Source organism: Anomaloglossus baeobatrachus, chromosome 9 (assembly GCF_048569485.1).
Source record: "Anomaloglossus baeobatrachus isolate aAnoBae1 chromosome 9, aAnoBae1.hap1, whole genome shotgun sequence".
NCBI lineage: Eukaryota > Metazoa > Chordata > Amphibia > Anura > Aromobatidae > Anomaloglossus > Anomaloglossus baeobatrachus.
The window spans coordinates 93,679,356-93,823,534 of record NC_134361.1 but is presented as its reverse complement, the minus strand read 5'-3'; the positions used below and the strand labels follow the sequence as shown (position 1 = coordinate 93,823,534).

Sequence of the window (144,179 nt, the reverse complement as noted above, 5' to 3'; positions counted from 1 at the left end):
CAACATCATACCTGCAGCAGCAACCAGGGCCGGATTATAGGCAGGGCAGGCGGGGCTCCAGCCCCGGGGACCCCACCACAAGAGCTTCTGAGGGGGCCCCACCACCATCTGTGCGGGAGCCATTTTATTAATGCCGCAGAGGTTCAGGACCACACTGTACCTTTAAAATATTTCAATCCTGGCCGTCACTGTGCTGCAGACACGCCCACTGCACGCTGTGTGGGCTGCGTCTGCAAGGATGACGTCACCGTGCGCCTGATGCTGCTTCTTCCTGCCGAAGAGGAGCTTGTCACGGTGAGTATAACGTCATCCATCATGGTGCCGGGCAGGAGGCTGCAGTGAGGAGGGAGCGAGCGGGATTCCATAGTGTCAGCGGCAGCTCTGCCGGGATCAGTGTGCGTTATTGCAGGACTGTGAAATGGTGCAGATCAGGTCGGGCTGTCAGTGCCGGGTAATTGGCTCCAGCCTCAAACCCTCCGCTGCAATAACACACTGAGCTCCAGCAGAGAGCACAGACAGCCGCGGAACTTACATGGCACATACAGCGTCTGTGCTGTATGCTGGAGGAGAGGCTGTCAGAGCTCAGCGGGGGATCCACTGACTTCCAGGTGGGCACAGAGCAGTCAAATCGCTTTCTTTAATAGCAGCAATCGCCCAGCAGATACACAAAGCCGGGGGCGGGTGATCACTGTGCTGCTATAAATGCTCTCCCCGCCCATAATCCCGCCCACCTCTCAGCAGCGGCTTCACTGGAAAGAGGTGGGCGGGATTATGGGCGGAGAGAGAAGTGCATATGCATTTTTTAAGTAGCCAGGACATGTGTTACCCCAGAGCCGCTGCAGTGACTATGTTCCACCGTAGTTTGCAGAACAGGGTCCAGATTGGGCTCAGTTCTGCAATACATGTCATCTGGATGTGGTTCACATCAAGCTGAACCAAGTGCTTAGGTCCAGAACGGGCCCTTTAAAGCCCCGGCCCGGTCGCAGTGGCGACCCCTGCGACTGCGATCGTTACGTCCCTGAATGTGGGCAGGTGTCTAGTCAATACTGTCCTACCCTTTGTGAATGGTAAAGTGAAAAGCTCCTAGTAACTGAGTAAAGGCCCCATCACACGCAGCGATATAGCTAGCAAGCATACCCGCCCCCGTCGTTTGTGAGTCACAGGCAAATCGCTGCTGTGGCGCACAATATCGTTAGGAGCCGTTACACGAACTTACAGTACCTGCCTAGCGACGTCGCTGTGGCCGGCGAACCGCCTCCTTTCTAAGGGTGGGCGGTTCGTGTGGCATCACAGCAGTGTCACTAAGCGGCCGCCCAATAGAAGCGGAGGGGCGGAGATGAGCGGACGTAACATCCCGCCAACCTCCTTCCTTCCTCATTGCCGGCGGTCACAGGTAAGCTGTAGTTCGTCGTTCCCGCGGTGTCACATGTAGCTATGTGTGCTGCCACGGGAACGAAGAACAACCTGCGTCCTCAATAATCAACGATTTTTTGAAAATGAACGACGTGTCAACGATGGACGATTTGGTGAGTATTTTCCATTGTAAACAGTCGCTCGTTAGTATCACACACAACGGTGTCGCTAACGATGCCGGATGTGCGTCACGGAATCTGTGACCCCGGCGATATATCGTTAGATACGTTGTTGCGTGTAACAGGGCCTTAACATAATTAATCCAGTCATTGTGCCTTTGCATGAAAAACACAGGCCTAATTTCATCTTCATGGATGACAATGCTCCAACTCATCGAGGCCGCATCATTAGCGAACGGCTGCTGGAGACTGGGGCACCTCAGATGGAGTGGCTGATACTTTCTCCAGACCTAAATCCCACAGAAAACCTTATGGGATCAGCTGAGTCACTGTGTAGAGGCCGTAACTCTGTACCCCAGAACCTCAATAACCTGAGGGCCCCCCTTCAAGAAGAGTGGGACATCATGCCTCAGCAGACAATAACTCTACTTGTAATTAACAGGATAAGTCATTGTCAGGCTGGAACTGATGCTCAAGGCCACATGACAAGTTATTGAGACATTGACATTTTTGGGGGGTATACCAACCAATGTTGACTTTTGTTGCATTAAATTGTTTGAGATGAGGATATTACCATTGCACACTTCTACTTAAATGCCTATCTTTCATGCTATAATATCACTATAACGTCAACATTTTACGTTTTCCATATATTTCACCCAAAAGCCAAATATCCTTAACTTTTTGTGAGTAGTGGATTTTTTCCTGTACGAAAAAAACTGATAACTCTCGGAACACACTTTGATGAAAGTCTGTTCCCCAAAAAATCGGTTCATTTTTCCTCAGACGTGAGAAAAACAGTCATCTGAACGAGTCTTCAGTAATATATAAACAGTATACGATCTGCCTTTGATAAAATGCTTAATTACAAGCACAGACAAAGTCTAGTGTTCCCATTTGCTAGGCGATAATCAGCGTCCCTCTACCTTACTATGTTTGTGCCGTGTCTCTCCGGAATCTGTTGCATGGCAACCACCCTGCCGCACGGAGCAGATACCTTACACCCACCCACTGAATCAACTGGTCTATTAAATTTAAGCTGTGTCTTCCCGTAACTCTGATCACCCCCTCCTTGCGTTTCACTCGAAACCCTGGAATTTACTAATTATTCCGTACACACATTTCACTAAATGAAGGTTACGTGTACTTTTTATACTACAGATTAATCAATTCGCCTCAGTTAGGTTGCTCAGAGGTGAGACGCGTGGTAAAAAAGATGTCACGGCTTATTAGTTGCGTTTCTCCTAACAGGACTCATTAATTATATGCAGAAAATCATTTATTATTCGGAAACGTGAACATGGTGGAAGTCATATATTAAAGCAGGTGCATTATCTGCGGTGTTGCCCATGGCAACTAATCAGAGGATTTCACTTTCCCTAATTGGCTTAAAGGGCCATACCAGTATATTTGCATTTTATTGTTCTACCCCAAAATAGTGAAGGTGTGGAGGCCATATCTATATTCACATTGTTCTTTATGCTTCATAACTATATACTGGCCTCATCTCAGTTCTGAGTGGTCGTGGCAGCATAATACAGTCGCAAAGAATCCTGTGGGATTTTCCGTACCTCTCTTTCATTACATACATTTAAGGGGACTTTACACGGTAGCGATATCGCTAGCAATTTCTAGCGATAGCGACCGTGTAAGTACCCGCCCCCGTCGCGCATGCGATTGTTTGTGATCGCTGCCGTAGCGAACATTATCGCTACGCAGCGTCACACATACTTACCTGGTCGGCGGCGTCGCTGTGACTGCCGAACAATCCCTCCTTCAAGGGGGAGGGACGTTCGGCATCACAGCGACGTCACCGCAACGTCACTAAGCGGCCGGCCAATCAAAGCAGAGGGGCGGAGATGAGCAGGACGTAACATCCCGCCCACCTCCTTCCTTCCTCATTGGGGCCGACGGCAGGTAAGGAGACATTCCTCGCTCATGCGGTGTCACACATAGCGATGTGTGCTGCCGCATGAGCGATGAACCACAACGCTAAACAACCCTTACCGATTTTTTACTTTGGGACGACCTCTCCATGGTGAACGATTTTCACCATTTTTGAGGTCGCCTAAGGTCGCTGGTAAGTATTACACGCTGCGATATCGTTAATGACGCCGGATGTGCGTCACTAACAACTTGACCCCGGCGACCAAACATTAACGATATCGTAGCGTGTAAAGCCCCCTTTAGTGTTAGGCAACAATATTTTTTACATGCCATCGAATTAAAAAAAGAAAAATGGTGTCATGCTCCATCAAATGCAAGGTCTCTGTTGAGGATTACCAGCCTCCATCACAATCATTCAGCACTCAGACACTGTAAGAGAATGAAATGTTCTACTTGGGACATACACCAACCATTATCTGCATCATCACAACATTGAGGATACAAGAAAAGGGCAAGTCAAAACTAACTAGAGCGGTCATACAATTTAGTCTAAAGCACAGCCCATCTGATGTCTGTTAATGATCCCTCCACTGCATAAGCCTGGAGTTGTATCCTCAAAAAAGGTTCCCCTTATGGGCTAAAAGATTGCATCTGATTTGAGAGTAAAACCCTCTGCATGGTTATTGTATAAGCAGCATTTTCCTCCCCTAAATTATTTGCTTTTCGATTGACAATCATCTGGTAGCACTCTGATGCCATAAGTTACCAGTGCACTACACCATATGGTACTGGTGCACAATACCATATGGTACTGGTGCACAATACCATATGGTACCAGAGCATTATACCATATGGTACTGGTGCACTATAGTAATGAAAGTAAAGGCCGCTTTACACGCTACGATTTATCTGCCGATATGTCGTCGGGGTCACGGTTTTCGTGACACACTTCCATCATCGTTAGCTACGTCATTGCGTGTGACACCTACGTGCAACTCCGAACGATCGCAAATAGGGTGAAAATCGTTGATCGTTGACACGTAGTTCAGTTTCAAAATATTGTTCGTAGTTTGGAACGCAGCAGACATATTGCTATGTTTGACACCCTGCCAACGGCAAACAACATAAACACGACCGCCTTGGTCAAACAATATATCGCTGAACGATGTAGCGTCGTTCGTGAGATGTGTACGTGTGACCGCTACAAAACGACCTATGAGTGTTCTCGGCAAATCGTAACAACGATCTGGGTGTGTCACATCGCTAATGAGATCGCTAGCGATATCGTTGTGTGTAAAGCAGCCTTTGGTCCAGCTCACCCCGGAGACCACTCCAATTGTCAGCAGTAGGAAGCGCGGGATCCCGCTTCTGCTCAGCGTTGGGCACAGATGAAGGAAATAAGTGATCCAACTTCCAGGTAGCTTTGAATAAAACTTCAGTTTTTAATCAAAATTATTTTTTAAAAACAAGATCCAAGCTACAAAATAGAATGTGATACAGCAGGTCCAATGACTTGTGTGACCACCACCAGACACATTCCGAGCGAGACCCTCTTAAGGCCCCGTCACACACAACGAGATCACTAACGAGATCGTTGTGGAGTCACAGTTTCTGTGAGGTAGCAATGATCTCGCCAGCGATCTCGTTGTGTGTGACACCTACCAGCGATCAGACCCCTGCTGTGAGATCGCTAGTCGTTGCCGAATGGTCAGGAGCATTTTCTTCAAAGGCGATGTCCTGCTGGGCAGGACACATCGCTGTGTTTGGCGCCCACCAACAACCTCCTAACAGGGTCATTATACATATATAATGATCCGCCGAGATCGTTATACAGGTCGCTCATCGTTACTGCGTCGTTGGTAAGGTCTGACTGTGTTACATCTCACCAGCGACCTCCCAGCGACTTACTAGCGATCCTTATCAGGTCGTATCGTTGTCGTGATCACTGGTAAGTCGTTGTGTGTGACTGGGCTTTTAGACTTGGTGAGTATGAATGGTCACAAAGTCTGTGGTGCTCATATAGCAAACTCATTACTGCAGGAGGTAGGACATCTGATGCACCAAGTGAGTTGCAGCTCCGCTCCATTCATGTAAGGGTTAAAACCAATTAGTAAGAAAGAAGAAACAATAAGTAAAAAGATGCACTTAACACTGGTGCACTATACCATATAGTACCGGTGCACTATACCACCATATAGTACCATTGCTAAACACCATATTGAAGCATATGGTTAAACATGAGGTAAAGTACAGAACTTTACTCGTGCAGTTTGTGTACCCAAAGATTGCTTGCAATAACACCATATTTCACAAGGGCCATTATACTTGAGTCCCCAAGCAAACTAATGGCTGAAAATGCGACCTTTATCATAACCTATGGATTTTAGGCTGCTTTGAATTCTGACTTACATCATGTTCTTATAGCTTTTAGAATATAAAGACATTTTCAATCAGAAATCCTTTCTTTTAGGCAGGGGTCACACTGCCGTATAGCATCCGATGATTCTCCTACACGACAGCATTGGACATGCTAATGACACTCCGCTCAAACTCTGCTGTGAGCGAGAGTCATTATACTGTGATCAGATCCTCTCTCATGCGAGAGTCAGAGTACAGGTGTGGAGAAGAAGAAATGAATCTCTCCATCTTCTCCTCTGCCTATCTCTGCGTATATTAGACTGCACACGGATAACATCCAATTACAGTCCGATGATTTCCACGCACCCATAGACCTGTATGGGTGTGTGTGAGCCGAGATATTCTGCCAATCGCAGCATGCTGCTTTTTGTTACTCGCTCTGATTACAGCTGAAGAAAAACTGGTAGATCTGAGCTGTATCATTAACTGACATTGGTTAGAGTGGAAGGCGAAATTTTCTCGCGCTCCTATCGACCGATTCATATGTTCAGAGGACAATCACCTAGAGCACACGCTCTCATGTTGAGTATATAATGAGGTTTTTACCTCAGTATTTGTAGCCAAAACCAGGAGTGGGACAGTCAGAGGAAAGTATAATAGAAACACGAGCACCACTTCTGTATTTCACCCACTCCTGATTTTGGCCACAAATACTGAGGTCAAAACTCACCTGGTACATAAAATGTGCTCATTGCCTTAACTGTATGTGCTTACATTGTCTTTTTCAGACAGATTCTGCTCTGAAAACCACCTGACAAAGTGCTAACTAAACACTTAAAAGAATGAACATACACAATATGATGCAAAGACGACTTGTTGTTCACATGTTCAGTCTTTTGAGCATCTTTTAACTGCTTCAGGTTTCCAAAAACAACAAATGGTTAAAAGAAGTGATCTGACCATTCTCCAGGTGTTTCTGTGACGCTTCTGGACTAGTCAGGGCGTCACAGGGTCCTGACTTTCTGCCTTTTGGTGCAGGGCTCATCCCCTCTTGGTTCTGGGTTCCCAACCTATGGTAATGGCTCCAAATCCCAACCACACCACACACCATACCCTGTCATCCCCCAGCGATGCAGTCCCCGCGGCACTGACGTCCTCAGCCATGGCCCTGCTCGGCTCCACCCACCGCACTCCGCCCCCCGCTCCCGCCCCCCGCACACATTGTCGGTGACCGAACGATCAGCTGATCACCCGGCGGCCGGCTACTGTGAGTGATCAGCTGATCTCCCGGCGGTCGGCTACTGTGACTGATCGGCTGATCACCCGGCGACCGGCTACTGTGAGTGATCGGCTGATCACCCGGCGGCCGGCTACTGTGAGTGATCGGCTGATCACCCGGCGGCCGGCTACTGTGACTGATCGGCTGATCACCCAGCGGCCGGCTACTGTGAGTGATCGGCTGATCACCCGGTGGCCGGCTACTGTTAGTGAGCGGCTGATCACCCGGCGGCGGACTACTGTTAGCGATCAGCTGATCGTTCACAATAGTCTGCCGACGGTAAAACTGTAAAAAAAAAAAAAAAAAAACCCAAAACGAATTGCGTTGTTTTGCAGCATCCATTGCATCCGTTGTGCCACTATATGCAACACATCCGTTGCATCCGTCACACAACGCAATGCAACGGATGCCGTTCAATGCAAGTGTGAAACTAGCCTTACCTCAGGCTGGCCTGGACCTACCAGCGGATCCGTGCACTCTGAAGATCTGAGCAGTCTGGCTAGCAGGTGAGCTCAAATTTTTTCTTTTTCATTCACGCTCAATGGCAGGGATGTATGCAATTAGTAAATGAATGATTAGCCACAGGCAGTAGTGATAAACAGGCAAACTGGATACTTGCTTACAGAAAAGAGTACACTCAACAGTAACGTAGTAGTATGAGCAGCACAAGTATTAACAAAGAAGAGTTTATTATGCTTACAGCAGTCGAATGATTAAGTGTGGATCTGATCCAGGAGATGTTACGCACCTGTGTTGTGGTCACAGTTAAGCCCCACTTATTTTCTCTATGGCTGCCGCTCTTTGTTGTGATCCAATTCAGGTATTACAAATGACATTATTTTCCAACGCATTTTAATGAGTAGTTAACTGGAAGACAAGAAAGAAGAGCAAAATAAGGTCTTATTTGAGGGTTGTCAGATAGGATGAGTATTGGAAAAACCCACCTTGTCAGATTGTGCGAGTCACAACCAACTAAAATGGCCACAATACATGTCTGTAGTAGCCCAACGTGTAGACAGGATAGTCCGAGAATGAAAGACTGGACATTAAGGCTGCGCTGCTGTGATGAAAGAAACATCCAAAGGCGAATCTATAGTGATTTATTTCTCTATGTGTTTCGGAGAGATCCGTCTCCTTCTTCAGGATATATCACATATATTGACATGACACATTGTATTTCTGACCCTAGTCTTAATTTGTCCTGGTTGTGAATTAGATACAACAATTTGTGATGTTTGAATACAAGAGTGGAAGCAGTTTCATTCTTTCTGGTAGAGGGCTCTCTTATCTAGACGTTCTGAACACTGTTTTGAGTTCTTTCCTGTGCTCGCTTATTCATGACTGAAGTGTTTGCCATTCTCATTGATTGTATAATTAATTCTCCTTAGTACATTATCTTAGAAAGTGAGTCCTCCTACTGCAACTGTTATCTTTAAGCATACTTTTTTCTGATAAGTGGTTTTATATATTTTTGAAATATTATTAATACTGATGTATTGTAAGTTCAAACTACCTATGGCAGCCTAGTTAGGGTTCACATTTATACAGTGCATTCCAGTGAACATACGGTATATACAGTTAGGTCCAGAAATATTTGGACAGTGACACAAGTTTTGTTATTTTAGCTGTTTACAAAAACATGTTCAGAAATACAATTATATATATAATATGGGCTGAAAGTGCACACTCCCAGCTGCAATATGAGAGTTTTCACATCCAAATCGGAGAAAGGGTTTAGGAATCATAGCTCTGTAATGCATAGCCTCCTCTTTTTAAAGGGACCAAAAGTAATTGGACAAGGGACTCTAAGGGCTGCAATTAACTCTGAAGGCGTCTCCCTCGTTAACCTGTAATCAATGAAGTAGTTAAAAGGTCTGGGGTTGATTACAGGTGTGTGGTTTTGCATTTGGAAGCTGTTGCTGTGACCAGACAACATGCGGTCTAAGGAACTCTCAATTGAGGTGAAACAGAACATCCTGAGGCTGAAAAAAAAGAAAAAATCCATCAGAGAGATAGCATACATGCTTGGAGTAGCAAAATCAACAGTCGGGTACATTCTGAGAAAAAAGGAATTGACTGGTGAGCTTGCGAACTCAAAAAGGCCTGGGCGTCCACGGATGACAACAGTGGTGGATGATCGCCGCATACTTTCTTTGGTGAAGAAGAACCCGTTCACAACATCAACTGAAGTTCAGAACACTCTCAGTGAAGTAGGTGTATCTGTCTCTAAGTCATCAGTAAAGAGAAGACTCCATGAAAGTAAATACAAAGGGTTCACATCTAGATGCAAACCATTCATCAATTCCAAAAATAGACAGGCCAGAGTTAAATTTGCTGAAAAACACCTCATGAAGCCAGCTCAGTTCTGGAAAAGTATTCTATGGACAGATGAGACCAAGATCAACCTGTACCAGAATGATGGGAAGAAAAAAGTTTGGAGAAGAAAGGGAACGGCACATGATCCAAGGCACACCACATCCTCTGTAAAACATGGTGGAGGCAACGTGATGGCATGGGCATGCATGGCTTTCAATGGCACTGGGTCACTTGTGTTTATTGATGACATAACAGCAGACAAGAGTAGCCGGATGAATTCTGAAGTGTACCGGGATATACTTTCAGCCCAGATTCAGCCAAATGCCGCAAAGTTGATCGGACGGCGCTTCATAGTACAGATGGACAATGACCCCAAGCATACAGCCAAAGCTACCCAGGAGTTCATGAGTGCAAAAAAGTGGAACATTCTGCAATGGCCAAGTCAATCACCAGATCTTAACCCAATTGAGCATGCATTTCACTTGCTCAAATCCAGACTTAAGACGGAAAGACCCACAAACAAGCAAGACCTGAAGGCTGCGGCTGTAAAGGCCTGGCAAAGCATTAAGAAGGAGGAAACCCAGCGTTTGGTGATGTCCATGGGTTCCAGACTTAAGGCAGTGATTGCCTCCAAAGGATTCGCAACAAAATATTGAAAATAAAAATATTTTGTTTGTGTTTGGTTTATTTGTCCAATTACTTTTGACCTCCTAAAATGTGGAGTGTTTGTAAAGAAATGTGTACAATTCCTACAATTTCTATCAGATATTTTTGTTCAAACCTTCAAATTAAACGTTACAATCTGCACTTGAATTCTGTTGTAGAGGTTTCATTTCAAATCCAATGTGGTGGCATGCAGAGCGCAACTCGCGAAAATTGTGTCACTGTCCAAATATTTCTGGACCTAACTGTATGTCTGAATTGCCAAACACTGTATATGGCAGCACACTGGGTCTTTTTAATGATATTTTGGAGCCAAAAACTGCATAGAAACTACATGTTTTTGAGGAGTTTTTAATTTTTCCAGGAGGATTTGAAAGGTTTGTGCTCCAAAAACTTGCACTTTTTGTACATGTAAAACATGTAGTCTGATCTTGCAGTCATGTGGCATTTATTAAAAGTCACAGGTGTCGCATAGGTGACAGACAGTCATGTGGTTTCTGAAAATAGAAGGTCACAGCGTTTGGCTGCGCAAAATGCTCCCTGACTTTCTATTGTTCCTGCTGTTAGAATTCATTGTAATAGGTAGCTTTCCTGATGTTTTTCCATTTCTTCCCCTTTTGGTGCTTAAATACTCCCTTCTTCCTTGGACTGGTGCTTGTGATATTTTTCAGTTCATTCTAGCTCTGGTTGCAAGCAGATGGCTTGCTCTCATCTGTAGTATCGTTACTGAAGCTTTGCTGAACTCCTGCCTGTGTCATCCGTGGATAAGGAGTTCATGCACTTTCCCCTGTGTGTCCCCTTTGTGTCTTCCTTTAGCGTTTAGTGGGGTTGATGAAGAGCTCATCCCACCCGTTCCCTATTTAGGGTTGAGCACTAGGATGAGGTATTCGGCTAGGCGCAGAGGTGTGAAACCTATCTAGGGTGGTGAGGGACCCCAGGGACCAACAGTAGGTTTGGTCAGGGGTCACCATCTCCCCCTTCTCTAGACACAAGGGTCCCCTTGCCTTACCTTTCTCCGCTCGCTTCGTATCTCCCCGTACCTATCATTACATTAAGCTGATTTTCTCAGATAGTATGTGATATAGCCTTAAAGAGTTGTCTGGGTTGAAATTCCTTAAGTAGGCAAATAGGGCTAGAGAATTGTAAGCTTGGAAGAATAGATAAAATAGTGCTCAGGGAATGCTCAGTAAGTGCACAGCTTGCAGCTTCCCATATAAGCCCAAAAAAACAAATAATAAAGAAATCAATTAAGGTCCTGTGCGCACTAGAAAATGGAATTTTCTTAAGAAAATTCCGGACCCTCTGAAAGATTACCGCACCTGTGGTAAAAAAACGCAGCAAACTGCACCCGAAATCCACATGCAGTTTTACCGCAGATTTGCTGTGGTTTTGCTGCGGTATGTCCCTACGTTATTTTGATAGCACAGGTAGATACACACATATCCCCGCTCCTGCTGTCCGTGGTGCTGAAGTTTCCCGCAATGCTGTGTCCCGTGCGGCTGTCTCCAGCGCTCTGCTACTTACGGGTCGGCTGTGCAGTGCATATTTACATATGCATGAGCCGGCCTGTCAGCAGGACACCAGCGTCCGGAGGCAGCCTCGCTGGAGAAGGAGTATAAGATCAGCGGTGACTTCAGTCAGCTGATGTGCAGTGACAGCTGGAGTCCTCCACCTGTCACCGCAAAGCACATGAGTGAAGTCACCGCTGATCTTGCACCGCTCACTTCACTTGCGGCCTGACCCTCACAATGAGCAGTCATGGTCTATGGCGCTCGCTGTGATTGTCAGGTGTAGCAGAGCTGGAAGCGTCGTGGGACATCGTGTGGATAACGTCAGACCTGGAGGGCTGTTATTGGTGGGGTTAATAAAGTGGTGAAATAGGGGGCTTTTTTGTCTTTTATTTCAAACTAGCTGTACTACCCGGCTTCGCCCGGGTTAATAACTGTTGTTAACAAAATAGAATGTATTAACAAAAATTTATTCTGCACACAATATCCGCTGCCCGGGATAGTAACTGTCTCTCTGTTTCTCTCCCATTCTCTGTCTGTCTATCTCTCTGTCTCTCTCTCTCTCTTTGTCTGTGTGTCTCTTTCCCTGTCTGTCTCTGATTGTCTCTGTCTCTTTCTCCGTCTGTCTCAATCTCTTTCCCTGTCTGTCTATCTATGTCTTTACCTGTCTGTCTATCTATCTCTGTCACTTTCGCTGTCTGTTTCTTTCCCTGTCTGTCTCTGTCCCTCTCTTTCCCTGTCTGTATCTTTCCCTCTCTTTCCCTGTCTGTCTCTTTCCCTCTTTCTCTTTCCCTGTGTCTGTCTCTTTGTCTGTCTCTTTGCCTGTCTTTGTCTGTATCTTACCCTGTCTGTCTCTTTCCCTCTCTTTCCCTGTCTTTCTGTTTCCCTGTGTGTCTCTGTCTCTTTGTCTGTGTCTGTCTCTTTATCTGTCTGTCTCTTTCCCTGTCTGTCTCTTTCCCTCTCTTTCCCTGTCTGTCTCTTTCCCTGTCAGTCTGTCTCTTCGTCTGTGTCTGTCTCTTTGAGTCTGTCTCTTACCCTGTCTATGTCTGCCTCTTTCCCTGTCTGTGTCTGTCTCTTTCCCTGGCTGGGCTGCATTGTGACATGCCAACATTCTATATAAAGGCGTGGCTGCGCATTCTTCTGAAGTTCTGGCTGCACTGTGGCTCCCAGCTCCATTCGCTTTGATGGAGGCAGGTTTTTTGGCGAATAACTGTAAAGCGCGGGGTTAAAATTTCCCCTCAAAAGATAGCCTATGACCCTCTCGGGGTCCAGACGTGTGAGTGTGCAAAATTTTGTGGTTGTAGCTGCGACGGTGCAGATGCCAATCCCGGACACACACACACACACACACACATATTCAGCTTTATATATTAGATATAGGATTTTTGGGGTGTTTGTGTTCATTTACTTTCACTTATAGTTTAGTGATGAGGGGTGTCTCATAGACGCCTGACATCCCTAAACTAGGCTTTAGTGGCAGCTATGGGCTGCTGCCATTAACTCCTTATTACCCCGATTGCCACCGCAACAGGGCAACGTGAAGAGCAGGGAAAAGTCCCGGGACTGTCGCATCTAATGGATGCGGCAATTCCGGGTGGCTGCTGGCTGATATTTCTAGGCTGGAGGGCTCCCCAGCCTGAGAATACCAGCCCCCAGCTGTGAGGCTTTACCCTGGCTGGTTATCAAAATTGGGGGGACCGCACACCAGTTTTTTTTTTAATTATCTATATATTTTACTGTACGCTATAGACCTGCCCACCGGCATCTGTGATTGGTTGCAGTGAGACAGCTGTCACTCAGCGTGGGGGCGGGTCTGACTGCAACCAATCACAGCCACCGGTGAGCAGGGAAAGTGTGAATATGTTATGAGACTAATGAGCGTCCGGCTCGGGAAGATAAAAGAGCTGCCGCGGGAGTAGTGTGACAGCCGACTGGTGATCGGTGAGTATGAAGCGCTTGCTCCTACCCCTTTGCGCCCGATTCTGGTCCCCATAGACTTTCTATGGGGAGCAGCATGTGGCCAGATACCGGGGATCAATCCTCTGCCAACCCAGAGTCAGCGGGTGATTGATCTGCCAGCCCTCCAAACCTTAGGTACTTGCGAAAATTAAGTGACATGCACATTAATTCCGCAGCGGAAATTCTGCAGCAAAATCCGCGGGGACAAAAAAACGCAGTGTGCGCACAGCATTTTTTAATCCCCATAGATTTTGCTGGAGAAGGACGGCAGAAATGTTATAAACATTTTCTGCAGCATTCCTTCAGCGAATTCCGCGACAATTCCGCGGGTAAATCTGCAGCGTGCGCACAGGGCCCAAGAAATATTTTCATTTACATAGATACCGTTACTGGCTCACCTGGAGAGTTGAATTCTCTAAGCAGTAAATGAGAGTGAGCAACACGGTCTGAAGGCGATGGCACATTGAGCAGGGCTTATTAAACGGCATGTAGCTCAGTGATTACCTGGACAGTAGGGTAGACAGGATAGTAGACAGACAAGCGAAGCTGGAAACATCAGAATACACAGAGCCATTAGAGTTGATATACACAGGAACTGTAGGTTGATAGTCAGCCCAGGAGTTTTGGCAATCAAATGGTCAGTGGTGTAAAGGCTGCTTTACACTCAGCAACATCGCTAGCGATCGCACCCGCCCCCATTGTTTGTGCGTCATAGGCAAATCGCTGCCCGTGGCGAACAATATCGCCGGTACGCGTCACACCAACTTACCTTCCTAACGACGTCGCTGTGGCCGGCGAACAACGTCTTTTTTAAGGGGGCGGTTCGTGCGTCGTCACAGCGACGTCACACAGCAGGCCACCAATAGAAGCGGAGGGGCGGAGAGCAGCTGCATGAACGGCACTCCCACCTCGTTGCCGGAGGACACAAGAACGCTGTTGTTCGTCGTTACCGGGGTGTCACACGTAGCGATGTGTGTTGCCTCAGGAACGACAAATAACCTGCGTCCAGAACAAGCAACGACATTTTGAAAATGAACGACGTGTCAACAATCAACGATTTGGTGAGTATTTGGGATTGTTAGCGGTCGCTCGTGTCACACGCAATGACGTCACTAACGAGGCCGGATGTGCGTCACGAATTCCGTGGCCCCAGCGACATCTCGTTAGCGATGTCGTTGCTTGTAACGGGGCCTTAAGAGTCTTTTTTGCTATCAGTAGACTGATGGTCAATGGCAGGGATGTATGCAATTAGCAAATGAATGATTAGCCACAGGCAGTAGTGATGAACAGGCAGACTCGATACTGGCTTGTAGAAAAGGGTGCATTCAACAGCAACGTAATAGTATGAGCAGCACCAGTATTAACAAAGAAGAGTTTATTATGCTTACAGCAGCCGAACGATTAACGGTGGATCTGATCCAGGAGATGTTACGCACCTGTGTTGTGGTCACAGTTAAGCCCCACTTATTTTCTCTATGGCTGCCGCTCTTTGTTGTGATCCAATTCAGGTATTACAAATGACATTATTTTCCAACGCATTTTAATGTGTAGTTAACTGGAAGACAAGAAAGAAGCGCAAAATAGGGTCTTATCCGAGGGTTGTCAGATAGGATGAGTATTGGAAAAACCCACCTTGTCAGGTTGTGCGAGTCACAACCAACTAAAATGGCCACAATACATGGCTAGAGCAGCCCAACGTGTAGACAGGATAGTCCGAGAATGAAAGACTGGACATTAAGGCTGCGCTGCCATGATGAAGGAAACGTCCAAAGGCGAATCTATAGTGATTTATTTCTCTACGTGTTTCGGAGAGATCCGAGTCCTTCTTCAGGATGTATCACATATATTGATATGTCACAGAGATGAAATCAGCGAAGATTACTGCTCTGATTGTATTTCTGACCCTAGTGTTAATTTGTCCTGGTTGTGAATCAGATACAACGATTTGTGATGTTTGAAGACAAGAGTAGAAGCGATTTCTTTTCTTTCTGGTAGAGGGCGCTCTTATCTAGATGTTCTGAACACTGTTTTGAGTTCTTTCCTGTGCTCGCTGATTCATTACTGAAGTGTTTCCCATTCTCATTGATTGTATAATTAATTCTTCTTAGTACATTATCTTAGATAGTGAGTCCTCCTACTTCAACTGTTATTTTTAGACATACATTCTTCTGATAAGTGTTTTTAAATATTTTTTAAATATTATTATTATTACTAATGTATTGTAAGTTCACACTAAGGCTACTTTCACACATCCGGTTTGAGCCCTGCGGCTCAATCCGGCTGTGAAAACTATGCAACGGATGCGGTGAAAACACCGCATCCTTTGCATAAGTTTTTACATGCGGCCGGTCCGTTTTTTTCCGGTTGCGGCATGCTACTGAGCATGCGCAGTGGAAAATACCGCATGCGGCGACCGGATGCGGTTTTTTCCGCATCGCGCCGCATCTGGCCTCCATAGGGATGCATTGTAAAATGCGCCGCAGCGGCCGGATGCGGTGCGATGCGGTGTTTTTTGCCGGAGCAAAAAACGTTGCAGGGTACGTTCGATCCGGCCGCCGCATCGGCTAAATCTGCCGCATGCGGCAAAAACCGGACCGAACGCAAGCCCCTACGGCACAATGCGGCACTAATGTAAGTCAATGCAAAAAAAACCGCAATCGGCGTTACAAAAGCCGGTTGCGGTTTTTCTGCAGAACGCCGTATTGTGCCGCAGAGCAAAAATCCGGATGTGTGAAAGTACCCTTAGTTTGGCAACCTCGTTAGGGTTCACATTTATTCAGTGCATTCCAGTAAACATATATATGTCTGATTTGCAATACACTGTATATGGCAGTGTTCCTTTATGCGAAAATGGACAAGCAGGGATAAAAAAAATATTATTTTGACTGCACTTTGTCTGATTTAGGTCATGGTTGGGGGTGGCTAGATGTACAAGAAACATAGTTGACCACATTTTTTAGTTACCCCCCCCCCACAAATGTATTTAATACCCCAAGTATTTCCTGTCCTGACCAGTAAGGGCTAATTGAGAAAGAATAAAAAAAACCCATGCAGATATAGATGAAGAAAATACATTACATACATTTATCTTATATAAATCGAATCTCAATACGTTGTTCAACGTAGTATATATAGTGAACGCTTGCCTACGTTTCAATATATACATTCAAAACATACAGTATATCACAAAGTGAGTACACCCCTCACATTACTGTAAATATTTTATTATCTTTTCATGGGACAACACTGAAGATATGACACATTGATACAATGTAAAGTAGTCAGTGTACAGCTTGTATAAGGCTATGTTCTCACACGACATCTTTTACTGTGTTTTTGGTGCATTTTTGAGGTCACAAACATGACCTAAATGCCTGCATTTCCTTCCCCAGCAAAGTCTATGAGATTTCTATTTTGCTGTCCACACTGTGCATCTTTTTTTGGCTGCATCTTGGCTGCGTTTTTGAAGATGCAGGATGTCAATTCTTTTTGCGTTTTTGAGCCCTTCCAGTCAATAGATTTGACTTAAAAAACGCATTAGGCAAAATGCGGTAAAAACACGTAAAAAACGCATGCGTTTTATATGCTTTTTTTGCCGCGGATGTGTTTTTGGGGCCAAAAACGCTGCATCTTTGTGGTTAAGAAAAGATGCAGTGTGAACATTGCCTAAAAGTGTAAATTTGGTGACCTCTAAATAACTCACACAGCCATTAATGTCTAAACCGCTGACAAAAGGGACTATACCCCTAAGTGAAAAGGGCTAAATTGTGCCCAATTAGCCATTTTCCCTCCCCGCTGTCATGTGGCTTTTTAGTGTTACAAATTTTTAGGTATGAATGGGGAGCAGGTTTGTTATATTTGGTGTTATCGCTCACACACTCTCTCATACTGGTCACTGGAAGTTCAACATTTGCTCCTCATGGCAAACAATTCTCTGAGGATCTGAAAAAAAGAATTGTCGTTCTATATAAAGATGGCCCAGGCTATACGAAGATTGCCAACATCCTGAAACTGAGCTGTAACACAGTGGCCAAGACCATACAGCAGTTTAACAAGACAGGTTCCACTCAGAACAGACCTACAACCAACCACTAACCTCAGTGATTAGTACGGTAGTGTTGAAGCACTGGGCTCCTGGGTTCAAATCCCATCAAGGACAACATCTGTATGGAGTTTGTATGTTCTTCTTCATTTTTGCATGGGTTTCCTCTAGGTTCTCTGGTTAACTCCCACACTCCAAAGACATACGGATAGGGAAAGTAGATTGTCAGCCCCAATGGGGACAGTGATCATCACTGTCCCCATTGGGGCTGACAATCTACTTTCCCTATCCGTATGTCTTTTTTTTCTCTTACTGATATAATGCTATTAGGCACTTTACACATGTGTAAAGCACTGTGGAGCTAATAGCATTATATCAGTAAGATAAAAAAAAATTACCCATAGCAGCACTGTTTTGGCGGTCAAATTTCAATAGATGTACCATATTTTTCGGATTATAAGATGCACTTTTCTTTCCAAAAATTTGGGAGGAAAATGAGGGGTGCATCTTAAAATCCAAATGTAGCTTACTGAGGGAGGTGGTGGACAGGGGTCAGGGTCTCTGTGCCGGGGCTGTGGGCGTTACTCTGTGCAGCAGGAGATGCTGATCTGTATGCTAGCGGTGCTGCTCTGTGCGGTGGGCTGCGCGCCTCTATGTGGCAGGCGGCGCTGCTTTAAGTGGCGGGTTGCACTGCTCTGTGCTGGAGCTGCGGGCGGTGAGGCACAGGCCATTGTGAAGATGTCAGCATTGAGGGCTTCAGATAATGGCACCCAAAGTTGGCGCGTGCACACATGGAGCTCTTGGCTCAAGCTCTCATCTTCGCACGCATCGCCTCTGGCCCATTGATGTCCTAGTAGCGAACTTAAGGAAAATGGCGCCCATAGGTGGTGCATGCGCAGATGAGATCTCGGCCTATCATTGAGCCATTAACTTAATCTGTGCACGCGCCGAGTCCTGGCACTATTTCATTTAAAGATTGCATAACGACATCCTGAGAATGGCCCATACCTCACCGCCCGCAGCGAGCGCCAGCACAGAGCAGTGCCCACAGCTCCAGGACAGAGCAGCGGCCCCTGCGCAGTGCCCAAGCTCTAAGACAGAGCAGCACCCGCAGCCCCAGCACAGTGGCACCACCCGCAGTGCGCCTCTTGGCCCACCTACACCGCCCGCAGCATCGTTGTACTCCAGCACTGCCCCTGCCTCCTGTGACCACTGCTTCACGACCGCTGCCGCCCCCACTCCCCGGTAAGACAGCACCGGATTATAAAACGGACCCCATATTTTTTTTTTACCTTTTTTTTCTCTAAATTTGGGGTGCGTCTTATAATCTGGTGCATCGTATAAAACAAAAAATACGGTACATTTACACATAAAACAATTTATCTTCTATCACGATGTAAGAGGTGATGTCTTTAAAGCTTCTAACAAACTTTAAATCATCACTCCAGTGTTTTTTTTTTTTCTTATTTTACTGTTGGAATTGTGCTTTAAACCTAAGGGGTACTTTGCACACTACGACATCGCAGCTACGATGTCGGTGGGGTCAAATTGAAAGTGATGCACTTCCGGCGTCGCTGTCGATATCGTAGTGTGTAAATCCTTTTTGATACGATTAACGAGCGCAAAAGCGTCGTAATCGTATCATCGGTGTAGGCTCCGACATTTTCATAATTCCGCTGCTGCGACGGTACGATGTTGTTCCTCGTTCCTGCGGCAGCACACATCGCTGTGTGAGAAGCCGCAGGAGCGAGGAACATCTCCTACCTGCGTCACCGCTGCTCACGCCGGCTATGTGGAAGGACGGAGGTGGGCGAGATGTTTACGTCCCGTTCATCTCCGCCCCTCCGCTTCTATTGGCCGCCTGTCGTGTGACGCCGCATGACCCGCCCCCTTAGGAAGGAGGCGGTTTGCCGGCCAGAGCGACGTCGCAGGGCAGGTAAGTGCATGTGAAGCTGCCGTAGCGATAATGTTCGCTGCGGCAGCAATCACAAGATATCGCTGCTGCGACGTGGGCGGGGACTATCGCGCACGGCATCGCAGCATCGGCTTGCGATGTCATAGTGTGCAAAGTACCCCTAAGTCCCTGCCTCCTGTATTATACTCCCCTTCCGTCACGTCTCATGTGTTTCATGGATTTCGCAGGAGGTCACAACTTATGACATATCTCTGGCTTTGTGCGCAGTAGAAAGGGACTATTTCTTAAGTAAAAAAACGGACCCTCTTAAAAACTCCCACACCCACGGTAAAAAAGATGCAACAAAATCCGCATGCGGTTTTACCTGGGTTTGCCGCGGATTTCCTGCAAGTTGGTTCCCGCGGATTTTTACCATTATCTATGGCAAAAACCGCAGGTACCTGCGGAACAGAAGTGACATGCACATTAATTCCGCAGCGGAGACTTGCAAGCGTATGTGTTGTTAGCTATTACAGGGCAAAATGTCTTACTGAACGCTTCTGTCTGTGCTTGTCATTTTCATCAATATTTCTTCATCAACAAGAAATATTTAGTTTTAGGCTACATTTCCACAATGAGTATTTGGTGAGTTTTTTACCTCAGTATTTGTAGCCAAAACCAGGAGTGGGTGAATAATCCAGAAGTGGTGCCCGTGTTTCCATTATACTTTTCCTCTGTTTGTTCCACTTCTGGTTTTGGCTACAAATACTGAGGTAAAAAATTCACCAAATACTCAACGTGTGTACATGGTTACTTGAGATCTTTTGCATGCGTTTTTGACGCTGCATTTTTTTGTCTCTTGTTACTATGTCATGTTTTAACCCCTTAGTGACGGAGCCAATCTTGACTCTAAAGGGAATCTGTCAGCAGGTTTTTGCTATGTAGGTTGAAGGCAGCATGCTGCAAGGGTTAACACAGAAAATGCAGGGATGCTTGTCTTGTCACAGTGCGATTTGTTGTTTATTTGCTATGTTAGTTTAAGCAGCAGGACTACAAAGTCACAAGCACGGTAGTCCGCCACACCCCCTCATCTGATTGACACCACACTGTCAATGTACAATCTCTACAGAGAGCCTGGTGTGGGCGGGGAAGCTCACTCAACTCTGCCTAGATGACAAAAGCTAAAAATTCTGTTTGTGTCAGAACGGCTGGACCCAGTAATCTAAGTGATACATTGTTGGATGCAGAGTCTCTTTGTCTACATCATTCTGCTCTTAAATGAGGTAGCGAAAACTTGCTGACAAATTCCTTTTAATAACCAGGCAGCCAATTTTTTTTAAAATCTAATAAGTGTTACTTTATGTGGTAATAACTCTAAAATGCTTTAACAAATCCTAGTGATTTTGAGACTGTTTTTTGTGACACATTGTGTTTTATGTTAGTGGTAAATTTAGGTTGAGATTTTTTGCGTTTATTTGTGAAAATATTGGAATTTTGGCCAAAATTTAGAAAAATTAGCAATTTTCAAACTTAAAATTTAGAAATAAACCACTTTAAACCAGTCATTTGTAGAAAATAAAATAATTAATAAATAACATTTCTCACATGTCTACTTTACATCTGCTTTATTTTTCAAATATTTTATCTTGTTAGGATGTTAGAAGGGATAAAAGTTTAGCAACAATTTTTACTTTTCACGAAATTTAGTTTCTTTAGAGACCAATCCATAATTATGTAAATATGTAAAGGGCCTATATATTGGAAACTCCTCAAAAGTGATACCATTTTAAAAACTGGACCTCTCAAATACTTCAAAACTGCTCTCAAGAAAATTTTTACCCCTTCAGGTTCAGAGAAAATAACTCCCCCTGACGAAGGCATTTCCCGCCGAAACGGCCGTCGGGTGAACGCCGGTCCAGGCCTCCCGGTTTCTTAATACAGGTATATTTATTTCTTGGGACATTGCTCCCTGTGAGTTCTCTTTATGGCCAACATGGTCCTCATATTCAATATACAATAGAGTCCACGGGGTGACTTTTGTTACACATGTTGTACCATGTGCTCTTGTATATATTTATATGCCTGTGTTTTCCGGCAACTTTGCCCATTTTTTACCATGTATATAACTACTTCAATCTACTATGTATACAATGAATGGATATATGGTTCCTAAGTGATTGACTTTTTATCCACCGGGAGTTCTGTAATCGGTGTCTCTTGGATTGTGCCGCTCACCATTTACCTTAATAAAGCTTCTTTTTCACTTTGCAATTGGGCTTTGGTCGTTCCTTCCTCTTTTTTTGGTTCTCACTTACCACGACTTGCCCTAGTCCTTTCCAAACCTATACCTATTGATTCTCCTTGTTACAGTATGTACTTAATATCGCTAACATGGATTGGTTGAGAGTTGTTCTTAATATCAGAGAAAATAATGCAAGGTGGAATGAAAAAAATTGAAATTCTTCCTCTACACTGTGTGCAGAGTTATTAGGCAAATGAGTATTTTGATCACATGATACTTTTTATACATGTTGTCCTACTCCAAGCTGTATAGGCTGAGAGCCAACTACCAATTAAGTAAATCAGGTGATGTGCTTCTCTGTAATGAGGAGGGGTGTGGTGTAATGACATCAACACCCTATATAAGGTGTGCTTAATTATTAGGCAACATCCTTTCCTTTGGCAAAATTGGTCAGAAGAGAGATTTGACGGGCTCTGAAAAGTCCAAAATTGTGAGATGTCTTGCAGAGGGATGCAGCAGTCTTGAAATTGCCAAACTTTTGAAGCATGATCACCGAACAATCAAGCGTTTCATGGCAAATAGGCAACAGGGTCGCAAGAAGCATGTTGGGCAAAAAAGGCGCAAAATAACTGCCCATGAATTGAGGAAAATCAAGCGTGAAGCTGCCAAGTTGCCATTTGCCACCAGTTTGACCATATTTCAGAGCTACAACGTTACTGGAGTATCAAAAAGCAAAAGGTGTGCCATACTCAGGAACATGGCCAAGGTAAGGAAGGCTGAAAAATGACCACCTTTGAACAAGAAACATAATATAAAACGGCAAGACTGGGCCAAGAAATATCTTAAGACTGATTTTTCAAAGGTTTTATGGACTGATGAAATGAGAGTGACTCTTGATGGGCCAGATGGATGGGCCAGAGGCTGGATCAGTAAAGGGCAGAAAGCTCCACTCCGACTCAGACGCCAGCAAGGTGGAGGTGGGTACTGGTATGGTCTGGTATCATCAAAGATGAACTTGTGAGACCATTCCAGGTTGAGGATGGAGTGAAGCTCAACTCCCAGACCTACTGCCAGTTTCTGGAAGACAACGTCTTCAAGCAGTAGTACAGGAAGAAGTCGGTATCGTTCAAGAAAAACATGATTTTCATGCAGGACAATGCTCCATCACATGCATCCAACTACTCCACAGCGTGGCTGGCCAGTAAAGGTCTAAAAGATGAAAAAATAAAGACATGGCTCTCTTGTTCACCTGATCTGAACCCCATAGAGAACCTGTGGTCCTTCATAAAATGTAAGATCTACAGGGAGGGAAAACAGTACACCTCTCGGAACAGTGTCTGGGAGGCTGTGGTGGCTGCTGCACGCAATGTTGATCATAAACAGATCAAGCAACTGACAGAATCTATGGATGGTAGGTTGCTGAGTGTCATCATAAAGAAAGGTGGCTATATTGGTCACTAATTTTTTGGGGTTTTGTTTTTGCATGTCAGAAATGTTTATTTCTAAAATGTGTGCAGTTGTATTGGTTTACCTGGTGAAAATAAACAAGTGAGATGGGAATATATTTGGTTTTTATTAAGTTGCCTAATAATTCTGCACGGTAATAGTTACTTGCACAAACAAATATCTTCCTAAGATAGCCAAATCTAAAAAAAACCCACTCCAACTTCCAAAAATATTAAGCTTTGATATTTATGAGTCTTTTGGGTTGATTGAGAACATAGTTGTTGATCAATAATAAAAAAATCCTCTAAAATACAACTTGCCTAATAATTCTGCACAAAGTGTACAATGTTGCTTTATTCCATATTTTTTTACTTTTACAAGATATAGCATGAAACAGTGGACACCACAATTTGTTACCCAGTTTCTTCTGAACGCACTAATAGCCCACATGTGGTCAAAAACGTCTGTTTGGGCACACGACACGGCATGGAAGGTAAGGAGCAATATTTCAATTTTGGAACACAAATTTGGTTGAAATAAATTGTGGGCACCATGTCACATTCGCAGGGTCCCTAAGTGGCCTAAACAACAGAAACCTCCTACAAGTAACCCCAGTTTGGAAATAAAACCCATCAAGGATTTTATTCAGGGGTATAGTGAGCATTTTGAACCCACAAGTACTTCATAGAATTTGATAACATAAGGTCATCATTTAGAAAATGTTCCTTTTTTTCACAAAAATGTTGTTTTAGCCCCAATTTTTTCACTTTTGCAATACAATAAGTAGCATGAAAGAATTGACCCCAAATTTTGTTACTCACTTTCTTCTGAGTGCAGTGATACTACACATGTAGTAAAAAAATTGTGTTTTGACAAACAGCATGGCTCGGAAGGGAAGAAGCAACTGTAATGCTCGCAGCCGGTGTAGGGGCAGCGAGCAGGATTAGTGGACCCACTGGATCACAGGGGGGACCTGAGCTTACTCCTTAGTGGGAGGGGCCTAACTAAGCGCCCACCGTGAGATGGATGCCAGGTGCCACTCCCAGGGTAGGGACCGGGACTGTGGCAGCTAACCCCCAGGACAGGTGACAGACTCAGGTACATACACAGATGCAGGCAAGTACAGGTGAGAAGACTGGGCAGACTGGCAGACAGGTACGGACTGGTATAGTGGGCACGGCAGAGACAGACAGGTATGGGAAGGCAGGTACAGGGTGCCAGACACAGGAATAACGAGACCTGACAACTAGCTAGACAGACAGGACACTAACATAAGGTGTGTTGCACAGGCCCCTCCCCTAATGGGAGGGTGCTTTAAATTCACAGTGCCTTTCAGCCATAAACGCACCAGTCCTTTAAGAGGTGGGCCATTGTGCACGAGCGTCTTTACATCACTACCGGCAACCCTGTGTGGCATGTACAGGGCCCAGGAGAGCACGTGGAAGGTTGCACGGCCACAGGGGAGAGCGGCACCCAGCTAGGGCTGTGAATAAGTCTGCGCTCCTGCAGGGATGCCGGCATTACTGTGACATTTGGTATTTGGAATATAAATGTAGCTGGAATAGACTGCAGACACCATGCCTCATTTGTAGAGCCCCTAGAGTGCCTTAACAGTACAAACCCCTACAAGTAACTCCATTTTGGAAACTAAAGCATCAAGGAATTCATCTAGGGGTGTATTAAACATTGTTATCCCATAGGTGCTTCACAGAACTTTTTAAAATGTGAAAATGAACATTTTGTTGTTTCCTCTAAAATTTAGTTTCAGCCCCAAATTTATCATTTTCACATGGATAACAGGAGAAAATAAACCCCATAATATGTTACGCAATTAGTTTTGAATGTGCTGATAGCCCAAGGCGTCTAAGGTAACATTAGTTATGCATTTATACTCACGAGTTACAGTAATTTTGACCAGGGGTGCCCAAACTTTTACATGCCACTGATAAATATTTCTTCTGTTACTTGATTGTTCCATGCATTGCAGGTGTACTAGTTATCATATCTCTTATCTTCTTTGAATTTTTCATGATGTTTTCATCTTTTTCTCAGCTAATTGTTTTTATCATGTTGTCTTTTTAATCAATAAAGCTCTTTACAAACTAATAAAAGTCATTTTTTATAGGTTTTGTTTTCATGTGCTGTTTTGCTGACAGTATTTCTTTCTCTATTTATGCTGTTTATACTGGTTCCATGCTTAGCTGCCAGTTTTAGTAGGTTTTCACTAAATTTATAATTTCCACAAAGGGTAAGAGGAGAAAATGGACCCCATACATTTGTTATGGAGTTTCTATCAATCACAGTGGTAACCTATATTTGGTCAAAACCGAATGTTCGGCCACATAGCAGAACGCGGAAAGCAAAGAGTTTAACCCCTTAACAATCATGAATATGTTTCAAAATCGCGGCCGTTAAAGAAACTTATTTCTTACTGTCGTTTTAAAAAAGTGTTAAGGAACAAGTGAATAGCGCCGCCTCGCAGTTGTACATGACAATTTTTGAATCGATTGGGGTGAATTAACAGCTTAAATACGGCTGTCAATCGTGACAGCAGAATCTAAGGGGGTTAAAAGACCCCCTTTGGCATGATCGGTAAGGTTGGCAGGATGGTAATCACAGGTGCTGTTCGCTACCATCGTACCCTGAGGTCTCTGATGACAACAGGGTACGGTGGCATATAGGATCCTGCTATAAACAGGGTCTTACACATCAGTGAATCAGTCAGGTCTCATGTTCTGCTATACACGAGTACAGCAGTGCATGAGACCCGTGATCAAACTAAAAAATATTCATATTCAATATGTTATACAGTGGGACTCAAAAGTAGGGTTAAAAGTGAAAAATGTGTAAAAAGTAAAAGAAAAACCCACAAAAAAGCGCACAAAAATCTCTTTTGCCATTAAAAGTACAGTGTTTTCGTTAAAACAAAAATAGAAAAAAAGTACACATAATTAGTAGCAGTGAACTATAAAACAGTCTTGTTATTTATTCCATACGGTGAACACCGAAAAAAAAAATAATAAAAAAGACACCAAAAAAGTTGTTACACAAAAAAATGAATAAGAAGTAAACAAAAACTCATATGTAAAAAAAAATGTTGTGATTGAAAACACCAAACCATCACGCAAAAAACAAGCCCTAACATGGCTCAATAGGAAAAAAAAGTAAAAAGTTACAGCTCTCAGAATATGGCGATGCAAAAACAAATTAATGTTAGTAAAATATTGTTGTTAGTGTATAAAAGTAGCAAAGCATAAAAAAAGCAATATAAATCTGGTATCGCTGAAATCATACAGATTAGTGATGGGCAGACTTTCAGATAACCGGGACCAGCGGGTCTAACCGGGTTAAAAAAAAACCCAATTCCGGCCTGGGATTAGTCCCGGTTATCTGGCCGGACGCCGTTCCCCATATAAGTCTATGGGGACCAGAATCCAGTGATTAATAATGGTGATAGAAGGAATAGGGGGATAGGAGCAAGCGGGCTATACTTACCTAGTCTCTCTGCATCTCTGCAGAGACACTGACTTAGTCACCACCCCAGCCAGATTACATCCTCCCTCGCACTCCCCAGGCCATCCACGTGTGTTGCTGCCTCCTTCCCCTCCTAGGCCCTGTACATGCCGCACAGAGTTCCCAGGAGGGCACCTAAAACACACTCGCGTACACAAGCAATCCTCTTAAATGGCCAGCGTACCATTTCCAGGAAATGCCTCTCAGCCTGTGGCTGAGAAGCACTGTGTATTTAAGGCAGCCTTCCATTAGGGGAGATGCCTGTGCAATGCTTCTAGTTATAGTTAGTCAGTCAGTCTCCAGTCTGCCACCTATCTAGTTGTCAGGTCCTGAGCTCTTGTTCTGTCATCCCTTTTGTCCGTCTCCAGTACCTGCCTTCTCATACATGCCTATCACTGCCGTGCCCACCACTCTTGTCCGTACCCGCCTGTCCAGCCTGCCTCAGTCACCCCACCTGTACCCAGCCATTCCTTAGTTCGTCACTTGCCTTAGGATCAGCTGCCACAGTTCCGGTCACTTCCCTGGGAGTGGTACCTGGCGTCCGCCTTGCAATCTATATGAAGTGAAAGCTGCACACAATTCAGAGAAATATGACAAGCATAACTGCTTTATAATACATAAGGAATGAAAAATACAATTAGCCATATGAAAAATTGAAAAAATTGAAATGTGACATTGCATAACTGCTTAGGATTATTTGAAAAAAGAGATATTTAGCTAATGTATTGATCAATTCATTACTGCCCCATTACCAACTTCACGGTAATCTCTTATTTACAGTTAGGTCCAGAAATATTTGGACAGTGACACTAGTTTTGTTATTTTAGCTGTTTACAAAAACATGTTCAGAAATACAATTATATATATAATATGGGCTGAAAGTGCACACTCCCAGCTGCAATATGAGAGTTTTCACATCCAAATCGGAGAAAGGGTTTAGGAATCATAGCTTTGTAATGCATAGCCACTTCTTTTTCAAGGGACCAAAAGTAATTGGACAAGGGACTCTAAGGGCTGCAATTAACTCTGAAGGCGTCTCCCTCGTTAAGCTGTAATCAATGAAGTAGTTAAAAGGTCTGGGGTTGATTACAGGTGTGTGGTTTTGCATTTGGAAGTTGTTGCTGTGACCAGACAACATGCGGTCTAAGGAACTCTCAATTGAGGTGAAGCAGAACATCCTGAGGCTGAAAAAAAAGAAAAAATCCATCAGAGAGATAGCAGACATGCTTGGAGTAGCAAAATCAACAGTCGGGTACATTCTGAGAAAAAAGGAATTGACTGGTGAGCTTGGGAACTCAACAAGGCCTGGGCGTCCACGGATGACAACAGTGGTGGATGATCGCCGCATACTTTCTTTGGTGAAGAAGAACCCGTTCACAACATCAACTGGAGTCCAGAACACTCTCAGTGAAGTAGGTGTATCTGTCTCTAAGTCAACAGTAAAGAGAAGACTCCATGAAAGTAAATACAAAGGGTTCACATCTAGATGCAAACCATTCATCAATTCCAAAAATAGACAGGCCAGAGTTAAATTTGCTGAAAAACACCTCATGAAGCCAGCTCAGTTCTGGAAAAGTATTCTATGGACAGATGAGACAAAGATCAACCTGTACCAGAATGATGGGAAGAAAAAAGTTTGGAGAAGAAAGGGAATGGCACATGATCCAAGGCACACCACATCCTCTGTAAAACATGGTGGAGGCAACGTGATGGCATGGGCATGCATGGCTTTCAATGGCACTGGGTCACTTGTGTTTATTGATGACATAACAGCAGACAAGAGTAGCCGGATGAATTCTGAAATGTACCGGGATATACTTTCAGCCCAGATTCAGCCAAATGCCGCAAAGTTGATCGGACGGCGCTTCATAGTACAGATGGACAATGACCCCAAGCATACAGCCAAAGCTACCCAGGAGTTCATGAGTGCAAAAAAGTGGAACATTCTGCAATGGCCAAGTCAATCACCAGATCTTAACCCAATTGAGCATGCATTTCACTTGCTCAAATCCAGACTTAAGACGGAAAGACCCACAAACAAGCAAGACCTGAAGGCTGCGGCTGTAAAGGCCTGGCAAAGCATTAAGAAGGAGGAAACCCAGCGTTTGGTGATGTCCATGGGTTCCAGACTTAAGGCAGTGATTGCCTCCAAAGGATTCGCAACAAAATATTGAAAATAAAAATATTTTGTTTGGGTTTGGTTTATTTGTCCAATTAATTTTGACCTCCTAAAATGTGGAGTGTTTGTAAAGAAATGTGTACAATTCCTACAATTTCTATCAGATATTTTTGTTCAAACCTTCAAATTAAACGTTACAATCTGCACTTGAATTCTGTTGTAGAGGTTTCATTTCAAATCCAATGTGGTGGCATGCAGAGCCCAACTCGCGAAAATTGTGTCACTGTCCAAATATTTCTGGACCTAACTGTATGTGGTCCCTGTAAGTGAAAGTAAATAAACACACAAAAAATCCTTTATTTGAAATAAAAGACAGAAAAAGCATCCTCTTTCTCCACTTCATTAACCCCAAAAATACCCAGGTCTGCCGTAATCCACACGAGGTTCCACGATGATCCCGCCTTTACTACATTACTGAAGGCACAGCGCACAAGTCGATTATGCTAATGATACTCCTATGAAACTCTGATCCGAGTTTGATCGGTGTCAACTTAATGTGATCCTATTAGCTCGGATGAGAGAATCAGAGCACACTGTGTGTTAAAGATGGACATCAAATTTTTTCCATCTTCTCCATTCTGTGAGTCCACGGAAATCGGACTGCACTAGGACGTCATCTGAGTTCCATCCAACGATTTCCATGCACCCCATGAATGGGTGAGTGACATTTGATTCCAGAGTGAAATTGCAGCTATCTGTGATTTTTTTTCACTGACAGATTCTGCCAGAGAGTAAAATCGGACATCAGCACTACACCATTAAATAACATTGGTCCGAGTGCTATCTGATAAAAAAATTGGATAGCACTGTTCCGATTTAAGCACTGTGAGCGTGCCTTTTGGGAATGTTTTCCCTGTTGTCGTTTTTAGCTTTAGACTATCTTTTTTTCCCTCTCTGTTGAAATCAATTTGTTTTATTATTTGGAAATGTTTTCATTCCCTCCTAAATTGGGAGGAGTTTGTAATCGTGGCCTGGGAATTTTTTCTCGTTGTCTTTGCCAAGAACATTTCCATTTCTGATTAAGAAGCTTTCCTTGCTAGGAAACACTTCAAATTTCTGATTTACAGATATTTTCTTAATTATTTTTTTTTTGGTGTAATCTGTTCATATTTTTGTTAAAAAATATGGAAAGGAAAATGAGTCCACATTACCAAATGTGAAACATGAAAAGAAAAATGTCTTGTATTGTGTTACAATTAATTATGATGCTTTCAGTCTGTGAATTGTTCTCATGCTGTACACCTGCAAGAACTGTAATTTGACTAAGTAAAGTGGCAGCTCTTTCACATTGGAGTGATTTCCTGTGCTTGCCATTGTTTTTCTAATTGAAAGGGAAGCTGAGGATGACTATGAAATGCTTCCCACTGTGTACCATGGACTCCCATTGGTCTACTATTCACATACTTTTGTACAACAGAGAAAAATCACTGGAAGAAGCTGTTCTACACAAATCATCAGAGCAGGGTGGTCCAAGTTCAGTTTTCAAAGGCAACAAGGAAACCAGGTCACCTAAACGGTACAGGCAATCCCCGGTTACAAACTAGTTCTGTAAGTTTGCTTCTAACCTAAGGCTAGAATACGTGTGCGTATTGCATGCAGTTACGCTGCGTTCTGCACCGCAGCGTAACTGCATGCATCCTGCGTCCCCTGCACAATCTATGAAGATTATGCAGGGGCCGTGCGCACGTGGCGTTTTAGAGCGCAGCGATTCGGCTGCTGCCCGAAGCGTGCGTTCTAAGAAGTGACATGTCACTTCTTTCGTGCGTTCTGCATGCTGTCTATAGGGAGAGGCAGCATGCAGAGCGCACAAATTCTGCAGGCACCAGGCGCTTCAGAACGGAGCTTTTCAGCTGCGCTCTGAAGCGGACCTTTTGTGTGCGGTGCAGAGCGCACACGTGCGCACATAGCCTAAATTTGTATGTAAGTTCGAAAAGAAAAAAACAACTAATGCCTTATTGCTGAGCCTTCTAGCTGCTCCACTTCTTATCGACTGGTCCTGTTCTCTAAAGGGGTTGTTCACTACTCATTCCCATTTGTTTACAGCAGTCACCTGCTCCTTTGTATTGTCATCTACCAGGTGGATTTTTGTCCTCATTTCCTCATGTCCCTTCAATGTGCAGTTTGCATCTTGTAGTACATACAAAGCAGTGGTGATCACTCTGGGCATGTTTTCTTGTTTGCCTTTTATCACAGTCAGACGTGGTCCTAGAGTGACTTTGTATCTCCTTTAGCACATATCTTGCAAAGGTATACCTCTGTTCTCCTGCTTCATCATACCGCATCAGGTTACTTATCCCAGGATACTCATAGAGACACTTTGTATTGTCAGTAACGTAATATTCTGGATGTTTCTTCTGGTTTTGTAATTCACAAGGTGTTTCACCTATTCTTGTGATCCTAGGATATAGCGCTTTCGCTTTTCAACGAGTCATTTACGTGTTCAATTGTTTTTTCTTTACATTTCACTTGTCTTTACAGACAGTCTCTTGAAAAAGACAGATTCTGTCGAAACGTTGATACTGTCTATTAATACCATTATCACTGATGGACATAATTTTTTGAGCAATAATCAAAATAAGAATAAATATTAATACTGAGCAAAAAGCATCTGGATTCTACTTTCTCTTGTCCCGTTTTGAGTTCTGAGTTGATGGCAGTGCTGGACATTGTCCAATTTCAAAGGAAAGCATGATGTGTCTTTCATCTATTGTACTGCATTATCGATAGTACTGAATTTTGGTGCTTCTTCAAAAGATCTTGAATAGCATATCTTGAAACCCCAGTCTGCTTTGAAATCTTTGCCTGGGAGAGACCTTGCTGATGTGTTTGATTGCTCTGTACAATCTTGACCTGTTACATGAAACTAGCCTTCCACACCCCCATCTTTCGTAACAGAGTTTTGGCTGTTCCTCTACTAGTTGTAAAGTTCAAATTGTTTCTTCAGGGAGGAAGGAGATGAACTCTAGTGCCACCTATTGGAAGTAGCAATCCTAATGCCGGCGTCACACGAGACGATCTATCGTGCGATCGCATGATCGATCGCACCCGCCCCCGTCGTTTGTGCGTCATGAGCAATTAGTTGCCCATGGCGCACAAAGTCGTTAAACCCCTGTCACACGTACTTACCTCCCGGACGACGTCGCTGTGGGTGGTGAACATCCTCTTCCTGAAGGGGGAGGGACGTTCGGCGTCACAGCGACGTCACACAGCCGCCGGCCAATAGAAGCGGAGGGGCGGAGATGAGCAGGACATAACATCCCGCCCACCTTCTTCCTTCCGCATTGCCGGCAAGACGCAGGTAAGCTGTGTTCGTCATTCCCGGGTGTCACAAGGAGCGATGTGTGCTGCCTCGGGAACGATGAACAATCGGAGCACAGAAGGAGGACCGACATTTTGAAAATGAACGACAAGACAACGAGCAACGATAAGGTGAGTATTTTTGCTCGTTAACAGTCGTTCGGAGGTGTCACACATTACGACATCTCTAACGATGCCGGATGTGCATCACGACTTCTGTGACCCCGCCGACATATCGCACGATATATCGTACCGTGTGACGCTGGTAAAAAAGTAAAAAATGGCCCTTTAACGAGCCTTTTCATATAACCTAGAATTTTTGCCAGATCAGAACCTCAATTTGCAGACATGGTGTTTCGGGATGATTGTCCTTCGTCAGTGCAAAGTATGAGATCTGATCTGGCTATATGAGAAGCTATAGTGGGCTCTAAGGGGAAAACTTTTCTCCTTACGGAGACTGACAAACTAATCTGGCTGTTAGTGGGGAGGAGTCTTATACCTGCAATACTTCTCTGGGAAATATTCAAATTGTCTCTTCAGAGAGGAAGGAGACAAACTCTAGTGCCACCAATTGGAAGTAGCAATCCTAAAAGTCAAAAGTGGCCCTTTAATGAGCCTTTTCATATGACCTAGAATTTATGCCCGATCCGAACCTCTATTTGCAGACATGGTGTTTCGAGATGATTGTTCCTCGTCAATGCAAAGTATGAGATCTGATCTGGTTATATGAGAAGCTAAATTTTCACCATTGAGTTGTGAGCTCCAGCACGCTTCATGAAACATAGGAACTGCCGACAACTCACAAAGAGGAGAAGACCGACTGTAGTAGCAGTAATATGATGAAGCAACCAGAGGGTGAGTATAAGACAGGGGGCAGGGAACATAGATTTATAGCATCACTTTAATGTGTGAAAAAAACAACAACTCTGTAGTGGTGCTTCAACGAAAATAGAAACAGCTGTATATGAGGCTTAAAGGGAAATGGTCGCAAGGGTTTTTTCCATATAAAGTTCAGCCATCATCTGCATGCCCTTATATACAGCATTCTAGAATGCTTTATATTAGTCCACAAGTCGATCTGGATAATGTAAAAATAGCTTTTATAATACTCACCTATTGGATGGTCCAGTCAGATGGTCGTTGGTGGTCTTGATCCAACGCCTGCTTTTTTCTTGCTCCGTTTGGATGACATGTGCTGCATGATCCACACACTGTCCTCCATCGTGCTCCTGTCTGCCATCATGCTCCAAGTCCTGCCAGAGGCAGAACAAAATAGTGTAGTGCATGTGCACGAGGAAAGGCCAAATAGCACCCGCACATGCACAGTACAATACTTTGCTCTGCCCTTGACAGGACAGAAAGAAGTGATAGAAGATAGGAGTGTGATGGAAGAAACTGTGTGGATGACTGTAATATAGTTACCAGCGTTCTCGCACTCTCCTGCTCCTCTCCCCAAGCAAGGATGTCGGTTTACTTACCTGTTTAGGCGTCCTATGGTGGTGGTCCCACCCCCATCCCATGCTGCTGCACCCTGGAGCGTCTGTACACCTGGCAAGCCTCTGCCTGTAGCATGCGCCCGCGGCCTTGCCACCTTTCTTAAAGGGACATCATTCTCCTAACCCGGAGGTACCTAACAGGTCAGCTGGGAGGCCGCAGGTATTTAAGGCACCTTTGCCCTATCAGTGGTACCTGGGCAACACGTCTATTATGTTGCTAGTCCTCAGGTCCCCTAGCTCTGTGCTGCCGCCGCTAATACACTGTGCTACTTCTGTTGCTTATACTTGTTTGCATTACATACCACTGCTGCCGTATCCATACCTGCTGCTGCTGTGAGCCGCTACCCTGGCAGCCTACCATTATAACAGCTGCTACGATGTATCGTTTCCTGCTGCCGCAAGTATCCACGCAGGATACTGCTGCTGTATCATCCATCCGTCCATCCATCCCGGATGGAGTCTCTACACCTGCTGCTGCCGCAACCTATTGCCAGAGACTGTCTCTGCCATACCCCTGGGGCCAGCTGATGCAGCACCAGTCTTCCCGAGTGGCACCCGGACTCACACCTGCAGCGTAACACTCTCGCCATTAGGGGCTCTGGATAAGACCAGGCTCAAGTCCTGTAATGCTGTGTTCCTGCACTCCTTGCTTTCCAGCAGTTACACGCGCAGATTCACCGCCACGGCCTGGTCCCTGCACCCTGTCCAGTGTCTCTGCCTCTGCTCCACGTGAGTTCTTCTCCCCTGCCTTCCAGAGACTGTGTGCGCATCACAGCATCTCCGGGAGTGCTCCTAAGGTGTGCGCATTGCTGCCTCTCTCTTAAAGGGCTAGCATGCCACTCCCAAGAAGTGCCTCCAAGCCTATTGCTGAGAGGTATTGGGTATTTAGGGCACGCTCCCACTAGGGGAGTTGCCTGATTAATGCCCTAGTTTAGCTAGTCAGTGTCCAGTACTCCAGCTATCTAGTCAGGTCCCTGTGTCTGTCCCGTCCTGTTGGCTCCCATCCTGTTGGTGCCAGTGTATGTGCCCATCCTTCCTGGCTGTGCCTCAGCCATCCTGGTGGCTCACGCCACACTACAGACTGTGCCTGTCCGCCCCGTTTATGCCTCTAGCCTCACCTATCCCTGTGGCCCTTGCCAAACTAGAGACTGTGCCTGTCCTCCTTGGTCGTGCCTCTAACCTCAGCTATCCCTGTAGCACTCGTTGCACTAGAGACCGCCTGTCCATCCCGGCCATCGTCATCCACACAAAGCAAGGAGATGGGAGGTGCCGGATCAAGACCAGTGAAGATCATCGAACCGGACCGCCCCATAGATAAGTATAATAAATGCATAAAGTCAATAATCTCAATGTATCTCTATGAGAGCCTTGTTCTGGCTCTCATATAGATAGATTGGGAGCTTATGACAGGGCAGAGGTCAGAAGTTATGGGCATAAGATAGTGCAGTAGGATCGGTGAAGCCGCCGGAAGGTAAGTTTATGACGGGGGCAGGAGCTTACATTTAAAGCACCAGTCCAGGGCTGAAAAAAATGTTGGGGTGGTGCTTGAATGGTTGTATTTCAACTTACATATGAAAATGATGATCATTGCCACCTGTGTGATATAATTGGTTACTCGTTCAATTGACTATAATCCTATAAAATCCCTAATTTTGTGCAAGTGTACCTAGAAGAACTGATGCCTTATTCTCTGTACTACACATCTATAATAAGGTGGTGCCATACCATATCACATCTCCATACAACACATCTATAATAAAGCGGTGCTGTATCACATAGAGCTGTCAATTTGAAATTTTATTTTTTGTGGACAGCCTAAGAAAATACAATATATTTTATGGACACATTGGAAAACCTAAATAATCTTTAGGATTATAAATGATACTTGTCTACAGCCCTGAGTTCTGATGTGACGACATCGGCTGCACTCAGTGTAACCTGTAAAATGATAATAGTTTGCAGTCAAAATAATCTGTGTAAGTTTCTTCGGCTGAAAAAAAAACCCCATTGACGCATCAAATTTTTTCTAGGCAAAAATATGCCCCATTTTTCTGGACTTTCCCTATAGTGGAGTTACTATACATGAGGCCCTATAGTACACAGCTATGATACACGAGGCCCTATAATGCACAGTTATGATACACAAAGCCCTATAGTACACAGTTATGATACACGAGGCCCTATAGTGCACAGTTATGATACACAAAGCTCTATAGTGTACAGTTATGATGCATGAGGCCCTATAGTGCGCAGTTATGATACATGAGGCTCCATAGTGCACAGTTATGATACAAGAGGCTGTATACTGCAGATATGATACACAAGGCCTAAAGTCTTATAGTGCACCATTATGATACATGAGGCTCTATAGTGCGCAGTTATGGTAAACGAGGCCATAGTGCAGTTATGATACATGAGGCTGTATAGTGTAGATAAGATACACATGGCCCATGGTCCTAAAGTGCACCGTTATGATACACGAGGCCCTATAGTGCAGTTATGTTACATGAGGCACTAAAGTGACTGTTATAACACGTGAGGCCCTAAAGTGAACCATTATGATACGCAAAGCACTAAAGTGCACCGTTATGATATGTGGGGCCCTATAGTGCACAGTTATGATACATTGGGCCCTATAGTGCACTGTTATGATACATGGGGCCCTAGAGTTCACCATTCTGATATGCGAGGCCCTATAGTGCACCATTATGATACACAAGGTCCTATAGTTAACCATTATGATACGAGAGGTCCTATAGTGCAAGGCTATATGTGAGGCCCTGTAGTACACACTTATGATACACGAGGCCCTATTGTGCACCATTATGATACGTGAGGTCCTATTGTGCACCATTATGATACGCAAGGTCCTATAGTTAACCATTATGATACGAGAGGTCCTATAGTGCAAGGGTATATGTGAGGCCCTGTAGTGCACACTTATGATACACGAGGCCCTATTGTGCACCATTATGATACGTGAGGTCCTATTGTGCACCATTATGATACGCAAGGTCCTATAGTTAACCATTATGATACGAGAGGTCCTATAGTGCAAGGGTATATGTGAGGCCCTGTAGTGCACACTTATGATACACGAGGCCCTATTGTGCACCATTATGATACGTGAGGTCCTATTGTGCAACATTGTGATACGCGAGACCCTATAGTGCAGTTCTGATACGCAAGGCCCTATAGTGCATAGTTATGATACATGGGGCCCTATAGTGCACACTTATGATATGCAAGGGCCTATAGTGCGCGGTTGATATGTGAAGCTCTGGACCCCAGGGGTCACAGGTAATAACACCAACCACATACACACACACCCCACCCCCCTGTGAGGTCACACACGTCACCCGAGAGGGAGACCTGATGCCTCCCTCAGGGCCAGTAGGGCACACCAGGTGGGCGGAGTCAGGCGGAAAGGCACGCCCACCGAGGAGACTACTGGCCTGAGGCAGGAAGTACAAACGGTCTAGAGTCTAGTTGTAGAGAGTGAGAGTCAGGGACCTGGGTTGGAGCCTGGGCCCCTTGGAAAACGTCAGGCAGGCAGACGGTGGTGGCCACCTGCAGGAGTACCGGTACAGCAACCGGCGGAACCGTACGGACCGGGCCTGGGTTGGAGCCCGCCGGTCCTGAACCGGGGAGTCAACCGTGTACCGGAGCACCAGAAACCGGGTACTCAGACCCCGTCCTAGCTTAGAAGCCACTGAGTATAGGCAAATTTACTGATTGCTGGCTGGACCTCATGGGTTCATCCACACCCAAAGTCCCGAAAGAAGCCAAAAGCCCACAGAGACCGGGTGAGTGCCACCGCCAAGGGCCAAACACCCGACGGGCCAACGCCTGCGTGCAACCGAGGGCTCCTCCTGCAGCTCAACGCCGGGGAGCGGGCTACCACTGCTCAGGCAGGGGAGCCGAAACACAACAACCAGAGGTGCACGGGAAAGGGGCCACCATCAACCCCACAGGGGACATCAGCAGCTGGCCGCGGGGACCGACCATATCCGAACTTTGGTTTACCAGTGACTCTGAGTGTGAATTAATCGTGAGTACACCAGTGCCATCCGGGCACGACACTACACCGCGGCATGGCACCCTGACAACATCAGCGCTTACAGATCCCCGAACCGGGCCCCGGGACGCACCACCCCTACCAACGGATGGGCTAACATCTCGGCTGCGGCCGCAACACCGATCCCGGACGAGCCCGCCATCACTTTAGCCGCAGCGGTGGTACAACCCGTCAGCACGACCCGTGAGACGACAGCGTGGCCCTCCCCGGCTGCGCGCCTCGTCCCGTCACCACCACCCCCACTGCCTCTCCCTTTAACAGAGCAACGTAGCCCCCGATCCGGAGGCGCTTGCGCCACCGACAACCCGAGCCCGGACCTTGAGTGGCTCGGCCCGAGCAAGCGGCCGGGCCCCTCTCAAGGCGGTACAGATACGTGAAGCTCTAAAGGGCATCATTTTAATACGCCAGGCACTTAAGTATACCGTCACAATATGCTGGCCCTATAGTGCACATTTTGTGCCATTTTACAGTGTAGGACTCTGACTCCCCTCTGTATTACAAGACTCTGGCCTTCACAAATGATTGAGTGCTATCAATAAGACCCCTAAACCGCACTAATAGCCAGAGCCCATCCATTTCTTCCCTCACACTAATAAGCCCTTGATGAATGGAGAGCGCAGTGAGGCATGGCCACATTACACTGTCCCAGCAGCATTGCCTCACACTCTCATTAGGAAGACTAATATCTGATGCTCCGCCGCCTCCCTCTGCTGTCAGCCCCTTCACATCATTAGCTCCAGCAAATTGATGAACACTGGGATGTTCTGCACAGCACTGGGAGGCAGCAGGAAGTGAAGGGAGAGGAGGCGCGCGGGGTCTTCTGGGAGCTGTAGTCCTAGCTTCCTGGATGGGCTGGAGGGACACCTTGGGACGGACTGTATTTCCCGGCAGCACCAGGGAGCGTCACTTTGCTGGATCGCAGGCTGTGCTTACATTTGTGCCCATTGTATTGTTGTGCTGGATTTGTCTGTACATTTCAGTGGTCAGCTGCGCTGTGGAGCGGGGAGTATGGGCGACGAGCAGGAGATCATGTGTAAGCTGGAGAGCATCAAGGAGATCAGGTAAGACAGTGCATTGTTCTCCCTGCAGCTGCTGTGTGCACGTACTGCCGAGCACTGCGCTCCACGATCAGCCTGCAATACCTTCTGCTGCTAGTAGCCCACTTTTGTAGCCAAGGCTCATTTTTATTTTATTTATTTTTGCAAATATCAAAGTAATTTTCGGATTACAGAATTGTTGATAAATTTTTGGAAAAAAAATGATGAGTTCTGCGGTGAATCCCATGATTTCTCCAGGTTTATGTACAAAGAAAAAATAAAAAGCAGCACAAAGGTCCCATATATATCACAAAGGTCCCATAAATATCACAAAGGTCCCATAAATATCACAAAGGTCCCATAAATATCACAAAGGTCCCATAAATATCACAAAGGTCCCATAAATATCACAAAGGTCCCATAAATATCACAAAGGTCCCATAAATATCACAAAGGTCCCATAAATATCACAAAGGTCCCATAAATATCACAAAGGTCCCATAAATATCACAAAGGTCCCATATATATCTCAAAGGTCCATATATCTCAAAGGTCCCATATATATATATATATATATATATATATATATATATATCTCAAAGGTCCCATATATATATCTCAAAGGTCCCATGTATATATCTCAAAGGTCCCATGTATATATCTCAAAGGTCCCATATATATATATCTCAAAGGTCCCATATATATATCTCAAAGGTCCCATATATATATCACAAAGGTCCCATATATATATCACAAAGGTCCCATGTATATATCTCAAAGGTCCCATGTATATATCTCAAAGGTCCCATGTATATATCTCAAAGGTCCCATGTATATATCTCAAAGGTCCCATGTATATATCTCAAAGGTCCCATGTATATATCTCAAAGGTCCCATGTATATATCTCAAAGGTCCCATGTATATATCTCAAAGGTCCCATATATATATCTCAAAGGTCCCATATATATATCTCAAAGGTCCCATATATATATCACAAAGGTCCCATATATATATCACAAAGGTCCCATATATATATCTCAAAGGTCCCATGTATATATCTCAAAGGTCCCATGTATATATCTCAAAGGTCCCATGTATATATCTCAAAGGTCCCATGTATATATCTCAAAGGTCCCATGTATATATCTCAAAGGTCCCATGTATATATCTCAAAGGTCCCATGTATATATCTCAAAGGTCCCATGTATATATCTCAAAGGTCCCATGTATATATCTCAAAGGTCCCATATATATATATCTCAAAGGTCCCATATATATATCTCAAAGGTCCCATATATATATCACAAAGGTCCCATATATATATCACAAAGGTCCCATATATATATCACAAAGGTCCCATATATATATCACAAAGGTCCCATATATATCACAAAGGTCCCATATATATATCACAAAGGTCCCATATATATATCACAAAGGTCCCATATATATATCACAAAGGTCCCATATATATATCACAAAGGTCCCATATATATATCACAAAGGTCCCATATATATATCACAAAGGTCCCATATATATCACAAAGGTCCCATATATATATCACAAAGGTCCCATATATATATCACAAAGGTCCCATATATATATCACAAAGGTCCCATATATATATCACAAAGGTCCCATATATATATCACAAAGGTCCCATATATATATCACAAAGGTCCCATATATATATCACAAAGGTCCCATATATATATCACAAAGGTCCCATATATATATCACAAAGGTCCCATATATATATCACAAAGGTCCCATATATATATCACAAAGGTCCCATATATATATCACAAAGGTCCCATATATATATCACAAAGGTCCCATATATATATCACAAAGGTCCCATATATATATCACAAAGGTCCCATATATATATCACAAAGGTCCCATATATATATCACAAAGGTCCCATATATATATCACAAAGGTCCCATATATATATCACAAAGGTCCCATATATATATCACAAAGGTCCCATATATATATCACAAAGGTCCCATAAATATCACAAAGGTCCCATAAATATCACAAAGGTCCCATAAATATCACAAAGGTCCCATAAATATCACAAAGGTCCCATAAATATCACAAAGGTCCCATAAATATCACAAAGGTCCCATAAATATCACAAAGGTCCCATAAATATCACAAAGGTCCCATAAATATCACAAAGGTCCCATAAATATCACAAAGGTCCCATAAATATCACAAAGGTCCCATAAATATCACAAAGGTCCCATAAATATCACAAAGGTCCCATAAATATCACAAAGGTCCCATAAATATCACAAAGGTCCCATAAATATCACAAAGGTCCCATAAATATCACAAAGGTCCCATAAATATCACAAAGGTCCCATAAATATCACAAAGGTCCCATAAATATCACAAAGGTCCCATAAATATCACAAAGGTCCCATATATATCTCAAAGGTCCCATATATATATATATATATATATATATATATATATCTCAAAGGTCCCATGTATATATCTCAAAGGTCCCATGTATATATCTCAAAGGTCCCATGTATATATCTCAAAGGTCCCATATATATATCTCAAAGGTCCCATATATATATCTCAAAGGTCCCATATATATATCACAAAGGTCCCATGTATATATCACAAAGGTCCCATGTATATATCTCAAAGGTCCCATGTATATATCTCAAAGGTCCCATGTATATATCTCAAAGGTCCCATGTATATATCTCAAAGGTCCCATGTATATATCTCAAAGGTCCCATGTATATATCTCAAAGGTCCCATGTATATATCTCAAAGGTCCCATGTATATATCTCAAAGGTCCCATATATATATCTCAAAGGTCCCATATATATATCTCAAAGGTCCCATATATATATCACAAAGGTCCCATATATATATCACAAAGGTCCCATATATATATCTCAAAGGTCCCATGTATATATCTCAAAGGTCCCATGTATATATCTCAAAGGTCCCATGTATATATCTCAAAGGTCCCATGTATATATCTCAAAGGTCCCATGTATATATCTCAAAGGTCCCATGTATATATCTCAAAGGTCCCATGTATATATCTCAAAGGTCCCATGTATATATCTCAAAGGTCCCATGTATATATCTCAAAGGTCCCATATATATATCTCAAAGGTCCCATATATATGAAACGGCAGCGATAACCGGAGTCAGAAGTGATTCATTGTCGAATGTTTGATTAATCTGAATAATAATTCTTTATCCATTCATGATCTCATCTATAAATGATCATTGGATCTAATTTGTCAATCAATCAATTATATACTATGGAAAAATTGAGAAACTTTAATGAAACTAGTAATATAATATAGGCTATGGGTCGGAATCAATTTTGCACTGGCGCTTATTTTTTTGTCTTTTATTTTCCCCTGTTTTGAGACTTTTTTTTTTTTTTATTTTGCTGTGCTCCAAATTATTTTTATGTTGCTCCTTTTTTGATGTCTATTTTCTACCTGGTTGCCCATATTATTATTATTATTATTATTATTACTATTATTATTTTTTAATTTTATTTATATTTTCTATCTGCTTATTACATTCATTATTTGCAACTTTTTAAAAACATTTTGACCAATTGGACTTCAGTTCTCCCCTCTTCCACACCTAGTCTTTAGTTTTTGTGCAAATGTTATCGTTGCTTATGACATTTTAATGCATCATCTAACTTTTTTCTCTAAAAAGGTCATGGACAAATATATTTTATTTATTTTTTTTAATATTTTTTATTGCACCAAATTCATGAACCCACACGTGCTGTGTTGATGACTTTGATGCTAAAAACGCAGTGAACGTAACAAGTTAAAGAAGATGGACTTAAAAAAAATGTAAATGATATATTAGGCCTTATGTTACCTGATTATATTCATTATTATAGCGCCATTTATTCCATGGCGGTTTACAAGTGAAAAGGGTATACATAGAATAAAGTACAATAATCATAAACAATACAAGGCACAGACAGGTACAGGAGGAGAGAGGTCCCTGCCCGCGAGGGCTCACAGTCTACAAGGGATGGGTGAGGATACAGTAGGTGAGGGTGGAGGTGGTCATGCAGCTATGTAGTAGACTGAGGGTTATTGTAGGTTGTAGCCTTGTTGGAAGAGATGGGTCTTCAGGTTCCTTTTGAAGCTTTCCACGGTAGGAGAGAGTCTGATTTGCTGGGGTAGAGTGTTCCAGAGTATGGGGGAGGCACGGGAGAAATCTTGTGTGGATTATGGGAAGAGAGAAGGAGATCTTGTTCGGATCTGAGGTTGTGTGTAGGTAAGTATCGGGAGACTAGGTCACAGATGTGGGGAGGAGACAGGTTGTGCATGGCTTTATATGTCATGGTTAGTGTTTTGAACTGGAGTCTTTGGGCAATGGGAAGCCAGTGAAGGGATTGGCAGAGAGGAGAGGTGGAGGAATAGCGAAGGGACAGGTGGGTTAATCGGGCCGCAGAGTTTAGGTTAGATTGGAAGTGTGCATGAGTGTTGGAAGGGAGGCCGCAGCACAGGAGGTTGCATTAGTCGAGCGGGAGATGATGAGGGCATGCATTAACGCTTGACAAGCAGCTTGATATGTTCCAAAATAGCCAACTAGTTGAGTGGTATCAGTAGGGAAATTGAATATTTAGGTCTTATTATAGTTAAGTGACTATTATGCAATATACAGTCATAGCCGAAAGTGTTGGCACCTTGAAATGATTGCAGAAAATGAAGTATTTTTTTCAAAGAAAATTATTGCAATTACACATGTTTTGTTATGCAGGTTTATTTCCTTTGTGTATACTGTAAAGGGTGCTTTAGGCTGTGTTCACACACTGCGTTTTTTACCTGCGTTTTTGGTGCGTTTTTGCTGCAGAAATTTCTTGAGAAATTCTTGTAACCTTTCTGCAGACATTCCCCAGCCAAACCTATGGCAAAAAAAAATTAGCTGTGCGCACACTGCGTTTTTTTCTTAAGAAAATTCTTTCTGTAGATTTTCTTAAGAAAAAGAATGAGCATGTCACTTCTTTTCTGCAGCTAACTGCGTTAGTTACCATAGATAACGGCACAATAACGCAGGGAGCAACCAGCGGTGAAAACGTACCAAACACACACCAAATCGTGGTAAAAACGCAGGTGCGTTTTTGGTGCGTTTTTTTTAACGCAGGTGCGCTAATCCTTCACTCTCAAGACATTTTCTTAAGAAATTTCTTAAGAAAAATCCTTTTTCTAGTGTGCACATAGCCTTACACGCTGCAACATCGCTAGCGATAGCACCCGCCCACGTCGCTGTTTCATCATGGGGGTGATCGCTGCCGTAGCGAACAATATCGCTATGGCAGCGTCACACGCACATACCTGATTAGCGATGTCGCTGGAGACACCGAAAATCTCTCCTTTTAAGGGGGCGGTTCGTGCGGCATTACTAAGCGGCCGACCAATAGCAGAGGAGGGGCGGAGATGAGCGGCTGGAACATGCCGCCCACCTTCTTCCTTCTTCATTGCTGGTGGACGCAGGTAAGGAGATGCTCGTCGTTCCTGCGGTGTCACACATAGTGATGTGTGATGCCGCAGGAACGACGAAAAACCAGCGGCATGCACCACCAACGATATTATGAAAAGGTGTGATATGTCAAGGATTTTTGATGTTTTTGCGATCGTTGATCGTCGCTCCTTTTAGTCACACAACGATATTGCTAACGGCGCCGGATGTGCGTCACAAACACCGTGACCCCGACGATATATCGTTAGCGACATCGTTGTATGTAAAGTACCCTTAACAGCACAAAAAAAGCAAAAAAAAAAAACGGAAAAAAATTCAAATTGAACATCATTTCACACAAAACTCCCAACATGGACCTGAGAAAGTTGTTGGCACCTTTCCAAAATTTAAAGGAAACAACTTTGTTTCAAGCATGTGATGCTTGTTCAAACTCACTATTGACAAGTAATAGGTGTGGGCAATATGAAAATCACACCTCAAACCAGAGAAAGAGGTTGGATCAATCTTTTCATTGTGTATGTTTGTGCCACACTAAGCATGGAGAATAGAATGAGTAGAGAACTGTCTGAGGACTTGAGAACCAAAATTCTTCAAAAATATCAACAATCTCTTGGTTACAAGTCCATCTCCAGAAATCTTGATGTTCCTTTGTCCATGGTGCACAACATAATCAAGAAGTTTAATACCCAGTATAGCTAATCTGACTGGATGTGGACGGCAGAGAAAAATTGATGAAAGGTTGCAAGGTGGAATAGTCCGGATGGTGGATGAGAAGCCCCAATCAAGTTCCAAAGAGATTTAAGCTGTCCTGCAGGTTCAGGGTACCTCAGTGTCAGCATGAATTATCCGTCAATATTTGAATGGAATGAAACGCTATGGCAGGAGACCCAGAAGGACCCCGCTGCTGACACAGAGGCATAATTCTAAAGAGGAAAAAACTGGAAAACAAAAGGCGCAATAGGGTCTTATCCTTCAACAAAACCAGAGTAGAAATAAGCTAAGCACGCTCACCTGTTAAAGTTGTGAGAGAGTCACCACATCCAAAGCAAACTCAATGAAACAGGCTGCAGCAGTCCTCTGAGATATCAAATGTAGACTGGAGGAGCAGAAGGAAGTATTACTGCGCTGCCCGTGACAGGAAATATACAAAAACATTTTTTTGTATAATAAAAGGAGTGATTTTTGTTTGATGTGCATCAGAGTGATTCCTTTCCTGAAGAAGGGGGCTTAGACTCCTGAAACGCGTAGAAATAAAATCACACCTTTTATTATACAAAACAGCTGTTTTTTTTGTTTTTTATTTTTCCTGTCACAGGCAGCGCAGTAATACCTCTAAAATTCTTCTTGGAAAGCGTTTCGTGAACAGATGAGTCCAAGATATAGGTTTTTGGTAAAGCAGATCATTCTACTGTTTACTGAAAATGTACAAAGAAAAATAACACAGTACCTACAGTCAAATATGGTGGAGGTTCAAAGATGTTTTTCCAGCACCCATGACAGCACCACGAGAGAGGGGATCCGCCCTCTCTCGTGGTGCTGTCATGGGTTCAGAAAAAACACATTACCGGTAAGTAATTACGTATTTTGGGCTTGTTTTGCTGCCTCTTGCACTGGGTGCCTTGACTGAGTGAAAAGGATCGTGAAATTTGAAGATTTCCAAAAGATTTTGGATCACAATGTAGTGCCCAGTGCCAGAAAGCTGGCCTTGCTTCCGAGGTCATAGGTCTTCCGACAGCACAATGACCTTAAACATACTTCAAGAAGCACTCAGAAATGGATGGAAACAAAGTACTGAAAAGTTCTGAAGTAGCAGAATTGAGTCCGCATCTAAATCCCTTTGACACCTGTAGAGAAATCATACAATTGCTGTTGGGCGAAGGCGCCTTCAAATATGAGAGACCTGGAGCAGTTTGCAAAAGAAAAGTCCAAAATTCCAATTGAGAGGTGTAAGACGCTTGTAGATGGTTATAGCAAGCGATTGATTGCAGTTATTTATTCCAAGGGGTGTGCAAGCAAATATTAAGTTGAAGGTGCCAACAATTTTGTCCAGCCCATTTGTGGGCTATGTGTAAAATTATATTTGCCTTTTTTTTTTTTAAATAAAATTTCCAGTACACACAAGGGAAATAAACGCGTATAACAAAACATAGTTGGAATAATTTATTGGGAGAAAGACTTCATTTTCTGGAACAATTTCAAGGGTGCCAATACTTTCGGCCATGACTGTATAGAAAAAAAAACTTCATTGTTTTGTATAAAACTCCATGCAGTCACTTATAGTAAAGGGGTTAATCCTTGTTTAGAGCAGTGGGGGAGTATATTCACCGATGTCACAATGCAGCCAGTTAGGGGACTCTCACCCCTCTCCTTGGTATTTAATTGTCCGTTGTACACACACAATAGCCAGAAGCCTTTTCTAATGAGAGTCAAGAGTCAGTGAATCTCTGGACAATGGGAGAAGACACTAAAGGCATCTGCTTTCACTGATTAGTATTCACTTACCACTTACCATGGCCTTACTAAAGCCACCCGGCGAGGTTTTTCTTTGATTACTTATTTTAGTCTTTCCTTATCGTTATTTATTTTAATTAAAAAAAAAATGTAAAAAAATAAAATAAAAAAATATATACAGTACAGACCAAAAGTTTGGACACACCTTCTCATCTCTAGAACAACTGTTAAAAGGAGACTTTGTGCAGCAGGCCTTTATGGTAAAATAGCTGCTAGGAAACCACTGCTAAGGACAGGCAACAAGCAGAAGAGACTTGTTTGGGCTAAAGAAGACAAGGAATGGACATTAGCCCAGTGGAAATCTGTGCTTTGGTCTGATGAGTTCAAATTTGAGATCTTTGGATCCAACCACCGTGTCTTTGTAGAAAAGGTGAACGGATGGACTCTACATGCCTGGTTCCCACCGTGAAGCATGGAGGAGGAGGTGTGATGGTGTGGGGGTGCTTTGCTGGTGACACTGTTGGGGATTTATTCAAAATTGAAGGCATACAGAACCAGCATGGCTACCACAGCATCTTGCAGCGGTGTGCTATTCCATCCGCTTTGCGTTTAGTTGGACCATCATTTATTTTTCAACAGGACATTGACCCCAAACACACCTCCAGGCTGTGTAAGGGCTATTTGACTAAGAAGGAGAGTGATGGAGTGCTACGCCAGATGACCTGGTCTCCACAGTCACCAGACCTGAACCCAATCGAGATGTTTTGGGGTGAGCTGGACCGCAGAGTGAAGGCAAAAGGGCCAACAAGTGCTAAGCATCTCTGGGAACTCCTTCAAGACTGTTAGAAGAAACATTTCTGGTGACTACCTCCTTGAAGCTCATCAAGAGAATGCCAAGAGTGTGCAAAGCAGTAATGAAAGCAAAAAGTGGCTACTTTGAAGAACCTAGAATATAAGACATATTTTCAGTTGTCTCACACTTTTTTTTTTTTAAGTATTTCATTTCACATGTTTTAATTCATAGTTTTGATGCCTTCAATGTGAATCTACAATTTTCAGAGTCCTGAAAGTAAAGAAAACTCTTTAAATGAGGTGTGTCCAAACTTTTGGTCTGTACTGTATATATGTATATCTGTGTATATGTGTGTGTGTGTGTGTATGTATGTATGTATGTATATATATATATGTATGTATGTATATATATCTATATATATATATATATATATATATATATATATATACATACACACACAGTTAGGTCCAGAAATATTTGGACAGTGACACAAGTTTTGTTATTTTAGCTGTTTACAAAAACATGTTCAGAAATACAATTAATACAATTATATATATATATATATATATATATATATATATATATATATATATATATATATATATATATAATATGGGCTGAAAGTGCACACTCCCAGCTGCAATATGAGAGTTTTCACATCCAAATCGGAGAAAGGGTTTAGGAATCATAGCTCTGTAATGCATAGCCTCCTCTTTTTCAAGGGACCAAAAGTAATTGGACAAGGGACTCTAAGGGCTGCAATTAACTCTGAAGGCGTCTCCCTCGTTAACCTGTAATCAATGAAGTAGTTAAAAGGTCTGGGGTTGATTACAGGTGTGTGGTTTTGCATTTGGAAGCTGTTGCTGTGACCAGACAACATGCGGTCTAAGGAACTCTCAATTGAGGTGAAGCAGAACATCCTGGGGCTGAAAAAAAAGAAAAAATCCATCAGAGAGATAGCAGACATGCTTGGAGTAGCAAAATCAACAGTCGGGTACATTCTGAGAAAAAAGGAATTGACTGGTGAGCTTGGGAACTCAAAAAGGCCTGGGCGTCCACGGATGACAACAGTGGTGGATGATCGCCGCATACTTTCTTTGGTGAAGAAGAACCCGTTCACAACATCAACTGAAGTCCAGAACACTCTCAGTGAAGTAGGTGTATCTGTCTCTAAGTCAACAGTAAAGAGAAGACTCCATGAAAGTAAATACAAAGGGTTCATATCTAGATGCAAACCATTCATCAATTCCAAAAATAGACAGGCCAGAGTTAAATTTGCTGAAAAACACCTCATGAAGCCAGCTCAGTTCTGGAAAAGTATTCTATGGACAGATGAGACAAAGATCAACCTGTACCAGAATGATGGGAAGAAAAAAGTTTGGAGAAGAAAGGGAACGGCACATGATCCAAGGCACACCACATCCTCTGTAAAACATGGTGGAGGCAACGTGATGGCATGGGCATGCATGGCTTTCAATGGCACTGGGTCACTTGTGTTTATTGATGACATAACAGCAGACAAGAGTAGCCGGATGAATTCTGAAGTGTACCGGGATATACTTTCAGCCCAGATTCAGCCAAATGCCGCAAAGTTGATCGGACGGCGCTTCATAGTACAGATGGACAATGACTCCAAGCATACAGCCAAAGCTACCCAGGAGTTCATGAGTGCAAAAAAGTGGAACATTCTGCAATGGCCAAGTCAATCACCAGATCTTAACCCAATTGAGCATGCATTTCACTTGCTCAAATCCAGACTTAAAACGGAAAGACCCACAAAAAAGCAAGACCTGAAGGCTGCGGCTGTAAAGGCCTGGCAAAGCATTAAGAAGAAGGAAACCCAGCGTTTGGTGATGTCCATGGGTTCCAGACTTAAGGCAGTGATTGCCTCCAAAGGATTCGCAACAAAATATTGAAAATAAAAAATTTTTTTTTTGGGTTTGGTTTATTTGTCCAATTACTTTTGACCTCCTAAAATGTGGAGTGTTTGTAAAGAAATGTGTACAATTCCTACAATTTCTATCAGATATTTTTGTTCAAACCTTCAAATTAAACGTTACAATCTGCACTTGAATTCTGTTGTAGAGGTTTCATTTCAAATCCAATGTGGTGGCATGCAGAGCCCAACTCGCCAAAATTGTGTCACTGTCCAAATATTTCTGGACCTAACTGTATATATGTCTTTTCTATATACTATTACAGTACGTTATGTCCAACTATTTGCAATATGTGGCTAAACTGCTTCCCTGGAAAACAATTTTGCATGGCAATCCCTATATAACATGATTTTTCCAGCCAGATTATGCTAATGGTGGAAAATCTTAACATGTAATTGCTGCAGTTCTTCGTCGGGTAGCAGGACGCCCCTACCAGAATCGCGTCCTGTGATGCTGCAAAATCAAAGTCTCCACTAAGAATCTGGTCACAGAATATAAGCCACTGCTTGTGGCAGTCTGTATTCTGCATATGAAACTACCTGTATATGACACTAGTAAGTCCAGAATGAATGTGTCTGTCTGTATTTTGGACTTTTTTTTTGGTTTAGGATTGGTTATAAAATGGCACACACTATTGGTGAGCTACCTTTTTGATAAATGTGTTTCCCACCTTTCTGAAGAACAGGGCCCCATTTTGCTAATGGAGAAGTGGTAGCGCTCGCATGATTATCTTCTTTCATTTCTTTTTATGAAAACTGTTGAGCAAGTGCCCTCTGCCTTTTATTCAGAATTACCATACAAGTGAATGGAGAGACCTGCACCCTGTCATTTAAGCTGGGTTCACACTAAGCGACAGCGACAACGACGTCGCTGTTACGTCACCATTTTCGGTGACGTAACAGCGACCTTGTAAGTCGCTGTTATGATCGCTGCTTAGCTGTCAAACACAGCGACGCAGCAGCGATCATAACGTCGCTGTGCTACATGTTCAGAGAGCAGGGAACCGCGCTTAGCGCTGGCTCCTTGCTCTCCTAGGTACAGTACACATCGGGTTAATTAACCCGATGTGTGCTGCAGCTACATGTCACAGTGCAGAGAGCAGGGAGCCGCGCGCACTGCTTAGCGCTGGCTCCTTGCTCTCCTTGCTACAGTATACATCGGGTTAATTAACCCGATGTGTGCTGCAGCTACATGTGCACAGAGCAGGAGCCGGCGTCTGGCAGCAAGAGCGGAGGCTGGTAACGAAGGTAAATATCGGGTAACCAGGGAAAGGCCTTCCCTTGGTTACCCGATGTTTACCCTGGTTACAGCTTACTGCAGCTGCCAGACGCCGGCTCCCTGCTCGCTTCATTTCGTCGCTCTCTCGCTGTCACACACAGTGATGTGTGTGTCACAGCGGGAGAGTGACGACCAAAAAATGAAGCTGGACATTCAGCAATGACCGGCGACCTCACAGCAGGGGCCAGGTCGTTGCTGGATGTCACACACAGCGACAGCGACGGGACGTCGCTGCAACGTCACAGAAAATGGTGATGTAGCAGCGACGTCGTTGTCGTTGTCGCTGTGTGTGACACCAGCTTTACAATGGCACAAGCCGGATTCTTTAATTAGGTGGGAATTGCATCTATCAGAAAAGACATCCCATGGAAATACCAGAAATGGCCATGATTAGAATTCCTTTTAAAGGGTTTTTCCAGGTATTTAAGACCTGTTAGTCTGCAAATGTCTGCCACACAGGGCCACGCATTTTACCTTTTACTGTTTTTATATCAGGTCACTACCAGAGTTGAAAATGGCTAATCGGTGGAGATCTCAGGTGTGAGACATTTTTGACCTAAAGGAGACCGGTGTCAAAAAATTGAGTTAAATGCCTTGTATAAATCCCTGATTTTTCCATTTTTGCACTCTGTCACTCTATTGTAGAGATATTAACATCTGTTACTTTGGGATTTGCAATATGTGAAATCTCAGCTTTGCAGTCCAATCAGTTTTTCCAAGTCTTCTCTGGGGGCGTAAGCTTTCACCCCTCCGTCCCAGATGTTACCAATCCCATCACTGGCACATGATGTGTGGCTCTCAGCTGTGTGCCACCATGGTGCATTAGCACCAGGTCTAGAAATCAGTTATGTAGAGTTACTCTCCAGATGGTGACTCTTGAGTAGCCCCATACAGAAATCCAGATCTGGATGCACATACAGTGGCCATGGGGATTTAGAGATAGGACGGTAGCACCAATTAGAGCAATTCTGGAAGCTGGATACCACAGTGTAGTGGGCGTGCTTGATGAAAGAATACTGAATGGGAGTAAGGGTATGTGCCCACAATCCGGACATGCTGCGTCCTAGATGCAGCATGTCCTCTCCTGCAGGGCTGAGAGACCACAGCTGCCTGTGCCCACGATCCGGACATGCTACCTCCTGGATGCAGCATGTCCTCTCCTACGGGCCGCGAGTGCTGTCTGCAGGAGACCACAGCTGCCCATGCTCACGATGAGGGTTTGGGCCGCTGCAGATTTTTGCTGTGTTCTCCCTGCCGAGAACGATTGCAGCTCCACAACAATAAATTGACGTGCTGGGGCTTGAGACACCGCACCACAAATCAGTTTACACTGCGTGAAAAACCAGCACAGTGGGCACGGGATTTCTAGAAATCCCATCCACTGTGCTTGTATTGTACAACACAGTAAAAACACGCGTTCAAAACACCGAACCCCGATCGTGGGCACGCTGGCTAAGGTGGGAACATCTGGAGTATACTGTCTATAAGGCCACTTTCACATTGCGCGTTTTTACCTATGTTCACTGGTCACGTTGGGCCATCCGTCCAAAGTCTCCTCCCCCCCTTCCGCAAAACGAATTTCGGATGTATACGCCGATGGGGCCATTGACTATAATAGATCAGATGGAAGCTACGTTCGGATGTCCGCCTGCAGAAAACGTATATGCCCGAAAATGGTGCAAGACAAAGCACGCGCTGACTCAGTCTGCTTCATTATAGTCAATAACTTGTCGGCGTATGCATCCGAAATGGGTTTTGCGCGAGGAGGAGGGGTGGTTCGGACGGATGGCCCGACGGGACCAGTGAACGTAGGTCTGCTCCATTATAGTCAATGGCTCCGTTGGGGTATGCGTCCGAAACCCATTTTGTGGGAGGGTAGGGAGCAGTGAACGTAGGTAAAAACGCAATGTGAAAGTGGCCTAAAGCAAGGTGGCACAAGGTCTCAAGTGATTTCTGGGAGGAAGGATTGTCTATTCTTATCCTGATAATCAGTGTCTCTGGGTACAACCTCTCGGTGAGAGTGGGGGAACTTTGTCACTACCCGGAGGCCTCTGTATGTTGCTCATAACCACATTTCTGAGCTGAATAATGCTTTTAGGCTTCGGTCACATGACTGATCATTGTCTCTTCCCAGAGAATTGGATTACCGGTAATTATGGTAATAACACTCGCTCTGACCAGAGTATGAGCCGAGGGTCAATTTACTGTGCTCCGATTCTCTTGCATGGAGAACTTAATTTTTCCATCTTCTCAATTGTCTGTGTCCACGTAAATTGGATGTTATCCTAGTCCGATGTTTCACACATGCACCCACAGACTTGACTGGGTAAGCATTATTGAATTTGCGGAGACACTTGCAGCAAGCTGCAATTTTTTTTTTGTCGAACCCGCATGAGAGAGAAATGCAGATCTGCACTGCCCTGTTGTATCACATTGGGCTGAGTGCTATTCGATAAAACATCGGATAACACTCATCTCAGTTATACATTTGCATGAGTGAGACCTTAGGGTAAGAAAGGTTGAGGACAACTGCTATAGTCTAGCACTCAGATGACGTTGAGATCTGATTGGCAGCGTCTGCTGCAAAAGGGGTGAAAACCACACTCCCAGAGAAGACTGATGAAGTGCCCAGTTGGACTGCAAACAGAGATTTCACATAGTGCACTCCATGAGCAACAGATGTAAATATTTTACCCAAAAGTAAACGTGGCTGACAAATTCCTTATAATTTAAGCCAAAAAGTTCTGTAAAGTAAGTCAGAAATGTAGTCCAGTCTACAACATGTCTTGCAATGGCGCACGGCAGCTGATAGATGCACTAAATTTATTAAATGGTTTGTTCCATAAACAATGTACATTTTAATTAATACGTCTTGGAATAATAAGTTCCACAATTGGATGCGTTAAAAATCTTCCTATGCCGAGATGGTTTTATAAATAGTCCCCTAGCTATGTACTGTGTAATGGCCGTGCCTGACCATGCAGGGCTGCGCCAGTTCACGGTCAGCACATACAACAGATCTTTGCCAGAGGGGAAACATAAGTGACTTATCATAAGTGACTATACAGACAAAACAGCAGTGCCATGGAGCTCCTTCTTTCTGAAGTAATACATTTCCCTGCCTGTTTTATCACAGGAGCAAGTGTTTCTGCCACGTCACTAATCCTGTGAGGGCATCATAAATCAAGCTCAGCAGCCACAGGAGCTCCTACGTCACTTACTTGATTTATGTTATGCTCAGAAGGCTGGAGACGCAGTAGAAACACTCACTCCTGTTATAAAACAAACAGGGAAATGTGTTCTCAGAAAGTAGCAGTTGTGAGCCACCCCTGTGCCATCTGTATACTCACTTATCATAAGTGACTGATTGTTACTACCATGGCCAGGAACTGTGCTATGTGCCGACTGTGAACTGGAGCAGCTCTGCATAGTCGCACACACAAAATCATTTACCAGGGGTGAATTTACAAGATTATCTCAGCATAGAAACATTTTTTAACACATCCAAATATGGATCTTATTATTATTGCAAGATCTATTGATCAAAATGTACTTTATTTGTGGGACAAACACAATAAGAAGGGTGTGCACACTGATTTTGACACATCTTACTCTAGCGAACCCTTCATTGAGACTGGCAAATGAAACACCAGTCTGGAAGAATTGGGGCTAAAGAGTTTCTAATCAAAAACTCTTGCGTTTCTTTGAACATTCACAACAGAGTAAAATAATAATGGATTGTACAATTTCCAGATATTTTGAAGGGATGTAAAATAGGTCATTGAGTCTATTGGTTCCTTGTAGCTGTCGAAAGATCTTAAAATAACATACAGGGCTGCAGGCAACTTCAAACACGGCTTCTCTTCTAGTACGTCAGCGCTCTACAGGCGGCGGTCTACATCGGTCCACCGTCTGTGAATCCGATCCAAGCTATAGACTGTTTAAAGCAGCCTACATCTGGTGACATATCTGCATGGGACTAGAACAAGACTTGTGGTGACTGAGCTTTAGTAATGGTTTCCCCTAAATTCTCCTGAAATTATAAGTCAATTACAGAATTCCTTGGCCAACACATTTTCTTGTTGTCTTAAGCTGCCAATTTTCTGCACCAATGAGCTAATTTAGCCTATTTGTGTTTTTTTTTTTGTTTTTTTTTTTATTAATTTTCTGTATGTTTCTGCTGGTGTTGTTTCCAAAATACACCACTACAATTTTCTCTGACTTTACACTCTTCTTCTTTTTTTTTTTTCCTTCTTTTTTTCCTTCTTTTTCGCCTTTCTTTCTGACTTTTTCTTCTTTCTTTCTCTTTCTTTCTTTTTCTTCTTTCTTTCTTTTTCTCCTTTCTTTCTTTCTTTTACGCCTTTCTTTCTTTTTCTTCTTTCTTTCTTTTTCTTCTTTCTTTCTCTTTCTTTCTTTTTCTTCTTTCTTTCTTTTTCTCCTTTCTTTCTTTACGCCTTTCTTTCTTTCTTTTTCTTCTTTCTTTCTTTTTCATCTTTCTTTTTCATCTTTCTTTTTCTTTCTTTCTTGTTCTCCTTTCTTTCTTTTTCTTCTTTCTTTCTTTTTCTTCTATACAAAGCTTTGATTCACCACTTAAGTACGCAATTGCGTTCCTTTTACATGCGTTTTTTCTGGCTTTCCATAAAAGCCTATAGAGTATCCAAAGACAGCACAATTCAACGACTTTAGATGCACAGTGGACAGGAGTTTTCATGTAATCGCATCACCTTGACTAGACATGTAAATGCAGCAGATTTTGCTGCCCAAAACGCAGCAAAAATAAGGCAACATTTACGTTTATGAGGGAATATGGCCTTTTTGATATTTCATATTTTAACCCTTTCACGACCAACTGATTTTGCGCTTTGACTTTTTTTTGCAATTCTTCTTCCGAGAGACGTAACTTTTTTTTTTAATTTTTATTTTTCAGCCAATTTGGTCAGGTGAGGGCTCGTTTTTTTTGCGGGACGAGTTGTACTTTTCAATGAAACCATGAGTTTTACCATATAGTGTACTGGAAAACGGCAAAAAAATTTCAAATGAGGAAAAATTGCAAAAAAAGTGTGATTGCACTATTGTTTTTGAGATTTTATTCACATTGTTCACTATATGGTAAAACTGATGTGTCTCTGCAATGCCTCGGGTCAGTGCAAGTTCATAGACACCAAACATGAATAGGTTTACTTTTATCAAAGGGGTTAAAACAAAATCCAGAAGTTTCTCCGTAAAAAGTAGTGTACTTTTTCGCCATTTTCCACGACTCGTAGCGTTATCATTTTTCGGGATCTATGGCTCAGTGACGGCTTATTTTTTGCATATCGACCTGATGTTTTTAACTGTACTGTTTTTGCGCAGATGATGCGTTTTGATCGCCTCATTTCTTTTTGCGCAAACTTTGTGGCGATTAAAAAACATAATTTTGGTGTTTGGAATTTTTTTTGCTGCTATGCCTATTACTGATCAGATTAATTGATTTAATATTTTGATCGGGCATTTCTGAACGCGTTGATACCAAATGTGTATATTTTTTATTTTTTTAACCCTTTCATTTTCAATGGGGGGATGATCTGAATTTTTTTTTCAAAACTTTTTTTAAACTTTTTTTTTTTTTTTTTTTTTTCCCTTTTTTTTAAATTTTACTAGTACCCCTAGGGGACTATAATGATCATCAGTCTAATCGCTCACTCATTTCTACAGATCAGAGCAGCATCGCTCAGACCGAGAGAAATGATCATCTGTTGTAACAGCCAGTACTCGGCTGTTTACAGGACCTTAGTCATGTCAGCACAGGAGTCATCACATCACCCTGTGCTTCCATGACAGCCACCGGATCCACGTAATCACGTCACGTGACTTCCGGTGGAGGCCTTGTAAGTAAAGTTACAGCGCGATCACTATTATAATGGCGCTGTCATATATTAACAGTGCCATTTAAGAGGTTAAAAGGCACAGGCAGATAGCGATTCCGCTCGTGCCTAGCGGGCACACGTCAGCTGTAGAAATTAGCTGAGATGTGCGCCGATCTTCCCTGGCTGCCGGCAGCACTCGGGGAAGATTATCACAATGACTGCTAGGACGTAAGATTACTGCCCGCAGTCGTTAAGGGGTTAAGCAAAACTGGAAATGTCCTGTTTGTGGATACACCTAGCATTATTAGTGTTATTTAAAAAGATTAGTGATGGGCAGACTCGCAGATTACTGGGATCAGCGGACCTAACTGGATTTAAAAAACAAAAAAAACAAAAGAAAAAACAAACAAAAACCGTTTCTGCTTGAATATCAGGCCGGACGCCTCTCCCCATTTAAGTCTATGGGGACCAGAATCTGGTGACTAAAAATGATGGTAGAAGGGATGGGGGATAGGAGCTATATTTACCGAGTAAGTATGAAGTGCCGCTTGCTTTATTTTTGTTTTCTTTTATTTTTCTTTTATTTTTTTTGTATTACCAGAGTGTTGGACCCAGATCTTTAGCCGGAATTCCCTGAGAATTCCAGGCATGGGTCCGGCATCCGGATACTTTTGAAACTGCGCAGATCCGGATACGCCTATCATTAATAAAGATACATGTGGATTACAAGGTTTTTAATTGTCACCACTGCGGAAATGCGCTAAAAACACATGTAGGTTTTTTAGCTGCAGATTTTCCACTTCTCATTCAACTTGATCGGGAAAGCCCGCAAGTAAAAAAAATTGCAACATGCACTAATCTCGTCCATATCCAAGATGAGAGGTGCCCATTAAAGTCTATGGGGGGAAAATAAATTCAAATACCAGATCTATCAACCATATGCCATCCAATTTTCATGGACACATTGCAATTCTTAATATATGAAACTGGTTTTAGTCTTGTATATTTTATTCACTACGCCTACAGATGACCACATAGAAGGAAAAAATGGCCATTTTTTTCTAGCTCAAAATGAAGCAATTTTTTTAAGGTCTTGTGAGCTTAGCCTTATGCCGGCGTCACATAGTACTATATATCGTCCGATATGTCGGCGGGGTCACGGAATTCGTGACGCACATTCGGCATCGTTAGAGATGTTGTACCGTGTGACACCTCCGAATGACTGTTAACGAGCAAAAATACTCACCTTATCGTTGCTCGTTGACACGTCTGTCATTTTCAAAATGTCGGTCCTCCTTCTCTGCGCCGGTTGTTCATCGTTCCCGTGGCAGCACACATCGCTACATGTAACACCCCGGGAACGACGAACAGAGCTTACCTGCGTCCCGCCGGCAATGCGGAAAGAAGGAGGTGGGCAGGATGTTACGTCCCGCTCATCTCCGCCCCTCCGGTTCTATTGGCCGGCGGCTGTGTGACGTTGCTGTGACGCCGAATGTCCCTCCCCCGTCAGGAAGAGGATGTTTGCCGCCCACAGAGAGGTCGTGCGGGAGGTAAGTACGTGTGACAGGGGGTTAATGACTTTATGCGCCACGGGCAACTACTTGCCTGTGACGCACAAACGACGGGGGCAAGTGCGATCAATCGTGCGATCGCACAATATATCGTCCCGTGTGATGCCGGCCTTACACAGAGTACATTCTTCTATGGCCTCATATTTCATGAATGTGCTAAAGAACCCAGGATGACGGTAAAATAAAGGAAAAATGAAAAATAACACATACCTACCAGTTGGTGGCTGCTCCTCTGTATTCATTACCGTGTCTGTATTAAGTTACCTGTATTCCTGATTAACTGCAGCAATCATGATGTGTCTGAGCAAACACTCCCTTGATGCTCTCTCCGCTCTGCCTCACCTCCACACCTTTCATGCCAGAGAAGGAGCCGCGACACTATCTGGGGACACGTACAGAATACTGAGGGGTGCAGCAAAGATGTTAGGCGAGTGTATGGTATGGACAACTCTTTTTAAAATAAAAAAAATAAAAAAAGCCAAAACGTACAAACAGGAATTTTAATGCCAGCATGTCCTATATATTGCAATTTAGTTGTGGCTTGGACCAATTGACAGTATCTCAGGAATTAGTGATCTTGTAGATCTATTTCTGAAAGTGCCCATTAAACAGGACCCGTCAATTGCTGGAAAAGATTGATTTTTCTCCATTGCATAGATATTTATATTTGTTTATTTTGGAGCACAATATGTGAAATGTCTGATTGCAGTCCAACCTTGCGTTTCTTCATTCTTCTCTGCTGTTACATTGGCTACTGAGTTGTGAATGGCAGTTCACCAGGAGGAGTGACGTCACACACCTGCAGAGAAGTCTCTGAAGAAACACCCAGTTGGACACCAAGCAGAGATTTCACATTGTGTGCTCCAAAAGCCGCAAATGTCAACATCTCCGCAATGGAGCGATGCAGTGCATAATAGAAAAAATGTGGCAGAATCCGTAGAGCTCAGGGATTATTACTAGACATTCAATTTTTGTGTGCGTGACAGGTCCTTAATTAAAGGGATTTTGTCAGCAGATTTCTGCAATGTAATCGGAAGACAGCATGCTGCAAGTGCTAACAAATGCAGGGCTGAAGTCTCTGTTTTCAGTCGTCTTTTTTTTTTTTTTTGTTAGCTTAAGCCTTTTATGTTTATCATTAGTGGGTCTCAGTGGCGCGTGAATCGTAGTCGAACTCCACCCCCCTTCTGTGATTAGCAGCTTCTGTCTATGGAAATGTACACTGGTAGCCTAGTGTGGGCAGGGGCAGCTCTCCCAGCACTGCTACATACAAAATGTAAAATCTTTCATTGTGTCAGAACGGCTGCAGCCACAAATCTAAGTGATACATCATTGAACTCAGGGCCTCTTTGCCTACATCATGCTGCTCTAAGATGAGGAACCAAAACCCTTCTGACAGATTCTCTTTAAGCCGTGTTTACAGTAACAGATTATTTAATGGGTATTAAGGGATGATCAGAAATAATGGTATATCCCACAAGATAAGAAACACATTATAGTTATCTAATAAGTCCATTACATGCAATTGTCATATGCTTTCTACCGCTGCACACAATCGTTGACCTCAGTGTTGAAGCAGGTATGTATTGCACCAGTCATTTGGCTACATGGCGTAAGGAGAAAAATATACAGGAGTGGTGGAATGGCCAAGTTCAGAGATGGCTCCGATCCTGCTAAATGCCGCAATGTGCTAGCAGTATGCTGACATCTGCTGGTGGTGGCGCAAACTGCGCTTAGTCTACACTATCCCTTATGTGTAAATGGCAGATGAACAAGTGCAAAATAGTTGAAATTCACATCACAGTGGTAAAATCCATTACATATTGATTCCACTGCTATGTTTCACCATCATTTACTGCTTTAATTAGTGTAGTAGGAATGTGCATATGTAAAATTGCAATATAAATGAGACTAAAAAGACATTATATCAAAATTATTATTTATTATTGTCACAAACCACCGGGGGGGTCACTCAGAAATCCCCCGCGCTGGCTACCAGTACGTCACAATCGGGGGGTAACAAGTGGGGGTCACCCCTCCTTTATACCTCCCGACCGACAGACAGAGCACGTGACGCGCTCTCTAGCGCCCCTCTTATAGTCAGGCCAATTATGGAATTGCCCGACAATAAGCAAGGAGGCCGCTATACTACTTATGCCGATTATTGAAGGGTCCCCGGTGAGAGTAAGGTATATATTCCCCCGACCTCCGCGGGCGGAATATATAAAATCTCCCCGAATCTCACTGGCCTCCCCACAATAATCCTTGGCACAATTCGCTGCCACCAACCGATTTACGGTAACTATTAGCCGAACACACAGACGTGGGATTCAAGATCGAGATAACAGAACAGCCCAAGATTAATTATATAATTTAATCAGCCTAAAGCACACTAGAAACTACAATATATACAATAGGGAATCTACAGAATATACATATGTCAGAGTACAGTTACAATCAAAGCATGGGTTACAAACAGGCATACACAGTTCCAGCAGTTACCTTGTTGCGTCTGGCCACAGGGGGGCGCTGTAGACCAGGTTTCCAGGAACTCCCTCACAGGTCTTTCCCAACCAGGCCCCCGAGCAGAAGAACACTGGAAAATGGCCGAAGTAGGGTTATCAACCTGGCCAAATCCAGGTCCCCTCCTACCTTCGTGACCTCACAGGGAGCACTGCTCCACCCCTGGCTTGAGTTATGGACAATATCCCAACATGGAATATGGGCCATAACTTTGCCTGGGAGCGTCGTAGGCGGACGCCAATGCTCTCATTGTGACAGTTATGAATTTAGCTACAGAACGAGGGGACTCATGACCTGTCTGCCAGTTCCCCATTGGCTGATATCATGCCTGGGGCATTTCCCAATGTCCTGCTCCCATAAAAAGGGTGTGCCGGCATCGTCCGCATGCAGAGACACCATTTTTATGGTTGCCATATTTATCGGAAATATGGCTTGCGAGATATGAACCATTTTTTACTGGAGTCGTTCTGTCTGGCTATTTCCATAGCCTTGCTAACTAGCTAGCAGCTCCTACTACAGGGTGACGGCAGGGAGTCATCCTGTGTCCATTGTCCTAAAGCCACCTAATTTCCATATCACAGGACATGGCCATGGAATTCGTTGCTAAACCAGTTGTGTGAAGGAAAGGGGGGGTGACACCAGGAGAGGGCTTCCTGACATACTTGAATATCATGAGTTATCGTCATATCTCCGGATTTACCTCACACCTCCCCCCTTTTGAGGGCGCTAGGGGGCAGCACACTCCGGTGTTCCCCCGTGCGCCCGTCCGCGACCTCTCCTTGTCGGGACAGCCCGTCTGCGTTACCGTGGTCACGGCCCCTTTTGTGGCGAATGGTGAAGTTGTATTGCTGGAGCGCAAGGCTCCATCGCAACAATCGCCCATTCGTCCCAGAGACGGTGTGCAACCAGCTGAGGGGATTGTGGTCCGTCTCCACGATGAAGTGGCGCCCGTATAGATAGGGTTGCAGACGCCCACACTATGGCCAGGCACTCCTTCTCCATCGTGGAATAGGCAACTTCCCTTGGTAACAGCTTCCTGCTCAGGTACAAGACTGGGTGCTCTTGGCTCGCAGAGTCCACCTGGCTGAGCACCGCACCGAGGCCGAAGTCACTGGCGTCGGTCTGTACTACAAACGGCCGCGTGAAGTCGGCTGCCTGTAGCACGGGCGGGCTGGACAGGGCGTCCTTTAGGGCCCGGAAGGCTGTCTCGCAGTCCATTGTCCAATCGACTGCAGAGGGCAGCTTCTTCTTGGTGAGGTCCGTCAAGGGCTTTGCCAGGCTACTATAGCATGGAACAAACCTCCTATAGTACCCAGCGGTCCCCAAGAAGGACATCACCTGCTTCTTGGTCCTGGGGGTGGGCCAGGATGCGATGGCCTCCACTTTCTCAGGCTCGGGCTTCAGTGTTCTCCCGCCTACCCGGTGACCGAGGTACTGGACCTCGCTCATGGCCAGCTGACACTTTCCCGGCTTGATGGTCAAACCTGCCCGGTGGATCCGCCTGAGCACCTGTGCTAGATGCTCTAGGTGGTCCTCCCAGGTGGGACTGAAGACGGCAATGTCATCTAGGTACGCGGCCGCGTACCCTTCAAGTCCCTTGAGCAGGGTGTTGACCATCCGCTGGAAAGTGGCAGGGGCATTCCTCATCCCGAATGGCATCACCGTGGACTCGTACAGTCCAAATGGGGTAATAAAGGCAGAGTGTTCCCTGGCCTTGCGAGTCAGGGGGATCTGCCAATATCCCCGGCTCAGATCCATGATGGTCAGGTACTGAGCCCCGGCCAACTGATCGAGCAGGTCATCGATGCGTGGCATTGGGTACGCATCGGCGACCGTGACCGCATTGAGCCCCCTGTAGTCCACGCAGAACCGAGTGGTTCGGTCCTTCTTAGGGACGAGGACTACAGGCGAGGCCCAAGCGCTGTTGGATGCCTGGATCACCCCCAGCTTCAGCATCTCGTCAATCTCCTGGCGCATGTGTTGCTGCACCTCCAGGGAGACCCGATATGCTGAACGCCGGATCGGGGGATGATCCCCAGTGTCCACGTGATGGACAGCCAAGTCAGTCCTTCCGGGCTGGTTGGTAAACAACCCCCGGAAGGGGTGTAGGGTGGCCCACAGCTGGGACCGTTGGTCCTCCAAGAGCTGGTGGCCAACCTCCACATCCTCAATGGATCCGCCTGCCCTAACCTGGGCTAGCATATCCAAGAGGGTTTCCGCTTCTCCCTCCTCGGGCAGGTTGCACACGGGGAGCGGACATGCCTCCCGCTCATGATGTGCCTTCATCATGTTCACATGGAAGGGCTTCCGCCTTCCACGGGCAGGGTCCAGGGTGACCAGGTACGTCACAGGGTTGAGCTGCTGGTACACGAGGTATGGGCCTTCCCAGGCTGCCTGAAGCTTGTCCTGTGGTACGGGGACCAGTACCCACACCTTTTGACCCACTTGGTAGGTCCTCTCACAAGCGTTCTGGTCGTACCAACGCTTCTGATCGGCCTGGGCTTGAGCCATATTGTCGTGTACCAGTTGCGTCAAGGCCTGCATTTTGTCCCGGAAGCGCATGACATACTCGATAACCGACACTCCAGGGGTGGCCAAATCCCCTTCCCAAGCCTCTTTCACCAGAGCCAGGGGGCCCCGCACACGTCGCCCGTACAGGAGCTCAAACGGTGAGAATCCTGTTGAGGCCTGTGGAACCTCCCGGTAAGCAAATAACAGGTGTGGGAGATACCGCTCCCAGTCACGCCCATGGGAGTCGACCAACATCTTAAGCATCTGCTTTAAGGTGCCATTGAACCGCTCGCACAGGCCATTAGTCTGTGGATGGTACGGGCTGGCCACCAGATGTCGCACCTGGACTTGCTTACAGAGGGCCTCCATCAGCTGGGACATGAATTGGGTCCCCCGGTCAGTGAGCATTTCCTGGGGAAAACCCACTCGGGAGAAAATCTCCAGCAATGCGGTGGCCACCTTGTCAGCCCGAATGGACGACAAGGCCACTGCTTCTGGGTACCGGGTGGCATAGTCCCCTACCGTCAGTAGGAAGCGTTTCCCGGAGCTGCTGGGGATGGCCAGCGGGCCGACCAGATCCACAGCCACCCTCCTGAAAGGCTCATCGATGATTGGCAGAGATACTAGTGGGGCTTTGGGGCGTGGCCCCGCCTTCCCCACTCTCTGACAGGTTTCACACGAACGGCAGTAGGCAGCCACATCGGCCCCCATTTTTGGCCAGTAGAAATGCTGGTTTAACCTGGCCTTGGTCTTAGCGATCCCTAGGTGTCCGGCCATCGGAATCTCATGTGCGATCCGCAACAACTCCGTCCGGAACGGATAGGGTACCACCAACTGTCGGTCCCTGGGCCACGCCTCCGGTGAACCCTGCTGGACCGTGGCCCGGTACAGCCGTCCTTGGTCCCAGACCACTCGCTCCGGGTCCGAGTCCGAGGGAGGCTGTGCCGCCTGCTCCTTAAGAGCTTTCAGGCTGTCGTCAGCTTCTAACGCTGCCTGAAACCCCTGACTAGATGTGGCCAGAATCGACGAGACTGTCACATCTTCAGTCAGTACCCCGGGACCTGTGTCCTGGCCTCCACCTGACTCGGCTGCCACTTGGTCAGAAGGGGAAGAGCTATCGGACCTCCGGGAGGCCCCTTGGCTTCCAGCACTCCCACTGCGGGTGACAGCGGCCACAGCCGCTGCGACCGTGGGTCGTGCCTGCTCCTCCTCCGTTCCTGACCAAGTCGCCGGTTCAGGCAGACCTACCTGGCTTCCTGACACCCCGGTTGTGGGGGAACCATGCACCGAGATCTTACCTGGGAGCACTTCCGCTCCTGGACCGGCCCCAATCTCACCTGCCTGTTCCCCTCCTGCAGCAACAGAACCCCGCTGTGAAATCTCTGGGGACCCCACATTTGCTGTGGTAGCCCCCACCCCACACACTGGTCCTCCCCCTGCAGCACCCTGCTCTCTGCTTATCCCTTCAGAGGGCAACAGATCCCAGCTCACAGGCTGATTACTTGTAGAGGCATTGTCACACCTTTCTCTGACCCCCTCCCCTGTCACAGCTGCAGCTGAGTGTGTGTCTATGGTGTCTATGCAAGCAGAAATATCAGAGTTCACTCCCTCCTCCCTTACATCATTCATAGATAACACATTAACATTGTCCGGAGGCATGTCAGTACTGGCTGAAGGTTCAGCCCTTGGTTGGGGCCCAAACTGGGAGGTTATCTGCCCCAAATCTGTCCCAAGTAGCACGTTTGCGGGGATCCGATCAGTTACCCCCACCTCCCTCACCCCTCGCCCTGCGCCCCAGTCCACATAAATGCCAGCAACAGGCAGCGCCGGGTCAATGCCTCCAATCCCAGAGACAGCGAGGGTTTTTCCAGGGATCAAGTCTTGGGGGGACACCATCTCAGGCCGCACCAGAGTCACCTCCGAGGCGCTGTCTCGCAGTCCTATGGTCACAGACCGGCCGACGGTGACAGGTTGGAAGCTGTCCAGGGACCTACCACCACCCCCACCCACACAATACACCTTGGGCGGCCCTTGGGACGGGGACGGAGCCGGGGCCTTGGGACGCTGAGGGCACATGGCCTTGAAGTGTCCAGGTAGGTTGCACTGGTGGCATCGTCTTGGTTCCGCCACGGGCCTGGAGAGGGGAGTTGAGGGGGACACCCCCTGCAGTCTAGGGGCAGGTGGGGCAGTCGCAGAATTCATCTTACCCCCTCTCCAGGTGCTGCTGGTGGCCGCTCTCCTGGCCTCAGGGGCCCGGTTGTTGGTGTAGTCATCGGCAAGGGCAGCTGTAGCCGTGGACCCCTTTGGCTTCTGGTCTCGGATGAACTGGCGGAGATCCTCAGGGCAGTTCCACAAGAGTTGCTCCGTGATGAACAAGTCCAGGATCTCCGGTCCGGTGGAAAGCTGCAGGCCTTGGGTCCAGTGGTCGGCAGCTCGGGCAAGTGCCCGCCGGTGGTCAGCCCAGGAGTCCTTTGGTCCCTTTTGCAGGGTCCGGAACTTCTTGCGGTAGGACTCCGGAGTGAGGTTGTACTGTTGGATCAGGGCCCGCTTGATGGTGTCGTAGCCCTGATCTGCCTCAGCAGGCCAGTCCCCAAGGATATCCAGGGCCTTACCCCTTAGACGGGGGGTCAGGTATTTGGCCCACTGGTCCTTGTTCAGATGGTGCTGCAAGCAAGTCCGTTCAAAAGCAGTCAAGAAAGAGTCCAAGTCTCCATCCTTCTCCAGCACTGGGAAGTCCTCAACACGGACCTTTGGAAGTTTGGTGTCTTGAAGGTCACGTGTGGCTGATGAGGGCCGGAGCTGAGCTAGCTGCAGCTGGTAGTCACGCTCTGCCTGGCGCTCTTCACGCGCTGCCTGCCGCTCCGCAGCCTCATCCTCACGCGCTGCTTGCCGCTCTGCCCTGCGCTCTGCCAGGAGTCCCTTGTAGCCCTCCTGGTCTCCAGCCTGGAGAAGGGCCATAGCCATTTGAAGAAGGCTATCCGAGCCTCCCAGGCTCGGTGGAATGGCACGTGGTGATCTGCGGCCCGCTGCGGAGCCTGGTGATTCACTGTCCATTGCAGAGCGGAGGGCTGGCATCTGGCTCGTTGAGGACCCTTGGGTGAGCTGCTCCTCATCTTGTCCATAATTGCCAGCTTGTGCGCTGTCCTCTGCAGAACGGTTTTCTGGCGTCGAGCTCCTGGAGGACTCGTGGGCAACCTCCTCATTACTGCCCACAGCACCGTCCTCCCTCTCTTCGGCTCCTGCTTTAGCATTGGCCAGTTGCCTAGCTCTGCTCCTGGTGCCATCAGCCATTCTTGCAGACTTTTGGTCACTGACACAGAACTGACACCTGATGCCTCCACACACCTTACAGTATCTGCACTCTGACACTCTAGTGTTGAGCTAGTCTGAAGACCCCAGCAGCCACAGCTGCTGCAGGCAGTCTTTAGTGTCTGGGAGTATGGGTCTCACACTCACACACACTATTATCTCGATCCCACCGCTATGCCACCAATATGTCACAAACCACCGGGGGGGTCACTCAGAAATCCCCCGCGCTGGCTACCAGTACGTCACAATCGGGGGGTAACAAGTGGGGGTCACCCCTCCTTTATACCTCCCGACCGACAGACAGAGCACGTGACGCGCTCTCTAGCGCCCCTCTTATAGTCAGGCCAATTATGGAATTGCCCGACAATAAGCAAGGAGGCCGCTATACTACTTATGCCGATTATTGAAGGGTCCCCGGTGAGAGTAAGGTATATATTCCCCCGACCTCCGCGGGCGGAATATATAAAATCTCCCCGAATCTCACTGGCCTCCCCACAATAATCCTTGGCACAATTCGCTGCCACCAACCGATTTACGGTAACTATTAGCCGAACACACAGACGTGGGATTCAAGATCGAGATAACAGAACAGCCCAAGATTAATTATATAATTTAATCAGCCTAAAGCACACTAGAAACTACAATATATACAATAGGGAATCTACAGAATATACATATGTCAGAGTACAGTTACAATCAAAGCATGGGTTACAAACAGGCATACACAGTTCCAGCAGTTACCTTGTTGCGTCTGGCCACAGGGGGGCGCTGTAGACCAGGTTTCCAGGAACTCCCTCACAGGTCTTTCCCAACCAGGCCCCCGAGCAGAAGAACACTGGAAAATGGCCGAAGTAGGGTTATCAACCTGGCCAAATCCAGGTCCCCTCCTACCTTCGTGACCTCACAGGGAGCACTGCTCCACCCCTGGCTTGAGTTATGGACAATATCCCAACATGGAATATGGGCCATAACTTTGCCTGGGAGCGTCGTAGGCGGACGCCAATGCTCTCATTGTGACAGTTATGAATTTAGCTACAGAACGAGGGGACTCATGACCTGTCTGCCAGTTCCCCATTGGCTGATATCATGCCTGGGGCATTTCCCAATGTCCTGCTCCCATAAAAAGGGTGTGCCGGCATCGTCCGCATGCAGAGACACCATTTTTATGGTTGCCATATTTATTGGAAATATGGCTTGCGAGATATGAACCATTTTTTACTGGAGTCGTTCTGTCTGGCTATTTCCATAGCCTTGCTAACTAGCTAGCAGCTCCTACTACAGGGTGACGGCAGGGAGTCATCCTGTGTCCATTGTCCTAAAGCCACCTAATTTCCATATCACAGGACATGGCCATGGAATTTGTTGCTAAACCAGTTGTGTGAAGGAAAGGGGGGGTGACACCAGGAGAGGGCTTCCTGACATACTTGAATATCATGAGTTATCGTCATATCTCCGGATTTACCTCACAATTATTATTATAGCGCCATTAATTCCAGGGCCCTTTACATGTGAAAGGGGTGCACATAATAGGGACAAGTACAATATTCATGAACAATGCAAGGCACAGACTGGTACAGGAGGAGAGAGGTCCCTGCCCATGAGGGCTCAGTCTACAAGGGATAGGTGAGGATACGGTAGGTGAGGGTAGAGCTGATTGTGCGGCGCTATATCAGACTGAGGGTTACAGCAGGTTGTAGGCTTGTCGGAAGAGGTGGGTCTTCAGGTTCCTTTTGAAGCTTGTTAATGGTCTCATCAGACAGACTAGTTCTTCTTTTTTCACTCCCCATGTAATATGAACCTTCTGTATTGTCTCAAGTACAGACAAATGTGACTTTTTAGAAGATTAAAAGGGAATCTGTCACCAGGTTTTTGGTACCCCATCTGAGATCAGCATAATGTAGACATGTACATGACAACTTATGAGAAGTCACTTGCAAGAGCAGTCACACTTTATAGTTTGTCAGCACAGAATTAATGTACAAAGCAAGTAAAGGTGCTTGTGCATCATGGCGGGGCTAATCATTTCATTGCACCTTTGCACCTACTTGTTTTCCATTTATCACTGCCCTTCTCTGGCTCAATAAAGTCAGCACTGTCAATCAAAGAGGGGAGGGTAAAGAGAGGGGAAAATGAGTGTGAGGGTGCAGTTAGGCCTGTTTCACACGTCAGTGATTCTGGTACGCATGTGCTAGTTTTTATTTGTACCAGAATCACGGACATACGCAGACCCATTATAATCAATTAGTCTGCTCACAAATCAGTGATTTTTCACTGATCGTGTCTCGGTGCGGCGTACACACATGTTCAGGATTGCTGCACGAAGACATGTCCGTTTTTTTCTGGCATCACTGATATCCCACGTACCACACTATGGTGTGATCAGTGAAACACGTACCATATAAACACGGACATTGAAAATAAAAAGCATTTTAACTCTCCTTCTCCAGCGCTGCTTGTCTCCGGCCTCAGCTGACTCCTTCCAGCCCGGCTGCTTATTCTCATGCATATTCATGTATGCAGCCACAGCCGACCCGGAAGTAGCTGCAGCGCGGGCAGAAACACAGCAGAGCTGAAGAGTTCAGCACCACAGACAGCAGGAGCGGGGACAGGCGAGTATATGTCCATGTGAAGTCACGAAAATGTATCACGGATTGCACATGGACAGCCCACTTGTGCCATGAATTACGGCACACGGAGGGACATAGGCATTTTTAACACATCAGTGAAAAACGTCTGTTTTTCACTGACGTGTGAAATAGGCCTTAAAGGGAATTTGTCAGCAGGTTTTTGCTATGTAATCTGAGGACACCATGATGTAAGGGTAAGGCCCCTTTCACACATCAGTTTTTTGCAATCAGTCACAATCCGTTTTTGCGACTGATCCGTCACAGATTGTGGCTAAACTGATGCGGCAGATCAGTTTTTTGACGGATCCGACTAGCTGGGGGCTAAACAATAAATTGGAGCATGCTCAGTTAAAAAAATGGAATCTTTCGACGGATTCCGTCATTTGACAGATCCTGCGCCCATAGGCTTCCATTCTACCTAACGACGGATGGCAACGGATCTGTTGCTGTCCGTTTTTTCGACGTACACAAAAATCATTACTGTGGTCATCGTCTCCGTCCGATGGACCAACATTTTTTGATGGATCCATGGAACGACTGATGAAACGTGAGGCCATCCGTAGCAATCCGTCGCTAATACAAGTTGATGAGAAAAAAACGGATCCATAAGCATCAGTCGCCGGATTAGTTTTTTTCAAAATTCGACAGATTGTGACTGATGGCAAAAAACTGATGAGTGAAAAGGGCCTTAAAACACTCAATTCAGTGATGTCTCTTGTTAGGTTGTGTTCTTTTTCCATACAGTAAAGGTTTTATCACTATGAGATTACCACTGCCAGGGCAACAGTATACACGAGCCCTTGTCCGACCATGCCCCTAGCACTCATTTAGCAGCTTACTGTCAATATACAATGTACATAGAAGGTGGTGATGTGGGCGGGGTTAACTTTCTGAGCTCTGCTACATCTAAGAACTCTGTGTCACAACCGCCGCACCCAGTAAACTAAGTGATAAGTCATTGGAATTGGGGTCTCTTTTCCTGCATTATGCTGCTCAGATGAAGTCGCAAAAACCTGCTGACAGATTCCTAGGCTTATCCAGTAATCATCTTTTGGAATCTTTATCTTTCTATCCCTTTGTTGAAAGATTTTAAAGCAACTGTTTGATTCTCTGATTAGACTTTAATTTTGCCCCCCTCACCCACCAATTACAAAGGTTAAATATTAGGTTAAAAAAAGACAAATCCCCAAATAAATGATTTCCTAGCACATATTCTGCTGTTTCGAGTAGACGCTAGAGGGGGCTTCATGGATTGTGCATGTCCACACTGTGAAGCAGTCTAATTACCGGTGTCCGCACAGTATAGAGGTTCATCCAAGGCTACAGCTCCCTCTGTGTTACCACTGATCCTTATTATCCTTAATTTAAGATTTGATGTTTCTTAGGATATTTGCTATGTTAATTTCTCTAGGAACAAGACTCTTCAGATGGAGAAGATAAAGGCTCGCCTTAAAGCAGAATTTGAGTCTTTGGAGTCTGAGGAGAGACACCTGAAAGAGTATAAGCAAGAAATGGACCTTCTACTGCAGGAGAAGATGGCCCATGTAGAAGAGTTGAGGCTGATACACGCGGATATTAATGTGGTATGTACAGTACATTAATTTTAGCTGCATACATACAGGTGTTAATATTGGGAAATATTTGCATTCTAGCACTGAATAATGTAAAGCTTGTTGGCACAGTTGGGTTCATTGCCAAAACCAGAGTATTTTCTAGGCTAAATTCTGTTCTAATGAGTCTGTCTGGAACTGAGACATTGATGATCACCTATGCACGTCAGTTATAGCATAGCTGTAATATTAGAAAACGGCCACTACGCTGTGTATAGAGCTGCGGTGTCTGGGCTTCATACACTGTGTAAGGCCTTGGCACCCGGTACTAGCTGATCGGTGGACATGCTAGTTGTTGGACCCACAATGATTATGGAGTGTATCTGATGGCCTATACAACATGGCACAAGTGCATCAACATTGTCAATCTTTATGCCTTGTGAAAATCAACATGTGGAAAAGGAAATGACTACATAGTGTAAGTATCATTTAGGATCTAGATGATGTGTTCCTATGTAGTTATTTCCAGGGTGTCAAACTCAAGGCCTGCTGGCTAAATCTGACCCACCACATCATTTTATGAGTTCCTCAAGGTCAAGACACAGATTAAAATTTCACTTTGATGCCGTCCTAGCTGCTGGCAATCTTTATGCACTTTGAGTGGACTTCAGGAAAATGGAGCGGGTGGTACTGCACGTGTGCAGCAGCTAAAGACTGCCAAGAGATTAATATGCTCGAACAAATAGCTAGGACGGTGCCATCACAAATTTTAAAGTGAACCTGTCAAGTGCAATATGCACCCCGAACCACGAGCAGTTCTGCGTGCATATTGCTAATCCCTACCTAACCGTCCCTGTATCTAGTAGCATAGATAAAGAGATCTTTAGAAAAAGTATTTCTAAAGATCTTTTATCTTGTGCTAATGAGGCCAGGGACTAGTCGCAAGGACGTTACTTCCCTTGGCTAGTCAGCCCTCTTAGCAGCATGTAAGCGCGGGCGTGCTAATGAATGTGCAGCGTCTGACGCATGGTCAATCTCACCGCTCTCTGCTGCCACTGCGCCTGACGTTGGATTTCGGCTTAGCACTCATGATCAGAAGTCCTGGACTTCCAGGCATGCGTACTATGAAGCCGGGTGTACGTGTCCCGGCTTCAAACTGGTGTAGTGCGCATGATCGGAAGTTCGAGGACGATCTGATGGTGCGCACTGAGCTGAAAACCAGAGATGGCAGTAGAGGCGAGAGCAACCATGTTCTAATGGTGCGCATTCATTAGCATGTTAGCACGCACTCAGGGTTGTGCTTACATGCTAAGGGTCCGACTAGCCAAGGGAACTAACGCCCTTGCGACTAGTCGCTGGTCTCATTTGCATATTATAAAGATTCTTTAGAAATACTTTTTCTAAAGATATCTTTATCTATGCTGCTAGATGCAGGGACAGTTAGGCAGGGATTAGCAATATGCACCCAGAACTGCTCGTGGTTCTGGGTGTATATTGCACCTGACAGGTTAACTTTACAGAAGGATGACGAAAGAACACAAAGAAGTGGCAGAGGAGCCAGAATAGAGCTGAAGACCCTTCTACCAGTCGTGCCTTAAGTCATGAAAATATGATAGAAGCAATCTTCAAACACCGATTAAGGAAAATATATAAAATGCATTTATTCAACTCCGGTATCATTTTAATCAGTATGACAGCGCGAGTATGGCCCTATCTGTACTTTACGTAGTAAAATGCTGCTGACAGGTTCTATTTAAAGAGCAGTGTTGAGGTGTGCCCCGAAACTTAAAATCCAATATGGCATCCGTCCCCTGTGCTGGCGCCACCCTCTCTTCTAGCTGCATTTTATGTTGACACAGCTAGTGCCTAATAGCTTGTCAGAGGCAGCAAAAGGGAGCTGGTGCCATCTTGGAATCTTGAGTGGACGCAACTAGTGCTTAGTAGAGTGGGTGGCACCAACATAATTGAAGCTGATACCTAGCCCGCGCCCTTAGCCCCACTGCCCGGGGACGGCGCCCCTATAGCCCCACTGCCCGGGGACGGCGCCCCTATAGCCCCGCTGCCCGGGGACGGCGCCCCTATAGCCCCGCTGCCCGGGGACGGCGCCCCTATAGCCCCACTGCCCGGGGACGGCGCCCCTATAGCCCCACTGCCCGGGGACGGCGCCCCTATAGCCCCACTGCCCGGGGACGGCGCCCCTATAGCCCCACTGCCCGGGGACGGCGCCCCTATAGCCCCACTGCCCGGGGACGGCGCCCCTATAGCCCCACTGCCCGGGGACGGCGCCCCTATAGCCCCACTGCCCGGGGACGGCGCCCCTATAGCCCCACTGCCCGGGGACGGCGCCCCTATAGCCCCACTGCCCGGGGACGGCGCCCCTATAGCCCCACTGCCCGGGGACGGCGCCCCTATAGCCCCACTGCCCGGGGACGGCGCCCCTATAGCCCCACTGCCCGGGGACGGCGCCCCTATAGCCCCACTGCCCGGGGACGGCGCCCCTATAGCCCCACTGCCCGGGGACGGCGCCCCTATAGCCCCACTGCCCGGGGACGGCGCCCCTATAGCCCCACTGCCCGGGGACGGCGCCCCTATAGCCCCACTGCCCGGGGACGGCGCCCCTATAGCCCCACTGCCCGGGGACGGCGCCCCTATAGCCCCACTGCCCGGGGACGGCGCCCCTATAGCCCCACTGCCCGGGGACGGCGCCCCTATAGCCCCACTGCCCGGGGACGGCGCCCCTATAGCCCCACTGCCCGGGGACGTTCCTTCTTATAGCCCCACGAACCGGGGACGGCTCTCTTATAGCCCCACGAACCGGGGACGGCTCTCTTATAGCCCCACGAACCGGGGACGTCCCTTCTTATAGCCCCACGAACCGGGGACGTCCCTTCTTATAGCCCCACTACCCGGGGACGGCTCTCTTATAGCCCCACTACCCGGGGACGGCTCTTATAGCCCCACTACCCGGGGACGGCTCTCTTATAGCCCCACTACCCGGGGACGGCTCTCTTATAGCCCCACTACCCGGGGACGGCTCTCTTATAGCCCCTGGCCAGTTTGTGCATTGCAGTCCATGCTCGTACCATGTTGCATGGTGATCTCCATGAGTCCTTACAATTACAAGTGGCCCTTTTGAAGGCAGCCATAATGCTGTTGTAGCATCGGTAAAAATGATTTTGACACCCCTGATTTAGCCCGGGGACGGCTTTCTTATATAGCCCACGAACCGGGGACGTTCCTTCTTATAGCCCACGAACCGGGGACGTTCCTTCTTATAGCCCCACTACCCGGGGACGGCTCTCTTATAGCCCCACTACCCGGGGACGGCTCTCTTATAGCCCCACGAACCGGGGACGTCCCTTCTTATAGCCCCACTACCCGGGGACGGGTCTCTTATAGCCCCACTACCCGGGGACGGCTCTCTTATAGCCCCACTACCCGGGGACGGCTCTCTTATAGCCCCACTACCCGGGGACGGCTCTCTTATAGCCCTACTACCCGGGGACGGCTCTCTTATAGCCCCACTACCCGGGGACGGCTCTCTTATAGCCCCACTACCCGGGGACGGCTCTCTTATAGCCCCACTACCCGGGGACGGCTCTCTTATAGCCCCACTACCCGGGGACGGCTCTCTTATAGCCCCACTACCCGGGGATGGCTCTCTTATAACCCCTGGCCAGTTTGTGCATTGCAGTCCATGCTCGTACCATGTTGCATGGAGATCTCCGTGAGTCCTTACAATTACAAGTGGCCCTTTTGAAGGCAGCCATAATGCTGTTGTAGCATCGGTAAAAATGATTTTGACACCCCTGATTTAGATGCTGTGTAAAGTTGTGCTGAAAAGTCTACAAATGTACTGTGTGACCATGTTAACCTTAACATATAACCAGTAAATCACACACTGTTTTCTTTGTGGTAAAGATTAATAGCGAGGGAATGGCAAGAAGAGATAATTATTTTAACACAGTGGAAAGGCCAAGAGACTGGATTTATTTGGTTAATACTGGGAGCGCTCCCTGAATCAATAGTCACTGAGTTATATAGTGTGTTTACACAATCCTGTTCTTTACAAGACTTTTTTTTTTTTTTTTTTTTTTAGATTAATTGGTAAGAATAATACTTTTGACAGGAGGTAGGAAATTAATTTTCCAAGGGGCCGCATGAGAGACTGTGACTGTTGTGTGGGACTAAACCAACATGCTGAACCTAATTCTGCTCACTATTATTATTAACTTTTTATTATTATTATTAATAATAATAATAATAATAATATTATTATTATTATTATTATTATTATTATTATTATTATTATTATTATTAGTTTTCTTTTAGACTAATATTAATTTTGTTGCTTATAATCAGCAGAATTAAAGGGAACCTGTTACCGGATGTTCATAATACTTACCTAACGGTCAGTGCGGAGCAGACGGGTCGGATGGACGTCTCTGTTCTCCGGGTCCCGTGCCTCCTCTTTCGGCCATCTTTGTCCTCCTTCTGAAGCTAGTGTGGATGATGCATTCTACGTCATCTACTCTAGCTGGCATTGTGGAGAGTAAGCTTAGCATTTTTCAGTTGATGGGGATAATGTGTGGAGGCCATGATGCTCAGGGCAGATCAAAATATTGTAGTGCGCCTGCAATACTTTGATCTTCCCTGAGCAGATCAAAGTGCGACTGCCATATAATATATTATTTATGCCTTTTATTCAGGCCCTTTATCATGATTAACAGTCCACCCCCCCGTACCCGCCAAAGCGGTATGATGGTCCCATGACCTCCTACACGATGCCCTCCATGTACAATAGGATGCCTACCAGGTCCACGCCTCCACAGAGTATCATGGCCCCACACATTATCCCCATCAACTGAAAAATGCTAAAATTAAACTCCTCAGTGTTTCTCGGAACGATGCTCCTGTCTCTATGCATGGGCAGTCTGAGGCTTTGCACAGCAGGCGCAATTTGGTGATAACATTTCGCCTTTTTTTGCTGCAACTCGCATAGATTGAATGGTGGAAGATTGAGCTGATGGCTTCCTCCTCCACCTTTTGTATTCACAGCTATCTGATTATGCAGATACCAGTGAAATTGAGATGCTGAGTTGGGGAGGGTGTCCGAGTGGTGTGGCCTAGGAGTCACTGTTACCAGTCCTTTTGCTGTTCCATACCTGGACCAGACATAAACAGCCAAAGATGCAGTTCAAGCTTTGCGCAAGTCTGTTTATAACTAAAGATGAATGATTGTGAGTTTCGGTGTTTGGTGTTCGTACTATACAAAAACTTTACAAAAAAAAACAAAACAAAAAACAGGGTTAGGTGCTTTAGGTATAAACTCCACTCATGTGAGCATTGTTGTGCTTGGGTACGCTCAGGGCTAAGCCCAGTGTGAACCACCTGCAGTGTTTGAACGCCGCAGACTGGGGGTAAAAATAGCGTGGTCGGATGTAGTGTGCACCCCCCCCAAAAAATTGGAAAAACCCGCACCGGAAGTGTTCTGTTTATGGCTCTCTGTATGTGTGCAGAGACCCGAACTGCCTAATTAGTGACTTTCATTGGGATTCAGGTCAAGACTGGGTCTCAAACCGAACCTCCACGGATCCACTCATCTTTGACTATATTATTTTTGTAGTTGAATGAAAAAAGGTTTGCATTGCACACTAAGGCTATGTGCCCACGGGGACAGTGTCCTGCGGCTATATCCGCAGGACATTCCGCAGAAGCTCCCAGAAATCCGCAGCACAACTTTCTGTTTCCATGCTGCGGTTTTATTGCGGAATGTCCTGCGGATATGCTGCGGTCATTCTGCATTGAGGATACAGTACCATGGCTTCGGCACTGCATCCTCAATGCAGAACAAGTGCTGTAGTGATCAGGCGTTCATACTTGCCTCCATCACGCAGCACCTCACCTTCCGGCGGCCGTGTCACTCTGTCATCGTCTGCTGCACTGTGCAGGAGAAGGTGGGCAGGCCTGAACTAGCTCCGGCTGTCACATGACTGGAGCTTGTGCAGGCCCCGCCCACCTCTTCCTTCCCGTACCTGGATCCACCGCGCTCCTGTACACCGGACAGAGAAAGTGACTCCGGTGTCTTCTATCAAGGCCGGTAAGTATGGGACCCTGCGGAGAAATCCGCAGGAATAATTCACATGCTAATTTTTCCGCAGGGAAATACTGCATTATTTCCGCTGCGGAACAAACCGCAGCATGGGCACAGCATTCCCCAAATGCCATAGAAATGGCTGGGGACTCGCTGTACTGCAGATTGTTTAAAAATCTGTGGAATTTCCGCGAAAAAAATCGCGGCAAATTCCGCGCATTTTCCGCAGCGTGGGCACATAGCCTAAATGTTCAAACTGATCAGTAGAAACTGTTGAAATCAAAATGATTTCACCCACTCTGTAAATTAGGATAATTAACAAAATTTGCAAACTTTCTGCAGTTTGCAATAAACCATTGAAACAAGGATTTAAGTAGCTGAACACCACTAATATAACAAATAACTTCTCTAAATTTAATACAAAATGTCTCTTAACACCTACATTCTCCGAATTATGCAACTACTTCATGAAAGGCATTTAATATGTAATACAGCACCTTTCGCTGTTGTGACCTGCTACAAACGAGAAGTAGTCACCAGATTCTGGCAGTGTTCCTGGGTAGAGATGAGCGAACGCGAGGTTCCGTTTTTGAACTGAACACCATCTAAAAACACAGGGCTCGGGTTCGGAGTTCAAATGCGTTACGTGCAAACTTAACTTACGCAAGCAAGGCTGTGCTCAGGTATGGTTGGTGCTCAGCCCTGTGTGAGCCACTTGCCTTGTTTGAATGGCTCGCACTGGGGGTAACAACAGCGTGATCCCATGTAGTGTGCATACCAAAAAATATTTTAAATGCCTGCCCACCATCCACTGGAAGTGATCTGCTTATTGCTGTCTATATGTGGGCGAAGACTCAAACGGCCAATCAGTGATTCCGAACCTCCTTGTGCAAGGTTCGGTCACGTAGAGATTCGGTTTGTTTGCTGCCAGCGAATCGAACCTCCACATGTTTACTCCTCTTTATTCATGGGGAATCTTAGCCGAATCCTCATGGACAATGACCTTCAGCTCACTAATATTCTTGGATTTGTGTGCTGCAAAGAATTTCTATGTTGTTCAAGTGAAGTGACTGTGATGGTAACTCCAGAATCTTACACAATGTCTTCTGAAATCAAACCTTAGTGGACTAAAGGGTGCTTTACACGCTGCGACATCTCTAGCGATTGCTAGCTATGTTGCGAGCAATAGCACCCGCCCTCGTCGTTCGTGCGACATGTGGTGATCGCTGCCGTAGCGAACAATATCGCTACGGCAGCATCATACGCACATACCTGTTCAGCGACGTCGCTGTGGCCGCCGAACAATCCCTCCTTCAAGGGGGAGGTGCGTTCGGCGTCACAGCGACGTCACTAAACAGCCGCCCAATAGAAGAGGAGGGGAGGAGATGAGCGGCCGGAACATGCCGCCCACTTCCTTCCTTCCTCCTTTCCGGTGAACGCAGGTAGGATGTTGTTTGTCATTCCTGCGGTGTCATACACAGTGATGTGTTTTGCCGCAGGAATGACGAACAACCTGCTGAATGAAACACCAATGACATTATGATTAGGAGCGACGTGTCATCGATCAACTATTTTTGCTGTTTTTGCGGTCGTCGATCGTCGCTCCTAGCTGTCACGCGCTGCGATGTTGCTAACAACGCCGGATGTGGGTCACAAACACCGTGACCCCAATGATATATCGTTAGTGATGTCGCAGCGTGTAAAGCACCCTTTTAGAGTACCTCAAATCATTGTCGTGTTGGAAGGTCTAATGATACCCAACCTTCATTTTCCTCACAAAAGGCATGACGTTTTCACCTAGGAATTCCTTATATTTTTTAGATCCTCGTTACCCTTCAGATGTTACAGGTTTTACTGTAGGCACAGTGTTCTTTTCAGTGTATGCTGCTTTCTTCATTCTTTCTAGGCCCTGAAAACTTCCCATTTTCTTTAATTGCTCCACAGAATAATGTTTCAAACCTTCTATGACATATTTATATGGTTTTGAGCATATTGGAACCTACATTTCTTGTGCTTCTGTGATAGTAAAAGTGTACGTTTTTGAGTTTGGTCAATTAATTGATTAGTATGCAATTACTGTGCAAACTGAAACCTTAGTGCCTGCAGCCACCAAATCTTGTTGCAGATCTCTTGCAGTCGCTCAACGACTTCTGACCACCTGTTGCATCTGCAATGTTTTAGTAACCTCAGATAGCGTCCTATTTCTGCCACGTCCAGGTAGTGTAGCCAGCGTTCCTTTTAACTTTGGTCTTGTGAACTCTGCTTCCAACTGTATCACTAGGAACACTTGATGCCTTTGCAAATTTTTTGTATCCTTTTCCATGTTTGTACAAGGTAGTGATCTCTTGTCTTAACTTTCTGGACATTCTCTTATGGAGGCAACCAGGTGAGGTGTACAAAGACAAGTGTGTCTTGCCTACAGTCAAGCATGGTGGTTGGAGTACATGAGTGCTTCCGGCTGTGGGAACTACAGTTCATTGTGGGAACCATGAATGCCAACCTATAGTGAAGCAGAGTATGATCCCCTTCTTCATTGAATTGGTCGGTGGCTGACCCCCACCTTGCTATGCACCCCAATTTGGGATGTATTCCATCTGTCTAGATTTTGGCGATTGGTGACTGTTCACATGCAGTCATCAGGCCCTATCCACAGGCTTTTTACTTCATGCAGCATTTGCTTGGACCTGTCCCGCCCACAGCCATGATTCAGTCATGGGTACGGGACTGAAATAGACCAGGTGAGTGCTGCTAAGAGCAGTTCTACTATTTCATATGTGAGGCCGTTTGGCACATTTTTATAAAAATATTTTAGTGTTAGGACTGCCCCAAGTGAGATTTGCCGTGGAGTGGCGGGGTGGCTCAAGAAATTGCAATTTTTTGCCAAAAATCTCAAATTTATAATAAGTACAGTTGGAATTTTTAGTGCTGTAGTGCACATTTAGTGCTGGCTTTTTGTTTTTTCTTCATATGATCCCCTTCCTTAGGACAGTGGGCCACAGGGCAGTATTCCAACATAACCCCAAACACACCTCCAAGTTGGCCACTGCCTTGCTAAAGAAACTGCGGGTAAAGGGACATGTGTCACAAAGGGACTGTAGGAAAGCAAGGGACTGGGGGCTCCACTGCTGTCTTTCTTGCTTGGGGTACCTAGGCTATCTCTGTCAGGGTTATCTGGAATAGTGGAGGTGCCTGAGTCACATACCTGGCTATGCATGTGTGACGGTAACACAGATTAAGCCAGACCGTGGAAAACCAAAACTCTGACACACTGCAACCTCACAGGAACAAACAATGAGAGACTCAGTAGAAAAGCAACAGCAGGAAAGGAGCAACAAAAAGACAACAAGGCTTAACTCCTCAACCGCACCACAACAACAGGTACTACAACCTTGAGTTAGTCTGGATCACAACACCTCTCCTGTCCAACTTGGATAAACTATAGCTGGCATAGAAGGAAGGATCTATATAGGAGGGGGGGCAGAGTTGATTTGGCTCTCCCACAACATGTGATCAAAGCAAGCAGACTAGCAGAGATTAAGGGGTAGTTCTCACATAGTGAGATCGCTAGCGACATCGCTGCTGAGTCACAGGTTTTGTGACATACCAGTGAGTGACCTTATCAGCGATCTCGCTTTGTGTGACACTAAGCAGCGACCTGGCCCCTGCTGTGAAATCGCTGATCGTTACACACTGTTCTTGTTCATTTTTTGCTCGTTGGTCTCCTGCTGTGCAGCACGCTTCGGCGTGTTTGACTGCGGGAGACCAACGAGCACCGACTATGTGTAAGCAGCGTACGCTGGAAACCAGGGTAAATATTGGGTAACTAACGCTTTGCTTGGTTACCCGATATTTACCCTGGTTACCAGCGTACGCTGCTTACAGGTTGCCAGCGCTGGGTCCCTGCACACGTAGCCAGGGTAAATATCAGGTAACTAAGCAAAGCGCGAGCAGCCTGTAAGCAGTGTACGCTGGTAACAAGGGTAAATATCGGAAATGAAATAATGCATTCATACAGTAACTTAAGTACTGGCCACAATAATCCAGGAAACAGCCAAAAAGACAGAAGGTAAATCTCCTATTTGGATTGTATACAAATCATCACAAACCTACAGGATCGATCAAAAATTACAGTATACAAATATACTTAATTTTCGAAATACGGTGGCTATATAAATTCTAAAATACCATTTTTGTGTAAAGTTAAAAAAATTGTACCAAGAAGAACAATTTCAGACCTTTTTCTACTTTTAATGTCCTCTATAACCTGTATAATTCAATTGAAAAATAAACTGAAATCTTTTTGGATGGAAACAGGAAAAATAAAGAAATAAAATAATGTGATTGCATAAATATCCACAACCTTAAACTCCTAATTTGTTGAATTTGGGGAGACATCAAAGAGTTCTGACATTTATTCTTCTTTTGTATGATTTTTTTTTTATTTTTTACATGAGAAAAACCTGCCATGCTAACAAGGGTGTTTGGACTTTGTATATTCACTGTAGAAAAACGTGCAAAACGTGTGAAAAAATATTACCACTAGTAGGTAGGGCATAAACTAAATTACAAGAATATAGTGTAATTTGTCTAATCTAAGCAGAGAATAGAGTGAACCTGTAGACATGACCCCCCCCCCCACAGCATGGATCAAATGGAGCCACCATTATAGTGCTAAGCTTTGCCATCCAGAATGAAGGGCCTGGGATTTATTCCTCCCTCTCTTCTTGCATACCACTTGGACCAATTATTCTGCCTTTTGTTTTCTAACAATACAGTAGTTGTGGAAAAGGGAGTCCTACAAAGAGTCTCTCAACCTAATGGCACAGTGCATTGTGCCCTTTTCTCTCCGCGGGCCACTTACGTAGCAGCCTTCTCTATGATACTTAAGGCCCCATTACACACTGAGACTTTCTAGCGATCCCACCAGCGATCCCGACCTGGCTGGGATCACTGGAAAGTCTCTGGTGAGCTGTCAAACAGGCAAACCTGGCCAACGACGCAGCAGCGATACGGACCTGCAGAACGACCTAGCTAGTCGTTAGGGACTTGTCAAAGCAGCTATTTGAAAGGGAAGTCGCTAACGATGTCATTGTAGGTGTCAAACACAACGATGCTTGCTGCGCAGCGGGAAACAAAGGACCAAAAAATGTTCCTGAGAGATGTGTTGCGATCAGCGACCTCACAGTGGGGGCCAGGTTGCTATTACGTCACAAAACCGGTGACGTTACAGCGATATCGCTAGCGATGCTGCAATGTATAAAGGGGCCTTTACTCTTCACCATCGAGCTTTGACAGTTGTGACTTGTGTAGTAATGCTGTGAATAAATGTACAAGCTACGAGAATAGAAAGAGATCGGTTCTCCATATTTCTTGTTGCGCCGACTCGCTATCCACTCATCCATACCAAAATTTAAATTGCCGGTTAAATGTCAGAATAGCATAATGGCCTGTGACATTATCCCCACGGTGAGGATTTGTTGTAATTTGTACAAAAATAAGCTTTGCTTCGTTTCCCTTCATAATCCAACAACATTTATTCTAAAGGGAGAAAGTCGCATTAATGAATGTAATAATTAGAAGAATGATGGCGAGTGCCATCTTGGTAGTTACAGCTTCCAGGGGATTTGGGTATTTTCGCAGCAGGGATTACTACTGTCGTAATTGATTGTGAAAGTTAAGTTAAATGCCTCATTTATTTTCTTTCATTGTCATTGAAATGTAAATTTGTAAAATGATTGTGGGTATTGCTGTACCCCTCAATTGTTGGGGTTGGCCACGATAGCTTAATTTTAACAGATGTGTTAGGGACATGATTACTAATATATAAACACGGGAGATTCTCCTCCTTTAGGCACCATTCACACGCCAGTGATTCCGGTACGTATGACGCAGTTTTCATATGTACCGGAAACCCGGACATGCGTAGACTCATTGAAATCAATGGATCTGCACACACATCAGTGTTTTCACAAAGACTGTATGCCCGTATCCTTGTGTTCCACACAGAGACAAATCCGTTTTTCTCTTGCAGTACTGATGTCACACAGACCACACAGTGGTGTGATCCGTGTGACCTGTACCGGGGAAAACACATCTTTGAAATAAATTGATTTCTACTCGGCTGTCTCCAGCGCTGCTGTCTTCGGTACTGTTGTCACTTGCTTCCAGGCCCGCTCATTATGCTCATGAATATTTACTGCACTGCGGACCCAGAAGCAGCAGCGCTGGAGACATCAGCACCTTGGACAGGTGAGTAAAAACTTCCTAATCTCCATGTGCTATCACGGATAGCACACGAATAACACATGTGCCAAAATCACGGCACACAAGGGCCATGTAGGGACCTTCAACACATCCGTGAAAAACGTGTGTTTTCCATGGACGTGTAAAAGAGGCCTTACAGGCTAACTCTCCTATCCACAAATGATGGAGGCGCTTGTGTTAGACCTATCCATCAGCCTCCTCCAGTTACAAAACCCTGCACAAGGTAAAGCCAATTTCCAGTTGGAGGAGGCTGATAGTCAGATCTGATCAGTCTCCTATCAGCTGCCATTTTTACAACAAACTTTTCCACAATTTCATGTACCCAACTCATATGTTAGGCTTCATTCAGACGTCTGTTTATTTTTTACATACGAGAAAAAACTGACCAATTTTTATTCTTATTTTTTCTTTTGTCAGAGTTTCATAATTTTGTTCTATGTGAAAAAAAATAAAAAAAAAAATTCTCTGTTCTTCTGCAATCTAGTAGTCGGTGAAAATCAGGACACTCAGATGACATCCTCGTGCTGTCCGATTTTTTTTAATTTATTTATTTCACTGACACATGGACTTGTATTGCCAACTTTGATCCAACACTAGGATCAAAATTGAACGTCTTCTTGACTTTGCATGGACCACTCCATTTGCGGAAAAACACGAACACCTAATTGAATACATTTATTATTATTGGTACAAGTGATATCTATGGAAAAGCACAGATAGGACTTGCACGCAAAAAACAGATGTCTGAATGAAGCCTTTAATATACAAAAAGTGGTGAATTAAAGGACTTGTCCAGTCTAAAATGACAATTTTGAGTCTTGTCATCACACACTGGGAGGATTCTCCGGTGTCCGAGTCGGGAATGACGGTCACATGACCACGAGTATGCGATATGCAGACTCCCAGCTAGAACCCGACTAATTGGGTGTTTCCTCAATACATTTGCATTGAGAGAGGCCGCTGCCCTTCTAGTCTTATTCTGGCTAAGAGTCTGCATATCATGTAGTCGCCGACTTGTGGCCGCCATTCCTGGCTCTGATACCGGAGAATCCTCCCAGTGCAAAGGGTGCGCGAAGTGAGGATATACAAGTCTGCAGTCACATAGTGACTGCAGCCTCGTCAGTTTTAGCCAGGACAACTCCTTTTAAATATTTCTCTGCTATATCCTGCTAATTATGCCTACTGGATCCTCAGTTTACATTAGAAGCATTTTTAAGCAATCTTGCACTTGAAAAATTTCACTTTTAGTGTCTGGAGATCCAACGACTTTGACTTTTTAATTAGTGTACCCCAAAATAAACTTCCCTAAGAGAACCCCTGCAATCAGCACCTTAGACCATAGTAGTCTTTCACTGGGGATCTACCCTACTCCTGCCTAAAATACTGCGCCGTATGTATATAATGCGGCAGAGGAGATATGCGGCAAGGTATTTGTGGGTGTCGAGCATTTCCATGGGAGAGTAGAAAAATGAAACATGTGCAGCTAAGAGAGGATGGAAAATGAGGCCAAATTTATCTAATATTGAAGGGCCCATATACTGTTCTTGCACAGTGCCCTCTTCCTTCTGTGTGCACCTGAGACAAATACATTACGTATCCATAGGTTAGGTGATAAATGAATGATCACAAGGGGCCCCCTACGACCATCACCAGTCACAAGTAAAGGGGTCCCTTGTTTGATTGGAGCAGCAGTTGGACATGTGCCCATACACGAGATTTGTTAACAGATCTGTACCATTTAGATGGTTCCTATTGTCATGGGTACGGAGGTAGTCAGACTGTCCCCAACATTGGGGGACATTTTTTTTTTTTAAAACTCACTTTCCTGTTTGGCTAAAAGGTTTATGGGTATGTGCGCACTAGGCGTTTTTTTCACGCTGCGTTTTTATGTGCGTTTTTGTCTAAAAAACGCACCCGCGGCTAAAAAAACGCGGCAAAAACGCATGCGTTTTTGCCGCGATTTGGTGCGTTTTTTGCTGCGTTTTTGCTCACTGCGTTTTTAATCAGTGCACAATGCCATTAAAGATTGTTGATGAAAAAAAAAAAAAAAAAAAGGTCTGATGTCATTTCCTTCTTCAAAATGTTCATTGTATGCAGGAGAGCAGACAGCTGCAGAACTAGTGTATGCAGGAGAGCAGACAGCAGCTGCAGAACTACAAGTCTCAGCATCCTCCATTCACTAGTGTATGCAGGAGAGCAGACAGCAGCTGCAGAACTACAAGTCTCAGCATCCTCCATCCAGGACTGTATGCAGTTTTTTGCCCAAAAAGAAAAAAAAAATGACGTGGGCTTCGCCATATTTTTGTATGCTAGCCGGGTACAGCAGGCAGGTACGGGCTGCCCCCAACCCCCAGCTGCCTATTTGTACCCGGCTGGGAACCAAAAATATAGAGAAGCCCTTTTTTTTTAATTATTTCATGAAATAATTAAAAAAAAAAATGACGTGGGCTTCGCCTAATTTTTGAGTCCAGCCGGGTACAACTAGGCAGCTGGGGATTGGAATCCACAGTGCAGGGTGCCCATGCTTTCTGGGCACCCCCACTGCGAATTGCAGTCCGCAGCCACCCCAGAAGATGGCGCTTTCATAGAAGCGCCATCTTCTGGCGCTGTATCCAACTCTTCCAGCTGCCCTGAAGCCGGGTGGCTAGCTAGGTAATAATGGAGTTAGGGCTAGCTGTATATTATCAGCTAGCCCTAAGCCCGAAATTCATGGTGTCACGCCAATATTAGACATGGCCACCATGAATTTCTAGTAATGATAAAAAAAAAAACACAACACAGAGAAAAATATTTTTATTAGAAATAAAACACAACACAATTAGTGACTCCATCTTTATTGAAATAAACCCCCCTCCGCAGTAATCCTGGGTCAGGGTCCCGCGCCGTCCAATCCGGATCCAATATCATCTGATCGGTTTGCTGGAAGGCAAAGCGATCAGATGATGTGTCAGGATCAAGTGCCTGAATCACATCACACATCAGCTGATTGTATAAAAGCCGGTTATACAATCAGCTGATGCATCGTTGCCAAAAAAAAAAAAAAAAAGAGAATTTTGTTTACTTACCGTAAATTCTTTTTCTTATAGTTCCGACATGGGAGACCCAGACCATGGGTGTATAGCTAGCGACCTCCGGAGGACACACAAAGCACTACACTCAAACGTGTAGCTCCTCCCTCCGGGCTATATACACCCCCTGGATGACAATCTACCCAGTTCAGTGCAAAAGCTGAAGGAGGACATCCACCCATAAGTAGAGATAGAGTAAAACTCGGCAAAACCAGCACTCTGTCTACTAACAACAGCCGTGAAGCACACGGAACAAAAAAACTGCCAACAGGCAACAGGGAGGGAGCTGGGTCTCCCATGTCGGAACTATAAGAAAAAGAATTTACGGTAAGTAAACAAAATTCTCTTTTTCTTCATCGTTCCTTATGGGAGACCCAGACCATGGGACGTTCCAAAGCAGTCCATGGGTGGGAAATAAACGAAACGGAGAAGTAGGCAAAACCTAACTTCACAAATGGGCGACAGCCGCCTGAAGGATGCGTCTGCCCAAGCTCGCATCTGCCGAAGCATGAGCATGCACTTGGTAGTGCTTAGAAAAAGTGTGCAGACTGGACCAAGTGGCAGCCTGACACACTTGCTGAGCCGTAGCCTGGTGCCTGAAAGCCCAGGAGGCACCGACAGCTCTGGTCGAGTGCGCCTTAATCCCCGACGGGGGAGGCACCTGAGAAGATTGGTAGGCATCGGCGATAGCCGACCTAACCCAACGAGCCAAGGTCGGTTTAGACGCCGAAAGGCCCTTGCGCTGACCCGTGGTTAGCACAAAAAGTGAGGTGCACCGCCGAAAAACGGCGGTGCGAGACACATAGATTCGGAGCGCCCGCACCAAATCTAAGGTGTGCAACGCCTTCTCAAAGCGATGCACAGGGGCCGGACAAAAAGAGGGCAATGAAATGTCCTGGTTAAGGTGGAAGGAAGACACCACCTTAGGGAGAAAGTCCGGAGTCGGACGAAGAACCACCTTGTCTTGGTGAAACACCAAAAAGGGGGATTCCGAAGAGAGCGCAGCCAAATCAGAAACTCTCCTGAGAGAAGTTATGGCTACTAGAAAGACAACTTTCTGTGAAAGTCTAGACAAAGGAACCTCCCTGAGAGGCTCAAAAGGGGGTTTCTGTAAGGCCGTGAGGACCAAATTAAGGTCCCAGGGATCCAAGGGTCGTCGGTAAGGAGGAATGATGTGAGATGCGCCCTGCATGAAGGTGCGCACCTGAGCCAGTCGGGCGATACGCCGCTGGAACAATACCGACAAAGCCGACACCTGTCCCTTAAGTGAATTGAGGGACAGACCCAACTGTAGACCCGACTGTAGAAAAGACAGGATGGTCGGCAAGGCGAACGGCCAAGGAGCATGGCCGGAAGAGCGACACCAGGACAGGAAAATTTTCCAAGTCCTGTGATAAATCTTAGCCGAGGAAGACTTCCGAGCCTGAGTCATGGTGGAGATGACCTCAGAGGGAATGCCTGAAGCCGTCAGGATCCAGGACTCAAGAGCCACGCCGTCAATCTGAGAGCCGCAGAATTCTGGCGGAAGAACGGACCTTGAGAGAGAAGGTCTGGGCGGTCCGGAAGATGCCACGGCACCCCTACGGACAGGCGGAGCAGGTCTGGGTACCAGGCTCGCCTGGGCCAGTCCGGAGCAATGAGTATTACTCGACGGCCCTCCATTCGGATCTTGCGCAGAACCCTGGGCAATAGCGCCAGAGGGGGAAACACATAGGCCAGACTGAACTGAGACCAATCCTGAACCAGTGCGTCTGCTGCGAAGGCTTGAGGATCGTGGGAGCGAGCCACGTAAACCGGAACCTTCTTGTTGTGCCGGGAAGCCATTAGATCTACTTCCGGAGTGCCCCACTTGCGGCAAATTGACCTGAACACTGACGGATGCAGTGCCCACTCGCCGCCGTCCACGGTTTGACGGCTGAGATAATCGGCCTCCCAGTTTTCCACGCCTGGGATGTGAACTGCGGATATGGTGGACTTTGAGTCCTCCGTCCACTGGAGGATTCGTTGAACCTCCAACATCGCCAGACGGCTGTGAGTCCCGCCCTGGTGATTGATGTAGGCAACCGCTGTCGCGTTGTCCGACTGAACCCGAATGTGCTTGCCCGCCAATAGGTGGTGAAAGTCTAGGAGAGCTAGAAACACGGCTCTGATCTCCAGCACATTGATCGGGAGGGCCGATTCGGACGGAGTCCAAGTGCCCTGTGCTCGGTGATGGAGAAACACCGCTCCCCAGCCGGAGAGACTGGCATCCGTGGTGAGGATCACCCAGGACGGAGTCAGGAAGGACCGTCCCTGTGAAAGGGAGAGGGGCTGAAGCCACCACTGAAGGGAGTTCCTGGCCTGTGATGACAGAGCCACCAGCCTGTCCAAAGAAGAGATCCGCTTGTCCCAACAGCGGAGAATGTCCAGCTGCAAGGGACGCAGATGGAACTGGGCAAAGGGAACCGCTTCCATGGAGGCCACCATCTGACCCAGCACCTGCATGAGGTGTCTGATGGAATGACGGCGGTGCCTCAGCAGAGAGCGCACTGCCAGACGAAGGGACTGCTGTTTGACTAAGGGCAACTTGACAAGTGCCGGCAGCGTCTCGAATTGCATCCCTAGGTACAAAAGTACCTGGGTCGGGGTCAGAGTCGACTTGGGGAGGTTGACAAGCCACCCGAATTGGACTAGAGTGGCGAGAGTGAGCGAGACACTCCGCTGACAGTCTACACTGGATGAGGCCTTGACTAGAAGGTCGTCCAGGTAAGGAATCACTGCCAACCCCTGGAGGTGCAGGACCGCAACCACTGCTGCCATGACCTTGGTGAACACTCGGGGGGCCGTGGCTAAGCCAAAGGGAAGAGCCACGAACTGGAAATGGTCCTCTCCGATCGCAAAGCGTAGCCAGCGCTGGTGTGAAACCGCAATAGGCACATGCAGATAGGCATCTCTGATGTCGATGGATGCCAGAAAATCTCCCTGGGTCATTGAGGCAATGACCGATCTTAGAGATTCCATGCGAAAATGCCGCACCTGAACATGCTTGTTGAGAAGCTTGAGATCCAGGATGGGCCGGGAGGAACCGTCCTTTTTGGGAACTAGAAAGAGGTTTGAGTAGAAACCTCTGAACCGTTCCCGGGCGGGGACCGGAACAATTACACCGTTGGTCTGCAGGGATGCCACGGCCTGAGAGAAGGCGGCGGCTTTGGAGCAGGGGGGGGTGGACAGAAAAAATCTGTTTGGCGGGCTGGAGGAAAAAGGTATCCTGTAGCCGTGGGTGATGATATCCCGCACCCACTGATCGGCGACGTGTTGCAACCACATGTCGCCAAAGTGGGAGAGCCTGCCCCCGACCAAGGACGTTGCTGGCGCGGCCAGATAGTCACGAGGAGGCTGCCTTGGTGGCAGCGGCTCCTCCGGTCTTTTGAGGACGCGGCTTTGCGCGCCAGTTGGATTTGCGATCCTTGGCGGTAGTGGACGAGACTGTGGGCTTAGAGGATGACCAGTTAGAGGAACGAAAGGAACGAAACCTCGATTGGTTCCTGCCCTGGGTAGGTTTCTTGGCTTTAGCTTGTGGCAAGGAAGTACTCTTCCCGCCAGTAGCTTCCTTAATTATGTCATCCAGCTGTTCCCCAAACAGCCGTGACCCAGTAAAGGGGAGACTCGCAAGGTACTTCTTAGAGGAAGCGTCCGCTTTCCACTCTCGAAGCCACAAGATCCTGCGGATCGCGAGGGAGTTAGCGGAAGCCACTGCCGTGCGGTGAGAAGCCTCCAGGATGGCAGACATGGCGTAGGATGCAAAAGCCGAAGCTCGGGAAGTTAAGGCATCCATTTCAGGAATAGAGTCCCTGGAAAGGGAATGAATCTCCGCCAGAGAGGCAGAGATAGCCTTAAGAGCCCACACCGCCGCAAAAGACGGAGAGAAGGAGGCTCCTGCCGCCTCAAATACAGACTTGGCCAGAAGGTCAACCTGGCGGTCAGTGGGATCCTTAAGAGAAGTGCCGTCGGCCACCGCAACTACTGTGCGGGCTGAGATTCTGGACACTGGAGGGTCCACCTTTGGGGACTGGGCCCAGTCCTTAACCACCTCCGGTGGAAACGGGAAACGGTCATCTGAACTACGTTTCGGAAAACGTTTGTCAGGACAGGCCCTAGGCTTGTTAACAGTGGTCTGAAAGCTGGAGTGGTTAAAAAACATACTCCTAGGTTTCTTAGGAGAGGTAAACTGGTGTACCTCTACCAGAGAGGGTTGATCCTCTGACTCCTGTGGGTTGAGGTTCAGTACGGAGTTAATGGACGCAATCAAGTCACTAACGTCCGCATCACCCTCAGACATATCAATGGGGTACATAGAGGCAGCGTCTGAGCCCACAGTAAAGGAATCCTCCTCGCCCTGCACCTCGGCTTGTGAATCAGAGCCGTGGGACGAGGAAGGAGAAGGGTCCGTGCGTCTCCGTTTAGGGGGACGGGGTCCTAGGACTTGCTCTGAGGGCTCTGCAGAGCTCGGAGCCGCAGAGACACCCTGAGAGGGAGGCTGATGCATAGACAGCAGCGTCTGGGACAGCTGCCCCATGGAATCGGCAAACGACTTGGAAAGAGCCTGTGAAAAGGATGCTACCCAAGCCGGAGGTTCAGCCACCGGGACCGAAGCAGCCTGAGGGACCCCTGAGGAGGCTCCAGGCTGAGACACAACCATATTAGCACAGTTATCACAATGTGGGTACGTGCTAGGCTCTGGCAGAATTAGCTTGCAAGCAGTGCATATAGCATACATGTTTGCAGCTTTGCTCCTAGTGACAGACATGCTGCTGTGGAGGAAGCTCTGCAGCCAAAACACACTCCTGTAGAAAGCCTGAGTGTATAAAAATCCACAACCATAGGTTGTGGCTTACCAGCCCTGCTCTCTGTGTCCTCCGGATTTCACCGCTCCCCTGTAAAGTGACAGCTTTCCAAAAAGTATGCAGCTGCAACATCCAGCGCTTCTCAGTGATAAAAACGCTGATAAAATGGCGCTGGGAGAAGGAGGGGGGGCGTGTATAAGCCCCGGAGCGGGAAAACAGAAGCACAGAGATACAGGGGGGTAGACAGGGGAGGGGACATCTCCTTAGAGAGAAGTGCCCTCCCCTCTGCTGGCCGGGCGGTGGGCGGCGCTGTATGCAAAACATACAGCAGAAGCCAAAAACGAAACTAGGCCCAAACTGAAGCCGGGGCCTAGATTTCAAAGTGCGGCCGACGAGCAGGCACCGTCGGCGCGGTTCTCATGGGAAATTCCCAGAACCGGCCGAAATTAACAGTAACGCTAAAGCACATACTGCCCCCATAATAAAAGCACCCGGGACCCCTGAAAAAACGTCTCAATACTTAGCTTTGAGACGCAGGGCCATGTCCCTGAGTGGGGTTAACGCTCCTTCCAGCAGGGACCAGACAGGGCTGTGGATGGAGCCGGCCTCCTGCAAGCAGAGAGGACCGTGGAGGCTCCCACTTCAAACAGAGCCTCGACAGAGGATGCGAAGGAGCTCGGCATGTGAAGGCTCCAGCCTTATGAAGATCAACCTTAACAGCACCCCGCAGAGTGGAGCGTGAAGGGACATGCCGGGAGTCCAGATTGGACCCGCTTTTCTTCCAAAACTTTAAAAAATTAAAATAAAATTGAAAAAAATATGAGGAAATAAAAGTGTGTGTATCCTCCTGAAACACAAAGCGTTGAACTGGGTAGATTGTCATCCAGGGGGTGTATATAGCCCGGAGGGAGGAGCTACACGTTTGAGTGTAGTGCTTTGTGTGTCCTCCGGAGGTCGCTAGCTATACACCCATGGTCTGGGTCTCCCATAAGGAACGATGAAGAAAAAAATAATCACTTATGTGCTGAATACCGGCAGCTCCTGGAGCGATCGATTGGACAGGAGTCTGATCCTATACTATCGCTGCCGGTAATCAGCTGATGAAGTCCCCTGACGGCAGGATCAGCTGATAGCCGGCCGGGCGCGAAAAAGCCGGCGACACCGCGATCAGCTGATGCGTCAGGTGACTGCATCAGGTGATCAGCGCCAGGTCCTGCAAGCAAGGTCCTGCCGGCCGGGGAGACTGCACACAGCCAGAGCGGCGGGACCGGGAGGAGCTGGGAGCGGGCATGGCATCGGGACCCTGCAGACAGGTGAGTATATGACATTTTTTTTTTTCTACTGTTCTCTTTGTTTTTCAGCTAAAAAAAAACGCTGTGTGAGGACAGCACTTCTGAAAACCCATTGACATTGCTGGGGAAGCAATGTCACTGCGTTTTCAGCACAAAAACGCGGTAAAAAACGCCGCTAAAAACGCGGCAAAAACGCCTAGTGCGCACAAGGCCTATGGCTGCATCCTTTGTTGCTGCTTAAAGTGTTTGTCTCAACATCAATAATGGATACAATTGCCAAGAACTTGTGGAAACAAGCAATTTTGCCAATTTAATTTTATTAAAAATTGCTCTTTTCACAAGGTCAGTGAGGTTTTTCTTTTATTGCTTAATTCTTGTCTAGGTTACCGGCCACCGCCGCCAGTTTTCAGCGTGGCTGAGCATGTGCAGCACTTACAAGCTCTATTCAATAGAGCATTGACCTAAATCTGACTGGATCACTGGAGCAAACGATCAATGATCCGACCCAGCTTTGGTATCCTCCAGCAGTGCAGCCATGCTGATGGTCCGAGCTGTCAATATTCAAGAGTACAAACAGGAAGTTGGGAGGTTGGGGAGCGGTGCGCTCCGGAAGATGAGACAATCCTTTAACCTCTCTCTCTGTATTCTAGTAGATGCTAGACATGCATAACTTTAGAAACTATTCATGATAGTTTGTTTGTCTGATGTAATTTTGGTTACCAAAAAAGGCAGAATATTGGTATTCTTATTTTGTTTGACAGATGGAAAACACTATCAAGCAGTCTGAGAATGACTTGAACAAATTACTAGAGTCCACACGCCGCTTGCATGAAGAATACAAACCTCTGAAGGAGCACGTGGATGCCCTGAGAATGACGCTGGGTCTACAGAGACTGCCGGACCTGTGCGAGGAGGAGGAGAAGCTGTCTCTGGAGTAAGTTGTGTAGCGCTGCCTGCGTATCTGTTATGTTTGTATCTACATCCATCCAGGCTGTGCTAATTCTAAGCCTGAGGTCACAGTACAGGCCGTATCCTTTTTGCATGTAGTCAAAATCAGCTAAAAGTCTTGCAACATTTTACAAAATCCCAATACAAAATCATACAAAATCCCAGTTATTAAAGGGTTATTCCCATCTCAAAGATCCCATTCCAATATATATGATGTATTAATATTAGCAAATACCTCCAATTAGAAATGTAGTATAGTTCTCTTGATATAGCAATGTCTCTTACTTCATGTGCAGGGCATTGCAGCAGGTATCCATGGTTATGTGCACTCATATAGTGACGGTTACCATGGATACTTAAGCTGCAATGCCCTGCATATGAGGTAAGAGACATGGCTATATCAGGAGAACTATACTACATAATTGAAGAACAGACGAGGTGGAGGAAAGCTTGACACGCCCAATGGAATAGGTCACCACACATCCATGGAGTACAACGATATGAAGTCCGCCAGGTGGACTATAACTTGAAAAGAAGGAAAAGATATCGGCACATCCAACGTAAAATAATTTCTTTCTTTGTCACATAGTATTAAAAAAAGTCCATCCATATTTAGAAGACCCTGATGCGTTTCCGACGCAAAAGAGCGTCCTTAATCATAGGCTAACATTTTTTGCAAGCTCTAGACATTTTTAGAATTTGTAGTGTTATTATTACACCTACTACATATTGGGATAGGATCTTGGAGATGGGATAACCCTTTTTAAAGGGATTTGTAACAGATTAGGGAATTCCTCTATATATTCCTGAGGGCTTCTTTCCCACCTGAGACAACTAATATTTATACTCTGTACGGGCACCTAGATGTTATTGAGCCAGTGAATTGCAGTTATACTGTTCTTTTGGAGATCGTGGCATGTATGGCTCATTCATTCTTAGGCTAAGTTCACACTTCTGTTGTTTTGCATCAGTCACATGCGTTGCTTGACGCATGTGACTGATGCGTTGTACAACGGATGACAAACGGTGACAAAGAAAAGAATTTCTTTGTCGGACTCCGTTGTGTGCGGGGGGCGGAGTTCGGGGGGCGGAGCTGAGGACATCAGTGCCGCGGTCTGCATGGCTGGGGACAGGTGTGTGTGTGTCTACATGCGGAGTGCGAGAGGGGGCGGAGCCAAGCGGGGCCGTGGAGCTGAGGACGTCAGTGCTGTGGGGACTGCAGGGCTGGGGACAAGTGAGTGTGAGTGTGTACACATGCGGTGTGCGGGAGGGGGCGGAGCCGAGTGGTGAAGTGTCGGCCTCTTTGTACACTGTATCCAGGGTAAATATCGGGTAACTAAAAGCAAAGCACTTTTTGCTTGGTTACCCGATATTTATCTTGATTACCAGCATACACCGCTTAGCGCGGGCTCCCTGCACCCATAACCAGTGTAAATATCGGGTAACTAACCAAAGTGCATTGCTTGGTTACCCGATGTTTATCCTGGTTACGGGGGGGGGGGAGCCAGAGAGCACATGCGCAGCGAAATCCTACAGATCGCGATGCTCCAAAAACGTTACAGGCTGTGTTGCTCCCGCCCGGCGGTCAGTTAAAAAACGACTGACCGCGACGCAGCGGATGCAACGCAGCATCATCAGTCACAATCCGTTACTAATAGAAGCCTATGGGGAAAAACAGGATTCCTGCAAAATATTTTGCAGGATACCGTAATTCCTCAAGGCTACGGATTGTGACTGATGCAAAACAACGGAAGTGTGAACTTAGCCTAAGGCGGGCTTTGCACACTACGACATCGCAGGCCGATGCTGCGATGCCGAGTGCGATAGTGCCCGCCCCCGTCGCAGCAGCGATATGTGGTGATAGCTGGCGTAGCGAAAGTTATCGCTACGCCAGCTTCACACACACACTCACCTGCCGTGCGACGTCCCTGTGGCCGGCGACCCGCCTCCTTGTTAAGGGGGCGGGTCGTGCGGCGTCACTGCGACGTCACACGGCAGGCGGCCAATCAGAGCGGAGGGGCGGAGATGAGCAGGATGTAAACATCCTGCCCACCTCCTTCCTTCCGCATATCCTACGGAAGCCGCAGTGAGGCCGGTAGGAGACGTTCCTCGCTCCTGCGACTTCACACACAGCGATGTGTGCTGCCGCAGGAGCGAGGAACAACATCGGACCATTGCGTCAGCGTAATTATGAATTACGCCGACGCTATACCGATGATACGATTACGACGCTTTTGCGCTCGTTAATCGTATCATCCAGCCTTTACACACTGCGATGTCGCATGCGATGCCGGAAGTGCGTCATTTTCAATTTGACCCCACCGACATCGCACCTGCGATGTCGCAGTGTGCAAAGTGCCCCTAAGGCTCTGGCTTTCGCCAGCAGGCCGCTGTATGACACGACTATTTGGAATTAACGTTAGTTTGGAATAACGATTGTATCGTATATTTATGTTGCAGCTACTTTGAAAAGCAGAAAGCGGAGTGGCAGACAGAGCCCCAGGAGCCACCGATACCAGAATCCCTGGCAGCAGCGGCTGCAGCCGCCCAACAGCTCCAAGTAGCCAGAAAGCAGGACACCAGACAGACTGCCACATTCCGCCAGCAGCCGCCTCCCATGAAGGTAACTGTGCCATCTTGTTTTGCTATCCGCTAACTGAAAGCCATATAGCCCTGTACTTGGCTTTCTTGGTCAGGTCCCGTAGAGTTTGAGTGCATCCATGACCCCCGCTCTATTCATAAATGGACACAGGACTCCCATTCTCCTGACTCGTGAGGATCCTAGTGATGGGAGCCTTGGCGATCAGATACTAATCAACTATCCTGTGGAAAGGGGGTGAATTGTAATTGTGGAACAACCTTATTAAAGTTGGAGAATAAGTCTTGGTCAGTAGCACTGTTCACGACTGCAGACAATCACCAGGGACATGGTAAACAGCAAGACCACTTAGCCCCGTATTGGTGCAACGATGATTTGATGTCAACGCTGTGGCCTGTAAATATTCACAAGAGTAGTTGCATAGATGCAGTGCTGGTTCGGGGGAGGGTGAGTAACAACAGATTAAATCTTGTTTTAAAATGGGCATGCCAATGGAGTTAATTTTGTTAAAACCCTTTAACCTCTTCACGACACATGGCGTACTGGGTCATGGATCGTGTTAGGTAAATCCCCGCCGACTGCCACGGGCAGTCAGCAGCGATCCCTGCACATATCAGCTGATTTGAACAGCTGACATATGCGTCTATCAGGCACGCGTGAGTCCGGGACCCACTCGCGCCTGTTAACCCCTTGCATCTCGCTGTCAAAATGTGACTGTGAGATGAAACAACGCGCCACGGTAAGCATTCACTTTCCTGGCGCCATTAGAAGCCATGTGATGTGATCACAAGGATCCGATGGTTGTCATGGTAGCACAAGGTCACGTGATGACTCCTGTAGCTATCATCAGTCACTTCCTCTTACACCTGACAGAGCGCCATGTGTGAGAGTAAAGCAGCTTTTCTGCAGATCACAGCTGTGTAGCTGTTATCAACAGAAAGGAACAAGCGATAAGACTGCTGATACTTATAGTCTCCTAAGGGGACTAGTAAAATAAAGAAGAAAGTAAAAAAAAAATAATTAAAGAAATAAAAAAAAAATTACCGTATTTTTCGCTTTATAAGACGCACTTTTCCTCCCCAAAATTTGGGAGGAAAATGGGGGGTGCGTCTTATAAACCTGTGCTTGCGTGCGGTGGCAGCCGGGTACCCGTGGCTGTGTGCGGGCGGCAGCCGGGTGCTGTGTGGGGTCGGCAGCCGGGTACCTGTGCTTGCGTGCGGTGGCAGCCGGGTACCCATGGCTGTGTGCGGGCGGCAGCCGGTTGCTGTGTGCGAGCGGCAGTCGGGTGCCCGTGCGGGCGGCAGCCGGCTGCCGCCCTCACACAGGCACCCGGCTGCCACCCGCACACAGCCATGGGTACCCGGCTGCCTCCGCACGCAAGCACAGGTACCCGGCGGCTTGTACGCAGGGTGGGCGGGCAGCCTGCTGGCTGCCACTCTGTGCATGCGGGGAGGGCGGCTGTGCAGCATGTTACCAGTTGTCCGCGGTCCCACTTTCAAATGATGGCGCCGGTGGAGCTCTTGGATGAGAGCTCCATCTGCGCACGCGCTGCTCCGGGAGTCAGCGCGTGCGCAGATGGAGCCCTTGGATGAGAGCTCAATCTGCGCATGCGTCGTTCCGGGCGCCATTACTTGAATCGGGACTGCGGACACTGGGAAAACACCGCATCCGTCTGCTCCACCACTGAGCAGTCGCCGCCGCTCCCACCACTGAGCCGTCGCCGCTGCCACCACTGAACCGGGACCGCGGACACTCACTGCACCGGCCTGCTGCACGGCTCACCCGCCACCGCTGCTGCCGCCACCACAGACCCCACGGCTCCTGCCACCGCGGACGCCACCGTGCCTGCAACCACGGACGCCACGGCACCTGCAACCACGGACCCCGCTGCCACTGACCCGCCGCGCCTGCCAGCACAACCTGTGCCTCCTGTGACCTCGCTTCACCACCACTGCTGCCCCCCTCCGGTAAGAGAACACCGGAGTATAAGATGGCCCCCATGTTTCTTTTTTTTACCTTTTTTTATGTCTAAGTTTGGGGTGCGTCTTATATTCCGGTGCGTCTTATAAAGCGAAAAATACGGTAAGTTCAAATTACCCCCTATATTCGCCCCATTGAAAATTAAAGGATTAAAAAAATAAAAATTATATATAATATACACACACATTTGGTTTTTCCGCATTCAGAAATGCTCAATCTATCAAAATATAAAATCAATTACTCTGATCGGTAAACAGCGTAGCGGCAAAAAAATCCAAAACCCAAAATTACGTTTTATGGTCGCTACATATTTTGCGCAAGATGTGACAACAGGCGATCAACACGTAGCATCTGTACAAAAATGGTATCATTAAAAATGTCAGCTCGGGACGCAAAAAATAGGCAGTCACTGAGCCATAGATCCTGAAAAAATGAAAAAGCTACAGATCACGGAAAATGGCACAAAAAGTGCGTCTTTTTTTTTTTTTTTTTTTTACACGTTTGTGAATTTTAAACCCTTTAGATAAAAGTAAAGCTATACATGTTTGGTATCTCTGAACACATACCGACCTGAGGCATCACACCCACATATCAGTTTTACCATATAGTGAACACAGTGCATAAAATATCCCAAAAACAATCGGGCAGTCACACTTTTTTTTTAAAATTTTTTCACAGTTGGAATTTTTTAGCCGCTTTTCAGTACACTATATGGTAAAATCAATCATTTCATTCAAAAGTACAACTCGTCCCGCAAAAAATAAGCCCTCATATGGCAAGATTGACAGAAAAATAAAAAGGTTTAAGGCTATGTGCGCACGTTGCGTACAGTCACTGCAGAAATTTCTGCAGCGATCTGAAGAGCACATGTGCGCTTTAAATCGCTGCAGAAATGTCCGTAGTGAAAAAAAAAAACGATTCCATGCGCTCTGCCTGCAGCTCCTGCCATAGACAGAGCAGGGGCTGCCGGCAAAGCGCACGGAAGAAGTGACATGTCACTTCTTAGAACGCAGTGCTTCGGCAGTAGCCGAAGCGCTGCGCTCTAAAACGCCACGTGCGCACGGCCCCTGCACAATTTCCATAGACTGTGCAGGGGACGCAGGACGCATGCAGTTACGCTGCGCTACAAAGCGCAGCGTAACTGCATGAATTACGCACACGTGCGCACATAGCCTTAGGTTCTCGGCAGAAGGGGAGAAAAAAAACAAAACGGAAAATCGTCCAGGGGTGAAGGGGTTAACGAGCAATTCTTCATATGACTGTTGGTGGTGAGTGTCTGTAGATAAAACAATTCTGCAATTTACTGCTTATTAAAACTTCAGCTGTTTTTGAAATATTAACGTCTTTGTCTTCAGCATATTGCCTTGGAGATCAACCACCACTGCTAGACCGCAGAATATGTGCAGTGCTTACAAGTTGTTTTTATTAAGCTTGTAAGCACTGTTTTTAAAACCATCCAGGATTGCTGGAGAACCGTTTTACCTCCAAATCCCAACCAATTTCAGCGCAGTGCTTACAAGGTTGACAGCAGTGGTGGTCGGACTCCTAGGCAACGAGCTGTAAAGTGTTCCTACCTAAAGAATGGCTGCAAAGTTTAATAAGCAGTGCTTGTTTTTATAAGCAATATCCACCAATAACCATCCATGGACAAGAAAATCACTGCTGGTTGAATTTGTATGACTACTACCCAGCAATGGTAGTCCGTTCCGTTTGCACTCCAGAAAAGACCATGTTAGGCTAGGTTCGCACACTGCGTCTTTTTGACGCTGCGTTTTTGGCCGCTAAAAACGCACAAAAACGCACCTGCGTAGAAAAAACGCATCAAAAAACGCATGCGTTTTTGCCGCGATTTGGTGCGTTTTTGGCTGCGTTTTGCTGCGTTTTTGATCTCTGCATTTTGCTGCGTTTTTCCAATGCATTGCATGGGGGGAAAACGCAGAAAAACGCAGGAAAGAATTGACATGTCCATTTTTTTTTTTTTAACTCAAAAACGCAGGTAAAAAAAACAGATGTGTGCGGACAGCAAAAATGAAAACTCATAGACTTTGCTGGGGAAGCAAAGTCCTGCAGTTTTGAGACCAAAAAACGCACCCGAAAAACGCGCAAAAACGCTGCGAAAAACGCACTGTGCGCACATAGCCTAAGCGTCAGTGTGAGTGTAAAACTCACAAGGCTGCGGAAGTGAAGCGATACCTCATGGAGACCTTCCTACAAGTCTCACGTCCGCAGCCTTGTGAATTTTACACATTCTAATCATAGCATTTCTGTATGCAAGGTGTCGAATTGTATTGAATTGGTGATATTCTACAATTTTTTTAATTCACTTTTTTTTCGCTATCTCATTCCGTTTTCTATACCTAGACACCACTTCTATGCCTATAGCTGCCGCCATTCTCAAGTTAACCCCTTCACGACCAAGGACGGATCTATCCGTCATGGAGCGTGTGAGGTTAAGCCCCGCCCCCTGCTGCGGGCATGTTGCAGCGATCCGCGCACATATCAGCTGTTTTCAACAGCTGACGTGTGCCTGCATGTTACGAGTGGAATCGCTTCCACTCACATTATTTAACCCCTTACATCTCGCTGCTAAAGTCTGTCAGTGAGATGTATATGCGCGCGGCCATTACTTTTACTTACCGCCACCCCCACCGGAAGTCACATGCGTGATCACGTGACTTTCGGTGGTTGCCATGGTAGCACAGGGTCATGTGATGACGCCTCTAGCTATCATGAGTCACTTTCGGTTTCACTCGGCCCGGAGCCGAGTGAATCAGAAAGTGATCATATCTGCTGTTTACAGCTGTGCAGCTGTGATCAGCAGATAGGGCAGAGCGATCAGATTGCTGACCCATATAGCCCCCTAGGGGGACTAGTAAAATAAAAAAAAGTTTTAAAAAATAAAAAAAAAACAAAAAAACCTAAAAGTTCAAATCACCCCCCTTTCGCCCCATTGAAAATTTAAAGGGTTAAAAAAATAAAAAATATACACATTTGGTATCGCCGCGTTCAGAAATGCCTGATCTATCAAAATATAAAATCAATTAATCTGATCAATAAACGGCGTAGCGGCAAAAAAATTCCAAACACCAAAATTAAATTTTTTTGGTTGCTGCAAGTTTTATGCAAAATGCAATAACAGGCGATCAAAATGTAGCATCTGCACAAAATGGTACCATTAGAAACGTCAGCTCGAGACACAAAAAATAAGCCATCACTGAGCCATAGATCCCGAAAAATGAGAACGCTACGGGTTTCGGAATATGGCACAAACCGTGCGCCACTTTTATTGAATTTTTTTTAACCCCTTAGATACAAGTAAAACTATACATGTTTGGTGTTTGCAAACTCGCACCGACCTGAGGCATCACCATGACACATCAGTTTTACCATATAGTGAACACTGTGAATAAAATATCCCTAAAACTATTGTGCAATCACACTTTTGCAGTTTTTCCACACTTGGAATTTGTTGCTGTTTTCCAGTATACTATATGGTAAAACTTATGGATTCATTTAAAAGTACAACTCGTCCCGCAAAAAACAACCCCTCATATGGCAAGATTGACAGAAAAATAAAAAAGTTACAGCTCTCGGAAGATGGGGAGCAAAAAACAAAAACGGAAAACGATCTGGGGCTGAAGGGGTTAATAGCGGTGGACAGGATATGGGAGGACACACTGTATATAAGGTTTAATGCAGCAGTTTGGATAGTAGTTGAGTTTGCATCTTAGGATAAACACCATGCACTTCTCCACATAGTAGGTTAACCACTGGTTAGGACTATACAATTTTGTGTACAGTATACTTTTGTTTCGGCTCACCTAGTGAGCTGGATCCTCCAAGCCCAAGGTCTAAGTGGGCACATGGGGATTGGTGTTGCAGGTAGGTGAACCAAGTAGCAAAAGCACTGCAGGCAGACAAGAGACTTTGAAGTAGGCATGGTAGCAGAAACTTTGTAGGCCACAGGGAAACAGATCGGGAAGCAAGTAGTAGAAGCACTGGAGGTCTCAGGCAGTCAGGAGACTAGGAAGGAGGTAGCAGAAGTACTGAAGGCTGCAGGTAGACTGGAGACTGGGAAGCAGGTAGCAGAAGCACTGATGGCCGCTGACAGACAGGAGATCATGTAGCTGAAGCTTTGGAGGCCACAGGCGGACAGGAGACTGATGCAGATGGCAGAAACACTGGAGGCTGCAGGCAAACAGAAGACTAGGAAACAGGTAGCAGAAGCTTTGGAGGCTGCAGGCAGACAGGAAGCAGGTAACAGAACCACTAGAGGCCCCAGGGAGACAGGAGATCAGGAAGCGGGTAGCAGAAGCTTTGGAGGCCACCAACAGACAGGAGACTGGGAATCAGGTAGCAGAAGCTTTGAAGGCTGCAGGCAAACGGGAGACTGGGAAGCTGGTAGCAGAAGCACTGAAGGCCACAGGCAGACCGGAGACAGAAAAACTAAGTCTTACTACGAAGACACACGTATGTGTCTTGGTGACCCCTTTGTAGGCCCGGCAGATGATCACATGGGAGCACGCCAAACTACCTGCAAAGCCCAATCTGGAGCATAACAGAGTTCAGTAGACTGAGGTGAGGGGAGCAAAGCCGTTATCGGGGAAAAATGTGTAACAGTGTTACTATTTCTTTTGTAGCAAAAGGCTTTATATGAATGTAGATTCTGCATTTGTGTCACTATAGTAAAAATGAATTGCCTATATTTGTGTTTTATTTTTCCAGGCCTGCTTGTCTTGTCACCAGCAGATCCATCGTAATGCACCCATTTGCCCACTATGCAAAGCAAAGAGCCGCTCTCGAAATCCAAAGAAGCCAAAACGGAAGCAAGATGAATAGAAAATTGTAGCCTGTCCCTAAACCAGAAAAGTCCCTTTCCCATTACATACTTTCTAGTAACAATGTAACCATGCTCGCCCTGAAGCCTGTGAAACCTTGAACTGAATGTGTGATGTTTTTTCTATTTAACGTGTTGTAAGCACAATGGGCCTGTTTTGTTACATGGAGCAGTTTTAGTATAAAACAGCTGCAAAACAAAGCCAAATATTGTACCTGTTTTTGCTGTAACTCTGCTACAACCATACATTTCCAGTGATTGTTGTAATTTTTTTTTTTCATCAAAAAAGGAAATGAAATAATATTGACGTTTTTAGTGAGATTTTAACTTCCTGCCCATAGAACAGAATCTTCCATTTGTAATAGAGGATGAGAGCAATGTACAATTACATAAGAACAATAAGAACACTCGAAATGATTACTTTACTTTAAAATGCCTCAATTGCATTCATCGCCAAAATAAAGCGAGAGACAAAAATCAAAGTTAAAGGTATTGTGTATACTTGTGCATAACTGACAAGATCATTCTAGGCTAAGTTCACACTGAGTTTTTGATGTGGGTTTTTTTTTTCTGTGTCCATTTTCACTGAGCATAAAAGTGTTTTACAGTTCCAGGTAAAAAAATGCATATGCACGAAAAACACATTTATGCCACATTTGACTGTATCAATAGTTTTAAAAAACCGAATAACATGAACCATCAAATACAAAGCACGTACCAAAAAAGGGACAAAAGGCACAGCGTAATAAATGCAATAAAAAATGTAAAAAGCACTGAAAAACACAATGGAAAAAAAAACGCAGGTAACCTAACTTTAGTAATAGGTGCAGAAAATGTGCAACATCGAAAACTCACCAAATATTCATTATGGGAACGTACAAGTTCATCTCAATAAATTAGAATATTATCAAAAAGTTAATTTATTTCAGTAATTCAATACAAAAATGGAAATGCATATAATCATGAGTTAAGGGTGATTGTTTCACCTGAAACGCGTAATGCTGTGCTGGTCATGTCATCCGTTGTCTGCATGCTAAAATAAAGACCATGGCTTTCCTCACCTGAAGAGCTGGATGTTCCTTCTTTCTTCTGTTTAAAATGGTCCCTTAGTCTGGTTCAGTAGGCTACACAATCATGGGGAAGACTGCTGACTTGACTGATGTCCAGAAGATAGTCATTGACACACTCCATAAGTAGGGTAAGTCACAAAAGGCCATTGCTAAAGAAGCTGGCTGTTCCCAGAGTGCTGTATCCAAGCATATTAATGGAAGGTTGAATGGAAACAAAAAGTGTGATAGAAAAAGGTGCACAAGCAACCGGGATAACCGCAGCCTTCAAAGGATTAAGATAAGGCCATTCAAAGATTTTTTTGAGATTCACAAGGAGTGGACTGCTGCTTGAGTCAGGGCTTCAAGAGCCACCACACGTATCCAGGACATGGGCTACAACTGTCACATTCCTTGTGTCAAGCCACTCATGGCCAATAGACAACGCCAGAAGCGTCTTATCTGGGCCAAGGAGAAAAAGAACTGGACTGTTGCTCAGTGGTCCAAGGTGTTTTTTTCAGATGAGAATAAATTTTGCATTTCATTTGGAAATTAAGATCCCAGAGTCTGGAGGAAGAGTGGAGAGGCCACAGCTTGAGGTCTAATGTGAGGTTTCCACAATCAGTGATGGTTTGGGGAGCCAGGTCATCTGCTGGTGTAGCTCCACTGTGTTTTATCAAGACCAAAGTCAGCGCAGCCGTCTACCAGGAAATGTTAGAGCACTTCATGCTTCCCTCTGCCGACAAGCTTTTTGCTACAAGCTGATCGCCTCCATGCCACGCCGCATTGATGCAGTAATTCATGCAAAAGGAGCCCTGACCAAGTATTGAGGGCATTTACTGTACAGACTTTTCAGTAGGCGCCAACATTTCTGAGTTTAAAATCCGTTTTTCAGTTGGTCTTATATAATCTGATTTTCTGAGATAATGACTTTTGGGTTTTCATTGGCTGTAAGCCATAATCCTCAACATTAATAGAAATAGATCACTCTGTGTGTAATGACTCTATATAATATGTGTTTCGCTTTTTGTATTGAATTACTGAAATAAATTAACTTTTTAATGATGTTTTAATTTGAGATGAACTTGTAGCATTGGAGAGACCTGTCAATCAGTGTATAGAAGGCCAGGGAAGCCTGTTGCTTCTAAACAGGAGGCATCCACAGCAGCGGTGTAGCATTGAGCAGACTCCTGAGCTTGGCTAGGTTGATACTAATAATCTGATTTTTATAGAAACTATTCAGAGTGCATCATAAACCTGGTGACAGATTCCTTTTCGTAGAGCCCAAATTAGCCTTAGATTAGATGCAGATACTCAACACTTTCCGTTCCCGCAGTCCTGCTCAATGCCAGCACCACTATAAACCACATCCAGTGCTGATTAATACTTCTCACAGCCATGTCTGATGTTTGAGTGCTTGGTGCAGTCTAAAAGAAACGTGTAGTAGACTATGTAACAAATAACAGACAGCAACATTGCTCCGAACAACATCCTCCTAAAAAAAAAAAAGCCCAAAAAAGTCCCAGAAATATCCAGTCATTGATTTAGAAAATTAAAAAATATTTATAGCCTCAGCTTTGATTGCTACTCTAGCCACAGTGTCAGAATTGTCTGGAAAATATGTTTATATCCTTTGAAAAGGGATGGCCCCTACATTTTCGGTCCGCTGCTGCTAGGTTCCATAGTCAGTGTACCCTGCTTCTATGATGAGCAGCCAATGTAACTCATTATAGGGCAAAGCCCATTACAATTAGTTAAACATTCATTAGGATTTGGATTAAAATAAAATATTTTGTGATGTTTTGCTGTAATTATGTATTTTCTGTGTTTTTAGCTTGTGGGGAGGACACACTTTTTTTGTTGTCGAACTGAATTGAATTATGAGTACACTTTGGGACATACTTGGGGAAGAACCAGCCGTAGTTCACGCCTCTAGTCTAGCTCCTGTTTAGCCTGTGGTTTTCCCATTCTGACTTTAGAACGTTTTCTTATGTAATTCAATTTTGTTGCTTGTCTGCCGTCTGGGCTCTGACCCATCGACTTGACCATTTGTTCCACTCGCTCTGCCAGCGACTACTCCAAGGAATCAACAAATGGACCCTGTGTATTTCCACATTCCTGTGCAGAGGCTAAGAGATAAAGGCCAGGGCACCCCTGGGACCTGATCCTCTTTATGCTGGCTTTTTTGACTATCGGTGGAAATTATATTAAGAGCTGCAGGTGCCCACACACAGTGCCCCATTACACTGCTGCATGGAGCAGTGCCTGTAGCCTCCTCCTGTACTTGGCTCTGCCTTTTGGTGTTGAGGCCAATTGTTCATGCTTTACTTCTCTGGACGATATTTGAATTAATTAGACATCCTCGATGTGAAAGGAATTCCATAAACCTGATATTGATGCCAGTTAAAATACCTGTTTATGTTTATGAAAGTGTTTGAATTTTACTTTGCCCAATTGATTTATTAATAAAAATAAGCCGTCCTCCATCTGGTCACTGAGAACATATGCATGCATTTGTAAAGAAAATAATGTCCAAAAAATGAACCATGTTGGGACCTGGTAGTCAGTCAGTTTTTTCAGGTCTAAGTAAAGGGGTTTAACAAAAATATCCTGTGAAATTTAGCAATTGCAACGATTTTTCTAAAAAATCTCCATATCAGGGGCTCAAAAGTAATTGGACAAATTTAACTTTACCATCAATAAAATATTCATTTTTAAAAAATTGTGGAGAATCCTTTCCAGGCCATGGACGTTGCCAAACCTTGGCTTTCCTTGTTTGTGATGTTTTGCCGGCTTTAACTGCAGCTGATGTCAGTTGTTGCTTTTTTGTGGGTTTTTTTGCCTTAAGTTTTGTCTTAAGCATGTGAAATGCAGCTCAATGGGGATGAGATCTGGTGACAGAATATTCCATTTATTTGCTTTTAAAAAAAAAAACCCAGCCCTCCTGTTTTCTCAGTATTTTTTGTCATTGCCCATCTGTACTGTGAAGCACCATCCAATCAATCTTGCTGTGTATGGTTGAATATGAGCAGAATGTATCGCCCGGTACACTTCAGAATTCATCCAGCTGCTTCTGTCCTCAGTCACATCATCAATAAACACTTGTGACCCAGGGCCATTGGAAGCCATGCATACCAGGCCACCACCCTGCCTCCACCATATTTTACAGAGGATGTGGTCTGCTTTGGTTCATGAGCCGTTCCAATCCTTCCTTATTTTTCTTTTTTCCATCATTCTGGTAATTTCATATTTCCACAGAATGCTTTTCCAGAACTGAACAGCTTCTTTAGATATTTTAAGGCAAAGTGTAATCTGACCTTTCTAATTTTAAGGCTGATTAATAGTTTTCACCTTGTGGTGAACTCAAAGCTTAAATACTGAAACACCTACTTGCTGGAGTGTGTTCTTCACTTCGGTAGATGTTTTGAAGGGGTTTTTCTTCTCCATGGAATGGATTTTACATGCATACACCACTATTGTCTTATCGTTTTCCGTGGACGTTCAGGCCTTTTTGTATTCCCAAGCTCACCAGTGTGCTCTTTATTTTGCAGAATGTATCAAACTGTCGATTTGGCCTCTCCTAAGATTTTTGCTACCTCTGATGGATTTATTTATTTATTTGTTATTTTCATCCTAATAATGGTCTCTGCTATTGAGAACTCCTCTGACCACGTCGGTTCACAGGAATATTTTCCAAATGCAAATGCCACACCTGGAATCAGCCGCAGACCTTTCACCTGCTTAGTTAATGATTAATTAACAAGGGAATAGTCTATATAGGTCATTAAAGATCTTTTAAGATAATTCTCTAATTACTTTTAGTCTCTTGAAAAAAAACAACATATAGAGCTTAATTCCTAATTCTTTTCTCCAATTATCATGTGAATGCCCCATGAAGTATAATTCAATCTGTGTTTATTGAGTTTATAAAAGCAACAGTTAACATATAATGCATGGTAAAAAATCCATATAAAAAACATAGGTCTATCTGACCTGTTCCAAGTAAAAAAATTAAGTGCAGAACCATTATATTAGTGTTCCGAAAATGTAAATATACCCGCAACAGTTAACGCTCTGCTTGTCAAATAACTCTGGATTCAATGAATGAGCGTGTATGCATGCGAATACATAACTAAGTGGACTGTGCCCGCCAACAGAATCCTATTAACTATTTTCACACTAATAAGTAAATGAAACCCTATAGAAAAACTGAAGACCCAGAGAATATTAGATGTATAAGAGGGAAAGGACTAGAACAGAAGCAGGGAAGAACAGACGAGGAAAGGCGGAGAGGGAGGGCATCGGGTTGGGGGGGGGTCTCTTTGCGTCCGACAGTAGGACATCACTTTATTCAACCCGCGTGGTTTTGGTCAAGCCCCACCGCACCAATCCAGGTCCCAACCGGCCAAGTCAGGGCCTTACTGAAACATTTTATAGAAGTCTGGGGAGTCGCGAAACAAGATCAATTCGCTCCAGGTCCTGCAATATCTGTCATTAATGCCAGTAAAGTCAGTGGATAACTCCTCCATCCTTCAGATATCCGCCATCACCGAATTCCATTTGGAGATGGGAGGGGTCGTGGTGGACTTTCAGTACCCGGAGATAATGGAACGTGCTGCTGTTATACAAAAACAGAGGATATCACGCTTATGATATGCAATTGAATCGGGTAGGATAAAAAGAAGCGTGATTTTAGGACAGTTCTCGACTGTTTTACCAGTAACAAGACAGTAGTTTGAAAGAACCTTTTCCCAAAATGGCTTTATTCCATCACATTCCCACCAAATATGCGTCATTGTACCAATGTCTGTTACATCTCCAGCATAGCTCTGAGACAAGGGGAAATATGGTATGTAATTTAGGCGGAAACTGGTACCATCTCGTTATAATTTTAAAATTCTTTTCTTGTGCAGAGCAGGCGACCAAAAGTTTATCAGTAAATAGAAAACATTTGTCTGATTCAGCAAGGGAGATGGGTTGCTCCAGCTCTCTTTCCCAAGCGAGTTGGTAGCCCCGTTTACCGGAAACCCCCACTCTAATTAGTATACTGTAAGGTAGATTGTATGTTCAGGCGGGACATCCCCCTGTAACAGGTCCTCAATTGCTCCACAAGATCTCCGGACCTGGCCAACAGACTCGAGCTGAGATAAAATATTGCAATTGGAAGAACTCCAACCATTACACACCCCTAGATGGAATCTGAGTCTGAAGGGTATGAAATGTGGGTAACTTACCATCAACTAGTATGTGCCTCAGGTGGATATCTTCCTCTGCCCTCTCTGCCTATATCCCAGATGATAGACTGGGTGGAAAATAGTGGTGTGAGGGGAACCACAAAGTCTGGCACATAATTTCCAATAAAATTTTCCCTCCACACTCTTAAGTGTTTCCTTGGTGTATCTAATAGAGGGCCTACGGAGGGAAGGTCTGATGAAGGTATCCATGGAAGATGCTTCAGGGGGATCCTCAGCCCTTCCTGTTCTATCTGTGTCCATTGTTTGGTGTTCCGGAAGTGCCAGTCTAGTAAGCAGGCTAGAGCAGCAGCTTGCATGTACACTTTAAAAATAGGAAGACCAGCCACTCTACATATTTTAGGCAGAATCAGGGTGTGTAGGTTAACTCTAGGTTTCACCTTTCCCCATATAAATCGGATTAGAGTGGATTGGAGACTACGAAAAAAGACGCTAGTGGGGAGAGATGGGGATGGTTTGAAAACTGTACAAGAAGCGTGGGAGGATGTCCATTTTAATTACATTCATCCCACCCAGCCAGGATAATTTCAGTCTGCCATAGGACGTAAAGTTCTTAATCATGCGCTCCAGTAGTGGTTGGTGGTTGAGTGTGTCTAGTATGGCGAGGTCTGCAGGCATCAAAACTCCCAGGTATTTTACAGCAGAGGATCTCCATTTGAAAGGGAAGTTAGACACCGTCTAGTTAACAACTGATTGAGATACGGAGATATTGAACGCCTTAGATTTTTAGAGATGTACCTTAAAATTGCTAAGGTGGCTGAACCGTTTGAATTCTTTCATTAAGGATGGTAAGGAGATGTGGGGTTGGGAGACGTATACTAGAAGGTCGTCTGTATAGTGCAACTTTATGGTGCATGGAGTCAATCACAATCTCACTAATGCTGTTATTTCTCCTAATTGCATTAGGTGTTTCATGACCACCACGTATAAGAGCGGGGAAAGGAGGCATCCCTGTTTAGTCCCATTTCGAATAGCAATGGAGGAGGACAAAGTTCCATTAACCCAGACCCTGGTTTTTGGATTTTCGTATAATGCACCAATTTTCTGCAAGAATTGAGGCCCCGGTCCTAGCTGTCCCAGTGCTGCCCTCAGAAAGCCCCAATGAACTCCATCAAAGGCCTTTTCAGCGTCGATAGCTAGGAGACCAAGCGTAATCGACTTAAAATTTAGCTTTAGAAATGAAGAACATAGTTTTAATCGTGTTGTCTCTTGCTTCACGTCCTTTGAAAAATCCCACCTGGTCTGTGTTAATGACGGAGGGCAGCAAAGGTGCAATCTGTCTGCCATAATCATACAAATAAATTTTGATATCTACGTTCAATAAAGAGATGGTCCAGTAATTTGCTGCCAGTGATGGATTCTTCACGAGGCTTTTGGAATCATGCTAATGTGGGCTTCCAGAGACTGTGGAGCTAACCTAGTCTCACAGTCTAAAGAGTTTTAGGAAAAAAACTGTGGAAGAAACAAGCGCAGAAATAGGGTCTTATCTGGTAGACAAGGGTATGCAAAAGTAAAGACAGGTACTCACCTGCTTCAGTTGTGACTGGCACAACTCCAATGTAAGCATATAAGCTGATGATATAGCAGTGGTCAGCAGCAGCCCCGATGCAGAATTGGCAGATAACAGATGGCTGGGAGAAAAACGGGTTAAATGCTGCGCTAGAAACCACGATTCCGATGGATAAAATAAATCCTTTCCTTTATTGGCACAAGTCAACGCGTTTCGAAAGCATATCCACTTTCTTCATCAGGACAAGACAGTACAAGAAAAGAATGACATTTCATTCTTTTCTTGTACTGTCTTGTCCTGATGAAGAAAGTGGATATGCTTTCGAAACGCGTTGACTTGTGCCAATAAAGGAAAGGATTTATTTTATCCATCGGAATCGTGGTTTCTAGCGCAGCATTTAACCCGTTTTTCTCCCAGCCATCTGTTATCAGTCTAAAGAGTTAAATGTTTTGGCCAAAATTGGAGTTAATTTTTTCTTAAGCAGTTTATAAAAGGCCGGAGTGAACCCGTCAGGGCCGGGCGACTTGTCAGATGGAGTAATTTGGATTGCGCTGCTAATTTCAGACTCTAAAATGTACTCCTCCAAAGCCTCAGAAATCAAGCTATCCAGGGGGGCAGTGCTGTTTCCTGTATGTTACTCAATTTTCTGTTCCAGTTCTGTAGGAGGAGGCTCCACATAGTGAACTTTGATATTATATAGATCTTCATAATATGACCGAAAGACCCTCAGGAGCTCGGTCAGTTCATAAGTCTTGTTATTTCCTCTAGTGGTAATACATGGGATGTAGAAAGTAGAGGCCCGGGGGGGAAGAAGTCGCGCCAATGGTCGACCACGTTTGTCAGGAGCTTCGTAATAGAAACTTTTCACTCATTATCTATGACAAAAAAAAATTCTGATCTAGAAGCATGTCGTCCATTTAGGGGTGAGTGTCTGTTTATGTGTATTCTCCAACCCATGGATCTGCAGTAGAAAACTTTCTATTTACTCCACTTTTTCCTTCTTAAGTCTGGAGCCGTGTTTAATTAGCATTCCTCGCAAGATGCATTTCAACGCTTCACATTGGACTGGTTGAGAAGTCGGGTCTGATCTATGTATTTGAGTAAAGGAGTCAATTGAGTCTCTCAAGTCCGTAAGACAAAGATTGTCTTTAAGCAGATTATTGTTCAACTGCCAAGTCAATGGGTGTTGGGAGAAGGAGGGAGCTTGCAGGGAAAAGTAGACTGGGGCGTGATCCGACCAGGAAATGTCTCTTATATCTGCGACGGGATTCCAGGCTAAGGTCCGATGGCTTACTAAGAATGTCTATTCTGCTGTATGAATTATGTGGGGGAGAGTAATATGTATAGTCCTTACCTTAGGGGTTCAAAATTCGGCAGACATCAGCTGGAGGGCATGGAGAGTCCATCTCAGGCCACGTAACTCCTTGGTGTGAACGGTACTCTGTCCGGAGGTGGAATCTACAGCAGGGTCAAGGGTAAAGTTAAAGTCGCCGCAAATTACCAATGTTCCTTCTGCAAAGTCAAAGAGTAAAGCTGGGTTCACACATAGCGACAGCGACAATGACGTCGCTGTTACGTCACCATTTTCTGTGACGCAACAGCGACCTTGTAAGTCACTTATGATCGCTGCTTAGCTGTCAAAGACAGCAGACGCAGCAGGGATCATAATGACACGCGTCGCTGTGGAAGCGATGCTGCGCTTGGTAACTAAGGTAAATATCGGGTAACCAACCAAAGTGCTTCTCTGGTTACCCGATATTTACCTTGGTTACAAGCGCACACCGCTTAGCGCTGGCTCCCTGCACTCAGCCACAATACACATCGGGTTAATAAGCAAACCTTTGCTTATTTCCCGATGTGTACTCTGGCTGTGTGCAGGGAGCAGTGAGCCGGCAGCACTGGCAGCGTGAGAGCGGAGGACGCTGTAACTAAATTAAATATCGGGTAACCAAGGAAAGGGCTTCCCTTGGTTACCCAATGTTTATCTTGGTTACAGCTTACCGCAGGCTGCCAGACGCCGGCTCCCTGCATCCTGCTCGCTTCAGTTCGTCGCTCTCTCGCTGTCACACACAGCGATGTGTGCTTCACAGTGGGAGAGCAACGAGCAAAAAATGAAGCAGGACATTCAGCAACGACCGGCGACCTCACAGCAGGGGCCGGGTCGTTGCTGGATGTCACACACAGCGACAGCGACGGGACGTCGCTGCTACGTCACCGAAAATGGTGATGTAGCAGCGATGTCGTCGTCGTTGTCGCTATGTGTGAACCCAGCTTTAGGTTAGGAAAGCTCTGCAAGTGGAGACTTGATTAATGTTAGGAAGATACCAGTTTGCGATAGTAAACAATGAGTTTGCAATCTATAGAAGAGTCAACTATGCTTGTGTATTGCAATCGATACCCCTTTAGACCTGGACTCCGGGTTGCTGCTGTGGAACCACACAGGGTAGCATCTGTCCCATAGAATGGATACATGGTCCGTCTTAAAGTGTGTTTCTTGGAGTAAGAGAATTTGGATCTTTTTTGTGCATAGAGTACAAGACCTGAGAACGTTTCTATGGGGTGTTGAACCCTCTTATGTTAAGTGAGCAACATCTGAGAGTAGCCATATTACCTTGGGGACCACTTAGAGCGCAGGAGGGAAATCGGGGGGAGGAATGTAAAGATACGAGAGGAGGGGAGAGATAAGATAGACTACAAGGGAATAAAGTAGAGTTAGCTCAGAAAAGAGTGCTTTAGAGACAAGACAAAGAATGAGCTATAGTGCATCAAAAGCTAAGTTCAGCAAAGGAGAGGGGGGGTCATTATCTTCTGCTACTATCGGCAGGGAGTAAAGACCCAAAGGGACCGGTCTTTCCACCAAGGACTGTGAAGCCCCACAAGTGCTGTGTCGGTGCATTACCTTCAGGGACTCCACTCGGCTGGATCTTGTCACAGGTAGGAGATCTTCTTCTTGTCGTGACGCCACTCTCAGTATTGCGGCCAGTAGGGACCGCCACTGCAGGTTGAGGGTCGCCTGGGGCTGATGGTGTGTGCAGTTAGTTGGAATAGCCTCCTGAGAGTGAGGCAAGCCCCAGGGCCCGGTGTAGGTGCGTAGTACCACAAGGCGCAGAATGACTCAACACAGGCAGGATGTCTTTCAGGGTTTTTACTCACAGTTGATGGCAGGGTGAGTGACCCGGGCGTAGCTGGGATGAACCAAGTGGGAACCAGGTGTCCTTCAGGCTGACTTGTGAGGGTGACTACTAACTCGCCTTCCTTAGCCCTTGGTGGTTTGGGGTAACCCCGACTTTGAGTCCCTATGGGGGTCACCCAGGGAAGATGCTGCAGCCTCTCTCCCCTTCGTTTGCCGTTTGCTTGTCGCCTGGACCAGGCCACTCCAGCTGCTTGCCTCCTGTGACCTATGGGCCCTAACTGTGGCTACGTGGCTGCGGCTTTTGTGGTGTTGTGGCGTGGGCTTTGAGAGCCCCACACCGGCAGGTTTAGCAAAAGAAAGCTGGATCTATCTCCGCTTCGGGATCTGCCGCCCGTTTGGGCCTGGTACTCTCTAGCAGTCTCCTTACTTCCCACTCCGTTGCTCTCTCTCTAGCTGAAGATGGATTTCGGGTAGCACTCCTAGTTGACCGTTCTCCCCCGTCGGTAGCCACTGCGCGGACGCTGTCAGACTACCGCAGCCCACGGGATCTGCTCCTCACTCGAGCTCCCTGGACTCTGCACTGCTCTGGCTCACTGCCCCTCCTCTCCTGTTCTTGCCTACGCCACCTAGCAACCAGACTCTCTTACCACACCCCTTGAGAGGAGATGGAGGCTTTTGGCCCCCTCCACTATTCCAGTGAAGGTGAAGGCTTTTCCCCCTCCTGGGATCCCCAGGGGTCCTCTCATGGGTACATGTGTGAGACCTGATCACTATGCGCCTGTGTTCCACACCCCGGTCAGCCTTCTGGATTACCTGTGTTGTACTGTCCCCAGCATGGGTGCAGTACTCAGTGGTGCCTGACCAGGTCAGGGGCGCCACATTCCCCCTTAGTTATCACCAGCACGTCCTCGGGCTGCAAGACAACATTTTAAAATGCATAAAACATTAAAACATGTAAAACATTTAAAAGCACCAGGTACCATACATCACCACCCTCCACCCACAAGTCCGTTAACCCACCCAAACCCTTTCAGGAGGCAGGTCACCGGTCCTTTTGGTAACCAGATCTGGGCCATCTACTTCCCCAGACCTTTCCTCCAATCTGCCTCTCCCGTTGGCCGCGCCTTCAGCCACTTCTGGCAGGATGTAGAGGCGGCTTTCATGGGCTGGTGGTTTCAGGGTATACCTGGCTTGGTGGATCCGCGCCTTCAGCCTCTTCTGGCAGGATGTAGAGGCGGCCTCCACAGTTGGTGCTGACCAGGTACCCTCTTTGTGGTGGAGAGCCAGGCCCCATAAACAGGCATGCTCTCTGGTCGCAGGCGAACCAAGGCCCTATATACGGACGGGCTCCTCCTGGTTGCAGACGAGCCAAGCCCCTAAACAGGCTGACTCTGGTGGTGGTGGTGCCCTCTGGTGTAACTATTTACACTGCGAGAGTTTGTGGCTATAGCCAGTTCATAGCCTTAAGGTTTATGGTTTTCTCACATCAGTTTATGTGGGCACATACTTGAACTTTTAAAACGTTGCAAAACAAACTTTCCAACTGGTCAAAACTTGCTGTACTTTACTTGAACTTATGCAGACTCCTCTTCACCAGGGCTTGGGCCTGTAGGGCTGCGGCACCTGTTGGTTTCTTGACCTTTTTCCTCATCTGTAGTGGTCTCATCATTAGGTCTTTGGTCTTTTCTTTCTTTATTACTGTCTTTCCTTTCTTCTTTGGGACATGGTACTACATCTAGCGCGTACCACCCTCTTTCTCCTTGGTGCATGGTGAACTGTACGGAGTCTCCCATCTTTAAGTTTCTGCCAGGGTGTCCTCTGGGCAGATTAGCTCTGACGTCTCTCCTATTGACAAAAATGCCTTCTTTGATACCAGGTGCTACGATGAACCCGTATCCTGACTTGAGGCTGAAGTCCTCCACTACTCCTCTGCAAAGGGGTCCTCGGACCTGTGCTTTGGCTCTTCTCAGGAACCTTTTTTCTTGTAGGTCTCTGGCCGTGATGTCATCTCTCTGCTCTGGGGATGGCGGTGCAGGGAAAGACTGGGTTCTACTGCGGCGCTGTATCTTGCGGGTTGGATTCTGCGAGGTGCAGCTTACAAGCTCCCAGGTGAGGCTTTGGGGCAGATCTTCCTCAGCAGACGGTGTCAGGTCTTCTTCATCCCAGCGGGAATACGGCAGCATCTCTGGCTCGGGGCATGGATCCGCTGCTGATGGCTCCTGAGTCAGCTCCTCAGTTTCCTGGCCTCCTCTCCCCCTTAGTTCTTCTTGGCACTCCTTTGGTGGCAGTGCTGGGGATGGGCTTTCTTCAGCAGGCCCAGGCGGGGGACTCTTTGGCGTGGTTGCTGCAGGGGTTGCTGGAATCCTCTTGGGGGTATGCGGAGGGAGCATGTACTGGTCCACCAACCATTGTGGAAACTTGGCCTCCATGTCAGCCTTCAGCTGCCAGTATGCGGGGTCCTCCCCCAGCGTGGGCTTTCCAGCAGGGACCTCTTTGGACTGGGGAGCGGTGTCTGCTCTGGCCTTGCAGGCCGGGGAAAATGGTGATGCAATCTCTTGGCGGGCCGCGCCTGGCATGGTGGCGGCCTGGTCTTGGCGGGCCGCGCTCGGCATGGCGGCGGCCTGGTCTTGGCGGGCCGCGCCCTGTATGGCGGCGGCCTGGTCTTGGCGGGCCGCGCCCTGTATGGCGGCGGCCTGGTCTTGGCGGGCCGCGCCTTGTATGGCGGCGGCCTGGTCTTGGCGGGCCGCGCCCTGTATGGCGGCGGCCTGGTCTTGGCGGGCCGCGCCCTGTATGGCGGCGGCCTGGATCGGCGTCGCAGCTGCGATGGGATCTGTGCAGGCTGGGCTGGGCGTCGCTGCAGGGACCGGGTCTTGGTGGGCCGAGCAGGGCATCGCTGCGGCGGCCGGGGCTTGGCGGGCCGAGCAGGGCATCGCTGCGGCGGCCGGGTCTTGGCGGGCCGAGCAGGGCATCGCTGCGGCGGCCGGGTCTTGGCGGGCCGAGCAGGGCATCGCTGCGGCGGCCGGGGCTTGGCGGGCCGCGCAGGGCATCGCTGCGGCGGCCTGGGCTTGGCGGGCCGCACCTGGCGTGGCTGCGGCCTGGCTCAGCGTCGCCGCGCCGGGCGCCTCTTCAGGGACCGCGGGCGTGGCAGCAGGGGTCGGGGCATCCGGGCCGGCAGGGGTAATACTGGACTCACCCATCGGTGGCAGTATCGGGGTCTGAGTCGTCGCCGTCCGGTCTGGCACTCGTCGTGCGGTTCCCCTCTCATAGGCCTGAACCGCGGCAGCCATCTCCAGAAGTTCCATGCGTTCTTCTCTGATCTGCTCCACGACCCGGGTCTCCAGTCGGTCGCAGAACTGGGCCAGCTCCCGATACCACCAGGCAGCGGAGCCCGGTTCTGGGTTTCTGCGGTCAGACGCCATTTCTTCTGCGCCCTCTTCTGCACGATTTCCCAGCAGTGGACTCGCCGTTGCCTCTAGTAGCAAGCTGTTCAGTTTCCGCTCTGCCTCTTTCAGCAGCTCCTCTCCCAGCAGCAGGCTTCTGGCTCCCTTTCTGTCCCGACGTCTCTGGACGCTTCCGCTCTCTTCACAAGCGAGGTCAGAACTCTGCAGGGGATCTCTGGGTAGCCACACCTCTTCGTGGGCGGTAACTTCTTCCAGCGCGGGCTGCTGTTGTTTTTCAGCGCGCTTTTCATGGTGGCAATATGGCGGCGCTTCCAATTTTCCAAGCGGACCGCCCAGGCACATGGTCACCTGTCTGAACAGGTCTAGTCCTTATCCTGTTCGTGACGCCAGATGTGAAGCCCCACAAGTGCTGTGTCGGTGCATTACCTTCAGGGACTCCACTCGGCTGGATCTTGTCACAGGTAGGAGATCTTCTTCTTGTCGTGACGCCACTCTCAGTATTGCGGCCAGTAGGGACCGCCACTGCAGGTTGAGGGTCGCCTGGGGCTGATGGTGTGTGCAGTTAGTTGGAATAGCCTCCTGAGAGTGAGGCAAGCCCCAGGGCCCGGTGTAGGTGCGTAGTACCACAAGGCGCAGAATGACTCAACACAGGCAGGATGTCTTTCAGGGTTTTTACTCACAGTTGATGGCAGGGTGAGTGACCCGGGCGTAGCTGGGATGAACCAAGTGGGAACCAGGTGTCCTTCAGGCTGACTTGTGAGGGTGACTACTAACTCGCCTTCCTTAGCCCTTGGTGGTTTGGGGTAACCCCGACTTTGAGTCCCTATGGGGGTCACCCAGGGAAGATGCTGCAGCCTCTCTCCCCTTCGTTTGCCGTTTGCTTGTCGCCTGGACCAGGCCACTCCAGCTGCTTGCCTCCTGTGACCTATGGGCCCTAACTGTGGCTACGTGGCTGCGGCTTTTGTGGTGTTGTGGCGTGGGCTTTGAGAGCCCCACACCGGCAGGTTTAGCAAAAGAAAGCTGGATCTATCTCCGCTTCGGGATCTGCCGCCCGTTTGGGCCTGGTACTCTCTAGCAGTCTCCTTACTTCCCACTCCGTTGCTCTCTCTCTAGCTGAAGATGGATTTCGGGTAGCACTCCTAGTTGACCGTTCTCCCCCGTCGGTAGCCACTGCGCGGACGCTGTCAGACTACCGCAGCCCACGGGATCTGCTCCTCACTCGAGCTCCCTGGACTCTGCACTGCTCTGGCTCACTGCCCCTCCTCTCCTGTTCTTGCCTACACCACCTAGCAACCAGACTCTCTTACCACACCCCTTGAGAGGAGATGGAGGCTTTTGGCCCCCTCCACTATTCCAGTGAAGGTGAAGGCTTTTCCCCCTCCTGGGATCCCCAGGGGTCCTCTCATGGGTACATGTGTGAGACCTGATCACTATGCGCCTGTGTTCCACACCCCGGTCAGCCTTCTGGATTACCTGTGTTGTACTGTCCCCAGCATGGGTGCAGTACTCAGTGGTGCCTGACCAGGTCAGGGGCGCCACAGGACCACCACCCATCGGACCAGTCCAGACCCAAAATTGTGTTAAATGAGAGTGCATACAGCCATACAAGAACCCAAAAAAAATTGAGAAGTACAAAGGAACATAAAAACTATCAAAAAGGACTAGGTTACTTGCAGTGGTGTAACTAGAGTTTTATGGGCCCTGGGGCAAAGTTTGGACCTGAGCCCCTCCAAGCCATGTACACCAACACTTGTGGTACGGGATAATGACACTGACATTCAGGGTACAGGATAATGACACTGACACTTGTCTCTTACCCTTAGCACCCACGTTTCCCATTATCTGATATCCCTCTATCAGCACCCAGCTTTCCTATGTTCTGATACCCATCTCATCCTCGACACCCAGCTTCCCCATGCTCTGCTATACATCTTTCCCTCAGCACCCAGCTTCCCATATCAGAGCATGGGAAAGCTGGGTGCTGAGAGAAGATGTATAGCAGAGCATGGGAAAGCTGGGTGCTGGGGGAAAGAGCCTTTTTCCCTCAGCGCAAAACTTGCTTATATCTTTGTCCCCCTCGTATATAGTTCTCCAAATACAATAATGGCCCCCACATAGCCTTCCATATAGTATAAACGGTCCCACATAACTCTTCATATATTAGAATGCACCCCCATAATCGTCCATGTATTATATTGCATTTCCCATAGTTCTCCATGTATAAAGTAGCCCTCCCAATTATTTTAATGCATTTCCCATAGTTCTCCATGTATTATAATTCGACCCATAGTTCTCCATATATTGTATTGCACCCCCATAGTCCTCCATGTTTTATAATGCAACCCCATAGTCCATGTATAAGGTAGCCCCCATAGTCCTCCATATATTATAATATAGCCCCCATAGTCCTATATGTATTACCAGAAGGTGTCCCGATTCTAACATATTGGGTAGTCTAGAATGTGTATGTAGGTTAGTAGATTGAATAATAAGGTAATGAATGGACTGGATGGGTTAGGTTTAATTTAGTATTCTTATAATTGTTTATTGATTTTAAAATGACAAACAACAGAAGGAACAGTTTTAATAGATGAGTCTAATCTTTAATGATGTCCAGGACTTGTAATGAAAGAAGGCCATGAACAGTGTAAAGTTAAGTAAAAATATGCTGATGCTGTGATGTGGCCCAATGCTGGTATGTTCCCCCATCGTGGTGCAGCCACCATCCTGACATGTGCCCCCATCCTTCTGGGATAAGGGTGCTTTCACACTTGCCTTAAGCGCAATCCGCCGCTATGGAGAATAGCGCAGTCCGTTAACGCACTGCGCTATGCTCCATAGACTTGTATTGACGATGTACTGTAACGCAAGTGTCTGCGTTTCATCCGCTGGACAACGCTGAGTCGTTTTTTTGACGCAGCGCCGGGCGGAGGGAACTCTACATGTAGCGTTTTTTGGGTCGTTAAAATTTTAACGCACATTGACAGATTCCGTTGGAATCTGCCAAGGTGTCTAATGATTATCTATGGTGGCGGATTCCGCCGCTATGCGCTAAGCGGCGGAATGCCATTAACTCCTTATTGATGCGGCAATTCCGGGCGGCTGCTGGCTGATATTGTTAGGCTGGGGGGCTCCCCATAACATGGGGCTCCCCTTCCTGAGAATACCAGCCTTTAGCCGTGTGGCTTTATTTTGGCTGTTATCAAAATTGGGGGGGACTGCACGTCGTTTTTTTTTAATTTATTTATTTTACTGCACGATATAGACCCGCCCACCGGTGGATGTGATTGGTTGCAGTGAGACAGCTGTCATTCAGCGTGGGGGCGGGTCTGACTGCAACCAATCATAGGCGCCGGTTGAAGCAGGGAATACGCAGTGCCGCACCCGTGATCGGTGAGTATGAGAGAGGGGGGAAGAGGGGGGAGAGAGACCACGAGTGATTTAAAACGATTTAAAATCCAAAAAATAATCCATGGTAGGTAGCCTATGAACAAAACGCGATTTGTTCATAGCCTACGTACCATGGATTATGTTTTGGATTTTATATCTTGATCTTACAAGTTTTTTTTATGAAATTTTTGATAAAAAAGCATGAGTTTTTAATAAGTCGCCGATTGCCAGATATTCCTATTTCTTTGTGCTGACACCCAATTTCCGCTGCAATGGACATCTTCTCCAGCTGGTGAGCTGACCCCTTTCCTCTTGGTGCTGCTGTATGTGCCCCTATTACTGCACCAGCTGTGTGGCACAAAAACTGTGCTCCTCTTACTGCCCCACATAGTAATGTCAGCACTGTGCCCCTTACATGGTGAAAAATATTAATGGTGGAAAATATTAATGCCCTGTGCAAATGCCTAGAAAAGTGGCCACATTTTGCTCCTAGAAAGTAATAACGCCCCCTGTGTGCTCCTTTGACGGTCACAATACCCTGAGTGCCCCTATAACAATAATGATTAAGTGTTTTCTTAACATTTAATAATGTCTCCCCATGTACAGCTCCCCTATACACAGTATGATGGGTCCACAGCTCCTCAAAATCAACAGACCACACACACCGAATAACAAATTTAAAAAAAAAAAGCATCCAGCTGACACATTGGCCAGAGGCTTATGTCCAGATGAACAATGCGATCAGCAGTCCGAAATCGGACATGTCCAATCGACATTACCCTTGGCCATCAGTCGGCCAGCGGACCATGCACATTAGACTGTCGGTTGAACCTATTGAAATCAGCGGATTTGCACAATTTCCATCCGCACGTTTTGTTTGACAAATATTTGTCAAAATCTTTGACAAAAAAATGCTGCATGTTCATTCTTTTTGCGTTTTTGTCACGTTTTCTCACCCATTGAAATAAATGAGGTGTGTCAAAACGCAACCAAAATGTTAGCTGTGCGTTTTGGTTGCATTTTGGATGCATTTTTGTCAACAAAAACGCAGGTTACCAACTTTTCTCCATTCTCGCTCCCTCTCTCTCTGTCTCTCTCCGCTTCATACTCACCGATCACCGGCGCAGCGCGACTGTCACACTGCTGCTGTGGCCTCTTCTGCTTCTGAAAGTGCCGGCCGCTCATTAGGCTCCTTACATATTCACCACTTCTCCCACCCACCGGCGCCTATGATTAGTTGCAGTCAGACGCACCCCCATGCTGAGTGACAGCTGTCTCACTGCAACCAATCACAGACGTTGGTGAGCGGATCTATATTGTACAATAAAATACATAAACAAATAATTTAAAAAGAACGGCGTGCAGTCCCTCTCAATTTGATACCAGCCAAGATAAAGCCTCACAGCTGGTGGCTGGTAGTCTCAGGCTGGTGAGACCCACGTTATTGGGAGCCCTCTAGCCAAAACATATCAGCCAGCAGTGCCCCGGAATTGCCACATCCATTAGATGTGACAGTCACAGGACTTTACCCAGCTCATCCTGATTGCCCTGGTGCGGTGGCAATCAGGGTAATAAAGAGTTAATGGCAGCCCATAGCAGCCACTAAGTACTAGATTAGTGATGGCAGGTGTTAGCGATCCCGCATGTCTGATTTTGGACTGACATTCCTTTTATACCAAGTGAGATAAGCCAACACCACAGTTATTCGCAAGCGGCTTTCTCATATAAAACACAGGACAGTTCAATTGAGCAAGTTATCCTCTGTGTGGGAGAGTCTGGAGAGATAACTTGCAGCTGTCATTCAGCCAACAGCTACCCTGTTTCCCTGAAAATAAGACCTACCCCAAAAATAAGCCATAGAAGGATTTGGGCGCAGTACCAGAGGGGCGTGCTGCCAGGCAGTGCAGCAGAGTGGTGTGCTGCCAGAAAGTGCCAGGCGCAGTAGCAGATGGGAAAGGCTGCTTTCACACTACGATTTTTTAACATGTGTCATGAACGTTTTTTTGCTGTAAAAGTGAATCCTGTTTTACAAAGAAAAATGCATGCAAACACATGTTTTATTTTGCAGGATCCTGCCACTTGAAGTTTATGGGCGGGCATTGAAGTCATGTGATCGGGAGTGAACTGAATATGATAGACTGGGAGCCGGCATCTGACAGCTGCAGACGCTGGTAACCAAGGTAAACATCGGGTAACTAAGCGAAGTGCTTTGCTTGGATACCCGATATTTAGCTTGGTTACGAGTGTCTGTAGCTGCTAGGAGCCGAGCTGCCTGCTCCCTGCACACGTAAACAAGGTAAACATTGGGTAACTAAGCGAAGCGCTTTGCTTGGTTACCCGATATTTACCTTGGTTACGAGCGTCCGCCGCTCTCAGACGGGGGAGAGAGAGAGGAGAGAGAGGGAGGGGGAGAGAGGGAGGGGGAGAGAGAGACTGATCACGCCAGGCTGGTTTCTGGGCATGCTCAGTAGAGCAAGCAGGATCTTGTCTATCAGCATGCCAGCGTTCACATGCGTTTGCGTGCAGTATAGTCAGGATCTAGTGAAAAACAGTATTTGAACACAGCTCAAAAACACTACAAGTAGCGTATTTGAAAAAAGTAAAAAAACTGCAAGTCGCTGGATCCTCACTATAATGCACACAAACGCATGTGCACGCATGTTGACGCGAGTCCATTGCAAATGCATTGAAATGAAAACACATTTGCACTGGATCCGTTTTTGCGTTAAAAAAACGTTCATGACGCATGTTAAAGAAACGTAGTGTGAAAGCAGCCAAAGCTGCAAGGTGCAGTAGCAGAGGTACATGTTACCAGGCACAGTAGCAGAGGGGTGAGGAGCAAGCTGCCAGGCACAGTATCAGAGGGGCATGTTGCCAGGCGTAGTAGCAGAGGGGCGAGGCACACGCTGCAGGCGCAGAAGCATTGAGGCAAGGAGTGTGCTGCCAAGCAAAAGTAACAGAGGGCGAGGAGTGCTCTAGTATGCACTACAGCGGAGGGGCGTGTTGCCAGGAGCTGCAGCAGAGGGGCACACTGCCAAGCATAGTAAAAGAGGGGTGAGGAGCACCAGGCACCACAGCAGGGGAAGCGCTGCAGCTGGGGCGAGGACACTGCCAGGCGCGCTGCCAGGTGCTCCAGCAGACGAGTGTGCTGCCAGGTGCCAAAGCAGAGGGGTGCGCTGTCAGGCACCGCAGCAGTGGGGCACACTGCCAAGCACAGCAGCAGAGGGGTGAGGGGCAAGCTGCCAGTCGCAGTAGCAGATGGGCAAGGGGGACTTTGCCTGGTGCACTAGCAAAGAGGCGTGCTGCCAAGTGCAAATAGCAAGGGGGGAAAGGGGCCCAATGTCAGGCGCAGTAGCACAGGGGCAAGAGGGAGAATGCCAGGCACAGTAGCAGAGGGGCAAGTGGAATAATGCCAGGTGCAGTTGCAGAGGGGCGAGGAGCACAATGCCAGGCATTGTTGCAGAGGCGCAAAAGACACATTGCCAGGCACAGTTGTTGAGGGGCGTCCTGCTAGGCGAAAGAAGCAAAGGTGTACAAGGCTAGATGCAGTTGCAGAGAGCGATGGGCACAATGCCAGCCACAGTAGCAGAGGGGCACATTGCCAGGCACAGTTGCAGAGGGATGAGGGGACACATTGCCAGAGACAGTTGCAGGTGGGCAAGGCACTGCCGGCCGCAGCAGCGGGGGATGAAGGGTTTGCTGACCAGGAGGTGTCCCAGGCAGTCGCTATACCAAGTGTGCACTTCTATGTTTCCTATGGGCACAGGTTGACTTATCAAACTTTGAAACTACAACTTCCGGACTGCTGTGATTTCATCGCTACGTATCCTCTACGGTCCACCAATGTGTTGTCCGCACTGGGAACAGCTGCTGACTGATCACAACTCTCTGGTATCGACCACTCAGCTGCTCATTAGATCCAGAGGCCACTCTGTGTTTATCAGCAGATCATAGAGAAAGTTTGCTTCACTTTTCCCGCTAACTGTCATGTCTATGTGACACCCTGGCCTATCAGGTCGTCACAGGGTATTGTGCAATCTGCCCTTCTGTACAGTATCCACCTCCTACTTGGTTACGGGTCCCTGACCTTTGGTGTTGCCAAGAACAAGCTAATCAAAATCCTAGGAACACTCGGCACCACACCCACCAGACACATCAGTGGACGGTAGAGCGTTCCAGAGGTTTGGTGCAGCTCGGAAGAAGTCTTGGATTCGGGAGTGGGAGGTTCGAATTAGTGTGGATGTTAGTCGAAAGTCATTTGCAGAGTGTAGAGAACGGGTGGGGTGATAGACAGAGAGGAGGGTGGAGATGTAGGGGGCTTCCGCATTGTGGAGAGCTTTGTGGGTGAGAACAAGCAATTTGAATTGGATCCTGTGATATATGAGTAGCCAGTGCAATGACTGGCACAGAGCAGAGGCATCTGAGTAGCGGTTAGCCAGATAGGTGACCCTGGCTGCTGCATTAAGGATGGACTGTAGAGGAGAGAGTCTAGTTAGGGGGAGACCAATTAATAGAGAGTTACAGTAGTCAAGGCGAGCGTGGATCAGGGCCACGGTGAGGGTTTTTGTCGTTTCCATTGTGAGAAAGGGGCGGATTCTAGAGATGTTCTTGAGGTGCAAGCGGCAAGAGCGGGCAAGAGATTGTATGTGGGAGGTGAAGGAGAGATGAGTGTTAAGTATAACACCCAGACAGCGGGCCTGCTGCCTAGGACTTATCGTTGTGCCACACACAGAAAGGGAGATGTCAGGTTTAGGAAGGTTGGAAGATGGAGGGAAAAGAAGAAGTTTAGTTTTGGAAAGGTTAAGTTTCAGATAGAGAGCAGACATGACATTGCAAACTGCAGTCAGGCAGTCACTTGTGTTCTGTAGTACAGCGGGGGTGAGTTCAGGGGATGAGGTGTATAGCTGTGTGTCATCAGCATAAAGATGGTACTGAAAGCCAAATCTGCTGATGGTCATTCCAATTGGGGCAGTGTAGAGAGAGAAAAGAAGAGGGCCAAGGACTAAACCTTGAGGGACCCCAACAGTGAGAGGAAAAGGAGAAGATGTGGAGCCAGAAAATGATACACTGAATGAGCGGCCAGAAAGATAGGAAGAGAACCAGGTAAGAACAGTGTCCTTTAGGCCGAGAGAATGGAGCATAGAGAGGAGGTGGTGGTCAACAGTGTCGAAGGCGGCAGAGAGGTCAAGAAGAATAAGCAGAGAGTGGTCACCGTTACGTTTTGCTGTCAGTAGGTCATTGGTCACTTTGACAAGAGCAGTTTCTGTTGAGTGTAAAGGGCGGAAGCCAGACTGTAAAGGATCTAGAAGAGAGTGAGTGGAAAGGTAGCGGGTGATACGAGAGTAGACCAGGCGCTCCAAGAGTTTGGAGATGAAGGGGAGATTGGAGACTGGTCTGTAGTTGCTTGTGCAGTACGGATCAAGAGAAGGTTTTTTTAATAATGGAGTAATGATAGAGTGTTTGAGGGAACAGGGGAAGATACCAGAGGAGAGAGAGAGAGAGATTGAAGATTTCAGTTAGGTGAGTGGTGACAACCGGAGAGAGAGACTGGAGTAGGTGTGAGGGAAATGGATCAGTAGGGCAAGTGGTAGGACGAGAAGAAGAGAGGAGCCTGGAGACTTCCTCCTCTGTGACTGGGTCAAATGTGGAAAGTGAGCTGGATGGTATGTGGCGAGGGATGGGATTCACAAGGCTTGGTGGCTGAGAGCTGATCTCTCGGCGGATGTTTTTTATTTTCTTTGTGAAATACGAGGCCAGGTTGTCAGCATGAAGGTCTGTGATAGGGGTCTGTGCTTTGGGACTGAGGAGGGAGTGAAAGGTGTCAAAGAGCTTTTTTGGATTGTTTGATAGTGAGGAGATAAGGGTGGTGAAGTAGGTCTGTTTGGTATCGCTGTGTCCAAAAAAACTATATGTAGAATATACTGTATACCGTGTTTCCATGAAAATAAGCCCTAGCAGGAGTTTTCTGCAAGGCCTAAATATAAGGATTTCCCCGAAATAAGCCCTAGTTCAAGAATGAAGTGTCCATGCAGCTAAAAAAAGCTAAAGATACTGCAGAAACTTCATTATAGAAAGCAGACACTCCCAAAAGAGAGAAGACAGAAGACAGAAGACCCCGTGATCATACTCACCAGACGCTGACCGGGAGCAGTGGAATGCATCAAGAACATGTGGGTGGAAGGCATTATGTGACTGTGCAGTGGAGCTTCCAGGACCTGCGGGTGGAAGGCATCATAGAGATGAGAGCAGAGAGTCCCCTGCTGGCCAGAAACAAGTGGTATCACTGGATATGGTGAGTGTGAGCACGTGCGATTGTATGTGCGATATGTGGTGTGTGTGTGTCTGTGTATGCAGTCTGATGTGTGAGTGTATGTGTAGCGCCCCACGGGGCAGGTGTTTAGCCTACTCGTTGCCGGGCAATTGAGAGTCGGGTCAGGCGATGTCACGGCATTGCCCGGGTTCCGTTGCCCCAAGGCGTGCAGTAAATGGAGGGGAAAGCGGAGTAATTGGGAAAGTTTGTCGTGATGCCACCTGTGATATGCGGCCAGGGAGTTGCCGCTGTAGCGCGCCTGAGGCTCTGGTCGCCACAGGGTACTGCACCTCAATGAAGGTGTGGTATCTATCTCAGGTATGAGGGGGGGGGGTAATCACTTGTGTTCCACATTAATTCACACATTAAATACAGTTTAGGAGCCTTCACACAGGGTCGGATGGCTCAGGGTAGGCAGGGAGGTGGCCATCACGATCATGGGACTTCCCCGGTCACTGAAGCCAGCCACCTGGGGGGCGGGTTCTACTTGGGGTAGAGGAGGGCGCAACACACACACACACACACACACACACACACACACACATACACACACTCAGTTAAGTCGGGACCATAGTCCTGACCAGGCAACTTTGGAACACCTCTCGGACTTTTCACTAGGCACGGGGCTTGGAGCGATGCTCAGCCCGGGGACCTGACTTCTACGGAAGTCATTCTAGAAAAGGACACTCTCTTCTTCAAACTCTGTTGGTGGCCCCTTGCTTGCCTGGGATTGACCAAAGCCCATCATGGCATTGACCGGTACAACTGGGCTGGTGACTGAAGTTGTGAGTAAACTACACCTTGAACCCACAGAGACTGTGTTGGCTTGTCCTAACTGGCGTCACCGCCCAGTGCTTAGGGGCCAGCTGCCATTACCCCTTCTCTTCATCCACCCGGGGCCCCGCTCCGCCTGGGGGGAGTGACACCATTCCGGCTGCCATAACACCTGCCCCAGTGAGAAACTCTGCAGCGGCAGCTACTACTGGCCACATTCCAAAGGTTGTGTCACGATAAACTTTCTTCAATTTCGCCACTTCCCCACCATTTACTGTACGCCTCGGGGCAACGGAACTGGGCAAGGCCACCCGTGACATTGCCTGACCCGACCCGAAACGGCCTGGCAACGAGTAGGGTCCCGGATGGATGATGGGAGTTGGCATACATTGAAAGCGGCGGAGCGCGGGGCGACGATGTCACTAATCAGATTCTGAGTCAGCAACTGCGATTCCAGGTTCTTTTTACTCACTGATTAAAAGCTGCACCCAGGTGCTGTTCTCTGCCGGCGTGGGCTCCGGTCAATCCCAAGCAAGCGAGGGGCCACCACCGGTATTTGAGGAGAAAGAGAGAGTGTCCTTTCCTTAGGGTGTCCCCCGTGGAAGGTAGGAACTCTGGCTGAGCTCCCGCTCCAAGCCCCGGGCCCTGTGTAGATGGAAGAGTTCCAGAGGTGTCTTGTCAGAACTATGGTCCCGACTTGTCTGAATCTGTGAGTGTGTTGCACCTACCTTTACCCCCAAGGGTGCCCACCCCCTGGCAGTTGCCCTAGAGACTGGAAAGTCCCATGTCTCTGAATGGCCACCCCTCGTCTGCCCCAAGACATCTCCCCAGTGGGAAGCACCTGACTGTATGTAAGGTGAAATCTGGAAACACCAGTGATTAACTCCCCCTTACCTGAGATGGATACCGCACCCTAACTGAGGTGCAGTACCCTGTGGCGACCAAAGCCTCAGGGGCGCTACATTCCCCTACCGCAAATGGCAGCACTCCCAGTCTGCAACAAAACACAGTTAACACCGAAATTTTTATATGCATGTAACAGGTTAACAATTACCACTCTTCCCTTTATGGGAGGCAGCAATAATTTCAAACATTTCAAACAGTTTCAACAATACCGGTCACTGGTCATCAAAACATTTCAACGCAAACAATTATCCGCAATTAAAAAACATTTTGCATATGAAAAACATTAACAATTACTTTTTCTGGGCTGTTGTTGATTCCAGAGGGCCGGTCCCGACCCCCTGGTTTGGCATGATCATTGGACATCCTCTGGCATAATGTCCTGGCTTGCCGCAATGTCGGCAAACTGGTATCAAAATGTCCCACCACTGGGAATGGTGACAGTTGGTGGTTGTTCTCGCCCCTTACCTGAGATGGATACCGCACCCTAACTGAGGTGCAGCACCCTGTGGTGACCAAAGCCTCAGGGCGCCACATATGCAGTCTGATGTGTGTGTGTGCAGTCTGATGTGTGAGTGTATGCAGTCTGATGTGTGAGTGTATGCAGTCTGATGTGTGAGTGTGTGCAGTCTGATGTGTGAGTGTGTGCAGTCTGATGTGTGAGTGTGTGCAGTCTGATGTGTGAGTGTGTGCAGTCTGATGTGTGTGTATGCAGTCTGATGTGTGAGTGTATGCAGTCTGATGTGTGTGTGTATGCAGACTGATGTGTGTGTGTGCAGTCTGATGTGTGAGTGTATGTGGTGTAATGTGAGTGTATGCGGTCTGATGTGTGAGTGTATGCAGTCTGATGTGTGAGTGTATGGAGTCTGATGTGTGAGTGTATGCAGTGTGATGTGTGAGTGTATGCAGTCTAATGTGTGAGTGTATGTGTAGAACCCTGGGATCAAGGGGGTTAACCCGACTCGTCACCGGGCCGGCGATGCAGATCCTCTGCGTCATCACGGAGTGGCCTGGCCCAGTTTCATGACCCAGAGGCATACAAGGATGGGAAGGTGAAGGGTAGTGAAGGATGGGGTGACAGTGAGGAAAGTCTCTTATCGTGACACCAGCTGCGCTACGCGGCCAAGTAATAGCCGCCGCTGCTGTTGCTATCCTCTAGGGCAGATGTCACTGCAGCTAGGGTGGTCTTGCTTCCCGCAGGGATATGATGATGGTAGAATGGAGTAAAGCGGGCTTTACATGCTACAACATATCGTACGCAAAAGCAGCCGCCCTCGTCGTGCCTGCGACATCGTGTGATCGCTGCCGCAGCGTCACACGCACTTACCTTGTCGTCATCGTCGCTGTGACTGCCGAACAATCCCTCCGTCAAGGGGGAGGTGCGTTCGGCATCACGGCGACGTCACCACGACGTCACTAAGCAGCCGGCCAATCAAAGCGGAGGGGCGGAGATGAGTGGCCGGAACATGCCGCCCACCTCCTTCCTTCCTCATTGCGGGCGGGACGCAGGTAAGGTGAGGTTCCTTGCTCCTGCGGTGTCACACACAGCGATGTGTGCTGCCGCAGGAATGAGGAACAATATCTTTAATCAACCATTAACAATTTTTGGTTTTAGGACGACCTCTCCATGGTGAACGATTTTCACCACTTTGGAGTATGTTTAAGGTCACTGGTAAGTGTTACACGTTGCAATACCGTTAATGACGCCGGATGTCCGTCACTAACGACGTGACCCCGACGATAAAACATTAATTATATCGTAGCGTGTAAAGCCCCCTTAATATGTTGGGGGTGCAGGACTGAAGGCGACGACAAGAACTGGACGACACAGGTTGGAGTCTCCTTTTACCTTTTACTGGTACTCGGTGTAGTCCACGAGCTAGTGGCCCAGTCAGCCTGAAAGCAGCAAGGGGATTTCTCTCTGCCTGATAGTTGTAAGCCTCCTTCTGTGCACAGGTGTAGGTCACTGTGGCCTGAAGCTGCACAGCATCCCTCTTTCTTGCCACTTCGCCTCCAGATTTCAGATGGGCCAGAAGAGGTAGAATCCTCTGCCCTCCAGCGTTACCACTGGGCCGTTAGCACTCAGTAGTCTGGGATGCCGGTGTCCAGCTCTATGCGGTCGGTCCTGGAGAACTGGGTAGCAGCTCTCAAACAGCGACCGTTGTCTTTGCTGCGTATTACTGTTCTGAGGTCTGGCTTCATGTTCCTCCCTAATCCCTCCTCCAAGTCAGTATGTCCAGAGGGGCTCCCTTCAACACAGGTTCTGATCTCCCCTACTGGTCTGGAGGAGGAAGTGGTGTTGCATGTTAGTGTACTAGGCAGAGCGTTACCCAGTATTTCCAAGCATGTCATTGCTCCCAGTGATGAGAACAACGCCACTGTGGCTCCCAGAACTACTGGGGTGCCACATTCCCCCTTGGTTAAATTCAGTTACTCCTGGATTGAGAAACATTTGACAGAAATAAGAAAAACATTACAATTGATATATGTCAGATACAAAAGAAATATTTACATTTGTAAACTGTATACATTTAAACATCTGTTTTTAGATACCGGGCCGGTTTTCGACCCAGGTTACACCACTGCAACCTAACGATCACTGTTATTAGATCCTTAGAACCCTGTAAGCTGTGGTTGTGACTTTCATTATTACTAGTGTTCCATATAAATTGGCCTTTAGAATTTGATTCATGCAATAAAAATGCTCCATCTAAACCATGCCTATTTATTCTAAAACTACATGCAAATTTGACCTCATAAAAACTGCATTCTATGGCCTTATCCTGTCAAACAGAGCAAGCTCACTGCCAGATTCTCAGTTAAAAGAAAGCTTGCAGAAGCCAAAGGGGCAGAATTTTTATATAAACCCAATTGCAAACATTTAGTCCATAATATCCAAAACATCCATGAATTTACGGTGAGAAAGAAATTGAACATATGAAAACTATGTAAAATTTTTTTCACAAACTTCATCATTAATTCCGTAGATGAACACTAGGTGGAGATCTTGCATCACTTTTCATACCCTCCTCTTTTAGAACATGATTTCCAGCTCTGATATTATATCTTATCAGTATCTGTGATGAATTTCACCTAAAGGCCGGAGTCACACTTGCGATCGAAAAATCGGTCCGATTCTCATGCCTGAGAGTAGGATGAGCTATGTCCGAGTGTTGATCCGTGTGCAATGCAATTGCATTGCGAGTCTGTAATTTTTCTCATGATAGTAGTCCGTGAGCAATCCGTATTCAACCCGTATGTGATCCGTTTTTTTCTCAGCAGCTATTAGTCATTACAGTCCTGTACAGGAGGATTTACAGTGTTCTCTGCTACATGATAGAAATGTATTCAGAAAAACGGATGTCACTAGGATGGTCCGAGCGCCGTCCATGTGACATCCATTTTTTTCTCGCACCCATAGACTTGCATTGGAGAGTCTCGCGCGAAAAACTCTAAAAATTGCAGCAAGCTGCGATTTTTTTCTCAGTCCGATTTGAGCTGAGAAAAAAAAGTAGATAAAAGCTGTATCATTGAGATTGGTTTGAGTGCAATGCGAGATTTTCTCACATTGCACTTGCGCGAGTCAATCGCAAGTGTGACGCCGGCCTAACACGAAGTTTAACAAATCAACTAGTACATTGATGACACACTCATTGTTAGGAGATCCTGAGGAACGCTCCATTTTATTTTGGGGACAAGTTTTGCTGACAAGGTAACTTACTCTTTCCTCTACCTTCACCCCCACCTTACAGCACATGTTCTTAAAGGGGTTGTCCCAGCTTCCTTTTTCTTTTCATGGATGCCAACATGCTATCAAATCATCCTTCAAAAAGAAAATAGATGGTAAAAATGAATGTAGCAAACACCAACAGATGAAAACATACCTTCACACATGGAAAGTGGACTGTTCCTGTGGATATGCAGCATCCCTGCGGTACCAGGTGCCACAAATGTAACGTGGAAACCCAAACCCCGGAATATCCATGCCAGTCAACACACCATCACCTTCAGGCCACATGCACAACACCAATTCCAAACTGGGAGTTGCCTAGCAACACGTAAAAGGGATGGGAACTGATTGGATAGTTACCATCCAATCTGTAGGGAGAGACCCAGCAAGGAGAGGGGCCAGTGGTCAGTTGGGAAGTTGACGGGAGGAACTGGTCAGTCAGAATAGAGCCGTGAGGAGTGAAGTGAAGAAAGGAAAAGTGTAATGACCTGCAGTAACAACGGAAAGTTGTAACAGGAGTGAGGGACTGTGGAGTAAGGAACCATGACTGCAGGGACCGTGTGTTACCTGTGGAAGTGAAATACTCCAGGAACCGCGTGGCTTCTGTGGAAGTCAGGAACCTAGGATCACAGGACTCAGCACAAGGCGGGAGACCTTAGGACAGTGGGACACTTTATCTTCAACTGTTAAATCTGACAGGCGACAAGATCTCCAGGGTCCATCGCCAACCAAAGAGACTGAAGCTTCAGCAGCAAAGAGGGGACCGGAGATTGACCCCCTTAAATAGTCCAGGCTGCCTGCAATAGGACCAAGACAGAAATGAAGGGGTTCCCCAGAAGCTCTAAGACATGGGAACCCAATACAAACGAGAGTGCACAGAGAACAGCTACCCCAGGTCACAAATGGCACGGAGAACACGGGGAGCGGGAACACCTGGAACTGGCACCAGCGGGTCCGAGCACTGAAACCAAGTAAAACAAGGCAAGTTGAAACTGCAATACTGGTGTGAACTGTGACCTTACCGCCTCCGTACACTTAGGCTATGTGCGCATGTTGCGTAAATACATGCAGTTACGCTGCGCTTTGTAGCGTCCTGCGTCCCCTGCACAGTCTATGGAGATTCTGCAGGGGCCGTGCGCACGTGGCGTCTTAGAGCGCAGCGCTTCGGCTGCTGCCCGAAGCGCTGCGTTCTAAGAAGTGACATGTCACTTCTTCCGTGCGCTTTGCCGACAGCTCCTGCTCTGTCTACGGCAGGAGCTGCAGGCAGAGCGCATGGAATCGGCTTTTTTTTTTCTCTACGGACATTTTCTGCAGCGATTTGAAGCGCACGTGTTGGTTCTAATGATGATAGTGAACAAGCCATAACCCTAACAAGCTAATTAAGGTGTGAAACCTTGGTCAAAGTTATCTGAGCACACACATCTCCAAGGGGGTCCAACCTTTTGTATTGGCCTATTTTCCTTTCTGTAATTTTTAAAATGGAAAAGATGAAAACATTTATATATATTTTGCCTAAAATACAAAGGAAATGTGTATAATCTTTAACTTTATGCCTTTTAGAGATAATGTCATCTTCAACTACTAATTTATACCAGAGGTAAAACCATTACCCTGAAAACACCATCCCCACTGTCAGTCATGGTGGTGGCAGCATCATGCTGTGGAGTTGCTTTTCTTCAACAGAGGAAGAAAAGCTGGTCAGAGTTCATGGGAAGATGGTTGGAGTTAAATACAGGGTAATTCTGTAGGAAAACTTGCTAGAGGCTGCAAAAGACTTTAGACTGGAGCATATGTTCACCTTCCAGCAGACCAACCACCCTAAACATACTGCTAGGGCTACAGTGGATAGTTTAGACCAGACCATATTCACATGTGTGAATTGCTTAGTCACAGTCCAGACCGAAATCCCATTGAGAATCTGCGAGAAGAGTTAAAAATGGCTGTTCACAGATATCTCAATCCAATCTCACTGAGCGAGAGCTATTTTGCAAAGAAGAATGGGGGAATATTTTAGCCTCTAGATGGCAAAGCTGATAGAGACATCCCCCAAAAGACTTGCAGCAGTAATTGCAGCAAAAGGTGACTCAGGGGGATGAATACAAATGAAAGTCCTTGTGTTCAGATTTATATTTTTCAAATATCTAGAGAACCAAGCATAATTTCCTGTAATATATATTATTAGGGTCCCAAAGAACCTGAAATAAGAAGATATTACATTTAAGTGAAAGAAGTAATGAATGCATATATTACCCAATTAGCACAGCATTCTTAGTGCTAGATACTAAGGATCTAGGATATATATATACTTAGGTATATATATGTACTTATATGGACATACTGTATAATATATATATATATATATATATATATAGATATATATATATTATATATATACCTAAATACATATATCCTAGATCCTTATTATCTAGCACTAAGAATGCTGTGCTAATTAGGTAATATATGCATTCATTACTTCTTTCACTTAGATGTAATATCTTCTTATTTCAGGTTCTTTGGGACCCAATTAATACAAAACATGCAAAGTAACAAAACATCAGCGAGCATTGCCATGGAAACTGTAACCAAATGAGTATCCTCTGTCGGTTTCTCCACCCTGGATGAGATATCTCCTTTCTATATCTTGGAAAGATTTAAGTTCTCTCTTCGATGTTTGATGTTTGGAGGTGAATAGAAAGCGATTTAATGAACGAGGGAGATCTAAAGCACTTTCCTTTGACTTATATATAAGCTATAAAAAAGAGCTTGTAGCTGAAAACCCCAAACTGCAAGCAAAGTTCAGCTATTCTCTGCTTATTTGCTGAAAAAGAAAAAGTTAAGAGTAATCACCCTACTGTATATGTTTCTAAATGCCAAACTCCATCTATTAAATATAAAGGAGAAAAACAACTAAAAAGGAAAACTTTAATAAAGATCCGTTTAAAGGGAGTATTCACATGGTACATTTTTATTGCAAGAAAAATTTCTGATTTGCAATCTATTCCATTACTGTCAATACATCTAGAAAGTATGCATACGACTTGATGATATACAGTACAGACCAAAAGTTTGGACACACCTTCTCATCTCTAGAACAACTGTTAACCCTAGAACGCGCAAGCAATTCAATCTACCATAGAAAACAAATGACCTAGCAGGCCTGCGAGGCCCCAGGTATGCGTTCTAGGGTTAAGAGGAGACTTTGTGCAGCAGCCTTCATGGTAAAATAGCTGCTAGGAAACCACTGCTAAGGACAGGCAACAAGCAGAGGAGACTTGTTTGGGCTAAAGAACACAAGGAATGGACATTAGACCAGTGGAAATCTGTGCTTTGGTCTGATGAGTCCAAATTTGAGATCTTTGGATCCAACCATCGTGTCTTTGTAGAAAAGGTGAACGGATGGACTCTACATGCCTGGTTCCCACCGTGAAGCATGGAGGAGGAGGTGTGATGGTGTGGGGGTGCTTTGCTGGTGACACTGTTGGGGATTTATTCAAAATTGAAGGCATACAGAACCAGCATGCCTACCACAGCATCTTGCAGCGGCGTGCTATTCCATCCGGTTTGCGTTTAGTTGGCCCATAATTTATTTTTCAACAGGACATTGACCCAAAACACACCTCCAGGCTGCGTAAGGGCTATTTGACTAAGAAGGTGAGTGATGGGGTGCTACTCCAGATGACCTGGCCTCCACAGTCACCAGACCTGAACCCAATTGAGATGGTTTGGTGTGAGCTGGACCACAGAGTGAAGGCAAAAGGGTCAACAAGTGCTAAGCATCTCTGGGAACCATTTCCGGTGACTACTTCTTGAAGCTCGTCAAGAGAATGCCAAGAGTGTGCAAAGTAGTAATGAAAGCAAAAGGTGGCTGCTTTGAAGAACCTAGAATATAAGACATATTTTCAGTTGTTTCACACTTTTTTAACCCCTTAACGACCGCGGGCCGTAAAATTACGTCCTAAATGACATAATCTTACTGCCCGCGGTCCTCCGGCGGCAGCATGCCGCGATCGGCACACATCTCAGCTGATTTTCACAGCTGAGATGTGTGCCTGCTAGGCACGAGCAGAATCGTTATCTGCTCGTGCCGATTAACCCCTTATATGGCGCTGTCAATACATGACAGCGCCATTATAAGCGCAATCGCGGTAAAGTTTTTACTTACCGCCGAAACCGGAAGTCACGTGACGCGATCACGTGACTCCCGACAGTTGTCATGGTAGTACAGGGTCATGTGATGACTCCTGTACTACACATGAATTGGTTTCACTTTCGCTGTGCCCGGGGCACAGCAAAAGAGAAAGACAGCGTATCTGCTGTTTACAGCCTTCCAGCTGTGATCAGCAGATACTGCAGAGCGATCGGATTGCTGATCGCAATAGCCCCCTAGGGGGACTAGTAAAATAAAAAAAAAAAGTAAAAAAATAAGTTTTAAAAAATTAAAAAAAAACAAAAAAACCTAAAAGTTCAAATCACCCCCCATTCGCCCCATTGAAAATTAAAGGGTTAAAAAAATAAAAAATACACACACATTTGGTATCGCCGCGTTCAGAAACGCCCGATCTATCAAAATATAAAATCAATTAATCTGATCAGTAAACGGCGTAGCGGCAAAAAAATTCCAAACGCCAAAACGACGTTTTTTTGTCGCCACAACTTTTGCGCAAAATGCAATAAGAGGCGATCAAAACGTAGCATCTGCGCAAAAATGGTACCGTTAAAAACGTCAGCTCGAGACGCAAAAAATAAGCCGTCATTGAGCCTAAGATCCCGAAAAATGAGAACGCTACGGGTCACGGAATATGGCGTAAAACGTGCGCCACTTTTTTCGGACAAACTTCCGATTTTTTTTTAACCCCTTATATAAAAGTAAACCTATACATGTTTGGTGTCTACGAACTCGCACTGACCTGAGGCATCACACCCACACATCAGTTTTACCATATAGTGAACACAGTGAATAAAATATCTCAAAAACCATAGTGCTATCGCACTTTTTTTGCAATTTTTCAGCATTTGGAATTTTTTTGCCATTTTCTAGTACACAATATGGTAAAACTGATGGTTTCATTTAAAAGTACAGCTCGTTCCGCAAAAAATGAGCCCTCACATGACCATATTGACTGAAAAATAAAAAAGTTACGTCTCTCAGAAAAAGAATGGCGAAAAAAAAAACGGAAAGCGAAAAATCGGCCGGTCGTGAAAGGGTTAAGTATTTCATTCCACCTGTTTTAATTCATAGTTTTGATGCCTTCAATGTGAATCTACAATTTTTAGAGTCATGAAAATAAAGAAAACTTTTTGAATGAGGAGGTGTGTCCAAACTTTTGGTCTGTACTGTATGATCTTGTGCTTTATGCATCTGTTTCTGAACTTTAATCTGGTTATTATTGAGCTTAGAAGAGTTAAAAGATAAAATAAGTAAGATATGAGTTACAATTTCTGCAGTCAGAATGAGCTCACTGACACATTTACTGTTAGCTCATTCTGCAGTCTGCTATTTATAGTCAATCATAGAGGCTGGAGAAGGTACAGGATCAAACATTTTTTTTTAGCCAAAATGTATGCACTTTGTTAAAAAAGAAAAATAACTTTCATCAAAGAGCTCTATAAGCAAGTTTACCCATGTTTAAATGATTTAGTAGAAAATGTATTCTTTTGGGTTTTTTTTCAAAACATTTTTTTTATTTCCCTGTCAAAGTAACAATAGCTTACTCATTCCTCTACCTCCCACCCTTGGGGTACATTTATTTGAAGGGTTGCCCCCTTTTTTTTGTCATGGGTCCTTACATGATGTAATTACAGCTGTACCGTCCACCAAGGCAGCAGCCGGGGCTGCTCAGATCCGGACCCGCGGTAGTTCGAGGGGCGTCCGACCTGGGGGGGGGGAGGTCGTGCTGCCACTCGAATAATAAAAGGGGGGGAAAGTATTTACAGGAGACGGTGTATGGAATAGTTCGTGACGCCACCTGTGGTGTGTAGTAAGGTGGAGTACCACCGCTGCGGCTGGGAGTACCCGGTGGCGATGGAGTGGGCAGCTAGGTGTTTAAGGTGTAGGGAGGGATACCCCGGGACTCGGTGATGGTGATGTGTCATGCCGTTGGGGAGATGGGGGTCACTTGCGTACTCACTCAGTCCATAAAGCTGACAACGACAACTTAGTAAACCAAAGTTCTGGACACGACTGCCACTGAGGGGGGGCACGTTTGGGTCCCGTTTCTGCTGGGGTTACCTGTTGATCTGTGACCTTCCCTTGGCACCTGGTTTTCTTCTAGTTGGCTCCTATAGCTTGAAACTAATCGGGTCCCGCTCCCCAGTGTGGCTAATTGAGGGAGCTTGCTCTCAGGGTTCACGCTTGGGATTTTCTGGACCGTGTCTGTGGAAAGTCCTATCCCCCTAGTTGCACTAGTACCCCGATTTTAGAGCAGGTGGAGAGCGGATCTTGAAGGATCCATTCTCGTCGGGTGAATTGTCAGGTTGCCTGAAGCTACTCCCTGACCTAGGGTCCACGTACCCTGTCGTGCTCTGGCCCCAGCCCGGTGATGGTACAAGGCCGCCGGCTGTCCTCCACGACAATGCCGTGCCCCTTGTCACGATCCCCTGCAAGTTTCTTTCCCCCCCAGATTATCTAACAGCAGGGCTGGGCAAAGTGTGGCCCACAGGATACACGGAACGGATATCCCTTTTGCTGGAGACCCCCCTGGAGATAAATATGTGTAACAGTGAATTCTGAGCTCAGGCCTGGCCTATATCTTTTGTTTTTGTGGACAAGTGTGCACACTGACTCAATAGTGGTTTTGGCGCCAGACCAGGTCTAATATATACTACGCAGCCGCCGTTGCCGCAGTACAGTTAATGTATCTCTGCTAGCAGTTGGTTAACCCTGGGGTACTTTCCTGTGTTGCTTAAAAGTTCCTGTTTAGGTAAACTGTTTCTGTTGGTTCCTGTCCTATTGGAGTCAGTCCGTAGCCCAGCATGCTGATCCCGGTTCAGTAACCGGGTGCCTGTACATTTCTTTGTGTTTATATTTGCTTTACATCCCCATTGCCTTTATCGGGTTATAAAAAGTTTGCGTTTAAATCTAGTGTGGTCTCGTTCCTCGTTTGTGATTCGCTGTATTCTGCGAGTAACCTCTCTGTTTCACATATAGAGGGGCTATGTGGGGGCTCACACTGTAAATAGAAGGGCTATGTTGGGGCCTACACTATATATAGGAGGATCTGTGTGGGCTCATACTGTATTTAGGAGACTGTGGGGACTCATACTGTTTTTGGTGAGCTATGTTGGGTCTCATACTGTATATAGGGGGCTTTGTGGGGGCTCATACTGTATATAAGGAGACTATGTGAAGCGCTCAGACTGTAAATAAAGGGGCTATGTGGGGGCTCACACTGTATATAAGGGGCTATGTGTTGCGGACGGGGGCCGCTGCCGCTGCGGGGGCTGCTCGGATCCAGGTTCATTATTGCGGCTCGAGTGGTGACCGGACCCGGGCTCGCATGTCCGTCCGTCCTCACAACCGTAGCAAGGGAGTATTTACAGGGGATTGATTTGTCTGTGACGCCACCCGTGGGTTGCGGTGAGGTATTGGTAGCACCGCTGCTGCCTGGTGAGGGGGCGCCTGGGTTCGAAGGAGCGGGGCAGCAATGTGGGATCCCCTCCACGGGTAGGGGAGCTCTAGTCCTGGGGCCCGGGTACACGGGAGTAATGGCTGCTGGAGGTGGCGTGCCGGGTTGGACCGGGGATCAATGGTGTACTCACAGTTCAGAGAATCACACACAAGTCCAGTGGTAAACCAAATTGCCAGTGACTGGTCGCCTTTGGCGGGTGTATTCGGGTCCCACACTCGGGTGTAGCAAACAGGGGTCCCTTCCTCCTGCACTCAGTGTCTGTGTCTTCTCTGGGACAACTCCACTTGGAACGGGGAAGTCCACTCCCGGTACTGTGTATGTTTGGGAGCTGTGGCCCGCGAAATCTGACCCTTGGGATTTCTGTGGTTTCTGACGGACACCCTATCGCCCGCGTTGGGCTTCCATTTTGCTCTCTGGGCTTCTGTGGAACAAGGCCTGACCCTGGCTGGTCAATTAACAAGGGGCTTGCAACCGTCCTCGTCCTAGGGTCCCGGTACCCCGACTGTGCACGGCCTCCGGACCGGATTCCCGCTGACGGCACCGATGGTCTACAACCCTGCCCCGGTCCACTTAAGGTCTCCCGCGACCGGATCTCCATCGCCTTCGGTCCTACTTGCAGTCTGCCACCTAGTCTGGTAGTCCAGGGGCCCCAACCCCTGACTCCACTGCACTTCCACACTCTTCCACTGTCAACTGTCCAGACTAGACTCTCGACTAGACTACTTGGTTCCTGCCCCTGACACCTCAGGAGCCCTAGGTGGGTGCTCCCATCCACCTGGTCCCGCCCACTGGTGTGTCCCTATTGTCATGGAGGGGTGGCTAGGCTTTAATGGCCGTGTGTTGTACTTGGGTATGGGTTTTTATGTTGGAATCAAGGAGGGTGGACTACTTCTGTGACTACCTGGTTTTGCCAGGGCGTCACATATGTGAGGGCTCATACTGTATATAGAGATGCTATGCGGGGGGCTCACACTGTATATAAGAGGCTATGTGGGGGCTCATACTGTATATAGGGGCTAAGTGGGGCTCATACCATATGTAAAGGCTGAGTGGGGGCTCAAACTATATATAGCGGGGCTTTGTGTGGGCTTATATGGTATATAGGGGGCTGTGTAAGAGCTGACATTATATATACAGGGGCTAAGTGGGGGCTCATACTGTATATAGGGGCTATGTTTGGGCTCATATTGTATATAGGGGAGCTGTGTGGGGGTTCATATGGTATATAAGGGGCTATGTGAGGGCCCATCCTGTATGTAGGGAGTTATGTGGGGGCTCATGCTGTATATAGAGGGTGCTGTGTGTGGGTTCATACTTTATATAGGAAGATATCAGCATACTAATTATGCTCAACATTAAGTGATATAATTAATATGAATATAAAATAATTATAATTAATATGTTAATATTTGATAATAATGATTTTGAGCCTATTGGTTCGGCCCTCCGTAGTCACGGTCTCTCATGTGGCCCCATAGGAAAATTAATTGCCCACCCTTTATATGAAGTACATTACTGACTAATGGCAAAAGATGTCTGACCTGCCTATTGGAATGCAATGGGAGGTTAAACCGTGAAATAGTACAATGCCTTTAAAACCAATATATTTGAAGCTTATTCTCTAATTGTCTCTTGAGCAACTTACAGCTCTGGAGTCTCCTTGGTTCCTGGTTGTAGGGAGGGAGGGGTGAGTGATCCTCCTTGGGTGACACCTCTGATCAAAGAGCTCTGTCCTGCTACTGCATATTAATGTCCGGGCAGTGTTTTTACTCTATGTTCTTATCACTATATTTAGATAAGATTATAATAGGGACTTTGTAAAGGCACATGGTTCAGGAAAGTGAGAGCCATAATTAGGAGCACTGCTCTGGAAACTGTTGATGCTGGTGTCTGGAGGATTCTGACTTCACTGATAACAGTGATCAAGAGCTCAGTGGGAATGGGAGGGAGGTGAGCAGCTAACTGGTGCATAGAAATAAGTGGGCTGGAGACTTTTGGCTGGTTTGTTAGGAGTTAACTCCTCTCCAGGAATGTAGGTACTGCAAACACTCAGACAGGCTCTTGTGGTCAGTCTCCTTGGAAACAAACTTTACATATTGGAAGATAAAAGTTCTGATAGCATGAGAATATAGGTAGGTAGAAAAGTCAAATAAATTGCAAACTAGCTTATTTTCATGCTAACTAACTGATACAGTTAAATAACATGAGAATAGCCCTCTTTAAGTCCCATAATGAAAAAAACAAAATCTTGCATTTGCTGCTTCTTCATGGGCTAGATATATGAAAACTGTCTAAAGCCTCCTTAACACATACGTGTGGCATCCATTTTTTTTTCAGATACCCCACATACCCATTATAATCTATGGTGATCTTCACAAGTCTGTCTTTTCATGGACCGTGTGTCTGTGCACAACACATGGATATATTTCTATGGGTCCGTGTAAAACATGTTTAGCACATGGAGTGCATCTGTTTGCGATCTGTGTGCTGTTCGTTTTTAAGATTGCAAAGTATAGGAGAAACGATGTAATTTAGTTATTTAATGATCCATACGTGCAAAACACTGATGGTAAAAATGGACACACAAATGTCGCAAAAACACTGACGACACTGGCACCATTTTTTCCCATAAAAACAGACAAATAAGTCTTAAAAATACTCTTAGATGCCCATCATAACCAATCCCAATGCAGCTTTCATTTTAGCAAAGCAGTTTAAGAAATGAAAGCTTAGATCTGATTGGTTGCTATGGGATACAAAAACAGGTTTTTCTTTTACACAATGTAAATAATAAAATCCAGTGAGGTGTATACTACATTGTGATTATTTGTGAATATTTTATATATAGTGCACAGATAGTGACACGTTTTACGCTTATAATACATATTATGTTATAAATATAATACATATTATGAAGGAACGTACAACTTGAGTGCATAATATCATGGTGGATTCCTGCAAACAAGTTTCCACAGAGGTGGATGTATATACTGTAAATCATATAAAGCGGTGAAATATCTATGTGCTCTGTGTTATATGAGATGAGACTTGACCTCACACGACAGGAATTAAGGTGTAATGAGGTGTGAGCAACAGACGTGTCACAATCCACAGGTTCCCTCACCAGCGCCTGATGGTTAATCACTAGTAATGGCTTCTAGTAATGGCCTTTTGACAGGTATTGATCTACATATAGATTATACACTTGTTACCAGCCTTGCTAACAATTCCGTTTCTGTAGAATGACAATGTCCGCTATATGGTCTGGTTACGGTTTAACAAATTCCTAACGAGTAAAGTAGCAATGTAGATGCAGCAGAGGGAGTCCATGATTAGACATAGGGCCCCACTCATTGGCTTTGCTTCTTTTTTTATCTAGGTTTTGGTGATTTTTATCAACAATGGGAGAAATAATTATTTGATCACTTGCTGATTTTGTAAGTGTGCCCACTGACAAAGAAATGAAGAGTCTATAATTTTAAGGGTAGTTAATTTTAGCAGTGAGAGATAGTGTTCTGCCTTGGCAGCCTGCTAATAGTCATTCATTGCAATTTCTGCTACAACCCCTAGAGGTCGTTGTTATTCTTTTGAATTGCTGAGTTTCCCTTTAAGCTAAATGTATTCTGGGTAAGGAACGCCTCCCTGAGCTGAGAAGAAGCCTGCAGCCATTTTCTCCTTGGATTTGTTAGGAAAGGACCTGCTGACTTACCTCTCTGTAAATTGACCCCTGCCTAGTGTAATCCGGTGAGCAAAGCAATTACATGTGTTAGTGATAGAATCTTAGATGGAAGACTGTAATAAATGCATTGTACATTGTAATCCTACATCTTAGTCCCTGCCTTGTTTGTATAGATAAGATTTTGTATGTATTGCAGATGCAGTGACCTTTCACCTACATTCGCATAAGAACTGTATGGCCTTGTGCGCACTAGGCGTTTTTGCTGCGTTTTTAGCGGCTTTTTTTACCGCGTTTTTGCGCTGAAAACGCAGTGACATTGCTTCCCCAGCAATGTCTATGAGTTTTCATTTTTGCTGTCCGCACACAGCGTTTTTTTGTAGCTGCGTTTTTGTGGTGACCACAAAAATGCAGCATGTCAATTATTTCTGCGTTTTTCACTGCGTTTTTCACCCACTGAATTCAATGAGATGTTCAAAAACGCAATGAGAAACGCATATAGCTGCGTTTCTATGACTAAAAACGCAGCTATAAACGCTTTCCAGCAAACCGATCAGATGATATTAGATCCGGATTGGACGGCGTGGGACCCTTGACCCAGGATTACTGCGGAGGGGGGTTCTTTATTTCAATAAAGAGGGAGTCACCAATTGTGTTGTGTTTTATTTCTAATAAAAATATTTTTCTGTGTGTTGTGTTTTTTTTTTCTTTACTAGAAATTCATGGTGGCCATGTCTAATATTGGCGTGACACCATGAATTTCGGGCTTAGGGCCAGCTGATAATATACAGCTAGCCCTAACCCCATTATTACCCAGCGAGCCACCGTCACCAGGGCAGCTGGAAGAGTTGGATACAGCGCCAGAAGATGGCGCTTCTATGAAAGCGCCATTTT

At 46.3% G+C, this 144,179-nt stretch overlaps 1 protein-coding gene across 1 annotated transcript; it reads left to right on the top strand.

Moving 5' to 3' along the window:
* The first annotated feature begins 38,528 nt into the window (after positions 1-38,528).
* On the top strand, positions 38,529-103,014 carry ZC4H2 (zinc finger C4H2-type containing). The gene is made up of 5 exons (XM_075323893.1): positions 38,529-38,750; positions 70,489-70,660; positions 92,930-93,102; positions 95,577-95,739; positions 102,421-103,014. Exons 1-5 carry the CDS (start codon positions 38,698-38,700, stop codon positions 102,532-102,534), a joined length of 675 nt encoding a protein of 224 aa, XP_075180008.1. The 5' UTR covers positions 38,529-38,697; the 3' UTR covers positions 102,535-103,014.
* The last annotated feature ends 41,165 nt before the right edge of the window (positions 103,015-144,179 follow it).

Coding starts and splice junctions, on each gene's coding strand:
- ZC4H2 (XM_075323893.1), top strand. CDS start 38,698: ATGGGCGACGAGCAGGAGATCATGTGTAAGCTGGAGAGCATCAAGGAG. Junction 93,103..95,576: donor GAGGAGAAGCTGTCTCTGGA/GTAAGTTGTGTA, acceptor TTTATGTTGCAG/CTACTTTGAAAAGCAGAAAG. Junction 95,740..102,420: donor AGCAGCCGCCTCCCATGAAG/GTAACTGTGCCA, acceptor TTATTTTTCCAG/GCCTGCTTGTCTTGTCACCA.